Genomic DNA, 144,179 nt, shown 5'->3' on the forward strand with positions numbered 1-144,179 from the left:
CATGACCGGAGCCTAAGGCAGACGCTTAACGACTGAGCCACCCAGGCACCCCTTGTCTTCCAATTTTTAATATAGGATGTCTTTTTTTTTTTTTTTTTTTTAGATAGGGAGCGGGGAGGGAGGGGAAGAGGGGAGAGGGAGAGAGAATCTTAAGCAGGCTCCACACCCAGCGCAAAGACCATCTTGGGACTTGATCTCACAACGCTGAGATCCTAACCTGAGCTGAAATCAAGAGTTGGACATGGGTGCCTGGGTGGCTCAGTTGGTTAAGCGTCTGCCTTCAGCTCAGGTCATGATCCTGAAGTCCTGGGATCGAGTCCCGCATCGGGCTCCCCGCTCAGTGGGAAGCCTGCTTCTCCCTCTCCCGCTGCCCCCTCTTGTGCGTGCTCTCTCATTCTCTCTTTCAAATAAATAAAATCTTAAAAAAAAAATTGGACATTTAATTGACTGAGCCACGCAGGCACCCTGGAATGTCTTTTATTTGTTAGGTCTGTTTAAATTTCTTTCAACAATGCTTTGTAGTTTTTAGTGTACAGTCTAACACTTCTTTAAATTTATTCCTAAGCATTTTCTTTTTTGATAATACTATTATAAATGAAATTGTTTTCTTAATTACATTTTAAGATTGTTAATTGCTGGTGTATAGCAATACATCTGATTTTGTATATTGACTTTATATCCTGCAAACTTGCTGAATTCATTTAACTTTTTGTGTTTGTATTCCTTAGAATTGTCTATATACAAGATCATGTCACTAAAAATAGAAAGTGTTTTCTCTTCCTGTCCAATCTGGATGCTTTTCATTTCTTTTTCTTGCCTAATAGACCTCACTAGAACCTTTAGCACAACGTTGAATAGGAATGGTGAAAGTGGACATCTTGTCTTATTTCTTAAGTAAAATATTAAGTATGATGTTAGTTGTGTGTTTTTGTTTTGTTACACTCTTTATCAGGGTGAGTAAGTTTCCTCTATTCCAAGTTTGTTGAGTGTTTTTATGAAAAGATGTAGGATTTTGTCAAATGCTTTTTCTGTGTTGGGTAGATTGTGTGACTTTTATGGCTTATTCTATCAATATGGTGTTTGACTTTTGGATGTTAAACGAGCAATTGCATTCCTAGTGTAAGTCCTACTTGCTCATAGTGTATAATGACTTTTATGTTGCTGGATTCAGTTTACAGAACAAAGTGAAGAATGGATCTGGAGGGGTAAACCAAAAATACCCAGCATAGTTACCAAAGATAGTATAGTCAGGACTGACAATCCAGCACTCTTTTTCCACTAGCAAGGTAATCAATACTATGAGTATACAATTTGATGTGTGCAATGAGAAATATATAAAAATATAAAGACATGGTCCCTTAGCCTCAAAATACTTATAACACTGTTGAGAAGAAACTTATACATATGAAATAATCAGTAAATATTTAAAAACAGGACTAAAGTGTAGAAAAATAAAATCAAGGTAGGAATTACCTTATGCTTCTTTTATATTCATGTAGTAGAAGGCAAAGTGTTAGCTTCAATACTCAATGCCTAGCTTCCTGGGAAGGGCTTTTAAACTATCAAAGACTGATACTAGAAACCTAAATTAGAAGAAAAGAACTAACACTTAATGGGTACTCACTATGTATTTGGTGTTTGAATATATCGTTTAACCAGGAACCATGGTTTAGTTATTATTCCTGACTTACAAATGAGGGGATTAAAGTTGAAATAATTAAGTCAACTTTCTCATGCTTAAGCTGGAACTTGGATATCCCAGGTGTGTCTTATTTGCCCAGGAGTATTGCTCTCTGTACCACATCTATACGCCAGAAACATCTTAAAGCAGAAGACCAGAAGGCTAGTAGCCTAGCATTCAAGTCTCATAAACAACATTAATTTTGTTAAAGTTTGAGCTTCATACTACCTCTCATGTCCCTAGTTAATCTGTATTTTAAAAAGAGATGATAACATGGCTTGCTGTTGTCTTTGGAAGATCATACAGTGAAGTCCAAGCATGGGGTAGGGTTGGGCCAAAACACTAAATATGATTATATGTGTGTATATATGTGATACTTACATTTCTGTATCTATATTTCAAGTCAATAATGAAAACTATTTTTTGAAATATTTATTATCATCACTAACAGTCTGAACAAGCAAGAAAAGAAACAACTGAGGTTATTGTTAGTTTTTAAATTTTTCATAAATTACTCAGTAAATATTCTAAACTAGCTTTCTAAGTTGGCAAGCTCTTTACATTATGCTTCAATTACTCCCATAAAATAGAAATAACAGTTCTATTACCAGAGTGTTATTAATATAAAATGAGATTATAAATATGAAAGTGATAGATAAAGCTAGTGATTAACTTGACAATTTGGGACCTGCTCACAGGAAAAGCATCTTTCATCACTAGAATCCATTTTCCCTATCTGTGGCCTCAGTTGAAAGAAACAGCTATTTTGCTAACATCTATTACCTCTCCAATTTTTACTATAGGTCTTTGTAAATTGTTATATGAACCTTATGGCTAAGTCATTTCTCTATCTGGGAATAGAGGTAGAAGTAAACACTAGAGATCACGTCTGCCTTTATAAGTCTGAAAACTTTTATATCCTGTTTCCCACATCTGGAAATTTTTATGCTGTACCATTTTACTCTGTATCCTTAGTGTCTTGCCCATCTAATGAGTACATAATAAAAAGAAAAAATGAAAGAAAAAATTTTCCCTTTTATATTTGGCTACAGACTGTATTCAGCAATGTCCACAATAGCCAAAATATGGAAAGAGCCCAGATGTCCACTGACAGATGAATGGATAAAGATGTGTTTTACACACACACACACACACACACACACACACACAATATTACTCAGCCATCAAAAGAAGGAAATCTTGCCATTTGCAATGATGTGGATGGAACTAGAGGGTATTATGCTAAGTTAAGTAAGTCAGTCAGAGAAAGACAAATATTTGATTTCACTCATGTGGAATTTAAGAAACAAAACAGATGAGCATAAAGGAAGGGAAGGAAAAATAAAATAAGACAAGAACGAAAAGGGAGACAAAGCACAAGAGACTCTTAACTACAGGAAACAAACTGAGGGTTTCTGGAGGGGAGAGGGGTGGGAGGATGGGGTAACTGGGTGCTGGGCATTAAGGAGGGCACTTGATGGGATGAGCACTGGGTGTTATATGCAACTGAGGAATCACTAAATTCTACACTCTGATACTAATAATACACTACATGTTAATTAAATTGAATTTAAATTAAAAAAAAAGACTACCATAACAGAATGGAAATTTTTATTTTACAAATGAAAAAGCAAAATACAGTTATTAAATTGACCCTGAAGTCACACTCTAAATTCATACCTTACAGTTCAGTTTTCCCAGTTCATCAATTAATTCCACAAAACAGACTAAACCTCTGTCTGTGGAAGAAGCATAGACCATATTTAACCATGATAACAGAGATGGCTGGCAAGATTAAGCAAAGGAAGTGATTGTAGCTCCTGCTCGAATTCTGTCTTCTTGAAAACATTCTCCATGGTCAGGTGAGACTTAAACTGTGACTGTCCTGGCCAGAGAAGAAGGTTAAAGCTGTGTCGTAATTACAGGCTACTCTTCTACCTTCATCTTGTGATATCCATGTCTCTCAGAGAGGTCTGGCTAAACCAGAATATTCTTTGCAATAGCATTCAAAGTCCTTACTTGTGCCACATCTGTTACCTTTTGAGAATATTCTGAGCTAGACAGGGAGGCTCCCATGGCAACAGAGAAATTTCTGCAACAGAAATAATAAAAAGACAGATTATTATATAAGTTGTTAAATGAGCCCTCCTACTGGCCCTTCATTTTATAGACTATTTAATGGTTCAAGAACACAGGTAGGTAAAGGACCCTGGATTCCCATATTTCATAATTTTTATTAATTACTTGAAACATCTAGCCAAATATACCTGACAATATACTTGATTTTATATCTAGAAATTAGTTCTAAGGATCTTGCTTCTTTTACATCTCATTTTTCCCAATTCTAAATTGAAATAATAAACTACTATTAAATTGTAGGATTCTTCTAAAGTATAATAAACACTCAATAGTTACAATTTCTTAATGGTGGTAAAATTTCAAAATAACTAAAAATAGCAAAGGTGAGAGAAGACTAAGTATTAAAGGTAGGAGGGATAAAAATGACTATATACCATAATTATTAACTCTGCTAAAGGAAATCACAGTTGAATGGGCATACATACATATCTGACTCATTTGAAGCTTAGCTGCTGAATTAGGGTTTATTATTAAGTGGTCTAAGTACAGCAATGACTTAAAAATATAAAGTTCACCTACATTCAGAAGAGCCTGCTTATGTGAGGCAGGATAAAACCATTTTGCAGTTGAAAAACTGCAAAAATGACTGCAATACTTACATATTAATCACAACATTCCATTCATTAATCAAGCCATCAACTAAGGTTTTCCTCTAACAGGATGTAAAGATTAATCTGTCCCTTCTTGTATGAATCAAAGAATACATTTTTACCGAAATTTCATTCCTGAATCTCTAGCAGACCGAGCAGAACAGTGAAATTCTGTAGCACCAGAACCCTCAAGGATCCTTTGTAGATTTCTGTCTGTTATGCCACCTCCTGTTGAAAGAATAAGTAATACATTAAGTAGAATAGAATTTTGTATAAAATTTAATGAATACTAGTGACTGCTTGCTCTACCTGAAATTCCCATACCAAAATTTCTCATTGACTCAAGAGTTACTCTCTCCCTACTAAGCTAGAATGAGATTAGAAAGAAATGATAAAAGACATAGGCTACAGGCTCTGGAGAACAACTAATAAGGTTATAGAACCCGTATGATGGAATCTTATACATCCATTGGTTTATATAACAATCCCATATGAAACTGACTTTAAAAAGATTGCTCTAGGGCAAGGAAAAACCACTGAGGGCTCTATCCCTGCTCTCCCTCAATTTAAGCAAAATCAAATTAAAACAAAAAGTCAGGATACGTTTGAGGATGAAGCTACAAAAGCACAGCCTGAGAGATGTTGTCTGAAAAACACAAGTACTCTCTCTAACCCAGGATTCAAAGAGCACACTGACTTCATTGGAAATGGGAGTAATGCAAGGCATTACACAGTTTATTCATTACAATATCAACTTTGCTTTTCACAGAAGAATCTGATTCTACTTTAGTAAAACTGCATAATCAAGTACTTTGTAATGACTCATTTGTTTTGCTGAACAATCTCTTAATTAAATATTTGTATATAAACAATCATATTCTGAACTGATACCAGATTAAAAATATAAAATTACTCTTTATATCCTTCTTTCCTAATATATAGGATGTATTCAATAAAGATTTTTTAATGACTGAGAAAATATGTACTTGGTATTTCAAACTATTCAAGTTGCTGAAGTAACTTGACTTTACAAACTCTTTTGGACTCATTAACTTGTTTGTTTTCTTTTTTCTTAATGGTACAGTAATATCACCGAGCCTTAAGAAGCTGAAAGAACAAAGACCTTTTTTAGACATGTGTAAAGATAAAATGTCATGATGCTTTTCACTTTAAAATACCTAGGGTAAAAAATGATTAACAAATGTGGCAAAATGTTAAATCTAGGGAATGAATATATGAGTATTCATTATGGTATCTCCTACTTTCTTATATGTTTGAGAAAATTAATACAAAAAAATTAAGATTGTCTTTATATTTTTCTCACTCTGATTCTAGACCCCCTTATTAATTCTTTAAAAATTGTTCATCTCTAGTGAGCCAGTATGTACTGAGTGGATCTTACAGTTATCAGGAGCATATGCTCCAATTGTTCTGGCTGTAAGGAAGAATTAGGTGATCAGAGATTGTGAAGAACCAAGAGAATATTATATTTGTCCATAGATACTGCCTAAACATTTGCTTATACCTTGTTAAGAGCTAGGACATTTGGCCCTAACTCAGTATAGCAGTATCAAACTTGGTGTGCCTCACCAGAGATGACCATTCATATTCACAAAATTCTATACTATGGGAGAGCAAACATGGAGAAACCCCAATCCCAATCAATCTACTTCCCTACTGCTACTCTCTGAGCTAATTCCTGCTAGAATGTTCTCCTTATCTGAAGTTTTAAAATTCCAGCACAGATCTCCCAGTCTTAAATTTTTAATCAAATTACATATTTTTCTCTCTGAATACCATGTATTAATATTTTCTCCCATATTGTCCTGCCTCCTTTGTTCTTCCTCCACTGCACCTCAGTGTTATACTAACAAATGGACAGATAATTAAATACCTGGCATTACCACAATCCTCCCTTTTGCCTGAAAAAAGAAAAAAAACAAATTTTAATATCTTTCTCTCAAATGGGGTAATAAGGCAGTGAGAACAGAAGCATTAGTGAAAGTATATTAAAATTTTAAAACTAGTAGTAGTGTCTAACTTTCAATAGTCATCTCTATTTCTTTGGGATCTTGGGTAAGAAAGATGTTTAGCATAGTAACTCTTTCTATACAGAAAGGTTATTTTATTGTATTGCTTTGAAGACTTGTACTGTAATGAACACAAAGAATAGGGGACTACACTACAAATACTGAACAATTGCATCACCTTAAGAAAAGCCATTACTGAAAAATAACACTAATTTTGAGTTCTTGCTTTGCAGTGGAATGGAAGTAGTTGAACAAGATTTAAACTAGATTTCAGCAGGAAAAAAAAGAGCACAGCATAATAGTAAATTACTAGGAAAAAAACAACCTACTCAAATCTTGTATTCCTAGGGAAACTAAATTCCCTAGCTTATTATATTAGTTAAACAAAGCCACAAGTCTATTTAACTGGATTTTAAATAATAAAATTAGACTATATGATTAATTTCTGATAATTCTGGATGATAGGTATTGAAATTTCCTTACTTGTATTCAAATGTTCATTACATTTCGTAAATAAGTTTTGGGGATATACTCAGTATCACTGAAAGTCAAAAGGATATCACCCAAATGCAAATTTAGTGGAACTACTAGTAGCAGGTAGGTAGTGATGACAGAATAAAAATTACACATTATGCACCAACATTTTTCACAGAGCTAGAACAACCAATCCTAAAACTTGTGTGGAACCACAAAAGACCCTGAATAGCCAAAGCAATTCCAGAAAAGGAAAAAACTGGAGGCATCACTATTCCAGATTTCAAACTACATTACAAAGCTGTAGTCATCGACACGATATAGTACTGGCACAAAAACAGACAGATCAGTGGAACAGAACAGAAAACCCAGAAGTGGACCCACAACTATACGGTCAACTAATCTTTGACAAAGCAGGAAAGAATATCCAGTAGAAAAAAGACAGTCTCTTCTTCAACAAATGGTGTTGGGAAAACTGGACAGCCACATGCAGAAGAATGAAACTGGACCACTTTCTTACACCATACACAAAAATAAATTCAAAACGGATGAAAGACCTAAATTTGAGATGGGAAACCATCAAAATTAACCTCTTCAACCTTGGCCGCAGCAACTTCTTACTAGACACGTCACTGGAGGCAAGGGAAACAAAAGCAAAAATGAACTATTGGGAGTTCATCAAGGTAAAAAGCTTCTGCACAGCAAAGGAAATAATCAACAAAACTAAAAGGCAGCCTATGGAATAGGAGAAAATATTCGAAACAACATATCTGATGAAGGGTTAGTATCCAAAATCTATAAAGAACTTATCAAACTCAACACCCCAAAAACAAGTAACCCATTTAAGAAATGGGCAGAGAATACAAGAACAAACACTTTTCCAAAGACATCCAGATGGCTACCAGACACATGAAAAGATGCTCAACATCACTCATCATCAGGGAAACAAATCAAAACCACGATGAGATACTGCCTCATACATGTCAGAATGGCTAAAATTAATAACACAAGAAACAACAGGTGTTGGTAAGGATGTGGAGAAAGGGGAACCCTCTTGCACTGTTGGTGGGAATGTAAACTGGTGTGGCCACTCTGGAGAACAGTTTGGAGGTTCCTCAAAAAGATAAAAATAGAACTACCCTATGATCCAGCAATTACACTACTAGGTATTTAGCCAAAGGATACAAAAATACAGATTTAGAGGGGTACACGCACCCCAATGTTTATAGCAGCATTATCAACAATAGCCCAACTGGAGAGAGCCCAAATGTCCATCAACTGATGAATGGATAAAGAAGATGTAGTTTATATATACAATGTAATGTTACTTAGCCGTCAAAAAAAGAAATCTTGCCATTTGCAATGACATGGATGGAGCTAGAGTATATTATGCTAAGTGAAATAAATCAGTCAGAGAAAGACAAATACCATATGATCTCACTCATATGTGGAATTTAAGAAAGAAAACAGATGAACATATGGGAAGGGGGAAAAGAAAAAAAGGAGAGAGGGAAACAAGCCATAAGGGACTCTTAACGATAAAGAACAAACTGAGGGCTGATGGAGGGAGGTAGGTGGGGGATGGCCTAGATGGGTGATGGGTATTAAAGAGCGCACTTGTGATGAGCACTGGGTATTGTATGTAAGCGATGAATCACTGAATTCTACTCCAGAAACCAATATTGCACTGTATGTTCACTAATTAAAATTTAAATTTAAAAAAATTACATATTATGTCAAGCTCACTAATTTTTAGAATGAAACCATTGAAATTGTATGGAAATTGGGTTTTCTCATGTGTGATTCTTGAGATGAGTCTTTAATACCAGATCAGTCAATTCTGCCCCTTAACAAAATTCCAAGTCATCTGCCTCAACTATGCAGCTTATGCTCTCAGGGTTGGGTACATAATTTTTCTTCTACTGGGTGCTACTGAAGTATAAAAAAATTCAATAAAGAACCACATATAGCTTAGTTTCTTTTTCCATAGAAAAAATGAAACAATTGACTAATATGTTCAATAAATATAATTCATGTTGAAAGTACTTAGTTCTATATCATGACCAGTTAGGACAAATAAAAAAACAAAAAGATTGGCTTAGTGAGGGGAAAATGGGGACAAGAGAAAAAGAGGTAGCATGTCCAATGTGAGAAGACAGGCAGAAAAGGAAAGGAAAAAGAGGCTATGAGAGGACAGAAGAGAACAGAAACCAAAAGAATGGAGTAAAGTAAAAATTAGCTTAACACCAGGAATAACAAATGCAAAGAAGGCAAGAGAAGCAGAAACTCTCAAAAGCAATGATAGCATAAAGACAGTAAAAAGGAAAGGTAATAAAAGTAGGGAAGATAGAGATGATCGTGAGTAGAGGGAGAAACAGCCTTTCCCATACTTTTCAGATGAGCTCTAAGTAACTAGCAGTGTAAAGTTAAGCATTCGTCATGATTTTTGAGGATCTTTACGCAATAGCAACATACTCCAAAGATATACTATAAAAGTTATCTTGTCAAAAGCATTCCAAATTTTTTTAGTTAAAAAATGATATGCTGGTGCAAAAAAGGAAACAGATTGATAAATTAGTTGCATATTACAATACCTTATGGTGTAAAAAAAAAAGAAAAAAATCTCTTCTGCAGATCTGAGGCAACAGCTCATACTCTATAATGAGGAAATTAGAACCCCCAGACTAGTATTTAAGTAACAGGGACTCAGTAAAATAATCAAAAGTGACCTCAAAGTCCAACTTCTGGCACATCTGTCACTGAAAAAGCACATAATTTTTCATGATGGCTGAATTATATGTCATTTTGGAAAGGTAGCTCCAAAGTTACCAGAAAAGATTAGTTTCTTTTTCCAAAGGCAAAAATCGGTAGACTGACATTTTGCAGATTTTTCAGAGAACTTCCTTCTGATCATTTTTTTAAACCCTGATCAAACTGCTCTATCATGAAAGTGTTTATCAGTGTCACTTTACTCACTCATCTATCCATCCAACAAATATTTACTAAGTGCCTACCACGTTATCAAGCACTGTTCTGGGTATAGATAATATTGTGGTTGAAAGGACCCAGAATATGCCACTGTGTCATAAAAATTATTTTGAGCTGAAAGCATTTGAGTTCCTGAAATTCCTAAAAGCAGAGCCTCCCAAAAGAACTCAGAAAGAACTCAATTGTCAAAAATCCTCTCTCTGGGAGCAACTCATTAGCACCACATCCAAACAGACATTGTCATAAAACTATCCTATCTTCAATTTATTCTCATCAGGGTCCATCTATTTATCTTTCCAAAGTTTTTCCCCACCATGCCATAAATGCTCTGTCTTCTTCCTCTTCTAAATTCCTAAGTGCCCTTCTCTCCCTCTTCACCTATTAAGATGGTATATAAGACCCAAATTCTAAGCACCTTTGAGTCACATTTCTTTGTGAACTCCAATACGTATACATACTTCATTAAAATCTGTTTTTCCTCTCACTAATCTGTATTTCGTCAGTTTACTTCAGAGGCCCTCAAACACAAAACCTAAGAAGGCAGAGAAATAGTCTTTCCTCCCTGACATGGTAAACAAGAGAATATTCCTACTGGCATGGAGCTTACATGTTCATGGAAGGTAGACAACAGATAGGTATATTTATATAATAAAATTTTAGGTAGCAGTATGCACAATAAAAAAACAATAAAGCAAGATAATGAAATTAGAGAGTAAAAGGAGGAAGGGGCTATCTCACAGAATTTAACAATTGTTCAGAGAAATAAGAACAAGACGGTTTAGAATTCTCAAATGTGCTAAAGCAAAGCATCCATAATACAAAATATTACTATCTGGAATGCTGAAATGATTTTAGGAGAAAAAAAAAAGTCACATTTAACTCTTTCTTCCAAGTGAAAGCTTTCCAAAACATGGCCAAAATTAAACTAATTCTACCATTTTTGGGAGGGGGCTGGTTTCCATAAAGATTATTGAGAACTATATGCTTACCTAAGCTGTCAAAGTGATTTAACAATATAAAGCACTTCCTAAATATCAGACTTTGTGCTATTATCTGAGGTAATCTACAACTATTCTAGGAGGTAGGTGCTATTAATATGCTAACTTTGTAGATGAAGAAACTGAAGTTTAGAATGGTTAGGTAATTTGCCCAGAGTTAGTTAATAAAGTGGCAAAGCCAGGATTTAAACACACCTTTCTAATCCCCAAACATATGCTTTAACCAGTATATTACACTGCTAGGTAATTGCTTCAAAAAGTAAAGTTGGCATGATCTCACTTATATGTGGAATCTAAAAAAGTCAAATACATAGAAACAGAGATTAGAACACTGCTATCAGGGGTGAGGAGGTGGGGAATATGGGTAGATACTGGTCAAAGAATACAAAGTTGCAATTATGCAGGATGAATAAATCTACTGATCTAATATACAACATAACTATAGTTAATAATACTGCAGTGAATACTGAAAATTTGCTAAGATAAATACACAATGAACAATAACTATATGGGGAGATGGGTATGTTAATTAGCCTGACTGTAACCATTTCACTATGTATATTAATATCAAAATATCCTGTACACCCTAAATACATGCAATTTTTATTTTATAAAAAAGAAGTAAAATTAGTGTATGAGGATATTTAACCCAGTGCTTCCTGCCAACCAATGATTAAACTTCAAATCACATAAGCAACAGTGATTATGAAATGCAAGACATGACTATCACATTATATCTACCTTATTGTCTCCTCCATAGTGAGTAATAGTTTTAAAATGAAAACCTGATTCATCAACTCTTCTATTTTTAAAACACTTCAGACTTCCCCACTGCCCCAAGGATAAAATCCAAACTCTTCAACAGTTTTCAAGGCTCTGGACAGCATTCTTCTCTTTATATCCAACATTCTGGTTTCTTCAGTATCTTCGTAAGTTATGCTTACTTTTGTTTCCAGACCTTTGTATACACTATTTCTTCTGCATGAAGCATTCACCTACTCTCCCTACCCGCTTTTACATAGGTAAGTTTTTTTTTTATTAATATATAATGTACTATTTGTTTCAGGGATCCAGGTTTGTGGTTTATCAGTCTTACACAATTCACAGCGCTCACCATAGCACATACCCTCCCCAACACCCATCACCCAGCCACCCCATCCCTCCTACCCCCCTCCACTCCAGCAACCCTCAGTTTGTTTCCTGAGATTAAGAGTCTCTTATGGTTTGTCTCCCTCTCTGGTTTCGTCTTGTTCCATTTTTCCCTCTCTTTCCCTATGATCCTCTGTCTTGTTTCTCAAATTCCACATATCAGTGAGATCATATGATAATTATCTTTCTCTGATTGACTTATTTCGCTTAGCATCATACCCTCTAGTTCCACCCACATCATTGTAAATGGCAAGATTTCATTTTTTGATGGCTGTATAATATTCCATTATATATATATATATCTCTCCCACATCTTCTTTATCCATTCATCTTTTGATAGACATCTGGGCTCTTTCTATAGTTTGGCTATTGTGGACATTGCTGCTATAAACATTGGGGTGCACGTGCCTCTTCGGATCATTACATTTGTATCTTTGGGGTAAATACCCAGTAGTGCAATTCCTGGGTCATAGGGTAGCTCTATTTTCAACTTTTTGAGGCACCTCCATATTGTTTTCCAGAGTGGCTACATCAGCTTGCATTCCCACCAAAAGTGAAGGAGGGTTCCCCTTTCTCCGCATCCTTGCCAACATACATAGATAACTCTTAATCATCACGCAAATGAGTAAGAGTTATCAGTGTGTGTGAGGTCTCTTCTTCTGGAGAGCCAACTACTGCTAACCCCATGCCCAAATGTGGGGTTAATTCCTCTCAGATGTGCCCCTTAGTACCTTTAAATTTTTTTTTATTAAGTAAACTCTACCCCCAATGTGGACTTGAACTCACAACCCCAGGATCAAGAGTCACATGCTCTACCGACTGAGCCAAGCCAGGCACCACTTAGGACTTTTTTTTATAGCACTCTATTAGAATTGCCTATTCTATTAAAAGTGCCTGTTGTACACCAAACTGTAAGGGCAGTGACTACATACATACACACACACACACACACACACACACACACACACACACGGTGGTCATTACCACAGTACAAATGCCCTGTATCAGTAAGTTCCAGACTAGCAAAGTCACATCAGATCCTTAGATGAAATTTCTGAAAATTATTTTCACGGCTATAGGAAAGTAAACATATCAGATTTCTACACAGGAACACTAAAAAATATTAGTAACAGCAGTAATAATGATGTAGTAAGATCTATTATACATCAAGCACTGTGCTAAGGCTCTTACATATCTTATCTCTACCAATCATTAGAACAACCTTATAAAGGAATTAATAAACTTATTTCAATTGCATACACAAGGGAACAGAGGCTTAATAATCTACTCAACATTACACAGCAAATAAGTGTCTGAGTCTTAAATCCAGAATTCTCTCAAAGTCCATACTCACTAATTTAGAATGGTTCTGGACTAGTGTCAAAAAAACAGATATACCACAATTACAAAGTCACCTTTATAATGCTCTACAAATGATGTTAACTCATCTTGGAAATTCATACAAGAGAAAAATATATTTCCTCCTATCTTGAGAGACAGGGAAAGATGAAAGAAGAATATAATTTTGTTTTAGAATTCACTTCCAAATGATATTTCAAATTTTATATGGGATCCCCTGAGTATACATAGGCTGACAATGAAATGATGTGGCTTAAAACTATGAAATGCTGATGGCAGAGAAAAGGTAAAATTTGCTGTGGTTATCCAAGTTAGATTAAATCCTTAAGCACTGTCTATAATTTGACCTCAAGAGCCTTAACCATTAAAAACACTAATGTGAAAGAGGGGCGCTTCAGTGGTGCAGTAGGTTAAGTGTCCGACTCTTGGTTTCGGTTCAGGTTGTGATCTCAGGGTCTTGCGATCAAGCCCTGTGTTTGGCTCTGTGCTGAGTGCAGAGTCTGCTTAAGACTTTCTTTCCCTCTCCCTCTGCCCCTCCCCCCCCCAAAAAATAATCATTAAAAAATAATTTTAACACTTATATGAAAGAAATAAGAATTATATAAATATATTACTACCTGCTTGCTCTTCTGTATAGGAAACTATTAAGTCAGTAATATTTAGTTTCCTAACCTAGCTGAACAACAGACTATCAGGAGCAACCACAACAGAGTTAGAAAGAAAGGAAAGAAATTATGTATACCTGATCTATGAGTCGCTTTATTAAGGGTAGCCCTTCTAGTGCTGAACTGTCACAGCCACTGGTCAATACTCGTTCAAATCCCAAGGTTAAGAGGGTCTCTAGAGCTGCCATTGGATCATGAACCATGTCAAAGGCTGAAATAAGTAAAATTGATTTGAATTTTGTACAGACATCCTCTAATATAGTGCTTTCCAAAATGTAGTATACACAGTGGTGTGCTGGACTTAGCTCATACTGGTGAGCCAAAGCCAATTGTTAAATATTCAGTTTTGCAAGCATCATTTTTAATCCATTGACAGCTGGAAATCAGTCAAGGTGGGAGAATTTAAACCACAGAAATCAACAAATACTATCTATTAGAGCTTTTTGTCTAAGAACTAGTTTACCAGCATACCACAGTCTGCATACCACGGCGGTATGCAGAAACATTTTAGATGGTACCCATTTGAACAGATGTATTTACTTAAACACAGATTTGAAGTGAAATGTTTCCATTTTTCACGAGTTATAAAAGTTTCTCTTTAAAAGAAATTCACTTAAGATTTTATTTAAAGAAAATTACTAAATAAATTTGCACAGGTAGCATTCAGATATGGTAAAACTGTAAATGTGATTGGCAAGTGACTCAAATTTGGAAAATTCTGTTCTAAGGCTTCAGACAAACTGGGCTAACTGGAACTCAGACAAACATTACATTCACTGGTTCTAAAAAAGGCCTTGGTTCATATTCTCATTATTGACTAATATTTCATGCTATTCAATTTACCCTAAATACTTAAGGCTCATAGTATAAGGACAGTTGTTTACAATAGACTATCTAGACTTACAATTCCATTCTATTTTCTAAGAGACTTTTCTCCTCCTCAGAGAAGAAAGTGGCACTAGGAACCTCAAAAAGAAAAACTACTTCTGCTTTGGTTCTCAGCACTGCTACATAATTTGGAAGTTCTAATCTATGGTGGATTAGGTGCTTGACCCCTTTACTTTACCCGTTAGTGTTGGCAGACAGCTAAATGTACCACAGAGGCTTTTCCTTTTTTGTAGCAGATTAGCAGTTTAATCACCAGTGATTAAACTATCACTATCTCATTAAATACACAAGTGAAAAAAAATGCAGAACCCAGGACAATGCAAAATTTTGAAAACATGAAAATATTTTTGTTAAATGTATTGAAGGAAAAGAAATTTGAAACGATTTTCTTAGTTTAAGAACAAAGAAAAATACATTCTACATGACATCTTTATTTTTTAAATTATTTAGCATGCCAAACTTTACTTTTATTTTTTTATTATTTTTTTTATTATGTTATGTTAGTGTTATATACAAACAATGAATCATGGAACACTACATCAAAAACTAATGATGTATTGTATGGTGACTAACAAACTTTATTTTTCAGATAAATGTTTACTAATTTAAATTACTTTTCATTATTTAAAAATTGCTTTTTGGCCACTCTCAAGGTGCTGAATTTTAAACACTCTAACATCTTTTAGTTATTGCTAGTTTATGAGAAGCACTGCTAAACAGCAAGTCAAGAGAACAGTTTTCTGGTGGTATTATTCATTTCAAAAAGAAACAAGAATAACAAATGTTTTATCTCTATTTTCTATAAATAGATGCAAATGCCAATGCCCACTAATCTTTGAATGCTTATTCAAAAGGCCAGAAAAACATTCAACAATTTCTCAAGCATATATCATCAAGTTAAAAAAAAATGACTTAAGACTTCTTTCTTTTCATGTATAACAAAGTGCCCTCTTCGGGCAAAACTGACACTTGTTCCTACATTTTACCAACCAAGGTTTGACAAAAGTGTACAGAAATTAGAACTACCTGATTTATAGGTAAGAGATATTTTTTACATGAAATTATCAGATACGTTTTAGAAATCATTCTGATGTAGACAATCAATAATATAGTTTTGTGCACAACAGTGAATATCTCTTCATTGACTATCTCCATCTATTCCTTCTTTCCTCCTTCCAAATAGTATCTAGAATGGTCTTGTCTGGCTTAAGCCAGGCAGTACATTTCATTTCATTGGCCACAGTGGTTTTTGGTGGTTAATATGGTCTAAGGCCATCTAATAAAAATGAATCTCAGGGGGCACCTGGCTGGTTCCATCAGAAGAGCATGTACTCTTGACCTTGGGGTTGTGAGTTCAAGCCCCACACTGGGTGTAGAGATTACTTAAACATAAAAAATCTTAAAAAAAAAAATGAATCTCAAAATTCTTGCTTGGACAAGTGCATACACTTGTAGGCAATTCCTAACCTCTCCCTCTGTTATATTCCACCACCACCACCACCACTTACTTTTAAAATTTTCATAACAAAGCTTCAAATTGTGCATCTCTAAATTTACAACAGTTAGTATAAAGAAAACAAGGTCAGTATAAAGAAAAGAACTGGTGACACTATAACACTCTAGTATTGTGTTCCATAAAAAGTTTATGGCATTTGGTGAAATTAGAAAACTGACACCGTTCAATAGAACTTCTAAAATGGAAATGACTCACCTCGGTGGAAAGTGACTGGTAGAGGACGGCATATAGCTATAAAAAAAAAAAAGCCAAACAACAATATAAATGAAAAGATCATCACTGATTACTATACACAGAATTTTCCATGTTAGATGGGATTTTTTTTTTATACTTTCCTCTCCTAAGAAATAAAGACAGTGAACTAAAATAATAAAATCGTAGCCTTCCAAATTCAGAATTCCTGTTTCCATTAATCTCTGATTTTCATAACAAAAAAATGGTTGTCCACTCCTTAGCTAGACCAAATAAAAATTATGTGATCTGATTACTATAAACGCAGCATTATATTACTACTTTAACCCCTCTGAGTATCTTCAAGAAATACTTTGGCCTAGTAATATAAGTAGTATGCTTCTGTCCTCTCCACGATCTCCCCATCCTCACCAACTACAATAGCTTTTGAAGTTTTTTCGAATCCAGGTAAACCCCCCTTAAACCTTCCAGGAACAGTAACAGAACTTGATCTACAGCAACTTCAACTTAGGAGTCAACAGGACTAGAACACGTATACACTCTGCCCCAAACATCTAGAGAACTACTGCTTAAGATAGGTTAGTTTAAGTGCCTGCAGGTGTGACTGAAAAGCAATCAGAAAAACTTGCATTTTTCTTTCATTTTTTAAAATTTGAGGTGACACATAATGTTGTTAGTTTCAATATCAGGAGTATTAAATGCAATCATCATTAGAAGCTTTTTGGTCTCAGATACAAATTCTTACCCACAAGGGACATGCACAACTCTTTGTCAATGTTTCCATCTTCAGTCAATGCTCCAAATACCAAACCATCAGCACCATAAAGCTTGGCAAGACGAATGTCAGCCTTCATCACCTCAACTTCACGATCTGAATATAAAAAGTCACCTCCACGTGGACGAATCATCACAAAAACTGGGATCTGGACACACTGCTTCACTACTTGAAGGACACCTAAAAGAATAGAGAACAGACTAATTAAAATTCAAATGTGATGGGCACCTGGGTGGTTTAGTCGGTTAAGTGTCTGCCTTCAGCTCAGGTCATAATCTCAGGATTCTGGGCTCCAGCCCTGCATCGGGCTCCCCGCTTAGCAGGGAGCACACTTTCCTCTCCCTCTGCCACTCCCCCAGCTTGTGCTCTCTCTCTCTCTCACATACTCTCCCTCTCAAATAAATAAATAAAATCTTTTAAAAAAATAAAATAAAATTCAAATGTGAACTAACAGCTCAAGGAAGTCAATAACATTTTTTGGCCTTTTACATTGCTCTTGTGTATCACTTCTACAAGAAAAGGAAGCACTGACTGAGGAAACCAGAGAAATCTGGCTCTAAAGGGAATGACAACATTAATTAAAAAATGTGCATATGGGGCGCCTGGGTGGCTCAGTCGTTAAGCGTCTGCCTTTGACTCAGGTCATGATCCCAGAGTCCTGGGATTGAGCCCCGCATGGAGCCCCACATCGGGCTCCCTGCTCGGCGGGAAGCCTGCTTCTCCCTCTTCCATTCCCCCTGCTTGTGTTCCCTCTCTCATTGTGTCTCTCTCTATCAAATAAATAAATAAAATCTTTAAAAAAAAGTGCATATAATGGAAGTTAAATAATAAGAGAATCATGGGTAAAAAAGAGCAATTTAAAGTAAACAGAAGGCATTTACTGCATTTTTAAAAGCACTTGTCATGTACTGCATGGAGCACTGGGTGTTATATGAAAACAATGAATCGTGGATCACCACATCAAAAACTAATGATGTACTGTATGGTGACTCACATAATAAAATTTAAAAAGATAAAATGCAAAAAAAGAAAGCACTTGTTAGTTGACTAAAGAAAATCCTTTTGTTGGTATATGATGTTTGAAAGTATAATAACTAACAGGCTCAATATTCTGCCAGTGTATTCCATAAGATCTGATTTTTCCTTTCTGATTGATTATAGCTCTATTTAGAACTTACTATAGAGATGTTTACATAGTTCTAAAGTTTATGACCCTTTAATGAACAAAGAAACTTATCAAAACCTTTCTTGAAAGAGTTATATAAAAAAGAGCAAAGTTCTACTTGTTTGTGATTTTATGTAGAGATCTATAAACAAAAATACCTAAATGACACAATTCATCGCTAGCTCAGAAACACTCAATAGTAAAGATCTTCCATGACTTACACTGTAATTACATCTCAATAAACCCATCTTCAGCTGAAAAAATCCCAAGTCAAAATGCCTTTAATACACCTAATCTATTGAACATTACAGCTTAGCCTAGCCTACCATAAATATGTTCAGAACATTTACATTAGTCTACAGTTGGGCAAAATCATCCAATGGAAAGCCTATTTTATAACACAGTGTTGATTATCTCATGTAATTTATTGAATACAGTATTGAAAGTGAAAAACAGAATGGTTATATGGGTACAGAATGGTTGCAAGTTTATCAGTTGTTTACTCCTGTGATCACATGGCGAACTGGGAGCTGTGCCCAGCATCATGAGAGTATCATACTATAAATGGCTAGCCCAGGAAAAGATCAGAATTCAAAATTCAAAGTACAACTTCTACTGAATGCATATTACTTTCGACCATCATAAACTCAAAAAGTCATAAGCCAAACCATCATGTATCAGGAACCATCTGTATAAGGTCTGTGACAAGCACGATGGATTTATTTCTTTTTCCTTGCTAAAAGAACCCCAGTTTTGCATGGGATAGCAATATGCCCAATACCAAGCAATGAATCATGATTGCTGTTACAAAAAACAAATTGCACTCACATTTAGCTATGTTCTAGAGATTTCACAGAATGGCCAGGGAATGCCCTCCTTTAGTGAGAGATTCCAAAGAGCTATTGCATATATAAACCCTTTATACTAAATAATGCTATCATCAACCTTAGAATAACATGGAAGAGTCAAAAATTCATACAGAGACTTCTGCTTTTGACCAAGACAAGAGTAACAGGGACTGGATTTGCCCTCCCACCAATAATAACCAAAAAACACACATGAATATGAAAAAAATATGAAACAATGGTTTGCAAGAGATTGTGTGTCAAGCAACAAAAAACAGTGATGCCTGAAAGATGGAAAACAAATGAAGTCAGCTCTATAATTGACCCAAATTACTACCTTGAGGGTTTTCTAGGCTGTAGCAAAGAAAGGGGAACCGAGGTAGAGGCCAGAGAATTCTGAGTTGAAGAGACAAAGCTGAGAGTCCAGGGAGACCAAGTGACTACAGTTCCCAGGAAAGAGCACCAGGGAGGAGAGAAAGAGAATTTTGGAGATTTGCAGAGAATCTCCCTCCAATATTCAGCTCAGTACTAATGAATGCATATATGCAAGGAAACTGTAAAAGGCCAGAGAAAAATCCACTGAAAAGAATTAGAAAGAAACAATGCCTTTCATTCACACCTGTCAGGCCAAAAATAATGCCTATTCCCAACAGGCAGATAGGAAAATTTGAAGATTCATGGGGCAGTGGGTAGAGTACACAGAGGGGTCTTGCTTTAGTAATAGGAATAATTAACTCCAGACTGACCACTGTTCCAGGCCTGCTTAACAAATTTTAAAGGCAATAGCCAAAAGGAACAAACTGTTTCCAAATAACCCAACTGCTTGAGAATGTTTATAGAAATACAAACATATCCAGGGCCCAATAAAGCAAAATTCATGTCTGGCAACCAATAAGAAATTATCAGGCTGGAAAATAAGATGCATCATGAGGTGATAAATCAATCAAATGAAACCAACCTAGAACTGATATAGATGTTAGAATTAGCAGCCAAGTCATTAAAACAGCTATTATAACTTTATTCCAGATCTTCAAAACAGTTCAGAAACAATATATTAGATATAACAGACTCAAATTAAACTCCTAAAGATGAAAAGTACAATGTGTGAGATGAAAAATATACTAGGTGGGTTTAACAGCAGATTGGACATTGCAGAAAAAAGATTAGTAAACTTGAAAACAAACCAACAGAATCTATGCAAAATGAAACAGAGAAAAAGGAGATTAATACAAAAAGAGGTGTGCCTGGGTGGCTCAGCTGGTTAAGTGTCCAACTCTTGATCTCAGCTCAGGTCTCAATCACACAGTCGTGAGTTTAAGCCCCGAGTTGGGCTCCACACTGGGCATGGAGGCTACTTAAAAAAAAAAAAAAAAACAAAAAAGAGTAGTTCATCAGCGAGCGCTGGGACAACTTCAAACAGCCTAAAACAAGTACAACTGACGTCCCTGAAGGAGGGGGTGGAGTACATTGAATGATGAAAATTTTCCAAATGTGATGAAACTATAAATGCACAGTCGAAGAAACATGAAGAAAACTATAATCAGGTATATTGTTATCACATTGCTCAAAGCCAGGAGTAAAGAAAAGAATTTTAAAGCAACCACAAAAGAGAGACATTACATAGAAAAAACAACAACAACAAAAAAACAAAGGTATGGATGAATTTCATATGAGAAATAACACCAGCAAGAAGACAGTGGAGAAACATCTTTAAAGTACTAAAAGAAGAAAAAAACCTATCAACCTAGAATTCCCAGCAAAATATCTTTCAAAAAATGGGGAAAGATGTTTTGAGACATACAAAAGCTGAAATAATTCATCCCCAGCATACTTGTACTACAAGAAAAATGTTAAAAGAATTACTTCAAACAGAAGGAAAATGAAATCAGATAGAAATATGGACCTACACAAAGGAATGAAGAACATCAGAAATAGTAACTATACATAGGTAAATACATGACTGTTTTCTTATTATTTTAATCTCTTCAAGAGATAACGGATTCTTCTTTTTTGGAAGATTTATTTATTTGAGAGAGAGAGAGTGTGCGAGAACACTATTGGGGGGAGGGGCAGAGGGAGAGGGAGAGAACCTCAAGCCAACTCCCCTCTGAGTGCAGAGCCCAACACAGGGCTCAATCTCACGACCTTAAGATCATGACCTGAGCCAAAATCAAGAGTCGGGATGCTCAACCAACTGAGCCACCCAGGTGTCCCTAATTGACTCTTTAAACAAAAATAATACTGGGTGTTATATGCAAATAATGAATCCTGGAACACTACACCAAAAACTAATGAAGTACTGTATGGTGACTAACATAATAAAGAATAATGTAGTGTGGAGTGTATGTATTTTTAACATATACAGAAGTAAAATGTATGACAATAGCACAAAGACCAGGATGGGAGAAATGAAGACAAAAGTCAATATGCTGAAGATGCCAGGATGGAAAGATAAAACCCTGACTGTTGATACTACTGCAGAGCAACTGAACCAATGTTAACAGTAACTATCTCTCTCTCAACTTTTTGATGTATAAGGATCTCATCTTTGATAGACAGGTTTATTTACAACCATAAGCACCTCTAACTAATTCAATATCCACAGCATTGTTAACATATCAGTAACATTAGTGAAGGATCTCAATGAAACATATTTTCTATTGTCTCCAGGCTCTATAAACTCCAACCAGAAAATAGGGAAAACACTTACCCATGCTGGGTGTGGTTCCTCCTTCCAATAAGCCAGAACATAATTCAATCCGGCCAGCACCTATATGAAAAAAAAAGCATTGCTCAATACAATAAACTTTTAAAAATTAAGAAAAATTTTAAGAAGCATTTCTCAAAAATTATCATCCAAAATAAACATTTATGAAACAGTAAACAACATTTTTTTCAAACATAGAGCAAAGAGTCTTAGAAACTGAGAGATTATAAAACTAGAGTAAAACTCTATTGTTAATCCCAACTATATTCTGCAACCCACATTGTGTTACTGATAGTCAAATTTAAGAGTTAACTCAAGTTAAGCTAGGTCTCTTGAAATTTTGTATTACAGGTTGCCTCTCCATGTACAAGGACGTGACTCAGAATAAATATGGTCTGGGTTGACCACAGTGGAACACTGACTCTTCACTGATAACAATCTTTTCCAAGAGTCTTATTATTATTCTAAGATTTATAAAACTACAAGGTGATTTTAAGTAGCTTAAATCAAGGTAATTTCAAGAATAAGAGAATGCTGAAAGGAGATTAACTATCAGACTACAGGGTCATGTCAAAAGAGTCTCAGGATGCAGGTTGAAGAGGCTAGTACCAGCCAAACATGAGACAATTTGAGAATCAGTAAGAAGAAAAACTATAGTGGAGTAAAACACATCAAATATGTCTAAATCTAGATTCATATTGATAAAACAATTCACTGGGGGATAGAGAATAAACTCATTATCCTAAAATCAGTAAACAGGGGGAAAGGAGCAAGCATTTATCCTGCCTTTCTTATAGTAACTGAACCTCAATATAAACAAACAGTTGTTGAGGGAAAGTTCTTTATAGACGAAGCATACTGATAATAAGTGAAAAGTAAATGTTTGACATAATATAGTATGATATTCCAAAACCTACTAAAAGATGCACTGCTAAAATTATTAGGTAAAAAGATGAAAGGAAAGCTTATAAAGGATGGATCAGGCTGACAATATGACCTATAAATTAAAAATGTTTGTGTTTTTAAAAAAAATAAAAATCTGTATTGATATATAATTCACATACCATACAATTCACCCATTTAAAGTGTACAATTCAATATTTTTTAGTAAACTTAGTGTTTTGCAGCCATCACAATTAATTTTAGAACATTTTCCTCACCCCAAAAAGAAACCTTATACCCTTTAGCCCATCCCGTTCAACTCTAGGCAACCACTAATCTACTTTGTCTCTAAAATTTACCTAATGGGACATTTTGTATAGGTGGAATCATATAGCATGTGGCATTTTGTGACTGTTTTCTTCCACTTAGAATAAATTTCAAGATTCATCTGTGTTGTAGCATGTATCAGCACTTCACTCTTTTTATTGCCAAATTAAGAACCGTTTTTACATCTTCAGAGGATCATTTTAAAAATACAAAGAATATTCCATGAAGACCAAATGTTGCCAGTAAAACTGAAAATATATACCACGTGGCTCTTTTTTTTTTTAAGATTTAATTAATTAATTAATTAATTAATTTATTTATTTAAGAGAGCGCAGGCACGCATGCATGAGAGCAGGGGATGGATGGATGGATGGGTGGATTTATTTATCTATCTATCTATCTATCTATCTTATTTATTTGAGAGAGCACAAGCACACATGCATGAGAGCAGGGGAAGGAGCAGAGGGACAGGGAGAAAATCTCAAGCAGACTCCTTGAGCCCCCGATGTTGAGATCATGACCTGAGCTGAAATCAAGAGCCAGATGCTTAACCAACTGAGCCACCCAGGCACCCCTATTCTATGTTGCTCTTTATAAAAAGTGTCCTGATTCCCGGATATAGTGGAAATATTGGCCACGTGCTGAAACTAGTATACTAGACACTGAGTGATGGGTACATGGGGATTCATTATACTGTTCTACTTTTATATATGTTTGAAATTTCCCACAATAAAAAGTTTTTAAAAATTTCTGATCCTGAGATGATGGGAATTGCTATGCTTCCCCATTAAAGCAGGTTCAGAATGCAAAACAAACCTTGAGGTATAAATAGATAATGCTAAAAAAAAAAAAAAGATAACGGGGGTACCTGGTTGGCTCAGTCGGTTAAGTGTCTGCCTTCAGCTCAGGTCATGATTTCAGGGTCCTGGGATCGAGCCCCGTGTCTGGCTCCCTGCTCAGCGGGGGGCCTACTTCTCCCTCTACCTCTGCCTCTCCACCCACTTATGCTCTCTCTTTTGCTCTCAAATAAAATCTTTTTTAAAAGAAAGATAATGATAAAAGTCTTGATGATGAAAATGGCAGCAAAACTCTTAAATCATCTTTAAGTCAACAGTTTGAAAAAAATGAAGTCTTTGCTAAGTTCAGTTAAAAAAAAATGAAGTTGGTGAGTAAGCACTATTGTGGACACTTGACTCAAAATGTGATCTATTGGAGGAGTAAGATTAGAAGATGATAAAGATGATAATTTTCCAGTACGTTTTCCAATTGGTTGGCTGTTTTCAAAAAGATTACTAGGATCCTTACTAGGATCACAAGGGCTCCCAAGATCAGTTCATAGGATTCCTTTTCAGACTTTTTTTTTTTAGAGAGAGAAAGAGAGGGTGGAGGGAGGGGCAGAAGGAGAGGGAGAGAGAATCCCAAGCAGGCTCCACACCCAGCGCTGAGTCCAATCTGGGGCTCAATTTTACAACCCTGAGATCATGACCTGAGCCGAAATCAAGAGTTGGATGCTTAACCAACTGAGCCACCCAGGCACCCTCATTTTCAGACTTTTAGAAGGACTGCCAACTGTTATTCATTCTCTTTTGTCTTACCTCCTCGTTCTGCATTTACAGCTGACTCTACTGAATCAACACACACTTCCATGAGAAATCCATTCGTCATTCCTAAAATACATGGAAAACAGTGCAATTTCATGATGATACTATCCATCCAGACCAATCTACCACCATTTTATTTTGCTGCCCAAAACCAATGTCCAATAATAGGCAAGTAGGTAAATATACCATGAATGCAATAAAACACTATACTGATTATTAAATTGATGTCTTTGAACTGTGAAATAAGTATACAGACATATGTATAAGAAATTATACTGAAGAAAATATACGCTGAATGCCAAATTAATCTTCCTAAAACACAGCCCTCATCATCAAATTCTAAGTCAGATTTTTTTCAATGTTTCTCAATGTTTTCAGAATATGTTTAAATGTCTTTATAAAGATCATATGTTTAAGAACAAGGATGGACTTCAAATCTTGACCCCACTACTTATTTGTGTGATCCTAGACAAGTTACTTAACCTAAGTTTTCTATAAAACAGAGTAGGCTTTAGTACCTACCTCAGAGTAGTGAGGACTAAATAATTCACGTAAAGTGGAGAGTACCCACCATGTGTACAGAAAGTTATCATTAATAAACTACATATTATTTCTTCTATACATCTCCAGTTCCACTCAATTCTCATCTCTGCTCTTGCTTATGCCATCTCCTCAACCCACAAAGTCCTGCCAGCTCCATCTTTGAATGGTAAAATCTTCCAAGGCTCACATTAAATCACATTTCCATATGTGTTCTCTCCCAAAGTAGGGATCTCCCTCTTTGGAACTCATGTAACTCTTCATAAATTATATGTTCCTCTTTAAAACACTAATTGATATCTTTTAAAAATACTAATTACTTTCTACCTCTTATTATTATGTATGTAGATAGATGTCTGTTCACTTTTACTTGACCTAAAGTTCCTAAGTAAGGTCTTTATGTGAGAAACCTTTATCATCACCCACAGCAAGCACAGTGTCTACCTTGGTACAGAATAGTCATGCAAAGACTTTCTAAAGGCTGAATAATTACAAATTCATAAATTTCATTCATGTATTTACACCAAAAGTGTGATGAAAATAAGTTTTGAGTTTTTCTGTAAGTTAAGCATATACGTTTGTTTTTGTTTGTTTGTTTGTTTTTTACAATTAAGAGTATTAAATGTTTACTTCATGCAATACCTGAAAGAATCACCACATGCTGATAATGGTGACTACTGCGTGGTAAGATTTGGAATTACTTTTACTTTCCTCTTTTTACCTTTTTTTTTTTTTTAAGTAGGCTCCACTTAAAAAAGCCCAGCGTGGAGCCCAGTGCGGAGCCCAACCGCCAGGCTGAAATTAAGACCTGAGCTAAGATCAAGAGTCCAATGCTTAAGCAACTGAGCCGCCTAGTGGCTCCTCCCCTTTTAACTTTTCTATGTTGCTTTTTTTCCTACCCCAATATTGCTTTTATCATTTTTTAAAAGTCTATTTTTAATTTGAAAAACAAACATCATCTGCTTACATCAAATTGCAACCGCCTCACTTATTTAAAAGAAGACTGTCCGTCTCAAACTGTTTAAGAATTAGGTGCCACTCTATGTTCTTAACCAACAGCACTGCGTTCATTCCAAGAGTTTCCGGAGAGCCACCCACACCAGCTGTCACATCAATCTAACTGGACAGTGCTGCTGAGGTACCATTTGCCTCACAGGAGAAAGGCCCTTGGCCAGGAGAGCGTGGAGGTGCACACAGAAGGCTCTGTGCCAGAAGGCAGACTAAGATAGTTTTCCAGGAAGCAAAGTTATTTGTAGGAATCAAAGACATTTGTTTGGAGCAGTAGTTCTCAAAGTGCGGTAGTCCAGTTAGCTCCGGGGGCCTTTAAGACCCTCTTAGAGTTTGTGCAGTGAAAAGTGTTTGATAATAATACTAAGACTTTATTTGCCTTGTTCACTCTGTCTCTCACAAGTGGAGTGAATTTTCAAGCGGCTCCCTGACAGGTCAGACTGAATGCAGAAGCAGATCTAACAGTTCCATTAATCCAGATCTTAAAGAGATTTGCAAAAAATATAAAACACTGGCATTCTATTTGTTTGTTTAGGAAGACAGTTACTTTTCACACACGCACAAAATGTTATTTGTGCTATCACGTAATGGGTTTCTAATTAATATTTTAAAATTTGTTTTAACTTCGAATACCGTCAACACCAATAGACTTAGCTTATATAAGTAAAAGGTCTCTGAGGTTCTCAATAACTTTTAGGTGGGGGAAAGGAGTCCTGAGATCAGAAAGCCGGAGAACCTCTGGTGCGGAGGAACCAAGAGTTCACGGGGTGGGGGTGGGGGTGGGGGTGGGGGTGGGGGTGGGGTGGGGGTGGGGTGGGGGTGGGGGGAGTCGGCCAAATTCCCTATAGCACCTGCCACGCCTGGCACAGCAGCAAGCACTCGGGACTGGGGGCAGCCACAAGCGCTGGCACCGGCAGCTGTGCAGCTTTGGGGACAGTCCTCACCCCCGCCGCAGCAGCTAAAGATTACCAAGCAGTCACCAGGGGTAGGCACTGAGCTCAGCGCTGGGCATCTAACTGTCCCAGCGATGCCACTGGGTGGGGACTGGTAGCCTCGCGTGGCGAGAGGAACTTGAGGCTGAAAGAAGTTAACCAACTTGAACACGGTCGCCGCACACTAGACGTGATGGCGCCGGGATTCGAACCCACACATCTGGTTCCAGAGCCCGGTCACTCTCGCTACAAGCCCCTTCTCAGGCCCTCAGCTTCCACACGTTTAAAGCCAGAATGACAGAACGTGCCGCGCGGGGGGCTGTGAGGAGGTGGGCAAAGTACTCTGACAGAAATCGCGACACCGCGGGCCAGAACTCCCGCAGGCCCGCCCGGGACAGTCAATTCGGACGACCGCCCCCTCCCCGCCCCCTTCCGCACCGGCTTTCCCGGACGGTATGCGCGCCCGTTTCCGCTCCGAGGAGGCCCCCTGCCTCTTCATGCTCGACGCGTTCCTCTCTCGTGCGTCTTCGGTTTCCTCGGAGGCCGGGTTCCGGCGCGCGCGACCAAGGAAGCGCGCCTCACGGCTGCGCGCACCCCTGCGCGTCCCCGACACCAAGACCCAGCAGCCCCCGCGAAAGCCGAGTCGTTGGCGCAGTCGCAGTCGCAGTCACTAACCCCCCTTGCCTTCTGAGAAGGAGGGGCTGACTCTGCATGACCCGGAAGTGTTTCTCTGTCCGGTGGTGGAGAAAGGAGACCACAGAGAGCTAGGGTGTAGAGGTGGTTTCTTTACACTGTCTTCAGTATGCAGCGATTACTCTTTCCGCCCCTGAAGGCCTTGATGGGGAGCCCGTGTCTCCGGCTCCTGGTTCCTAGGGCGGCGCCTAGAACACAGGTATTGCACCGCAGAGGATTCAGTCGCGGAATCGGACAGGGGTCGAAAGAGTCAGGAGAAGGATAATAGGTAACCCCACATCAACATTGCCGTGGTTCCTTAGAATTCACAACACATTTCTTTGTGCCCAGAGCCCCTTAGGTAGGTCTGGCAACTCATAGCTTAGTGGGAGATGGAGACAAATGAACCTGAAGTACATTATCATGTGTTAAGGGCTGAGATAGGGTAGGTAGAGTATGCTGTGGGAATGACCTGTTGCAGAACCAGGAGAATCTAGGAACATTTCCCAGAGGAGGTGACATCTGAACTGAGATCTATAGTAGATATTCTCAATCAGGGGAGAAGGAGCATCCCAGTCAGCGAGAAAGAAAATAATCCATATCTGGGTGTAGAGTTAAGTCTGGGGGAAGTATGCAGAGACCAGAAGGTTCATGTAGTGTGGGGATGGATTGGAGTGAGGCAAAACTAGAGGCAGGAAAACCAGTTGTGGGATGGATGCAGTAATCCAGATAGGAGATGATGATTTACTAGGGCAGAAGCAGTGGAGATGTGGCCATACAGGGTACTCCACTCTAGACAGAGTGGGATTGTGTGTGAGAGCAGTGGATTGAGGCCTTTCCCACAGTCTCCAGTTGTAATTTGTCTGGCTTGTTGATCTTTATTTAGTGTGGTTGCAGCTGTGGGATCAGGCGCCCCTTGAGGCCAGGGCAATACAGCACCATCTCTGAAGTATCTTTGCAGTCTGGAAGGGGTACAGTGTCCCTTCCCTCAAGAGCTGCTGAACGGGTGGTGGGCCGATGGCTCCTGGTCTGCAGTGGAACAGTGGCTGGAGCAGTTATTCTTGGTGGAGTGACTAGGTGAGTAATTCGCTCGTAGGGAGTCAGCTCTTTGGGTCATCAGTAGAAGCACAGGATGACCAAGGGGGAAGAGACCTTAGGAATCATCTAGTCTCACTCCCTCATTTTATATGTGTAGAAACTGAGGCCTAAAGAGGGATACGCCTGAGGGCTTGCGTGCTGTAGAACAGTTTAGAGTTTTATTATTGGGAGCCCTTCATAAAGCCTGGTTTAGGTCTTACCTGTTTGCTGTGCATTATCTGTATATATTTTCCCTCTACAAACAGTTTTCAAATTTGTCTCAAAAATTTTTGTACAGTTTGTTTGGATTGAATCCTCATAAATAGATCACGATTGGTTTGTATGCCTCTTAGGTCCCTTTATATGCCTCTTAGGTCCCTTTAAATCTATAAAGAGATTTTATAGATTTAGTTTCTTCTCCCGCCCTCCCCATTCCATGTAGTTTTTTTGCTATTAAAGAAACGTAACTGATTGGTCCTATGGAGTTTCCTGGTCTGGATTTTGCTAACTGCATACTTGTCGTGGTGTTTAACATGTCCCATTACCCACAGTATTTCCTGTAAACCGGTTTTTGCTTGATCAGATTCAAGTTGGGAGCAGGGGACAAAATACTTCACAGGTGATTACAACATTAATAAATATCTGGTGTCCATTAGAGATGCCAACAGCCATTGATGATCATTGCCTAGATCCATGATTTCATTACATTTGCAAAATTGTAATATTTTATTAGTTCAACTCTAAAGAAAAACTTGCCCTCATCAACAATTTGGTCATCGTAAGGTACAGTTTGTATAAGAAAGGCAGGATAAATACTTGAAGCTTTCTCTTTATTGACCAGTTTTGAAAATAATAAGTTGGTTCCCAAGCATCATCCAATTTGATCACCCAAAGGTGATCAATAAAGAGTTTGGGTTTTTAAATATTATAAGCTCATAGGTTTAAACGTATTTGATGTTTCAATCCATTGCCCTGATGATTTACTCAAATTGTTCCATCTTTAGTCAATGGGAGCCTCTTCAAATTGCCTCCTGGGTCTTTTTGACAGGATCCTAGTAACCTAGTAATTAAATGCTTTGCTTTCTGGATAAGATGTTCCAGGTTTATCTTCATTTCCTGCCTCTGACCTAAAATCAGCCTTTCACTTTAGAAACCTTCACTCCTTTTGGTGAAAATACCTTCTGGTATTAATACAGTATATGTTCCTCAGATTCTCTCCACATTCCCTGTGCTCTTATTTCAAAATACCATATGTTATATAGACTGTTATGGGAAACTGCAACAAATTTAAGTTTTATTAGCTTTAAATTCACTCAAGAATCTAAACCGTTTTATATCTGTAACAAATCTCTTTTCCCTCTGTAAATAATGTCACTTATTCATTGAGGGCATGTTTTTTTGCTCTAAGGGTTGATTTTTACCTGTTAAGGAATGCTAGTGAAAGAAAGAAGTAAAGAGAACTGAATGAAAGGATCAAGAGAACAAGGAATAAAGAAATTTGTACCTGATGGCAGCTGTTTCTGGTGAAATTTAAAGCAGTAAGAAGAAAGCAAGGTGTCAAAAAAGGATACACTGAAATGAAATGTTTACTTTTAGAGGGGTTAAGTTCAGATCCATTTGTTTCTGTAAACCATTTACGAGAAATCCAGCATTGTGTGTGCATGTGTGTGTGCGCGCACGTTCACACACACACACTTTTTACCTATCTTAAGGTTGACGGAGTCTGGGCTCTCAATGGTAGACTGGCATTTGATAAAGGAGATGAAGCCACCTACCAGTCAAGAGGAATGGGAAACAGAATTCCAAAAATATCAGCAATTTCCAGAATTTAAAATGTAAGTATAGGGGCACCTGGGTGGCTCAGTCGGTTACGCATATGCCTTCGGCTCAAGTCATGATCCTGGGGTCCTGGGATTGAGCCCCGTGTCAGGTCCCCTGCTCAGCAGGGCAGTCTGCTTCTCCCTCTCCCCGCTCATGCTCTCTCTCTCTTCTTGCTCACTCTCTCAAATAAATCTTTTTTTAAAAAGTAAGTATAATAGAAAATCAGGTAAACATCCCACTAGGCCCTTTCAATCTTTTGCTTAAACATTTCAGAATGGTTAGATTCCATTTTGCTCAATATTTGCTTCAGTTATGTTTAGTGAGCTCCCTACTGTAAACCTCCAGGTCCAAAGTGATCCTGAGGTCACTGATGAGGAAGAAGGCAAACCTTTCATTTCCAGCTTCAAAACTGAGAATGCTCTTGCATTCTGTCTGGAAATAAAAATCAGGATGTTTCTTCTTTCTTTTTTGACTTCCCTTTTCACCCAGCTTGAATCATGATATGACACTGGCCGAATTCAAGTTCATTTGGTACATGGAGTACTCACACCGAATGTGGGGTCGCCTTGTGGGCCTTGCATACATCCTGCCTGCTGCCTACTTTTGGAGAAAGGGCTGGCTCAGCCGTGGCATGAAAGGACGTGTTCTTGCCCTGTGTGGGTTAGTCTGCTTCCAGGTAAGATTTATTCAAGTTTGGGAAACCAGAGATGCTTCCAGGAGCTTCCTCATTGGGATTGTTTTTAAGGAAGGAATCTGAGTCTATATAACAGAGTGGGAAAGAGGATGAATTTTAGTGTTACAGGCCTGACCCAACCCTGCCATTTAGTAGGGCAAGTTGTCTACCTTCTGTAGGCCCCTTTCGTTACCTGTAAATAGGGATAATAATAGTGCCTACTGGTTAGGTTGTGTGACTTAAATGAGAGAGATCATGCATATAAAGTACTTAGTTTAGTGCCTGGAATTAGTAAGCGCTCAGTAAATACATTGTTGTGTCACAAGAAGTTCTTTCCTCTCATGGCTTTCTTCCTGGGTTCTTGTCTCCTCCCCTTTTCTGACTTGTGTGCTGGATGGGGAATGGGATCCCTGTGTTCTAGGTAAAGAAGCGAATATGAAGACTCCCACAGTTAAGGGGTTTGCTGAGACTGAGAGCCAAGAAAAGGAATATGAGAGAAGGTACAAAGGAGTATTTGGTCACGATTATAGGCCCTCAAAAAGAGTCATAGAGCATCAAAGGAACATCACAGTTTGATCAGGAATAAGCTAATTGGTTAATTAGACTCAGAAGTAGTAAGAATAAGAACCAATTAGAAGGAATTGAAGAGGGAGATGGAGGAGACAAAATAGAGGCAACAGAAACAGATAAAGAGACATTAATAAAAGTCTAATAACAACTAGGGGAGGGTTGTTGAAACAAAGTGAAAGTTTATTTTGGAATGATAAAATAAAACAAAAAACACCCGAAGACAGACTCCGGGAAGGCAGCAATTTGAAGATGGCAGATAGGATTATGGGAAGAAGAAAGCAGGGCTGGCAAATCACACTGTATACTCCTTTGTCTCCCAAGGTCCTGTGCAGATGAAATCAAGATAATTAGAACATCCAGGATAATCACTAAGGGGGCAAGACATGCCCCAAAAGATTTCCTGAGGGGATCTATTAGAAGAGGTGGGAGAATCCCACCTCTCTGACATGCTTCTATTGACTGGGGAGGGCGGAGTTGAAAGGGCTGTATCTTATCTCATAGAAGTGAAACTCACAGTTGTTTGGTTAATTGAAAAAAATTAAAGCAGGGTATCAAAGTAATGCATACCTTGAACTTCTATGCTTAAACTTGTACTTTCGTTACTTTTTTTTTTTTTTTTTAACGAAGAACTAAGGCCTGTTTTTTGAGTTCTCTGATTGGAGTTTAACTTCAGATCTCTTGCATCCCCATAAACTATCATTTCATTTCATTTGCCTTAAAGAGGAGTGGGAACTTAGCCATTTGCAAAGGCATCTGCCAGCAAAGCGTTACAGATTTTTATGATTCCCCTCCACCCAGGACTTTTATAATTGTCTGTTCCTACGAACTTGACAATAATTGTTTTTAAGCAGTTATCTTTATCAAAGCTTTTCCAAAACAATCTAGTTTTTATAGAAAAAAACTCTTTTATTCTTACATTTCACTTACATTTCATTTTATATAATGTTAAATTATATCAAGTATCTTTAAGGCTTGCCTTTTGATAAGCTTCTGTGTACTTTTCTACCTTTGGCTTATACTTTAATGAAATGTTAATCTAAACAGCAGTTAAGCATTTATGGTGCTGTATGTGAAACTGTGGGCAGGGTATGACTCCTGGGGATACTGGGGGTATGGGAAGGTAGGGGAAGGAGAGGCCGGGTGCGGAGCACTCCTGATAATTGACAACTCACTTTCTCACATAGTACAGTTGAATGGACAGATCCAGCCTTGTTTTATCTGCCTCTTCTGTTTTTGGTTCCAGGGTCTGTTGGGATGGTATATGGTGAAAAGTGGATTAGAAGAAAAACCAGACACCCATGACATCCCTCGGGTCAGTCAGTACCGCCTCGCTGCCCACCTGGGATCAGCCCTTGTTCTTTATTGTGCCAGCTTGTGGACTTCACTCTCACTGCTGCTCCCTCTGCACAAGGTAAAAGTCAGGCTATATTAGTATATCTGCACAGATGCTGACAAGGTCAGAGGAACAGAAATTCTGCTTCTAATGGGAAATTATAAGTCAAAATGCGCACACATTCCCTTAGTTACACCTACCAATTTACCAGAAATTAGATAAAACCAAAGATGCCAGAAACATTGAACTTTGAGACTCTGGAAAGCTTTGGAACTGCAAAGTAAAATGTGCCATTATTCTTTTGAGTGGGAGCAACTCATTCAAAGGAAAATTAGTACAGGAGCCAAATATTCTATCAGCATTGCCTATTGGGAAAAGTGAAAACACGAATCTTAGGAATGGTGGGAAGGGGTTGCAACAAGAGCAATCCCAACCATTTCTGACTCCCAGAGGGATGGCGGATGGTGAGGTGAGGAAGGCCAGAATGAGAGCTGTTGCTGGACTTTTGATGGTAAACAAGAGCCATGAGAGTTGTTTGTTCTTTAGGTGGAGACCTACCATTCATTAAGTCTGACAAGTCTGATCTTGTGATCTTAGTGATGTTGCCTGAAAGTATTTCCCTTTATGCTGATTAAAGGAAAATATTAGTTTTTCTAAAAATGAGTATTATTTTAGGTATTGAAGTCATGGTTGACTTGGATACCCTGTTGATGGAATGAAGTTTGAGATGACAGTAGGACTTTTAAGTAGAATTATCCAATAGGTACTTGGAACCACTAGCCTCAATTCCAATAAGGAAACGAGTTGTGGACTTGGCAGTCATCCCCACAGGGAAGCCGGATGGGGTCAAAACACTGGTATAGTAGACAATCTATATCGGAATAATTCTTGTTTTCTGAATTGCCTACAGCTGTAACTATCCTTGCTGACAACCACTCTTTCTTAATTCTTGTCATCTGGCACTCCCACCCACCCACCTCTGTACGTACACACCCAAGCGTTCACCCACATGCCTACACATATACCCACGCACTCCTAAACACTCTCTACGGGAAATGGTGCTCTGAAAGGTTGCCAATGACTTTTTAATTATCAACTGTTTTTCTCTTTTCATTTATTTATATTCCACTAATTGCAGAAAGGATTTGAGATGATAGTCAAACATGTAGTGCTATTCTGTCCAACACAGTATCTACTAGTCACATGTGGCTATTTAAATTTTAATTAAAATTAAATAAAATTAAGCTTATTTTTAAAAAGCGGTTGTTTACTTAAAGTTTAAATAAAATTAAGTTTTTATTTAGTTTTCAGGTGCTATGGCCTCGTTTCAGGTCCTCATTAGCCACGTATTGGCCAGTGCAGATAATAGAACATTTCCATCATCACAGAAAGTTCTGTTGGACGGCACTGATATACAGTCCTATGATATCTTAGTGATGATACCTCACTCTTCATATACTAGATTATAGACCATTTAAGGGCAGCACTCTGATTAACTCCTTTGTATCTTTATGGTAATTTGTTTATAAAATTCTTAATAAATATTTGTTGATTTACTGACTAGTGTCAGAAGTTGGCTATAGTAAAAATAAAATTTTTATCTTACCAAAACACTAAATGCAAGAATCCCTACTTCAGTGATTTTTTTAAGATTTATTTATTTATTTGGGAGAAAAAGTATGTACAGTGGGGAAGGGCGGAGGGAGACAGAGAGCCTCAAGCAGGCTCCGGGCTGAGCATGGAGCCCAACACAGGGCTTCATCTCACGACCTGAGATCACTACCTGAGCCAAAACCAAGAGTTGGACGCTTAATTGACTGTGCCACCCAGGCACCCCTCTACTTTAGGGATTTTATATAGTTTTGATTCTGACTGTATTTGCTAAACACGAAATATCACAAACAACATGAAAATCTAGTCCTATATCTTAAGCCACATCGTTTCAACCATGGGGAAGCATTTTTCCCTTGAATGATGCAAATCATTATTGAACAGATATGTGTTGAGTACTTATATACCAAGCACTGGGCTAGGATTACTTCACTAAGCAAGACCAGATGGCAGTTCCTGCCTTCACAAGACTTACAGGAAAGCAGGGAAGACAGACAGTAAATATATAAATGTTGTAAAATATGACACATGTTAGACCAGAATATCTGCTGGGAGTGCTTAACCCATTTAGGGGGTCAGAAAAGATCTGATTGTTACTTGGGTTTGGCCTTGGAGATCTTTGCTGCCTCCCTTAGTTCCTGCAGTACAGTGTATCTGAATGGTTTTCTTTTCTTTAGTTGCCTGAAACTCGTCAGCTCCTGTGGTTGAGACGATGTGCTCATGGAACAGCAGGCCTTGTGTTCCTTACTGCTCTCTCAGGTAGGACTCTTCTCATCTCGCGTGTCTAGTTTTATTCCACCCTCGGTGGGGGGTGGGGGTTCTCTTGCCAAACACTTTGTCCTTTCCTTCTGCACCTTCATATTTCCCCTTCACATCTGCCTCTTTCATACCCACTGTCTTCATTCTCTGTCTCTTCCTTCCTCCCTTCCAAAAACCCTGCTTTCCAGTCATTTGAACACAATTATTGAACATTTATCGGGATCCAGACTGCCTAGGTTCAAATCCTGGCTTTACCACCTATGAACTCTCTGACTTTGAGCAAGCTGTATAACCTCTTGGGCCTCAGTGACCTCATTTTTAAAATGGGGATGATGGTAATAGTGTGAGGGATACATGTGAAGTGCTTAGAACAGTACCTGGCATGTAGCAAAGGCTAGGTGCAAATCAGAAAAGTCCTTTCCTCAAAGATGGTCTAAGATGAGGAGCTCATTAGGGCAAAGGGACTGACACAGGTCTTTCTCATTCTTTAAATCACACCTCTACCCTACCTCTCTCACTCGAGAACTGTATCATCCAATACATTAATCACTAGCCTCATGTGACTATTTAAGCTTAATTAAAATTAAATAAAATTTAAAATTTAGTTCCTCAGTCACACTAGCCACATTTCAAGTACTCAATAGCCACGTGTGGCTAGCTGCTGTTGTGTTGGCTGGCAGATAGAGAACATTTCCATCATCATGGAAAGTTTTGTTGAGTAGCACTTCTCTAAAGAAAACCATCAAACCAGTGATTCACCTCCCCACCCTTTTTGGTGGAAGAACATGAATTTTGACTTTATAAATGCTATTTGTATAAACAAGAAATGTGATCTAAACATCCCTGAGTCATCTTTGCTCATAAATAATGGATCAGTCATCCATTAACTCATGGATACTTTATGTGTTTATCTAGGATTTAGTTTATAAATTTTTTCATTTCTGTGTTCACTCAACAATTTTTTTTGAGCACTTGGGGAAGACAGATAATAAACAATGAAAACATGGCAGATGGTGTTCAGTGCTGTGGAAAAAATAAAGCAGGATAAGGGGATAGAGGTGGGTTTGGGTAAGTGCTGTCTTACACAGGACCATTGGGGAGATCTCTTTGATAAGGTGACATTGAGTGGAGACCTGAGGAAATGAAGGAGTAAATTACGCAGATATCTGGGGGAAGAGCATTTCCAGAATAGATCGAGTTCATAGTGGGATAAGGAGGGCATCAAAATCACTGAGGGAATGTTTCCATCCAACGTGCCTTGTTCTAGAGCTTCTAGTTCACTCCTTTATGGGAGAAATGCCAGAATCTTGGGGTGGGAGAAGGTGAGGATGCACTTGTGTTGTGGTGGGGTTTTTTTTTATTTTTTTTAAGTTCCCATGGTAATGATGATGTATATTCTCTGTTTGAGAACCCCTTCTGTAGATCTTTTTGTTCTCAGACTATTCCTTTTGTCTAACTCTGGGATAATAGACTTTTTCTATGTCAGAACTAGTATTTGAGGGATGCTTGGATGGCTCAGTCCGTTGAGCGTCTGCCTTTGGCTCAGGTCATGATCCTGGGGTCCTGGGATCAAGCCCTGCGTCAGGCTCCCTGCTGAGAGGGGAGCCTGCTTCTCCCTCTTGCTCTGCCTGCCGCTCTGCCTACTTGTGTGCTCTCTTTGTATCTCTCTGTCAAGTGGATGGATAAAATCTTAAAAAAAAAAAAAATAGTATTTGAGCTCTTTTCTACCTCATTTTAATAAATACCATTTACCTTGGAATATAGGGGCTTTTGTGGCAGGACTGGATGCTGGGCTTGTTTACAACTCTTTCCCAAAGATGGGAGAATCTTGGATCCCAGAGGATCTCTTTACCTTCTCCCCCATCCTGAGGAATGTTTTTGAGAATCCCACCATGGTGCAGTTTGATCACCGGATTCTGGTAAGTCTGGCTGGTGGTTACTGGCTGCTGAGCACAGAGAGCCTCTCACAGGCTTTGGGGCGTCTGAAGCCCTGATGGCAGCACCAAGAGAGGGTAGAGCAAGCGTGGGCACTAGATTTCCTTTGCTTTTTCAAAGAAATTTAGCACCAGTTCTCTGATGAGGTGTTTTTGTCCTAATTACCACACCCATTCCAGCCAAATTCTGGCTTTCAGGATACTGCTGTCTTCTTGAAGTTCAAATGTGCCTTTTACCATCTGGCAAAGGATAACTTCCCTCAGTCCTGCACACACATAGGAGAGTCATTTTAGTGGAAATGAGGCTGAGTAGAGAAGAGAGGGCACAGACAGTGGTTGCTGAACACATAATTGTCAGAGCTGACCCAAAACCCCAGGGAGCTAAGAGCATCATAAATCAATTATGATTTATACGATTTATATGATCAGTCATTATTTCTCATCTTATTTAAGCTGATGTTTGTTAAGGACCTGCCGGGGTCATGTTACGATTGGTTTGGTAGCCTGGGCATGATACAGTGGAGCAGGGAGAGACACAGCAAGGAGGCCAGCAGGAAGCAGAGGGGCTGCTGCAGTAATGCAGGTGAGAGTGCTGGGGCTCTAGGCTGCATGGAGGAGCAGGACTTGAGGAGAATGGTGGATCACAGAGAGACTAAGGAGGAGAAGATTGGCTATAGGAATGAGGGTGAAGAAGGTCCCAGAGTTTGTTCTGTGGCATGCTTAAGACACACCCAGATACGGGACTACTGAAATGAGTGTTGGCTGGAGATGGAGTATGTCATCAGATTGAGGTGTGTTGGGTGTGACTGAAGCACACCCAAAGAGAGGTCCATCCAGAGGCCTCAGATCCCCAAAGGTGACACGGGCGCTTGGGCCAGTTACCTTGTGGGGGCTTAGGCCCCTCCACCAACAACATTTTGTAATAAGTAAAGTCTGGTTGAAATTGTCTTCATGAAAAGGAAAAGTGAAATAGATGCAGAAAATGATAGAAAAACATTCTCCTTGACATCATGGAAGTGGGGCGAGGAAATCCTATTGCCAGTGGGGGGAAATGAAAATTAGACTTCAGGTTGTTTTTAGCACTAGCTGCCAGCACCACTCACTACCTCCTCTGCTGACAGCTCAGGAAACTAATAACCCTCATGTGCTGGGGTCAGCCCTGCTTTAGAACTACAGGATTAGAGAGGAGGTAAAATGAGGCATTAGGGTGCAAAGAGTGACTTAAGTGAGGGCCGCACCTGGCGGGGGTGGTGCACCCACATGAGAAGAGACAGCAATAGGTGCAGAAACTGCAGGTAGAGCCCTGGGGGACACAAGCATTTACGTGGCAAGCACAAGAGCTGGAGGAGACTGAGGAGTAATCATAGGAGGAGCCACAGATGGTTCTGCATGTCTGGGACAAGAAGGCTTCATGGTTAACTCACTGGTTCTAGAGGAGAGTGGTATCAGATAAGCAGAAACCAGGAGGGTGGAGCATTTCTTCCTGGCACTTGATGAGATGCCCTCCTCCCTGCAGGGAATCACTTCAGTCACAGCTGTGACAGTGCTGTACTTCCTGTCCCGGAGAATGCCCCTTCCTCGAAGGACCAAGATGGCCTCAGCGACTCTGCTAGCTTTGGCATATACACAGGTATAAACCGCTTCTTTTTGGTCTGAGGGTGTCCCCAAAACTTAAGTTAAAGAAGAAAGGTGACAGGCTAGGAGAAAATATTTTCAGTATTTGTAATATTGATTATATCTTTATATATCTTAGTAAATTTTATGTATTAATTTTATCTTAATGAAGAATAATCAGAAAATAAAATGAGGATATCAGTATACACAAGTTCTCACAAGAGGAACAATGAATGGCCAATAAATATGAAAAGCTCTTTAGCCTCACTCATTATCAGAGGAGCAAATTAAAACAATGCATGCCATTTTGTGCCTGTCAGATTGGGGGAAAAATTTTTTTAAAAGATAATCAGGTATTGGCATGGGCTTAGGAAAATGGATACCTTCATATATTCCTGGTGAGAGCATGAGTGGGTATAATTTTTTTCAGAGGGCAGTTTGGCAATAGCTTTTAAAATGTTAAATATATAATCCTTTGATCAACAAACTGACTTCTTAGTTCCTGCCCTAGAAATATTCTAAGGCACACTGTGTACAAAGTAATTCATGATAGAATTGCTGTGATGGTAAAAAAAAAAAAAACAAAACTGGAAACAACCTGAATAAACAACTATGGTACCACGTACTGTGTAATACTGTATAGCAGTTAAAAATAACATCTCAAGATATATATTGTTAAGTGAAAAAAAAGCAAGTGACAGAACAATCCCATTTTTAAAAGCACAAAAGTATGTTTTTCTATAAACATAGATACAAAGGTACAAGTGTATAGAAACTGATGACTATCTTTGCGGAGGGTAGTTGGGCTAGGATGAAGGATAATTAAAGAGAATTTTAGGTTTATCTATTTTGTTTGAATTTCCTCTGCTGCGAGTACATTTACTTGTGAAAATTTTAAAATACATATTTTTAATGCTTTGATGGGAGAATGTGGAGCTTTATGTATCTGGTTGTCCATGCCCAGTCATTTCAGTTCTGAATTTGTGGTTCCTGCTTTTTTTTACTGCATTCTTTCCTCTGTAACAGGTGGGCTTAGGCATTAGCACTCTGCTGATGTATGTTCCAACTCCTTTGGCTGCCACTCACCAGTCGGGCTCCCTGGCTCTGCTCAGTGTTGCCCTTTGGCTCATGAGTGAACTCCGAAGAGTCCCAAAATAATTCTCAGAGGATCAGCTTCCTAGGAGTGAAAGTGCTTTTGAGAGCTCATCAGAGAGCACAAGAACTTGGGAGTCTTCTAAAAGGATGACCTTGGCATACCAAGTGGTTTCCAAATTGGTCGTTATTTAAAATTCTTTGTTTTTGACAAAGTCACTGGATCAGGAGTGTCATTAAGTATGTTTAACTAAAGAATCCTTTTTTAAATATTTGTAAATTTGCTTTTCTCATTGAAAGTCATGTTTAATGTAGAGAAAGAAATGTCTGCATTTGTCGCTTCTTAATAAACTGTCTCAGATTTCTTAATGTTGGCAAGCTCTTGATTCTACATGCATCATCTCTTGTTTCCTTTACCTCCTCTGAGTCCTGAATTCTGCCTAAGTAGAAATTCTTTATGATGTCCCCTTCACTTACATCAGGTGCAGATTCAAAGGGAAGGACTGGCACACACCCTAAAGTAGCCAGAGAGCCTTCAGCAGGAAATAGTGTCTTCTGGCATCCTGATTTTCACAACGGGGAAAGGGCATAAAGACAAGCTTAAGGTCTATATGTAGCAAAATGGCTTATAAGTACTTAGAAAAGGAGAAAATCACTGGTAACCCACTTTGACTCATCAAGCACTAACCTAGTTCTTTTGATTGTGCTGTTACATCGCTAGGTCAGATGAATGGTGTAGATATATAATCAGTTCCTGAAAGGGTTTCCCAACAGCCTCATGGATAATTAAAGTATGGCCTTGATGGTATTATGTAGTACATGGACACCTATTCAGATACATAAACAAATTTTTGTTTAATGAATTGTTGTAATTTTGGTCTTATCCAACTTTATTTTTTAAATTGGTGATTTGGATGAAGGCATCACAGAGATCAGATTTGAGAATGGAACAATCCAACATTGCTAATATAATATAGATGACAGTCACAACTCAAAACAGCTCCAGAGTGGCACCAGCAAGATGAAATTAAATAGATAAATGTAACATCTTCATTTTAATTAAGTAGGTTGTATAAGTTTGAGGTGGAGAAACCTGGCATCATATCATTTCATATAAAAAAGACAGGGATTTCAGTTGACCACAGGCTCAACATGCACCAATGTGATAACACTGATAAAAAAAAAATTAGTGGTGTTTCAGATTTCATCAATGGAAGTATCACAGCCACACTCAGAATACCTCAGTGCAAGTGCTGTGTTTCATCATCGGTACAACATGTAAGGAGGACATTGACCACTAAGTATGTATCCAGAGGAAGGGACAGGATGGTGAGGTATAGAACCCTCTACCCCACAGGGAATATTTGAAGGAACTAGGGGTATTTACCCGGAGGGGAACATTTGGAGAGAGCAAGATTCCTGCCCTCCAGAAGTTGAAGCCCTCTCACGCAGAAGGAGCTTCCTTATGCTGCAGAACTGGGAGCGGTGGGTAAAAAGAAATGCAGGAACCCATCCACCCCACCCCCTTCCCCTCTAAAACCCTCAGTTTGTTTCTCAGAGTTGATAGTCTCTCATGGTTCGTCTCTCCCTCCGATTTCCCCCCCCTTCACTTTTCCCTTCCTTCTCCTAATGTCCTCCCTGCTATTCCTTATGTGCCACAAATAAGTGAAACCATACGATAATTGACTTTCTCTGCTTGACTTAGACTGGGTGTTATACGAAAACAATGAAGCGTGGATCACCACATCAAAAACTAATGATGTATGGTGACTAACATAATAAAATTTTAAAAAAAATGCAGAAAGCTCGTTTTTTGTTTTGTAGAAGGCAAGAGTTGGATCAAAACAAACACCCATTAGGCTATGGCTGGTGAAGACAGCGGCAAAGTAGAGAGCAGGTGCCCCAGCTAAGGGGTTAAACCATTGCTGAACTCTGGCCTGTTGCAGCTGTATAGATCCAGAGTTGTCAGATCTGATTTTTTAAAGAAACAAAACATCTAGATTTTTATGTGAGAGCTCTCAAGGATTGGCAGCTGATTTCAGGTTTTTTAGAACATGATGCAGGCTGAACACATCTGAGAGCCATAAATGGCCTAAGGTTTGCCTATTTACAGTCTCAATTAGATGATCTCAGTTCCCTTTCAACTCCAATATTCTGTGAGTTTCATTGTGACCTATAGATACTATGCTCAAGTGGTTCTTAGCAAAACAGAAATAATAGTTTGTCTTTGATTTTTTTAAAAAATCCCAGACCCCGGGGCTTATACTATTGTTAGAAGTAGCTTCTAACTTTTTTCACATTCAAATTTTTGAAAATCTTAAAGCCCAAGCCTCACCCAAGACCAATTAAATCATGATGTCTGGGAGCAGTGATAGACGTATTTTAAGTTCCCCAGGTCATTTCAGTGTGCAGGCAATTGGGCACCACTGGCTTAGGCCTTTATGGCCTAGCCACCTTAGAAAGTTTTGACCAGCTTATTGCCATCCCCTCCAAATTTCTACCCACCCCCATCTCATTTAATCTGATCCTATTAGTGTGCTCATGGGTTATCACCTCTTCTAGATAGAATTCTTTAAAGAAAAGAAACTGGTCACTGGGGCAGGTTCCTATCCATCATCTCATGATCCCCAAACTGAGGCTGTCCTTAGTTAATAATTGAGTCAGCAGAGAGCAGTCTGACCCAACCCCAAAAGCCATATGCTAGTGATTCTACAGTTCCCTCCAACAAAGTGGCAAAGAACAAGTTCAAGTTCCAGGTGTTTTACTTCATTTTTCTTTTATTACAGATGAGTACGTTTGGAAAAACAGATTCTGGTTGCATTTAGCTACATAAGTGTATTGTGCCTATCCTCTGAGCTCTTGGTGAACGGAGATTATCTGAATTATTTTTATGTTTGCATTATTCCCAGTTTAGACATATACTAAATATTGCATTAATGAATGGAAAATGGACAGTTACAGATTGAGGTTCCAGACACTTCCTTCAAAATAAGTCATCATATCCCTAGAAGATTAAATGAATTTCCCTTAATATTTTTAAAAGTCTTGTCAATAATTCTGTCAGTTGTTTTTAAAACATCAAAGGAAATTAAAACACCTGGCTTTTTTATCAATGCAGAATTTTTTGTCTTTGACTTACACTGACAAATGTTGTCCATTGTAGAAGAGGTATTGATGACTGCCTAAAGTGATGATCATGACATTTGGATAACCAGTTGATCTGTAGCATTCCTTCCAGTTCTCGAATGAATGGTGGGTTATATATCAGCCTATGTAACACAGATACCATGTCCCTGCATAAGGGACAGTGCATCTCTAATATGCATGGCACTTTTGTTCAACACCGATTTAACAGTATTTAACAGAACTTTAACAACTGTTGAGCAAAATTATTTAATGTGAAGCATTAGAAAAACATAGTCTTAGCAACCCCCCAAAGTGATGCAATATAGGCAGCCTTTGGTTTTTTAAAGCAAGACAGGAGTGTCTGGCTGTGGGTCATAATAGGTGCCTTTCAACACTGTGGAGTTCATTGTTGAAGGCAGAAGTAATGGAGGAGACAAGGCATACACTTCAGGGCTCCCACAAAAGGAATTGTGGAATGAGAATTTCAAACACAACATAATGACAGCAATACCAAAAATCAGAGTATTTGTCTAGGATCCTTGTGCAGAGAAAGAATTGTGAAGCTAATAAGGTACAGAGCGTTCACCACTAGCAATTTTAACAGGCCAAACTCGGGCACGTCCTCTGCAGGAGGGGCTCCTCAGGAAAGCATCAGGGCTACCTTAATACTGGAGAAGCAGAGTGGTAGGCCACCAGGGGTGCTGTGAGCAGCACTACTTAAAAGGAGAGGCTCAGGAGCAGACGTGTCCTCAGGCTTGCCTGAAACCATACTTGCATGGCTATAAACATCCTTGACTCAGAAAGGTTTTTCAACTTTGGTTTTTATAAAAATGGCAGGTCCTGACTGAATATACTTTAAAAGTAAAAAGCCTTTGGGGCGCCTGGGTGGCTCAGTCGTTAAGCGTCTGCCTTCGGTTCAGGTCATGATCCCCGGGTCCTGGGATCGAGCCCCGCATCGGGCTCCCTGCTCGGCAGAAGCCTGCTTCTCCCTCTCCCACTCCCCCTGCATGTGTTCCCTCTCTCGCTGTGTCTTTCTCTGTCAAATAAATAAAATCTTTTAAAAAAAAAAGTAAAAAGCCCTTAAAGTATGAGTAATGACTCAATTTTACAAATAAAAGGATTTTCTTAGTGCTCAGACTTCCAGAGAAACAAAATGGTCAACAGATGTTGACCTTCTCTGTCCCTCTAATAATGGCACTGACAAACTGGAAATAATGAATTAGAGTAAAAGGAAAACACTTATGTAATAATACAAGGGAAGTCTATTAGTATATAATAAAGGAGTCCTTGTTTTTTAACAAGTATTTTTTGTTAACAACAACCAAATCCTTGTTTGACAGAGCATGTGGCCCTAGTGGCCGGACTCTGAAACTAAGCATGACCTAAGAGGCTAATTTGGGAGAATCTGAAGTATCTGTGGCTACTTCTACCTTAATTCTTGATCCCAAATGAAGTGACATCACATACCACAGCACACAGGGAAAATAGATACTGAATTAGTATGAAAAGAAGTTTAAAGACAGCAAAAAGAAATAGCATTTTATTTCTGTAAGGGAGTCTGAGAAGTGCCCAAGAATTACAGCCAAGTTCATGAATGAGGTAGATCTAATAGGCATTTACACCTTAAATAATTTCAGTTATAACCATCAAATGAATTGCTTAGATGCTGTGGTTAAGAAAATTGTACAAAATTAAGCAAATTGTTTAAAAGAAACATCTAAAGTTTAAAAGTATTAAATATAGCAGGTAGAATAGATGTAGTAACAACTTGGTGCTATTTCTAACAAAGTATTTCTTTCATATATTATTCCTAAATGTGAGCAAAGCGATCACAAATGAAGATGAGAAGCAGTTATAAAGATTGGGCATGGTTACTTGCAGTCAGCTCTATTATAAAGAATAGATTCTGTTGAAATACACCATCTTGCAGCAAGATTCTGTCAATGTGAATTTCATTGCAGCTGTCAAAGGTATGTATCTGTAGTACAGAGAACAGAGAAAACTGAATCCAGGAGGCCACTGTGACTTTGCACATATTACCACAGCTCTCGGCCTCAATTTCGTCATCCATAAAACCAAGGGGGTTAACAGAAGCCAGACCTCTAAAATCCCACCTGTAAAAATCTCATCTCCTGAAATTTACATAGAACGATTGCTGTTGGAAACTCCATTCCCATCAACCTTAATATCAGGGACAATGGATAAAGTAGGAGATGACCACTGGCTCCCTTGGGGAACCTGGCCTTTTAAACCAAAGACCAAAATCCACTTCCTGAAACTCTACCACTTTCCTCTGTTCTCCCTCACCTTTAGTTCCTTAGGCCAATGGTTAGTCCCTTAGTCCCTTTGGAACTAGCCTCAGAGCATCTCGTCTATAGATTTATAGTTTTATGATGAGAAATGAACCAGAGAGTGCAAGTGACTTGCCTGGAATACCAGAGCTAGTCAATGACAAAGCCAGGACAAGAATCCAAGATCAGTTGTTCCTGACACCAGTGTTCTTTCCCCTAAATCATACCACCTACCTGTCTTTCACTTCTGACAAAAAGTAAAACAAAAGCATGGGGATAGGGGTGGGGAGAGCATCTATTTAGATAATACCAGTGAGAAGTAGAAGTTATTTTATGTCAAAAATGTAAATATGGATGTGAAGGCATCATGCTCCTGTTTCAAACTATATTACAAAGCTGTCGTCATCAAGACAGTATGGTACTGGCATAAACACAGACACACAGATCAATGGAACAGAATAAAGAGCCCAGAAATAAACGCTTGCATTTATGATCAATTAATTTATAACAAAGGAGGCAAGAATACACAGTGGGGAAAGGACAGTCTCTTCAATAAATGGTGTTGGGAAAACTGAAGAGCCACATGGAAAAGAATGAAACTGGACCACGATCTTACGCCATACACAAAAAATGAACTCAAAATGGATTAAAGACTTAAATATAAGACCAGAAGCCATAAAACTCCTAGAAGAAAACACAGGCAATAAGTTTCTTGACATCACTCTTGGCTATATTTTCTTAGATCTGACTCCAGTAGCAATGGCAATAAAAACCAAAATAAACAAATGAAACGATATCAAACTAAAAAGCTTCTGTACAGCAAAGGAAACCATCAACAAAATAAAAAGGCACCCTACTGAATGGGAGAAGATATTTGCAAATCATAAATATGGTAAGGGGTTAATACCCAAATTATAAAAAGAACTGTAACTCAGTAACAAAACACATTCTGATTTAAAAAATGGGCAGAGGACCTGAACAGACATTTTTCCAAAGACATACAGATGGCCAACAGGCACATTAAAAGATGCTCAGCATCAGTAATTACCAGAGAAATGCAACTCAAAACCATGAGCTATATCATCTTGCATCTGTCAGGATGGTGATTATCAAAAAGATAAGAAATACCAAGTGTTGGTGAGGATGTAGAGAAAAGGGAACTATTGTGCACTATCGGTGGGAATGTATACTGGTGCAACCATAAGGGAAAACAGTACGAAGGTTCCTCAGAAAACTAAAAATGGAACTGCCATGTGATCCAGCAAGTCTACTTCCAGGTATCTGAAGAAAATGAAAGCACTAATTCGAAAAGGTACATGCACCCATATGTTCACTGCAGCATCATTCACAATACCCAAGATAAGGAAACAGCCCAAGTGCCCGCTGACAGATGAGTGGGTAAAGAAGATGCACACAACCCCCCTCCACACACACACAAAGGAATACCACCTCAGCCATAAAAAAGAACGAAATCTTGCCATTTGTGACATGGATGGACCCTGTGGGTATTACGGCTAAGTGAAATAAGTCAGAGAAAGACAAATACCATATGGTTTCACTTATATGTAGAATCTAAAACACGCAAGAAGAAACAACAAAACTCATAGATGCAGAGAACAGACTGGTGGTTGCCAGAGCGGGGGAGCAGGGAGGGTGGGCAAGACAGAAGAAGGGGGTCATAAAATAAACAAGTCATATCATGGGATGTAATGTTCAGCATGGTGACTAGAATCAATAACACCAAGTTGCATGTTAGTTAACTTTATATGGTGACAGGAGGAAACTAGACTCATTGTGGTGATCATTTTGTAGTGTATTCAAATATCAAGTCATTGTGTTGTACACCTGAAGCTAATACGATGTTTTGTGTCAGCTATACAACAACAAATATAGATGTGATACCTGAAAAGATTAGCTTAGCAAATGCATGACAGACTCAATCAACCACATTTTAATAATCACTGCCCAAGGCCTTTGAAGGTAAAGAAAGCTGTCAGGCTGAGGGAAGGGGAGGCAGAATGCTTTGGAGAACATGAAAGATTAAGACAAGGTTGTTGGAAAGTGACTAAATTCCCTACACCAAGGAAAATCAATCCAAGGAGCTAATGTACAGAGACAAAGATGGTATAATTTTGCCTAGAGTTAACTGCAACTTAAATCAACGTAATGCCATATACGTAGGTACGATACATATTTTCATTATGTCCTAGTGACAAGAATTCAGAGAAAAGTGATGGGTTGTGCCATCATCGTAAGACTAATAAAGCATCACATCCTATCAGCCACTGACTCTGATTTTGACATTTGTGGCCTGTCTCACTAATGATAAAAGTACTACAACCATTTGCATTCATTTTGCTGTTATCAAGAAGACTGGTTGGTAAGATTCAAAGGAACTGCTGGGATGTGAATTTAAATGAAATCATATCTTCACAGGGAAACCACTGAAAATGCAGAAATACAAACACAGATCTTTAAAAAAATCTTAAAAAGTCTTTAAAGAGGGTTAAAGACAAGATTGATTCCATTTGCAAGACGATTATGAGAAAGCAATATAAGTAATTGGCCTTCAAAGAATAAATGGCTTCTGTCTCTAGCTACTGAGATTTCATTTAAAACTGTTAATTGGGAGCAATGAAAGAAGAACAGAAACCAACACCGACAGGAAATACTCAGTTTTTCTGAGGAATATGATAAAAATTTGTCCTTCTTACATTTATACCATGGAACTCTGAAAAGTCATACAGTAACAAAGACAAGCCTAGATCCTATAATATTAAAATAATAAACAGGATGTAATACACTAAACAAAAACTCAAGAACTAATTAAAATAAATTAAGAATAAGAAATACATTTACACTGAAAAAATGATAAGCATAGGATATCCTGAGTTTCTCAATTATAAAAAGAACACAAAAAAGTAATACCCATCTGAAAGGCTGTCATAATGATTAAATAATATACATAAAATTCTTAAGAGTGTATGGTACACAGTAAATGCTTAACAAATGGCAGCTATCATTATTATAACCAGGAAGAATAACTTCATTAATAAGAGCTTTCAAACTAGATTCATCACCTCCTCCTTGCTTCAGCTTCATTTCGAGCACACGAATGTGATCACTAATAGCTAAATTAGGTAGCTTTTGACCAGATCACTGACCAGATCTCACAAGAAAACCAAAAATAGTATTTGGAAACCAAGATGAGGGAAAAAGAAAGAGTACCTGAGGAGGCACTGGCTAGCAAAAAACATATTCTGACATTATTTATAAGCAGCACTCATATGGCGAAGGTTCACTCACAGTGATACAAAGGTAAGAAGTCAAAGAAAATCAACGCAATTTAGAAGTCTTAAAGAGTAAAGGAAATTGCTGTGACATAAAGCCCTAATGAAAAGTAAAAATATTTCCAGAGGGAGCTATAAGACCCTTTGCTAGATCCATTTTTATCTAATTTGAAAACAATTTAAGACTCATATCTTTTCACCTACCAACTAAGAGTATACTTATTTTCATCTCAGTTTATTTCTAGGAGGATCTTGATTTTTCTCTGTTTTATGAAGCATTTAATTCCTTTCTGATCCCACTATGGAATTTATGTTTTAATAATTCTCCTTTTTTCCCCATTAAAGTCAGCCCTAAAAATATAGTGACAAAAAGGAAAACAAAGCCACTGCAAGTCTGGGAGCATATTCTTGGGAGGGACATTCAAGGCTACATGTAGCAAAGGATAAAGCATGAGGATGATCCCACTGGGGAAGGTTCAGGTAAAAGGCTACATGTAGGAGAGGAACGGGGCTCCTGAAGGGCAGTGGATGAAATGTAATCATAGGGCTTTTCTCTCTCCTCATTAATGGAAATGCACTCTACGACTGAGCAATCTCTTAACAAAGGTTCTGAAAGTTGCCAGGTGGCTTATTAACAGATTTACCTATGTATTCCTAAGTTTAGAATTTGCTTCTTTTCAGACATTCCAAGAGTCATATTAAGAAAATTTCTATTTCTCAGGAAAACATTAATAAATAAGAGCCTGGGTTTTATTGCCTTTGCCCACTCTCCTGATACTGTTCTTTCCTTCTTTAAAAACAACCCAAATATATGCCTTCCCAAACTATGTATTAAACTATGTATTGATCTTAGTGAAATAAAGGAACTCTTTTTATATTTTCCTGTAAAGGGGCTCATAAAAATAGGCCTAGAGACAGTGACTTAAAACCAGACAAATCCAGAGCTCCAATCCCATCAGTTTCTCCATCCTACAAACACACTTAAGGCTCAAAAAGAAAAATTAATGCCCAAACAGCCAGTGAAGCACATAGACACAGAAACATTTTCTATCCTGGTCATACCAGGTATTACATAAGATACTGTCAAAGTCTTTGATCATTCACTTAGAAGGGATTCTAACCTTTTAAAATCACATACTAATTAATTAACATCAGCAACATTATGTCAGGGATCTTGGACCACACTCATAATGACTTCTTTGTCAAGTAAGCAAAGAAACTATGTTTTGTTTGCCTGGAAGTTCATGTCTGTTCCACTGAAATGCAAATATCTTGGATCCCTACGAAAGGGTGTGGATGTCCACATAAATGATATCTCTGTTACAGAGAAAGAAGTGGCTGCTGCACTTGCTGGAATGTCTTCGGCTTTGTTATCAGGTGCTCCAGTTTGGTTATAACCAGGCTTCCAGTTTGCCCAATGCCAAACTTCATGCTTTAGCAAGGGGAGAAAAATCTAGATGCCAGGACCACACCAGACCTTTCGGATAAAGGGGTAGGAGCATGCTTCAACTGGATTAAGGTTGGTCCTCTTTGTTAGCACCAAACTCTCATTATTTAGTTCTTCATAGACTAAATTACAGCTTCTCCCAGAGAAGAGGACCTAGATATTGAAAAGGAATTAAAGTAGATATTAAGGTAGAAATCCCAAGGTCAGGCAGAGCAGCATCTGAGGCCAGTACAAGAAAGTGGTGGAATTCAATGGGCAGCAACTCTGGGGTATTCAAGCTCCCCAAGTCCTTGTCCGGCCTCACGGCCCTACCTGTACCCCAATCATGGGCACCACCTCCTCAATCCACAGCAAGTCCAGTGGAGCCGAGGTTCGAGTTTGTCGGTGGTGAATTCGGCGTAGCCGCAGAAGGTACAGGATGATGGCCAGTAGCACCACCAGGATACAGGCGAAGAAGAGATAGTGGTTGTAGACAAAGGAGAGGCGGAACCAGCCGCCATGGGCCTGCCGAACACCTTCTTGCCGCAGATCCCTAGGAAGAGTTGGAAGGTGGAAAGTCATGTTAATTTCAAAGAGAAACAGTTATGTTGATTTAAAAGGCCAGCAGTGTTATCTCATTTATTCTATTCATGCAAATATGCTAGGATACCAGCTCCACAGGGCAAGCAAAGCTAAAGAATGTCTCCAGCCCGAGGGCCACTATGTGATTCCTCCTGTACTTTCTCTGCCAGGGCCTACAGAGGAAGCCTCACGGGCCTACATCCTCCAGGATCTGGGGACAGAATTAGAAGGCAAAAAAATGAACAGTAAAACTGATCATCTATAACCTTAGTCTTAACATTGACCCCATACTATTCTGTAAATACATACATCCAGTCTGTAAATACGGTACTAACAAGAATAGGGTGGCCCCTAAATCCAATCAAGACATCAGAGTGTATCTAAATCTTTGAAAAAAAAATTGACTGTGCTTCCTGAGGATTTAGGCTATATCTAGAGAAATCTGTCACCTGGTCAGTAGTATTGTAGTCTGGAAAAAAGTAAGGAGACCTGTAAGCCAAAGTGCAGCAGCCTGCATGCATAGAATGAAGCCGCTCTTTGGTCCAGACACCAGATCCATTTTTGTTTTGTTTGACCTGCAGTGTTTTCTTAAAATGTGAATCTCCAAACTGAAAGTCTGCCTATGACATATGGACTTCTGGCTTGTCCTGACAAATGAGAACTGGCAAATGCTGGTACAGCATTTCTGCACGGCAGTCCTCAGCCCTTCATCCGGAGTGCATACTCTAGCTCCCCACTTCTCTCACCTCTCTCTTCTGAGGTTAGACAAACAGGCAGCAAAGATTAAAAATTCATTTTAGTGTATCTGAAACAATCCAGGGGAGAGATAACCTAAAACTTCTCCCAAATATCTTATGGTACATAGAACAAGATGTTAGGCTTATCACAGCTTGATGACAATACCCCCCCTAAGGGCATCTCATGTGCTGTGTTCTAATTCTGGCCCACCAAAAAGCCTTCTAAATCAATGACATGATCTCTAGAGTGACTCTACCCATTAGGGAAGACTGCTCTATACACACAGCCTACCCCAGTTCTCTAATCCGATGTTTTCTACAGTAACCAAAGAATGGCATTTTAGTTTTATTTTAGTTTACCACTCAGTATCTTAGAACTAGTTAAGTAACAGCTCAATCCTAAAGACTGATTTATTATGGATAAATAAAACTGAATTCCTGAAATTGCAAAGCTAAAGAACAGACACCGGATTAAATTCTCAACCTTCTTTCTGTTTCAACATGCTTGGGTAGTAATAATAGTTCATGGCGTAGTAATAAAGGGAGTTAGTTCGGATGCTTTTTTGAGGGAGAAAGGTCACTTACGAAACCTATTCTGAGACACCAACCAACATCCTCTGATCTCAAGATGCCAGTTCAGTCCAGTTTACCTGAGTGGTAAGAATCGTGTTTTATACAGAATGGCTCCCAGTGTCCACTGAACCTCTCGGTCATATACCAGCTGGGCTGTCTGCAGGTGTGGGTAGTCATAGGGAAAGTGGAATCCTTCATGAAGGACTTGGTACATCCAAGCCGATTTAAAACACTGATATCTGTGTGACAAAATAATATTTTTTTAAAGAAGAAAAGAGAATTCTAATGTTTTCTATGTACTCCCCCTGGATGTCAAAAAAAGACCGGTCTCTCTCTACTTCACCTTCCTTGCCTCTAGGTGGAGCCAAACCTGCGCCTACTTTATCTTGTTTAACGCAAAAGTGAGGACTGCCTTTTCGCAGTAGTGATATTGTGACTGTTTTCTTTTTCTTTCTTTTTTTTTAGAGTGAAAGAGGGCAGAGGAGAGGCAGATGGAGAAGAAGAGAGAGAATCCCAAGCAGGTTCCATGCCCAGCACGGAGCCCGATATGGGGCTCAATCTCACAACCCTGAAGCCAAGGTCAAGAGTCGGACGCTTAACCAACTGAGCCACTCAGGTGCCCCCTTTTCTTTTTATGAGTCCTTATCTTCAAGGAGCCTGCTGAGGTATCTACAAGTCTACTTACATGATGTCTGGGATTTGCTTCAAAATAACCCAGCTGCGGTAAGAGGGCAGAAGGGTGGGAAAATAGATGCAACAAGATTGGGCAGAAGCTGATAACCACTGGTAGAGAAACAGGGTGACAGGCATACGGAAGTTTATGATACTCTTCTATTTTTGTTTATGTTTAAGATATTTTACAAATATTTACAAAAATGGGAGGACCGACAAACCAAACTGGCAAAATATTGGCACTTGTTGAAGCTGGGTGAGGTTTATGTTACTTTTCTTTCTACCCTTCTGCATGTTCCATATTTTAATTTAAAAAACCCACCACTTTTGATTTTTTTTTTAAGATTTTATTTATTTATTTGAGAGAGAGAATGAGAGATAGAGAGCACGAGAGGGAAGAGGGTCAGAGGGAGAAGCAGACTCCCTGCCGAGCAGGGAGCCCGACGTGGGACTCGATCCCGGGACTCCAGGATCATGACCTGAGCCGAAGGCAGTTGCTTAACCAACTGAGCCACCCAGGCGCCCCCCACCACTTTTGATTTCAAGCCACTCAGAGAAAACCTTGCGGTGACCCTGGTTTTCGTTGACTTCACTAAACTAGGCTCACTATTTTAGCCCCTATTGCTCAGAAAACCAAAATCAAAAATAATCAAATTCTCCTTCAGCATAAAATCACATCTGTGCTCTTACTTGCTCTCTCTCCCTCATTATAATATGCCATCTACATGTTCAGGCCAAATATAAAGGAGAAAAGGAAGCTACTTACTTGAGTCGATGCTCATCTGCATGTGATGAAAAGAGGCCATTCTTGAATCTCTGAGTTAGTACTGACCAGGCCATGCCACAGTAATCCTGGAACAAGTGCACAGAAATGTTGCAACGTGAAATTAAAGCCAAACCCTGTAACCTCCCTACAGTCACAGCTGCTCCATGTCTAAAGTTACTCATGGGCTACTAGTTGACAAAGGAAAACAGAAACGCCATCTTCATTCACTGGACACCGTGCAACACAAGTACTAAAATGCAGATGCAGGCTGCTGCGGGTCTCCTTTTTATTCCCATCACCTCAAGTCCAATACAAAGCCAGCCCAACATGGCTCCTGAGCCTCTTCAGCTTCAGACAGGGATAAGGTTAGGACCAGGAAGAGCAACATCAAAGCCAAAGGGAGCCTCACTCTGCTCTATGTCAGACTAACATGAGCAGGTAAAGTAGATGGTACAGAATGGTCAAAATTATACCACTGGCCTGTCTCTATGTTGTAGTTCTCCCCAAAGGAATCATTCCTTCTGGTTTGATCAGTTAACTTGTATTTCTTCAATGTCTACTTTGTGCCAGGTGCTATTCTAGGTGCCAGGGAGATTTAGCAGTGAACAAAACAGACAAAACATGAAGCTCACATTCTAGTAGTAAGAGACAGACAGTAACCAAATACATATATATGCATGCATACATACAACACACACATACCTATATACATATACACATACGTACAGAGTGTGTTAGATGACATAAATGCTCACAGGAAAGGGGAACAGGTAATATTGGGAAGGGCTGCAGTTATGGATATAGTTGCTAGGGAAGGTATAACTGGGAAAGTAACAGTTGAGTCAAAGTAAAAAAAAGAACAAAATTATCTCTTTTACCTGGGAAAGAGAACATATTAAGCCACTAGCAACTTGGGCAAGCAATAACTTGAGCCCTTTGGTGTTCAAGGGAATAGAATCTGAAGAAGTTTTAAAGTGAGAGAAAGATGTGGGCCATGGACATTTAGAGAGCCCTGGATGCTGGAAAGGAAAAGGAATATGAGTGTATTCCTGGAGGCTGGAGAAGAACAAATACAAACCAGGTTTTCCTCAATATTTCTCTCTCTCTTTTTTAAAGATTTTATTTATTTATTTGAGAGACAGAGAGTACATTTGGGGGGGCAGAAGGAGAGAGACAAGCAGACTCCCTACTGAGCAGGGAGTCCAACATGGGGCTTGATCCCAGGACCCCGGGATCATGACCTGAGCTGAAGGCAGATGCTTAACCAACTGAGCTACTCAGGTGCCCCCTCAATATTTCTTAGGGACTGCCTTTAGGGAACAGAATATTACACACACTACAAATATATATATATTTTTTTAAGATTTATTTATTTATTTCGAGAGAGAGTGGGAGGGGCAGAAGGAGAGGGAGAGAGAATCTCATGACTCAGTGTGGAGCACAGAGCTTGACTCGGGGCTTGATCTCATGACCCTGAGATCAGGACCTGAGCTGAAACTAAGAGTCAGATGCTTAACTGACTGCCACCCAGGCATCCCACAGATATTATTAAATTGCAAGTCTTCTATCCAGAGAACCCTAGAGAACTGTAACAAAGCAGAAAGGAAAGAATAAAAATATAAGGACAGATTCTTCCCATAAGTTTCTGCGCTAAAAGAGAGATCAGAAAGATAGGCAAAACTTCAGAAATGAATCTAAATTAAAGAAGGAGATTGGGCGCCTGGGTGGCTCAGCTGTTGAATATCACACTCTTGGTTTCGGCTCAGGTCGTGATTTCGGGGTCGTGGGATCGAGCCCCACACTGGGCTCTGTGCTCAGTGTGGAGTCTGCTTGAGATTCTCTCCCTCTTCCTCCCCCACTGCCCCTCCCCCAACTGTGCATGCACACACGCTCTCTCTCTCTCAAATAAACAAAATCTTAAAAAAAAATTAAAGGAGCTATATTCTCCCTCTGCCCCTCCCCCCGCTTACCTGCTCACTCTAAAATAAATAAATCTTTTTTAAAAAAAGGAGCTATAGAAAGTTAGCTAAACTTTTACCTGTTCAGGTAACTAATGATTTAAGCTTATAAGCTGCTAACATCCTAGATATGCTCTAAATGAATTTTTATTTCTTCTGCATTTTAGTTTTAAATAATACTTACACCGACATTGCTTTTCCCAACATCTTTCTAATATTCCAAGTGACCCTATATACCATTCTGGCCTCCTAATGACTCAAACCAAAAAAATGAAAGTGCACTTGCCCACCTGTGTGACATCATCTCCAAAAGCACATTACAACTGAGAACACCCAGTAAGGGGAAGAATCTCTGGGGATGATACTTTTGTCCACAAACATTAAACAAGATTATTGGAAAACTAGAGGAACAACCATTAGCCACCACAATTATGGACTTGGGTGATAATCTGGGTGATCACAACATGCATGGAAACCTAAGCTTAATGAACTAGAAGACAGTCCGGCACAGCGGGTTCCTTAACTTTTGAGTCCACTTTCTCATCTATAAAACGAGGGCTCAGAGGGCCCCTGCGAAGAATCCAGTGAGATCAGGCATGCAAAGCTCTTTGAACAGCATCTGATACAAAGTTAGGCATCCAATAAATGGCTGCAGCTGGCGTGAGTTATCTTTATTATAAATAATTTACCTGGGCAGCCTTGGCAAACGTTGGCCCATGATAGTGGCCACCAATGCGTAACACATCCTCTGTACAGTAAAAAAACTCAGAGAAACCGTAGAACTCGCTGTTGTTGAAGTCAATTGGCGACTGGTAGATGCCATTCAGCGAGGCCTGGCTGGTGTTGGAGCGAGCCAGCAGGGGGCTCAGCATCGCCCCACAAGAGGCCCAGTCTCCTCTTCCTCGGATGTGCAGCACCTGGCTGTTCCTCTCCACCACATCTGTGAGGCCCACAGGCAGGCAGGGATCCAGAAATGGATTGTCTGGACTCAGACCAGTCTTCTGGCCCAGCAACCTGTCACAATGACAAAAACACACAAAACACATCACTAATGTACTCACCCTCTTCTAGGAAACACCTAGTTTAAGAAACTTGGTCTAAGAATGTGCTTCACAGATTATCTTGTTGTTTTACATGGCATCCCTAGAAACAAGAATGGAGTTTTAGCATCAGTCGTAACACATCAAAATTTACCTTAAGCAAATTCAATTTAGTGGAAAGAAGGAAGGAAGGAAGGAAGGAAGGAAGGAAGGAAGGAAGGAAGGAAGGAAGGAAAGAAAGGAGAGAATTATGGCAGTGATCAAATTTTGTCCAACCGTTCAGTCCTCGTGTACATCTCCCAGTGCAGAGTGAAACTGGAAATGTTAATCTGCGGGTCTCAATCTAGTCTTCATTCCCACTGGTCTCTTAAAAGTGTCAAGATCTCACCACACCGAGTGCAGTTCTAACGTTCAACAAAACCCTGGGAGGAGGTGAAGAAGGCAGGCCCGGGAGAGGCTCCTGAGGAGGGGACCTTGTCGGTGGTGCAGTAATAACTGCCGGCAATAGGAAGGATATGCCCGGCCCCTCGCAGGGACGGGGGGAGGGGCAGGTTCTCATCCCCACCGTAGCCGTCACACAGTTCTGGCTGTTTCAAGTCAGTACTTTGCCCAGCAACAAAATTCCCATTCCTAAGGGGATGAAATACAGATCTGGCCGAGAACAGAAATTAAGTGAAGACCAAATAATGTTGCCAACCATGGTTAATTATTCACCAGTTCCTGAAGAGACACATGTTGAAGAGTGGACTTCCTGGGATGAAGATGCCCCCACAAGGGTAAAGACTAAAGGAGGGAGTGGGAATGTGGCAACACCACAAAATGCTTTGGAACGACTGGAACTTATTTTAAGGATGTGACACCAACTATAGAAAAAACAAAACAAAACAAAACAAAACAATGTCAGAAAATCATATTAAGAAGAAAGAACCAGGGGCGCCTGGGTGGCTCAGTCAGTTGAGCATCCGACTCTTGATTTGGCTCAGGTCATGATCTCAGGGTCATGAGATCAAACCCCCCATCAGGCTCTGCACTGGGCATGGGGCCTGCTTGAGATTCTCTCTCTCCCTCTCCCCCTACCTCCACCCCTGTTTGCTCTCTCACTCTCTCTTAAAAAAAAAAAAAAAGAAGAAGAGGAAGGAACTATTATGTTCTGACATCCCAGGAAGCACAGGTTTCTCTAGTAGATTAGAAGCTACACGAGATGAAGAATAAATCTTCTGAATTAGGAACTTAGAAACATGGCAAGAAAATACCAGTGCATGGGAGGATGATGATGCAGCCTGGCAAGTTCTGAGCAGAAAACAGCAAAGAGAAAAGGGCAGCAGAACAACAAAGGAAGGAAATGGAAAAGGAAGCACAGCAGCTAACAAAGAAGGACCACAACAAAATTGGTGTGAAACTCTCATAACTGTTCTCCAGATGCTGCGGTGCCGGCAGCCCAAGCAACAGGAGTACAGATGTGAGAGTATTTTCAGAATGCAAACACACTGACGGATTTTAATGCATTCATCAATCATCTGCGGTAACAGGATTCTCCCAAAATACTGTAAACTCCTGGTAGTTGAGACTCACAAAAACAAAAAAGAATTATGAGACAGTATTTTCTTTAATATGGTCCCAATATAAGACAACTGCTGTGGAAAAGTTATAAATAGGCTATACTGGTACTTCTTCAAACTAGTGTTTCTAGCAAAACAAATGGGGGTGAATAATTTTATGGTGAAAAAAACTCTGCTGTCTATTATGCTTCCTTCACTGCACGTAATGATACAATAATTTTAAATAAAGAAAATCTCACAACTATTTGTACATTATGGCCTAAATACTTCACGGGGTACTCAAATGAAGAGTCTGTGATCTGTCCATGCTGCAGAGCAAACTGGCTGTTCTGGACTTAATGAGAGAGCAATGTAAAGGTTAATTCTGACTTCACATGCTTTTTATTCTTTTATGCACACTATGGACCTCACTCCCACATAAGATGCAACTCCACTGTAATTCATCAAATACATCTTCCATGTAGAGGGAACTGCTAAGAGCTACACTACATTGCACATTATAAATTAAGAACTTAATCTCACTGGGACGCGTGGGTGGCTCAGTCAGTTAAGTGTCTGCCTTCAGCTCAGTTAATGATCCCAGGATCCTGGGATCGAGCCTTGCATCGGGCTCCCTGCTCAGCAGGGAGCCTGCTTCTCCCTCTCTCTCTGCCTGCCGCTCCCCCTGCTTGTGCTTGCTCTCTCTCTCTCTCTAAAGTTTTTAAAAAATTCTTAAAAAAAAAAAAAGGAACTTAATTTCATTTATCCTATGATACCATTTCTGAAACAGGACACTGCAAGAGGTCCCAATAAGCTGCTAGACTTTTTTGGGTCTGACCAGAATGCACCCTCACCTAGATTGAGTGGGACTACTAATACAGGGTCTCTTAAGCAATACTACCCCATTGGCAGGAGTGGTCAGGAAGAAGGAGGAAGCAAGGACATATCTATCGTAGTAGGATAGGAGTATTTCTTCCTAGTATCTGCACCCTGATGACATTCTATTTCAGATCAGACAGATCCCCATGTCGACATACCTATTTTTGGTAAGGGTTTCATTCAGCACAAGGTCTTCATAGCGCTGCCGGGCAAAGTTGCCCCCAAAACCCAGAAAGGTCGTGACATAAACCCTATACACGTGTTCAGTATGTTGCACATCACAGCCCAGGTTGAATTCAGCCAACAGGATCTTTGCTGCTTCTTCCTATAATACAATGTAAAGCGAAAAAAGGGAATCTTAGTTTTGGCTGATTGACAGAAAGCTATGACATCACTAATACACCAGTCTTCATGTGCTATAACTACTCTTTAAGATATCTTATAGCATTCTCTCATTCTTATAGCATTATTTTCAACAAAGACACAAAGTGACAAGCCTACATAAAACAGTACAGAGACTAAATGCCAAATTAGAGACTACAACACTAGCTGTAGTTCTACAGAAGGTAGAATCATTATTACAGATGATGTCATTTTCTTGCACGTATTCTTCTGATTTTCCAATCCTCCAAAATGAGAATGTACTATTTTTATCATCAGGAAAAAAAAATCCTTTGATAAAAATAAATTTAAGGAATTTTGGAGATCATTATGAGACCTATTCTATGGGTTTTTCTAAAACTATTCAAGAAGATCTAATGTTCCCTATGACAGGGACTGGGATTGGGAAAGTTCCATTTTACTGGACCTCCAATGAAAAGGGGCTCTATTTTTTTTTTTAACTTGAGGTACATGGGTTGAATTAATCATACTCCTCAGTTCATGGTAATTATTATGGCAAAGCCCCATTTTTGTTTTATTTACTTCCTTTTATCTTCATATCCACTCCCATTCCCGCTCCCCACAGGCAAGCATTCTAATGTGCTTCAATGTGTAATGTATGTTTGTACATACTGTTGTAAAATGAAATTATTGTTTTGAATGTATTTGTTTTTAATTTATGAAGATGCTATTGTGCCCAGAAATTTCACTAAGTATATACACAGGAGGAGTGAAAACTATGACTAATCAAACATGTGTATGTGAATGTTCACAGCAGCATTATTCATAATAGCCAAAAACTGGAAATAAAATCCAAAAGTCCATCAACTGATGAATGGATAAACAAAATGTGGCATGGTCATATAATGGAATATTATTCAGCCATGAAGAGAAATGAAGGACTGACACGTGCTATAACAGAGATGAACCCTGAAAACATTTTGCTAAGTTAAAGAAGCAGACACAAGATGTCACATATTGTATGATTCCATTTATGTGAAATACTAAGAACAGGCAAATCCACAGGAGATGTGAAGCAGATTATTTTATTTTATTTTATTTATTTGAGAGAGCGAGAGAGCAAGAGAGAGAGAGCACAAGTGGGGAGGGGGGAGAGGGGAGAGGGAGAAGCAGACTCCCCGACGAGCAGGGAGCCCGATGCGGGGCTCGATCCCAGGACCCTGGGATCAGGACCTGAGCCGAAGGCAGATGTTTAACCAACTGAGCCACCCAGATGCCCCAGTGAAGCAGATTATTGGTTGTCAGGGCTACAAGGAGAGAATGGCAAGTGACTACTAATGAATGCGGGGTTTCTTTGGGCGTAATAAACACATTCTAGAATTCAATAGAGGTAGTTGGGTTACTTTGTGAACGTGCGCAACTTTGTGAATTGTACAAAAAAATCACTTTGGGCATTGAGGATTATTTATATTTTGTAAAGTGCTATTGTGTTATGTCTCATTGTTCTTTTCCTTCTTTACCAAGCACTGAGATCCATCTTTAAGATCATTATATTGCTATGCATACATCTAATTTGTTGCTTGCAAATATACTTTCTACACAAGTGTCACTTTCTAAATCTACACAAACAAAAAAGTCATTTGTTTAAGACTTTAAGGATCAGTGCCACTCACTGGATCCATGGCCTTCAGTTTACCTGTTGATGACATACTAGCAAATATAGGCTAAAGTTAAAATGTCTTACAACCTAGTTCCCCAAATTTCCAAACCTTGCACAGACCCCTGCTGATTATCAAACCCACATTTCCAACAATCTTGCTGGATATTTAAACACATATGTTCCTCAGATATTTCAAATTCTAACATACTCAAAACTGAACTCACTGGTCGCAGGACTTGGGCTAGAGATCAGAAAGTCGCTCTCACGCAAACCACCGGACCATACTGATTTGCTTAGCATCAACCCACCCTTTATCCTGGGGTCTCTCTCAGTGACTGGGTTCCTTACCCTACCAGGTACCTAGGAGGGAACCTCAGCATCACTGGCCATCCTTTCCTGTCCTACCCACACCATTATATTACATTGTTTTTTTAAATTCCAAAATACCCTTGAAATCTGTCCCCTCCACTCCATTTCCACTTACAATGCCTAGTTTAGCCCTTATTACTTCTCACCCAAGGTTCCCTGACCTACATTTCTTTCTCCTACTGACACCAAAATTATTTTCCTAAAAAATCAATTAGATCAGTCACACAATACAGAGCTGAAAAGGGCCTTAGTTTAATTACTTCACAGATGATGAAATGAGGTCCATATGAGTGCCCTACTCAAAAACCTTTGCTAACTATCCTCCGTTTATAGATATAAAAGTGAAATTCCCTAGCATGGAACCTAAGACTCCTCACCGTCTAACTTCATCTGATCTTCCTAGACTTAGCTACACTGCACTGGAAAACCATACACTGCAACGAGCTGTTCACCACTCCCTGGACATTCTGGGCTCTTTGCTGCTTCTTTTGTGCCCTTGCGTATACTGTGGCCTCCATACAGGTGGCCCTCCTCCACCTCCACTAGGCAAAAGCCTACTATCATCCAAGACCCAGGCAACAAGCCAGGACGACTCCCATTCATGGAGCAGGGTAATGGGGTGGGGACATTACTGGCATCTGGTAGAGGCCTGAGATGCTGCTAAACATCATATTATGCATGGGGCAGCTACAACAAAGGCTTATCCAGCCCAGAACGTCAATAGTGCCAACGATGAGAAACCCTGGTTTAGATCAGATGATAGCACTGTCATGGTCTGCCTGTTATCACAGGCTCTCTGCACTGATAGATTATAAGCTTTTGGGGGCAGTATAATGTCTTATTCCTTGCCCATAATAGGTGCTTAAAAACTGTCTGCATTTCTTTTTCCTCTCTATGATAAAACTTCTCCTTCGAGATACATTCTTTACACTCTAGTCAGGTATGGAATATTAGAAGCACAAGAATGGAATCATAAGCAAGGGAAAGGAAATAACATTTAATAGACAAGTATGTATCAAATACTGTACTCTGGGATTTATATGTATTATGTTTAATCTTCAGGCAGACCAAGAGACGGGGAGTATAATTATAATTGCTAAAATTATTAAACACTTATCACATACTGGGAAGTTTGTAAAGTGCTTTACACACATGGTGTCATTTCATCCTCCCAAGTTTATGAAGTAGAAACTATTATTATTCTCTTTTTATTTTATATATGAGGAAATTAAGGCTCAGAGAGGTAACCTGCCCAAGATAATATAAGCTAGCAAGTATCTCAACAAATATTTGGACCCAGGCAAGTTGGTCTAAGTCCAAAGACAGTGGCCTTCTTCTCAAATACTGGCATTTCTCACAACTGAATTTCCCTAAAAGGTAAAATACCTGTTTTGGAGGAAGGACAGAGGTTGAGGTAGGAACTTCATAAGCAATTTGAAGAGAGGCTCCTCCCATATCCAGTATCCCTACTGTCCTTCTGCGCCCTGCTGCCAATTCCTGGGGAGCCTCGGCATCAGATTCTGAAATAAATAAGGGAACAGAAAGGATCTAGTAATTAAAAAACAAAATTAAATCAAAAAGGAAAAAAAAAAACCAGAACAGAAATTCCTTAAAAAATGAAAAACAAACTGAAATAAATTAATCTAATGATATCACCTATATATTATAGAGAATTCTTTATTTTTTTTAAGATTTTATTTATTTATTTGACAGAGAGAGACACAGCGAGAGAGGGAACACAAGCAGGGGGAGTTAAAGAGGGAGAAGCAGGCTTCCCACTGAGCAGGGAGCCTGATGCAGGGTTCGATCCCAGGACCCTGGGATCATGACCTGAGCTGAAGGCAGACGCTTAACAACTGAGCCACCCAGGCACCCCTATAGAGAATTCTTTTATAACTTAAAACAGTAACTTAAAACCTAGCATTTTTACTGTATCCCTTATAGAATGTATCTTAATGACAATAGAAGCAAATAGATATCTTAAACTGCATTTCAGTAGTCTTATTGATAATGATTTTATTGGTAAATTAAGCATATATTATGAAATAAAGTAAATGTTTATATTAATATCTTTAGAAACATAATCGGCATAAAAGAAAAAACATATAAGTACAAAATCAAAGATATTAAGCAATAACCTTTTAATTTTAAGTATGAATTGGAACTATCACTATGAAATCATGAGTTTTCTCTTTCTAAAAATACATTTTTTCTAGCTCTGTTCACTGAAAGGGCCTAGGAGCAAGGATAATCCAGGAGCAATGAGCACCCCTGGTATCCACAGTCACTAAATATCATTTTTCAATAAAAGAAACCAGGGCTCCTTAAAAAGTACCTGATGCTAGGTCTAAGGTAGAAAGAATACAAGATGAGCATGGAATACCTTAGTGTGCCAAAAAGCAAGGGAAATGTAGACTGTGATGTTAAAAGGTACAGGAGCCAACTTAAAGGTGCTCCTACTGGCCAATGATGGTATAATTTGAACACCGAAAAGAATAATGATGTGACGGACTAAAATGCATCAAACACATTAAAATCTATAAATTCATAATGATACTGGAAAAAAAAACTTCACTGGTTACCTTTAACCTTTTCATGCTAGGACATGAACTCATTATTCAAAAACTTGGTAAATGAAAGGAAAGAATGAAGGACTTATTTTGCCTTTCCAATAAGAACTGTATTTCAGGGTAATTAGTTAATGAAGAAAATTTTGTTATATAAAAATCTAAGCTGTTGGGGCGCCTGGGTGGCTCAGTCAGTTGCATCTGCCTTTGGCTCAGGTCATGATCCCAGGGTCCTGGGATGGAGCCCCACATCGGGCTCCCTGCTCAGGAAGGAACCTGCTTCTCCCTCTCCCTCTGCCCCTTCCCTCTGCTTGTTCTCTCTCTCTCTCTCTAATAAATCTTAAAAAGCAAAGAACAATATTTGTTTTATTTATTGCAGAAGAACTGAAAGAATTAGAAAAATCACCATTTTCCAACCTCTAATAAAAAAAATGGATCTAAGCAATCATCACAATTGGCTACTGTAACCATTAAGTGAAAAGTGGCTGGGGAATTTTTATGATAGATTAGATCAGGCTGACAATACCTGACTCCTGAATACTTGATCAGTCTTAACATGACTAAAAGTGGGACAACCAGACATTATAAAACTCCTTATGTGATGTAGTAGGAAACACTTACCGCCAATATTTGTGATTTATTCTTGCTGAAAGAATTAAGTCTGTGTAATCAAGGTTCTGTCGGGATGAGAAGCATGTTGCAGACCCCACAAAAATGCAGTCAATCAAATCAAGAATGTGTCAAATTCATGCTATCAAGTGATCCAGTTTTGTTTTTGTTTTTAATGAATGATTTGAGGAAAAGAGGTGGGAGGGTGGAAACGGTTTTAGAGTAAGAAACTGATCAATCAAACATCAAACATAACATGTGATCCTCAATCAGATTCTAATTTTAACAAGACAACTACAAATAAATATTCTTGAGACAATAAGGGAAGTCTTTACCTGGGTAGATGGATGTTACATAATATTAGAAATTGTTAACTTTTTTAAGTTTAAAAATGCCATTGCATATATTTCATTTGTTTTGAAACTCCTCATTGGTGAGAGATATACACTGAAGTACATGAAGATAAAATGATATGTCTGGGGTCTGCTTTTAAAAATCCAATAGGAGGGGCACCTGGGTGGCTCAGTCAGTTAAGCATCTGACTCTTGGTTTTGGCTCAGGTCATGATCCCATGGGTCCTGAGACTGAGTCCCATGTTGGGCTCCACGCTCAGCGGGGAGTCTGCTTGAGATTCTCTTCCTCTGCCCCTCTCCCCACTCGCACTCTCTAGTTCTCACTCACTCTCTCTCAAAATAAATAAATAAATATTTTAAAAAAAATCCAATAGGAAAAAAAACCCTGTGCTGTATGGAGGGAGTGTGGGGCAAAAAAACTGGCCAATCACTAATTAGTGTTGCATCTGGGTACTGGGTTCATGGAGATTCATTTTATTATTTACTCTACTTCTGTGAATGTTTGCAACTTCCCATATTAAAAAGTTAAAAAGAAATAAAAAAAGGCAAATTAAGACTGGAAAATGAAGCATCTTAAAAGAGTTTTAAAAAGCTAAAGAAAGAAAGAAAAACAACTCAAACATAGCACTTATGTTCTACTGATAGGTTACAACATAAACCTTCAGCGCTTAGAACTCTCGTAAGATGACAGCATTACTCACCATCCTCGTGGTCGAATCTTCCCAAAACAAAGTTGATTCCAATCCATGCATAAACTCCTAAGTAAGAAATATGAAAGTCCTTGCTTAATTCTCTATTGCTATGCCATGTCTACACCTCTTCCCAGGGCCGCTCTTTTCCTCCTTTCCTTAGAAAAAGGTGATGAGAGTATTTTATTCCACACTCTCAGTGTATGAACTTAAAATCTCTTATCTTATGATGCTTTTCCCTTTAAAATGATTTGCATTGTCTAAATTTCCTACAGATGATTATGGATTAATGTATAAAAACAAATGGTAAAAAAATGTGAATCTTGGGAGTTCTGGTTCTGGGCAAGATGGAGTAAGCACACTCCATCCTGTCTCCCCACTGAATACAAATGTAAACTCTGGACAGAATGTATGGAGCACATTTGTGAGGCCTCTGAAAGGAAATGATAACGGGCACACTGAGACAGAGATCAGAAGTTAAAGTACCACCAGACCGGTAGTGAATTCTCCATTTTTCTCCCCAGATATCGCCTGGCCTGGACTCAAAAGCAGCTTGAAACACAAAAGGATATACACAGGTGGGGAGAGAAAGAAATTCAAGACTTTGCTTTCTGGTCCAAGGAGCATTAAAAGGGACTCCAAAGCCTCAGAAAGAATGGAGGAAAATCCCTTGAGTTTTTTTCCCTTTATTTTGTTCGCTACATCAGGCAATCCTGCAGGGGTAGAGGCAGAAGTTGGGCAGGTAACTAAAACTCGGAAGGATACGAATCCTTTCTCTGACTAGAGGAGCCTTAAGAGTTGGGGAAAATCCCTATTGCTTATTTTTCTCCCTCTGTCCTCTACCATTTAGCCCTGGATACAGATGCAATCATGGGAAATGCAGGGCAGAGCAGGTAAATTAAAGTCCTGGCTTTCTGACTGGAGGAGTAAGCCCCAGGGAACCAGAAAGTATTGGGGAGATTACAGAGAGTAAGGAACAAAGTAGTATATCAACTTCTGGGCTGACATCTAAGCTACACATGCATGGATCTCACTCTAAACAATATACCAAAGGTTCTGAGAACTGAACTACTGGCTAGACAACCCATTTTGTATGGGCTATGCCCAGGTTCTATATTGGCCACTGGGTATCACACAAATGGGACAAATTCAAATCGCAGTGCCAAGGTTTTGAAAATGAATCAACAGAATCACAGCCAACAGAAGGCAGGTCAGAGTTTGAGGCATAAACCTAACCAGGTCAACTCCCTGCTAAATCAAACAATCAATAATCTCCTTATGACCGAAAAAAGACCCAGAGTCTCAAAATGTAATATTCAAAATGTTCAGGATACAATATAAAATTACTTAGCATAAAAAGAACTAGGAAATTCTCAACTTATAAGGGAAAAGATACCAATCCCAAGAAGACACAGATGTCAGAATTGTCAAAGATATTAAAGCAGCTATATAATCAAGAAATAAGAGCAGTCCTAGCATGAATGGAAGATAGACAGTTTCAGCAAATAAATAGGATATAAAAAAGAATCAAATGAAAATTCTAGGGCTGAAAAATGCAATACTGAAATAGAAAAAGGTAAATCTTTTCCCTTATGTGAGCTGTAAATAGAATGCGTGGATTTTCTCTTTTTCAAGAAATGGAAACATAATTTGTCATACAGGCCACATTTGGGCCACATGAGAACACATAATCAACTCTACCCCCAAAGTGCAAGCTTTTAGGGAAGTATCAGTACTGCACAGTAAAATGTAATAAAGGGAGAGCCTGTAACAAAGAAAAGTAAGTAGTGATCATCCCGATCACCCCCTAAAATTAAAGTTTCCCCTTACTTTAATAATTTACTTTACATTGGAATTTGGCAAACTCAGTAGACCTCAGAGAAGTATGTATGTTTTAAAAACTACCATTAACTAACCAAATATCCATTTGGAATCATCACTAAATACTAATACATTCTTATAAACATAGTACTTAGCACAAAGTTAAAAACAAATATAAACATAGGACTTCTAGAAGCAGCATTCTTCTTTTTCCATTTTTTAAAAATTTAAATTCAATTAACATACAGAGTATTAGTTTCAGAGGCAGAGTTCAGTGATTCATCAGTCATATGTAACACCCAGTGCTCATTGCATCACATGCCCTCCTTAATGTCCATCACCCAGTCACTCCATCCCCCACCCTCCTCCCCTCTAAAAGCAGATTCTAAAACAGATACCAACACAGAATATGCAAATAATAAAAAAAAAAACTATACAGAATTAAGAAAATTATTCGAAGAAAAATAAAAATCAAATATATAAAGTTATCCTAAACCCCCGCCAGAGAGACTATGCCACAGCTGGCTGGGAGCCAAACCAGTGTGCCCCTCGAGGCCCAGTACCTTCCTGCTTCCCAGAGATCACTTCTGCCTGAGACTGGGAAAAGAGGAAGTCAAACTCCAGCGGTAAATCTCTCACTAGATCAGCCAAGATGGCCAGCTGCTTTCTGCAAGAAAAAAAATACATTAAAATTAATCGTTAAACACTCTTCTCACAATTAGCTTCAACTTGACCTTCTACTCAGACTTGTTACGACTCACTGCTCATATAGCCCATCCACCAGCTGAGCCCAGCTTCTTTTTGGTACTTCCTTTGATTTCAAAGGTTTAAACTGCCTCCAAAGGACATCCTCCTACTTAAATGGCAATATGGTACTATTAATACTTTCCCTTTTTATAATTTTACAATTCAAATAGCGTTAAAAGATGAGACCATGGTTCTGTGCCTCTCACAGGCTGAATATGTATAAGCGGCAGGAAGCACGGTTTCATAATTACATGATTCCTAACTATTGTGAAGGGAAGCTGTTAGACTGAGGAACACAATCTCATCTTCAAATCTTACACAATACAGAAACAACGCCTCACATCACCACACGATGAGCACTGTTAGGTCCACAAGTTTTTAACAATCCTTTACACAAGCTGACAATGAACTTTTTGATTTCCTTTTATATATTTCAAGGGTTGGAGATTTTTTCTTTATAAAAATCATATCATTTGAAAAACCCAGATCAGGATAAAAATCCAAAGGTTATAACAATTTGGGGACAAAGTTTGAGTCTTAGTATCTAGGGTTGTTTTCTCGTCTACAGTTTTGTGTTATCAGTGTTATTAAAGAAAAGCAAAGAAACAAAGCTAGAAGTAATAATATGAATCTAGAGAAAACAGTTAAAAATAAGAGCAATTATCCAAGGTTTTTCAAATTACTCATTACAAAAATATTGGCTCAGATAGTTGTCGGCATGACTTAATGGAGAATGTTAAAACTTAAAAGTGAAGAATACATTTAAAGTAATAATTTCCCAGGGGCGCCTGGGTGGCTCAGCCGTTAAGTGTCTGCCTTCGGCTTGGGTCATGATCCTGGGGTCCTGGGATCGAGCCCCGCATCGGGCTCCCTGCTCAGCGGAGAGACTGCTTCTCCCTCTCCCACTCCCTCTACTTGTGTTTCCTCTCTCGCTGTCTCTGTCAAATAAATAAATAAAATCTTTAAAAAAAAAAGTAATAATTTCCCAGTATACTGTCAAATATAGTTTCCCGAAAAGCTCACTGTTATACATATTAATTTCTTGCAATATGTGGAACAAGAGGGACTGTTTTGCCCTCCCTATTGGATATGCTTCTAAAATACCCAAAGAAGAGGGCTTGCTGGTTTTGGTGATGATATGAAAGAACAGGCGCCAACATACACTGCTGCTGGGAATATAAATTACTGGTATGATCTTTTTAAGAGCAATCCAGGACTATGCATCCACATTTTTAATGTGCTTAACCTTTGACCAGCTATTACACTTGTAGAAATTTATTGCAAGGAAATCATCAGATAAGAATACAAAAAGAAAGAGAATATTGCAGCACTATTTATAACAATGTAAAAGTGAAAATAACCTAAATGCACATCATTAGGTATTGGTTAAATAATCTGTGGTATATCCATACAATGTGATACTAGACAGATGTTAAAAGAAATGAGGTCAATATAGATCTATATGTATTGACCTGAAAAGATGTCTGATATATTCTGAGTTCTAATAGGTTATGAAACAGTACATATAATATGATCCAAATTTATATTAAACAATAAAACAAAAAAGTTCTTCACGTACTGCATGGGATTGTCTAAAATTCAATTATTGTTTCTTATTAAAAAAAACTTTTAGTGGCAAAATGTTGGCAATTGTTGAAGCTGGGTGGTAAGAAAATAAGGATTCATCATGATCTTCTATTTTTTTTTGATGTTTGAAATTTCCCATAACAAAAGTTTTTTCTTCCCTTAAATATCACCTTGTACTATCTTTGTAATTTTTTAAGGATTTTTCCATTACAAAATGAAAATGAGGTAAAACAAATTGTTAGTTCAGGTCTTTGGCAAAGAAATAAAACCTAGTGCTAACACATTTCAAAATATAGTTCAGGTGATTTGAACCCATTTTGAATATTGCTCACAAATGCTAATAAATTAGCAAAGCATTAATTATACAAAACAGGTTCTTACAGTGATGGTTGCATTTATGTCAACAACTACGGCTGCCTCAATTGGGAACAATGATTTCATAAGCCCAGGAGAGATCCAGGCATTATTAGAAGAGGTGATCAGAAGACAAGTTAAAAGGCAAGCTCTTTACAAATTCTTAAGATAAAAGAAATATTAATATTCAGAGCTTCCATGCAGACAGTGAACATCTTAGACAAATGGAATGGAGCTACATAGTGGGTTTTGCCCGGATGGAAACTTCTTTGACAGAGTCAGTGCTGAGCGGCATCAGGAGATGAGACAATCCTCTTTTGCTCCAACCCACAAAACATGGCCAAACCATCAACCTCCTGGTTGGCTCTGTCTTTTTGACTTCTGAGTCAGCTTCTTCTCTGGCCATCCCCCGCCTTCCTTGGTGCCGACCGCAGACCACTCACAGACCTGTGATGTGGCATCCCTACGTCACCTATACTCTTCCCAGGATTTCTAAATTTTGAACTATGTGAATATTACTTATGTCAAAACTAAAACTCCTAAATTGCATGCGCAGTATGGTTACAACTTTGTAGAAACTACATATAGATGTACAGAGAGAAGGGAATGTGACAAGATGAAACACTTTCGATAGGGCAGTAGGAATATGTATTTTGGGTGGTTTTTTTTTTTTTTTTACTTTTAAGATTCCTTTAATGCAGCTATAATATTTTAAAATTTGGTTTTAAAAATAAAAACAAAAAAAATTTTTAAAGGTCAAGATATATGGAAAAATAAGGGGCTAGAAGATCTCTCATTTCCACAAAGGGCTATATAAAATAATCTCCTTCTCAACAGTAGCCTAGATAGTAAACCAGTAACCATGTGTTTAAACAGAAGGAAAGAAGTCCACTGAAAAAACTGTGGACATATGTTATCTGGCACATCTGGCATAAGTAGCATGAAGCCCTACATGCATGGCTGAGGTTTTTGTTGTTGCTGGCCAAGAATACAAAATAAAACTTTCTGGGAAAGGTTACTGTTATTTACCAAGAAAAAATATTTAAGCTAATAAAAAATACCTGATGCCTATGAGACTTTGAACATTCCAGAAGGATGAATTCTAAGGTTAAGGGAGCTCACTGCCACCCCATGACCATAATAAGTGTGGAGGGCTCAGGGAGGTAACGAAGGGGAGACATCACAAACAAGAAGGGGTGTGACCTACATATAGCCACTGCCTCTTCCTCCTCTTCTTCCAGAGAAAGAAGAGGGATCAGGTGGCAAGATACTGGGCTAAACTACCAAGGTCAAGTGGACACTGGACTGGTTGGGGTTGAAAAAACTGGTCTAAAGCAATGGAGACTGAGCTTGGCAAGCAGCACCAACTATCACCAGGGAGCCAGGCAGTGACAGACAGAGCAGCATTCCTACCAGAGCCTTTCCTACTGGCCTCCAGGTACCTGGTCACTCAGATGAACCTCCTACAACACTTCTGACTATGCTCCCCATCTAGTGATTCAGATTTATCACCATCACCATTGCTTCTCAATCAGAACTAACAATCATTACAGCCATCTCACATAGATATCGACCCCAAAGAAGCAAACGACATGAAGCTCTGAAAAACGGATTGTGAAGTAATGACATGCAGGGGTGGCTCTGCTCTCTTTTGAGCTACGAGTCTTTTAGTGCCACCTGTCAACTCTGTGTGGTATGTCCACAGCCCACCTTCAGACGAGGGAACTACAGAGAAAAATGCCATAGAGTCAGGCTTGCAACTCTTGTGCCACCCATTTGCCCGTGTTTTTTGGACCCTACATCTCACCTCTCAGGGAGAAGCCGCATGCCTGCTGTGCATAGGATGTAAAGGGGTGTCTCCTTGTGCTTCTTCACAGGCACATGGGCAGCAGCAAAGCTCAGCAGAGGACGAAGGTAATCACTGGCATGTTCTGGGGTGTCTGCCATTGCAGAGATTCCTTAAGTAAGACAAGACACTTTAAAAAGCAGATCACATTGACTCAGAAGACTGATTCTCCATAAAGTTCTGCTTAAGGTCCTAAACGCTATTTATTTGCGAGGATGGGAGCACCAACGAATGAGATATCCCTCCCATTATCCAGAATCTCAAGGAAAAAATGGGGGGTAGCTTTCCTTCTCCCTCTTCTCTCGTCTCTCATGCCTGCAACAGATAAAAAGAGATTGACAACAAAATATACTCTGATTAGTACCTGGCTTAATTTTTTTAACGACTGGTTGGCTGTTGCGGTCTCTCATCTGTTTGATGTCCAGCAAATCATGGGGGTTGCCATTATGTCTTGGCCAGAAATAAACAAAAATCCGGGAGCCACTGCTGCCACAGTCCACAACAAGGCCATAATTTAGAGTCAGGTCTTCAGTGTCAGTTGCTTCAAGCTCCCCTACTCGAGCCAAATACCTAAGCCAGGTGAAAAGAGATACTGGTATCAAGCATCCAGGTCCACAAAGGCACCACTACTTTAATTCATTTGTTCATGAGTCTTCATTAACTGCCTATATGTGCCAGCCACACGGAACCACACGTCTTAAGGAATGAAACAACACTGACCATAGTTACTGATGTATATATATGAGGCAAGAGCTAGTTTGTTCGCCTAGAGGCCACTGGAATCAGAGAACTAAAAGATTCCTCCATGTTTGGGGGCAGTTCTGAAACTGGCTGGGGAACCAAATCTTTTACCAACTTTAAAGAACTTCTAGGCCTGCGTAAATAACTGGGTTTTGTTGTTATAAGCCACTAAGATTCAGGGCAGTTTGTTACACACACTAGTTAACTAAATGAATCCTAATAATTTCCCTTCTATCTATCCTTTCTGTATATAAAGAATACTTTGGAATGATTTTCACTTAATATGTGTTTCTAGGTGGTAAAAATGTATGGGGCTTTTTATTTTGTATTTTTTATTGCTAGACTTGCATTAGTAAAAATGTATCTCATAAATACAATACTCTTCTCTACAATCTTTTTTTTTTTTAAGATTTCATTTATTTGACAGAGAGAGACACAGCGAGAGAGGGAACATAAGCAGGGGGAGTGGGAGAGGGAGAAGCAGGCTTCCCACCGAGCAGGGAGCCCGATGTGGGGCTCGACCTGAGCCGAAGGCAGACACTCAACGACTGAGCCACCCAGGCGCCCCTCTTCTCCACAATTTTTTAAAGTATTTTTTAGTCATAAAAAGAATGTTTATAAAGTATGTATAAATAATAACAATAAAACAATGCCTCTGTACCCAACACCCAGTTTAAAAAAATAAAACATTATACTGCTTTAAAAAAAAAACAAAAACAAAATCAAAAAAGCTTCTAAGCCCCAGGACATCAGTACTTTATGTTGGGATTTTTCCAGATTCTCATTACAAGATATTTATTTGGCTGACAGCAGAAAGATGAAACAAGTAAAGATGTTTCCATCATTGGAAAGAAAAAAGTAGAGCTAAGTACCTTTCCTACAGTACAAAATAAGGGAAGAACATGTATTTGAGCTCCAATATAATGCTGTAAATTATTACATAGGATAGGGTCAGGCAGAACTTTTTTCTGGATCTGATATCAGAGTGAGTTATGGGAAATGAGGCAGGTGGTACAAATCTGTTACACTCTAGTCAATTTGCAGTCCCAAAGACTCTGTTCACCACATACTTACCCATTCTAATCAAATGACTGGGGTGAACTGGGCTTATAATCCACAAATCAACTCATAACAGCTCATTGCTATCACATGACCTGGGAAGACATCTGGGTTCAAGTTATAGAACTTGTGCAAATACTGACCTCACAGGATGCCACAGGCAAGATAAGCCATCTCTCGCCCAAACTGACTTTTCATTTCTCATCAGAGCAATCTTTCTCCTTCACATACTTCACATATCTTTCTCGCTTTCCCTTTCTGAAAACCTTCCCCTCTACTTTTCTCACTAGATTCTGGATCCCACTCCCTGCTGCTTAATGAATAACTTTTCCCCAGTTCATTGGTTCTCAAACATCTGGGGCTCAAGACCCTTTATATTTTTAAAAAGTATTGGATCCAAAAGAGCTTTTTTTGTATATGTGGGTTACATCTATTTATATTTACCATGTTAGAAAATAAAACAGAATATTTTTAGTATTTATTAATTCAGATATAACAATAAACTCATTACATATATTTTATAAAAATAACTAGTTTCTAAAACAAAACAAAAAAAACCCAGAAGAGCAGCACTGTCTTACAGTTTTGCAGATCTCTTTTGTGTGTAGATTAATAGAAGACAGCTAGATTCTCATATTTGCCTCTGTATTCAATCTGTTCAATATGTTGTTTTGGTTGAAGTATTTGAAAAAAATCCAGCTTCACGGAGACATGTTATTGCAAAAGGGAATATTTTAAGAGCCCATTTAGATCGCTGTGCATGTTCTTCTTTAATACTACACTAAAACTCAACAAGTGAAGTTTCTTAAAGGTTAGTTGCAAAGTGAAATCTAAAACCCTATCTAAGAATGTTTCATACTCTGTAAAGTTAACCATTGGTCTATCTTGCACTTTGAATGGCTTTTATCCCTGCATAATTTTGTAACATCCTATACTGGAAAATACTGGTTCACTGAACCATACAAATCTTCCCAACATTGACACATTTCATTCTTCAATATTAAAAAAAAACCTACCCACACATTCATTAGTATCACTACCAATATTATCAAAAAAATCATTTATGTATTGAGAAGCTAGCAAACTCAGAGTAGCAGATACAGACTTTCCAAACTGCTAATTTTCAAATGAAAGCTCAAATTTTATCATTGACGATGAACACTGATAGTTGTTTTCCTTAAAGTGATAGGCTTTTACTTCATTCATTTTCAAGAAAATATCTATGAAATACCCAAGTCTGAATACCACAGCTTTTCTGGCAGTCATTCTTTCAAGTAAAAATAATATTCCATGATAAAAGCAGTTCATAACCCAATTGCCTAAGGGCTTTTCCTCAAGAAAACTCCAGTGTGCATCAGAAGTACTTAATACGTATTTCCAATTTTGTCACACAAAACATGAAAAAGATATTCTTAAATGGAATTCCCCATTACAACTATGTGACAATGATGACTACAATAACTAATAGTATAATTTGGTGCCTCCATCTTGATTTGTACTAAGGCACCTGCAGTTTTACCTACCCGTTGCTTTGCATCACTAGTATAAATGTCAACTCAGTGAAAAGGGCAAAGAAACATCACAATAGCCAAGAGGTAGAAGCAACATAAATATCCACGGACAGATGAATAAACAAAATGTGGTGTATACATAAAATGGAATATTATTCAGCCTTAAGAGAGAAGGAAACTTAGTCATATGCTACAATATCGGTGAACCTTGAGGATATCATGCTAAGTAAAACAAGCCAGTCACAGAAAGACAAATACTGTATGAGAGTAAAACAGCCATATTCATCAAAAGAGAAAACAGAAGAGTAGCTACCAGGGGTTGGCGTGGGGAGGGAAAAAAGGGGAGCTGTTGTTCAATGGGCACAGAATTCAGATTTGCAAGATGAATAACTTCTGGAGATTGGTTGAATAACAATGGGAATATAGTTAACACTACTGAACTGTATACTTAAAAGTGGTTGAGATGGTAAATTTTATGTTATGTGTTTCTTAGCAATTAAAAAAAGAGCAAATAACATCTTAGTAGGTATTATGAAAACAGTTTTGACCTAATTTTGACCTCACAAACCCCATGAAAGGGTCTCAGGAACTCACAAGGGTCAGTAAACACTTTGACAACCACTGCTCTAATGTGACCTTCTTTCTCTCTGGAACATCCATCTGCTTCTCTACCTATCTCTCCCCCTTCCTTTCTTTGACGTGGCTTCCCAGTTCTTAAAAAGCCTCCACTCAACAATGCCAACTCTTGTAATATTCACAATGATTTGAAAAGGCGTCCTCCTTCTGTTTTAAAATGTGGAGTGTCGTTATTCCCTTTAAGCAGTTTGTTTATATTCCAGTTTGAGCCCCTGAGCCTTCTTTCATATTTGTTTGTTCCGCCTCTGCCCTTCTCAAGCGCAAACACCGTATCTTCAGGATCCCCAAACTGTCACAGTGTTCCTCACATTTCTCTCATATGTATCAACCAATACCGACTGGTTCGGTCCTAGGGCTCACAATACAAGAGCTGTGCATTTGTGGTTAACTCCTCTATGTCTTTGTTAGCTGTCCAGCTATACATACACAATTGGTCTCCTTAGAAAGTTCCAATGGCTTTTCAAAGCCATGTGTGCACTGGCAGAAAAAGTCAGCTGACCTTTGAACAGAAGGGAAAAAGCTAGGACCAGACAGCATTTATGTTACACTTCCCATTTGAGTCTTGCTCAATGGTTGCAGTCAGCAGGAAGCCTCCATTTGTCTCATCATGCATACAAATGAGTAACGGAAGAACAATTTTCCCCTTTGGGAAGTGATAGTATCACCTCTTTCTGAAACTCTGACTTCTAATGATCTAATCAGGCTTCTTATACTTTGCAAACACCTGAAGGTCTTCCTCTGTCCAGGCTCCTGACTTGAATGGATCAATGGTCCTTTCTTGGATGTTTTCGTTTGTGATTTGCAGTCCTGGCCTTAGCCATCATGATCAATTACCTGCATTGCTGGACTCTCCTGCTTTGCTGATATTACACTAAATTAATCCCTAGAGAGGACCTAAAGTCCAAGAGAAAAGTTCCAAAAGCTTTGGAATCCCTCACATCTGCTTTCCCGGGAGAGATGTGATTCACTATCACACATATTTAACCCCCTACATACATGCACACACTGTTTCTATTTGAGAAACCTGATTTCCCTCTAATCACTGCTGGGTCAATGAAAAGAAAATTACTCACAAATACATCACCTAAGGTAGAACTGGAAGATAGTGGCTTTCACTGCCATTACCCTGAAAACATTAAGAGCATTAGGGCAGTAACTGACCAAACCATTACCTAGCTTACAATCAACACTAATTATACCACTTCTAGAGTTCAAACAGAACTCAGCAACACGCCAAAAGTCCATTAAAGCAACCCCATCAGTATGGAGCTACCATTTTGCTGAATGTCATCATACTCTTTCAACTCCATCCAAGGCTCAGAACCAAATATAATGAAATTAGAGGGAAAGTAGCTGTGCATAACTGATGATAATAATACATGAGCAGGAAAGCATCTTGAAGGTTACTGCTTATCTCCTAACAAGATTAATCAGAGCAGTCAGGAGCATTTATAATTTAAAGCTCTGCTTATAAACACTATAAACACCATTAAAGAACAAGTAAGTGAATAAATGAAAAAATGGCAAAGAATGCAAGCAAATGCCTTCAATTTCACCAGGAAAAATTTCTGAATTGTTCTTTTATACATAAGAAGCCTTAACTTCATCTGCATACCTTAAAGTCTGTCATTTTTATCCTAACCAAAAGTAATGTCTCTTTTCAACTTGCTTTAAACGGAATTGAAACTCCTAAGGAAGGCTGGTACTGAGCCCACTGCTGACACAGAACCTCTCATTCACAGTTATACACAGATGACAAAGGAACATGAAGGCACCGCCTTTCTTTTGGGAGGGGGAGGAGCAGAAGGAGAGGGAGAGAGAAAATCTTAAGCAGGCTCCACGCCCAGTGCAGTGCCTGACTTGGGGCTCAACCTCATGACCCTGAGATAATGACCTGAGCCGAAATCAAGAGTTGGATGCTTAACTGACTGAGCCACCCAGAAGCCCTGGCACCACCTTTCAACAGCTACCAAAGACATTCTTCAGAACAATAGTCAACCAGACAAAAATTTCTTCTCTAATGAAGACAGTAGTGAGGCTACAAAAAAGTGAATAATACTAACGATTAAGGTTTAGAAGAAATGCACTGAATATATACAACATTTAAGTAAGAACAATTTACCATTTGTCTTGCACTCTATATTATATATACATGCTAAAAGTGCCCCTTATGCTACAAATTATTAATAAATTTTTAACAATTTACCTAGGGCTAAAACTTTCCAACAGAACTTTCTGCTATGATGAAAATATTCCCCATCTGTCCAAGAGGATAGCAACTAGCCACATGTGGCCAGTAAGCTGCTGAAACGTGACTAGTGCAAGTGAGGAACTGATTTTATTTTATTTTAATTAATTTAAACTTAAATAGCCACTGTGGCAAGCGGCTACCCTATTGGATACCATAGTGTAGATAATAATATTTGTTGAAAAAGTGAATAGACGAATGAATAAACATAAAATATGTATTAAGTCTGATGAAGTTGTTGGAGCACTACTTACATGGCACATGACAGATAAAGAGTTGATTAAAACACACATCTAAGAAAAATTATTCTTAAAAATAGCTTTGCTATGCGTGTATGGGTAGAGGGTATCTGGGAAACCTCTGTACTTCTGCTCAATTTAGCTGTGAACCTAAAACTGCTCTAAAAAATAAAGTCTATTAAAAACAGCTCTGGATTGTATCCTTACTGATACCCATCACTCTCTAAATTTATCTTTTCTTAAATTCTAGTTCTGATGCAAACCTGCTTTCTCCTTCCTGCAGCAATGTGGGTACATGTTCATAATCAACAAATACAACTCTTCAGTTTTGAAACTACAGAGGGCAAACCCTCATGCAGGCTTCTAAAATCCTGGGTCACATCGCCTCAGAAGAAATATGCTAAGTTCCATCAATGACTGAAAATAATTCAAATTAAAATATTTTTTTCAATATAAACTACTGACACAATTTCATCATGCAAACTGGAACAATTTAAGTTGGAAAAATATGACTATATTATATGTGTATAATATAAAAATCACAACAATAAGCACTTGTCCTATTTTTTTATAAGCTATTGAACTAAAGTATTTCCATCAGTTCCTAATTATTTGCTTAATCGTCTTGTCATCAGCTAGTGCTCGCCAGTATTAAGCAACAGCAGCAACTAGGAAGAAAAAAAATTCTGGAAGGAATATTTTAAATGCAGATAATGCCACCCATTATCTTCGATATATATCTACAGGGCAGAAAATGGAATTAGAGAACAGAAAAATCAAGATTATTTCAAATAAAAGACTCTCTCCTGCCTCACTGTCAAGATGCCAGCACATTATTCATTGACAATTGTTATCAGTGTGCCCATATCTAATGACCAGCATACCCTTCCTACTACCACCGTCTAATTTGCTGTTTATCTGGTGTGTTCTGAGACAAGACAAAAACAAGCTAATTAACACAGTGTATAAAATAAAAGCAAACATGGGGCGCCTGGTGGCTCAGTTGGTTAAGTGTATGCCTTCAGCTCAGGCCATGATCCCAGGGTCCTAGGATCAAGCCCCACGTCGGATTCCCTGCTCAGAGGGAGCCTGCTTCTCTCTCTCCTCCCCGCTCGTGCTCTCTCACTATCTCTGTCTCTCTCTCTCTCAAATAAATAAAATCTTAAAAAAATAAAAAGCAAACAGGTTCTGTGGGAAAGACTATCTTATCAGTAAAGTACATGTACTTTCAGTTCATAAACTTAATGCTATAGACTTCAGTTACTCATAGGCCTCTTCTGATTAATTTCTGATTCTTAACTTTGTTCCTCCTTCTTGACTGTGTACAGTTCCTGATTCTACATAGATATACATATAAACTATTATCTCATTGGGAAATAATTCTTCCTTCACATCAGCCTCCCTAACTAGCTTATGAACTCTATGAGTTCACAAGCCACGTTTTATTCATCTTTGTACCTTAGTATCTACAACAGTGTCAAGCACACAGCAAGCTCTCAATGAATGTTTGCTTCTGAAATGACTCACAGGGGCTGCCATGAGTGAAATGTAATGATATATAGCAATTTGTAGCAATATGCACATAACCTTTCATTAAAGAACAGAAGCTCTAGGCTATATGGCTGCTGGCTGCTCAGAGCATTACAGGGTATCAGGACTTTTGGTAAGATAACCACACAGGCACAGTGCGCCTGGGTGGCTCAGTCGTTAAGCGTCTGCCTTCGGCTCAGGTCATGATCTCAGGGTCCTGGGATCGAGTCCCACATCAGGCTCCCTGCTCCGCGGGAGGCCTGCTTCTCCCTCTCCCACTCCCCCTGCTTGTGTTCCTGCTCTCGCTGTCTCTGTCTCTGTCAAATAAATAAATAAAAATCTTAAAAAAAAAAAAAAAAGATAACCACACAGGCACAGCATGTCCCTTAGCTTTGTAGCTAACTTGTTGCAATTAATTCAACTTAAGTATTTATCAGATCTGGCCACTTGGGGTATAGTGGTAGACAAGAATATCAGATCACTCTACCTCCCACATATCCCTCAAATGCATTGCTGCTTTCATCCAAGTTCAGGCAACCATCATCTCTACTGGAGTATTCCAGTTCATCTCCCTCCTTTCATGTTTAGTCCCCTCCAATTCCTTCTCCACGATGCCACTAAAGTGAGCTTTCTTTAAAAAGAAATTCCGGGGGTGCCTGGGTGGTTCAGTCGTTAAGTGTCTGCCTTTGGCTCAGGTCATGGTCCCAGGGTCCTGGGATCAAGTCCCGCATCGGGCTCCCTGCTCAGCAGGAAGCCTGCTTCTCCCTCTCCCATTCCCGTTTGTGTTCCCTCTCTCGCTGTGTCTCTCTCTGTCAAATAAATAAAAAATCTTAAAAAAAAAATTCCAATCATATCACTCTTTAAAGCCTTTCAAAGCCTTCCCTCTGCCCTTAAGATAATGTCTAAACCCCCTCAAATGACTTAACAGGTTCACCCCAATTTACCTCTCCAGCCACACAGCTCACCCACTCACTCCCTAACAGTCTTTATTCTAGCCATATTAACCCACATAGAACTCCATAATTAGACCATGCTGTCTTCCAGTGGAAAACTGTGCTTAGATGCGTCAAGAAAAATCTCAATAAACATTAAAAAAAACTCATTATGGATTTAGTTCTCTGAAACTAACAGGCTGCTTAAGGCCAACTGTTGACAACTATAGTCATCTAAACAAATGTTCCTTCTTCAGAAAGAAAGAAGGAAAAATACAAATGAATTGAGCTCTAGGGGAGGAAAGGTCGGAAACATAAACTTCTTGAGAAAAGGTACCAAAGTGTCCATGTCCTGGTGCTTATCATCACCCAGCACATAATGGTTGCTCAATAAATGCTTGCTGAATGAATGAATGACAAAAGTGAAGTGAAAATAAATTCTGGGGACAGAACAACCCAGAAATATTAAGGGGAGTGGTCACGTGTCCCAATTCTGACCAGAAAAGATTGAAGGAAAGGGCTACTGGAGGTTTCCAGGAAGGGCCTTCTTCATTCCTACACAAGAGCATAGAAGGCCTGTTTCTCTCCTACAGGACATGAGTATGGATGCAAGTAGACCTAGTGGCTACTGGCTGCTATTTTACAACCATTCAGAAAGTTGGCGCTGTGGAAAACAGAGACAGAGCTTCTCATCCTGATAGCCAATGTTGAACTTATGGTCCCTTTACCCCTGGACTTCTAGTTATGTGAGCCAATAAACTTTCTTTTTATTTAAGTCAGTTTCACCGGCACTTGCAGCCCAAAGTCTCCTGATACTGTCTCAGAAGCAACAAAGAGAAAATCACGTTGATGATGAACACAATATGTCATCATTTCATTCTGTAGCCTAATCAGAAACTAACCTCAAAAAACAATAGCAAAATGAATCATTGTTATAAAGGAATACAAATCTTCTACATAACTGGTAAGGCATTAAAACTAGATCAAATAATTCAGATATATTTTCTGTTAAAAAAAAAAAAAGGTATTCAGCTCTCACCGGATAGAATTAACAGAATAGACTTTATAGAAGAAAATACTAGTGAACTGGAAGACATAGCAATATAAAGTATCCAGAAAGAAACAGAGAGAAAAAAGACTGGAAAAAAAAAAATGAATGAACTGTGAGAAAACTTCACATGGTTCAATATATATGTGATTGGAGACACCAAAGGAGAAGTGGAAGAGGTCAGGGAAAAATATTTGAAGAAATAATGGTCAAAATTTTTCTGCATTTGATTAAAATGTATAAATCCATAGATTTAAGAATCAACAAATCACAAGCAGAAGAATCATGAAGAAAACTACACCAAGGCACATCATAATCAAATTACTTAAAACCAGTGATAAAATGTAAAAAGCAGCCAGAGGAAAGACACATAATGTACAGAGAACAAGATTTAAGAATTACAGCAGACTTCTCCTCAGAAAGAATGTACTTCAGAAGACAGTAAAGCATCGTTTCTAAAGTAATGAAAGAAAAAAAATGATCAACCTAGAGCTCCATACCCACTGAGTATTTTCAAAGGAAAGCAAAATGACTTTTTTGGTCATAAAAGTTAAAAGAACTCACCAACTACAAACTCACACTACCAGAAATGTTAAAGGAAGTCCCTTAGGCAAAATGAACACCATACCAGGTGGCAATATGAACTACAATACAAAGGAATAAAGAGGCCTAGAAATGGTAAATATATCAGCCTTTTTTTATTTTTGAAATCTCTTTAAAAGACAATTAAATGTTAAAAGCAAAAATAATAACAATATATGGTGGAGTTTATAACATATGTAGAAGGAAAATGTATAAAAATGATAGCACAAAGGCTGAGGGGAGGAGATAAAAGTATGTGGGAAGAGGAATTATATTACTTGAAGGTAGTCTATGATAAGTTAAAGATGTATACTAGAAACCCTAAACCATAAAGCAACCATTAAAAAAAATTTTTTTTAATTTAAAAACCCAGAGTTATACCTACTCAGCCAACAAAAGAGATAAAATGGAATTAAAAATGTACTCAATTCAAAAGAAGGGAGAAAAAGAGGAAAAGCAAACAAAGAACAGATGTGACAAGCAGAAAACAAATAGCAAGACAGATTTAAGCCTAAGCATAATCAATAATCACATGCAATGCAAATGGCCTAAACACTTCAAATAAAAGGCAGACATTGTCAGACTGCATAAAAAGCAGTTACTTATAAAAAGACTAGATAGATATAAAATATAAAGACATAAAGGCTAAAACTAAAAAGATGGGAAAACATCTATAACGATAACACTAATCAAAAGAAAGCTGAAGTAATTATATTAATACCAGACTACCAGACTAGTATATTTCAGAGCAAAGAATATAATCAAGGATAAAAAGAGTCATTTAATAATAATAAAGGGTTCATTCATCAAGAATACATAATAATCCTAAACATTTATGCATTCAATAAGTCAGCCCACCAAAATAAGAATATAGAAAGATGCCTTTCATGGTTAAAATGCACCATCAACATTCCTGAATCAAAAGTGAACTTTGCCAAAATGGGGCTTAATATCTTTGTGTAAGAAGTGGCATGCAATTCTACTAATAAAAGTGCAGTATTCCCCAAAGGGTCAAAGGTAGTAGTGCGTAAAATGTCAAAATATTTATGACTTCAATGCCAATTCTGATCAAAGTGATCTAAAGCTGACTCACCTTTCATATTGCCTATCTCCTGGTAATGAAGCACCCCAACGTCGAAAGTCCATGATTAACATAAGTAAAAGGAGACAGGATATGAAGAAGAGTCCTAGGAATGCCAACCGCTGACGTGGAAATGGGCTCACTGTGGGCACAGTGAAGTACCAGGAGGCTGGGCAGAGGTAGGAAAAACTGATCCTGAAATGAGACAAACATTATTAGTAAGAAAAGTCTCTACAGTTGAGTGCTAAAAAAAAATGGTTTTTAAACTGGATTAAAGCCCTTCCTAATAAAGGCAAAAATTTATGCCACCAGAAGTCTATAAATGTTCTTAGCCTCAAATTTTAGAAAAGAACCTATATGGTTCATGGTGCTTCTATAAATCAGAAAAGCCTTATCTGCTCTTTTCCCAGTGTCTGCACTTTTGGGTGTAACTGAATTAATCTCATGTTTATGAAAAGATCACCAGTCTCCCCCGTCAATCTCATAACACTGAAGAATCAGAGCAACTACGACATTCCCATCAAGAATGACGTCAAAAAACCGGATAGTCAGAATACTTATTTAACTAATTAAAAAAATATTTTAATAAGTAATATATGCACATGGTAAGAAAAAATCAGTTTAAAAGGATACAGTGGAAAATGAGTCTTTTGCCTTAACCCACCATTTCCCACTCGAAGGCAACCACTGGTACCCAGTTTCTATGTATTTTCCCAGGGATATTTCATGTTTACACAAGCATAAATTTATATAATATATGACAATATACATGTGTGTATCTCCATTCCTCTGGTTTTACACCGTATCTACTGTTCTACATCTTTCCCCACTTACTCTATTTGACAACTGTTCCATTTGGTACATACTGATCCACATTAATCTTTTCTGAAAGTTTCAGAGCATCCCAATGTATGGATACACATATTCAACTATTAAGTTCACTTTCCATATTGATTCAAAAGGACCTCAGGCTATTTTCAAAGTTCATTAAAAAAAAAAAAATCTTTGTTTAACCTCCTCAAAAAGCCCGTAGCTTTCTAAAAGAACATTGCATCTTAGCACTTTTCGGCTGTCAGCAAGCACTCATTTCACTCCATCACCCTGGGGTTACGAGCCAGAAACTGTAGTGTCTGCCTTCAAAAAAAAATGTCACTTTGATCGTCTTAGCATCCATCCGACCAAGCTGCAAAGTCCAGAAGCAGCACTAGGGCAAACTTCACTTATAAAAACACCCCAGGGCCCCTCCACCTACCTGCCACCCCCAACTGAGCCCCAAGCTGAGGAGAAAATGTGCAGCCTTACCTAGCCATGGGATCCCTTCAGTGGTCTCAGTGCCTGTCACCTCCTTTTCTTTTTGCCCTGAGAAACTGGTCTCCTTGTCTCAGGCATCTCCTAAGTCTGCAGCCTGTTAAGAGTTCGTTGGGTTTCAGGCTTACCTCCAGCAGTGCCCACAGGACAAGCCTTCCACGGGAAGGCCAAGGCGCCCACCCACGCCAGATGCGTCCGCTCTTGTTCCCGGGGCCCAGCTGACGCTAAGCCGACTCCCCGGGGGCCGGGAGTTCTCGAGGCACCGGCGCTCCCCAGGTGGCGAGTGGGGGTGCCCACTTCTCCTCCCCGCCTATCCCAGTCCCGCGGCCCTCCCGCGCTCGCACTCACACGTCGAGCGGCCCGCAGGCTCCCTCGGCAACGTTCCGCTGGGTCCAGAGCGCTTCCCCCCGCGGCCTTTAGCCCAGCCGGAAAGAGGCCTGGGCGGGCGGCGGCGCCACGTCCCCAAGGAAACCGCAGGGAGCCAATGACTGACGGCCGACCCGCCGAGATGGGCCCACCCTCCACCCAGCCCAGGCCGCCGGCGAACTAGCTCCGTCGGCCGCACGTCCGTTCGCCAGAGTGGCCAATCCCCAAGAGCGTTCGGCCGCTAATGCCCGCCCCGGGATTTCGAGCGCGTCCAATCCGGAAGGGCGTCGTGCCGTAGCTCCGCCTGGACGGGCCAGCTGTAGGCGCTCAGGTGAGCCGTGCGAAGCGGTGCAAGGGTGCCCTGCGCCCGCTGCCCTCTCGGCGGCGCGATTTCTCTGCTGGCTGCTTGCTAGCTGCCGCTTCCAGGACTGAGCGGCCCCGGCGGTTGAGTCTTGCCGTGGCCGCGAGAGAAGTGCATCCCTTGCCCACAACCTATCAGAGGTATTGTGTCCACCAACCCTGATCGCCAGAGTCAAACCTTCCGTATGGCCTCCCAGACTTATGCCTCGGCTTCCTCGTCTTGTCCCTGTTAGAGAAACATAAATGGCGGAGAATATCGCTTACACCGAAGCGCTTATAGTATTCGTTCAACATTCATTGAATGTCTGCTGTGTGCCAGACGTGAGCCGCCGTGTCCCTGCCCTCCCAGACCTTACAGTAATAAATACAAAGGTAATGTTTCTTTAATGTTTTTCTTCCTTGCTTACACCAACCGTTTCTCTCATTTCCAGGAAGGAGCCATTTGGACAGGATAAAGTTCAAGTCCTTACAAACGTGGCATATACATGGCGATCCAGGACCCACCCAATGCAGCATCTTCTGCTGCTCCTCAGCCCCCTTGCTATGCTTCAACAACGCACATCTGTGGCTCTGCCCTCTTAGGCTTTGTCCATTCCGCCTTCTCCACCCTTCCCTCTGCCTTGAATAGCCTTCCCAGCCTCTTAGCCAAGCCAACTCATATTCATTCCTTACCACTTAGCTTAAGGGTCACCTCCCCTAAAAACCTTCCTTGCCCTTGGGGCGCCTGGGTGGCTCAGTTGGTTAAGCGACTGCCTTCAGCTCAGGTCATGATCCTGGACTCCTGGGATCGAGTCCCACATCGGGCTTCCTGATCAGCAGGGAGTCTGCTTCTCCCTCTGACCCTCTTCCCTCTCGTGCTTTCTATCTCTCATTCTCTCTCTCTCTCTGAAATAAATAAATAAAATCTTAAAAAAAAAAAAAACCTTCCTTGCCCTACAACCCCGTCATATATGCCTGTTGTTTCACTTACCATATTGAATTACAATTTATGTGTCTGTCTGTCCCTGTCGACAGAATATGCTTGAGGGCAGGGACTGTCTGCTTCCACAGCAATGCTGGGTACTGTCTGGAGCATACAATACAGCTAATGTATGATAAATAAGTGAATGAATGTAGAAATAAATGAAGACCACCCAAATGAGATCAAAAAGAGGCTATCTGTTCTACACCTGTTATAGAAAAGTGGTCAGCCACCAACACTTACATCTGGCAGAGACCTAAAGACTGTCAGGGGAATGGGAAGGCTTTAACTGGTGGGGAGGGGGGGCGGGGCGGGGAGAAGGAAGGCTTCATGTATGCTCTGATTTGAGAGTTTTAGCATGGGGAAGCTGGCGGTGGGCTTACTAGGAGCAGGGCACCTTATGTGATTGTCCGTGGGGAGCGTATTTGCCTTTCTCTGGTTGGTCCTGAGTTAGAAGGCAGGGAAGCTGATAGTCAGTGACCAGTAGTGAGCGCACTAGGCTATGAGCAGCCTAGTTGGTCATGGGTCACGATTCTAATCATCATATATGGTCTGACATTGTCCAGCTTATATGTTCAGGCTCTCCCAACTATTATTTTTTCCCTCCATTCCCCTGCCAGCCTGAATGGGCTTTCTAACTTTCCATCGATTCTCAGTGTTCTGTTCTTCTTTGTCCTTCAATCCCTACTCTGCTTCAGGTGTTATAGTTTATCTGGGCCCCCAAAAATCACATTGAGTAGAACAGTTGGATAAAGTTAGGATTAACTACAAAATTATACAAATATCAGGTGTTTATATTATTCCAGAGCTCAGTTCAGGTAGTCATGGGGAAAACTCAACAAATGTTTTGGAATATATATATTTTTTAATTCTTGAGGTTGTCTGCCAACTGTGCAGTTCTGTCTAACCTATGTATGTTTCAGTCCACTTAATGGGTCTTTTTGAGTGGAAATAGAATTCCTATTTATGTTTTAAATAGTACTTAATTCATGTGATTTATGAACTGTATTAACTTAGAGCTTGAAGGTGCATTAAAACATCAACTTACATTTCATAACTACTGTTATAAAACAGAAAAGAAACCCATATTTTAATCCCAACACTTCATTATACTTTCTTTGTCCATTGTGTTTGGATAATACTTTCTTCAACAAGTCCATATGCATTCAGGAATTTGTAAAACATGATTCTTTACAGAAGCCTGCAATGCTTATCTGATTAACAACAGCTCACAGGGCTGAGTTCTGAGGTTTCCAGTCAGGAGGCCAAAAAAAGTAGCTTGAGATCATTTCCCCATCTCATTTGCTGTAACTCTCAACATGTTGAAACAAATTACAGAAATCCATATTTCAAAACTGGTCTTTAACTGCCTTTCAAAGCCTTATCTACAATTACATTTACAATTTTCTCAAGAAGTCCTTGACTCTACCCAGCTCTGAGCAAAATCAGCCATACCAGCCCCACACTCGGTATACAGTTGTCTGTATCACTTTATTTCCCCTCAGTTCTCCTTCATTCTACACTCCATCCTGCTTTAACCTCTAAAGGAGTTGAAGTACTGTGGTCTTCACTCTCCTTTCCAAGTTTACTCACCTCTCTTCATGTGCCTTCTTGTCCATGACAAAACTCATTGTCTTGCCACTCTTACTTTATCCACCCAAACCTCCTCCATTCATATTCCCAACTTTGGTCAACTACCCTGTGGTTCACCCAAGCAGAAATTTGCAAGTCATTTTAGAATCTCTTCCTTCTACTTCCTTTTTGCTGTAGGGGAGCAAAATTTGCCACCCCCCCAAATGGGTCTCTTTTGCATGTGGATTATTTTAGGCTGATTATTTTTAACAAACAGAAGGCTCAGGAAGGACCTTTCAAAATCCCCCCCTAACTGCCTACAAGAATTTGGATACAGGACCTGCTCCAGGAAGGGAGCTAGCACCACAAATAACTACAGTATAATATGAACTAGGTGTGGCAGACAGGGAGGAACTCAGCAAAATCTGTTTACTAAAATTCCTTTCTGTGTCCCATTTTTTTCTGTATGGATCAGCAAACATTTGTTTACCACATTTACTCTTTTTCATCTTCCTGTGAATTATCCTCCTTCCCTTTGAAGTCCCAGCTCAGAATGGCATATAAGCCTCAATTGCCTGACTACCTGTAGGCCTCTTAGTCTCATGGAACTCCCATCTGTATGTAATTAAATTTTATTTTCTCCTGTTAATCTGTCTCATGTCAATTAATTCTTAGATCAGCCAAGAGAATCTTGAGGGGCATAGAAAATATTTTCCTCCCCAACGCATATTTCATCCAGTTAGTGGTGACTAGTTGTTCTTAATTCAAGTTTCTAAAATCTTCTGATGCAGCCTTCTAGCTGGTGACCCTACCTCCAGACTAATGCCCCTCCTTAGTGCCCCTCCATTCTGATATAGTGAAATATAATCATGCAAATTCCTGTTTTAACATCCTTGTGGTTCCCCATCCCAATCGGATATAATCCAGATTCCTTGGTATGGTATGGCAGATTCTGCTGACTGCCTACCCAAAAAGCCAACAATCTCTCTTCCACCTTTAACAGAATCCCAATTTTATTCTTATAACCACACTGCTATGCTTGGTCATATGCTTAAAGAGTGCTAGGCTCCAACCCCAGCCCCAGGGAGTAAACTGTGATTGGTCTAAGTCAATCATGGTGTCCCACTCCCTAACCAAATATTGAGCCTGGGCATCTGATACAATTCTAGCCAATGATATTGAAGGGAAGCCAGCTGTTGGGAGGAATGGGAGGAAGAGGGGAAACATTTCTGGGAGAGGTTTTATCCAACTTAAAAAGAGCATAAAAAGTTCACATAATGAGATTAAGAAGAGAAACCCCTTTTCTGCCTCCAGAAGTAATCTTAAGGATATGATGCCTGGAGCTGCTGTAGTCATCTTAAAACCATAGGGTGGAGGAGTCAGGGTGTGGGGTTGGGGGAAGCCTAGAAATAACAGAATAGAAATACAGAAAAATCCTGGATTCTTGATAACATCATTAATGTCATTGCTAACTTAACCAACCCAGGAGCAGCCCTACATATGGACTTACAATTTGAGATACTAAATTCATTACTGCTCTCATTTTTAAGTCTGTTGCATCAGGTAGTTCTCGCACTTGTGCTCTCCTAATTGATACTTGTGGCTTTCAGTGCCTGATATGATCTAGCCCCCAACATCCTCTGAGCTCCCCCCAATAGGTATTCTCACCCATAACCCTGACATATTTACAGTTCTCAGAATTGTGCCCTCTCTTACCTCTGAGCCTTTGTACTTGCTATTACTTCCGCATAAATGACTTTCTCTCACTCCTTTACCAAAGGAACTCCTGCTTATCCTTCAAAACTCAACTCACATGTCACCTACGAGCTCCCCCAGTCTGCCTACATGCTTCTTTTTCTCTGCTCTTGTAGCACTTTGCTCATGGATGCTTCTATTAGGGCAAGAATAATTGTTTTAAAAGCTGGCAGCTTTGTGAATGGACCTGGTACCAGTTGGCCTGATAGGAAGACAGAGTAGCTAGATTTGGGACCTTAATGGGTGTGTTTGGTCAAGGAAAGTGGGATCCCTCGGCTTAGCCTAGGTGGAAGAGGTTTAGATCAAGAAGACTGATTGCTCTGCCTAATAAAATACAGGATTTTGAGCATTCCTTCTAGAGACTAAGCTTGGGAAGCCCTGGTAAAACAAAAAGGAAAAGACATGAAGGAAAAGAGGGACCTGTGCAAGCTGCTAGCAAACAAGACTAAAGAGAATGACCCATGAGAGATTTCCTGCATTATTTCTCTATAGTTGTATCACAAATTACCCCAAAACTCGGCAGCTTAAAACCACAATAAGCATTATCATCTCTCAGTTCCCGTGGGTCAGGAATTTGGGAACAGCTCTGCTCAGGGTCTCTCATTAGATGGCAGTAAAGATGCCAGGTTGCGGGGGGGTCATCTGACATCTTCACTGGGGCTAAAGGATATACTAAGATGACATGCTTGCATACCTAGCAAGTGGATCCTGGCTGTCTGTGGGAGGCCACACTTCCTTTTCACATCATGGACTCTCCCAGGAATGCTTGAGTGTCTTCATGATATGGCAACTGGCTTCTCCCAGAGCCATCTGAGAACAAGCACCAGGTGAAATCTCTATCCCTTTTATTACCTAGCCTCAGAGGTCACATCTCTTCACTTCTGCCACATATTATTTGTTAAAAGCCAGTCACTAACTCCCAGCCCACTTTCAAGGGGAAGGCAATTAGGCTCCACCTTTGGAAGGGAGAAGTATCAATTTGCAGACATATTTTTAAATCACCACAGTCCCTAAGGTGAAGTGGTCAGGGAAACTTCAGATAATAGTATTGACTTCTAGGGTTCAGCTTTGAGTTCTGTGCTATGTTATAATCCTCTCTACAGCCCCATACATTCAGTAAAAGTCTGAAAACATATAGCTGGCTTGGTAGATGGCTTTGAGAAGAAGTTTAATGCCCTCAAGTTTCCTGTGCCAGAGGATAAATATACTGTACAGGTGGATGCTGAAGAAAAAGAAGATGTGAAAAGTTATGCTGAGTTTTTGTCTCTCTCAAAGGCCAGGACTGAGGAATATGAAAAAAGAGCTGGAGAAGATGAAGAACATAATTCCATTTGATCAGATGACCATTGAGGACCTGAACGAAGTCTTCCCAGAAACCAAACTAGACAAGAAGAAGTACCCCTATTGGCCTCACAAGCCAATTGAAAATTTATAAACTTGAGTTGGGAAGAAAGCTCTGGCCCTCATAGTATAAATGCTGGACATTAAAAATAACCATGTGGTAAAAAAACAAGCAAACAAACAAATAACCCAATTATAAGTGGAAGAAATATTTAGACACTTAACCAAAAAAGATATACAGATAGCGAATAAACACATGGGATGTTCAACATCATTAGTGATGAGGGACATGCAGATTAAAACTACAAGGAGGGGGCACCTGAGTGTCTCAGTCAGTTAAATGTCTGCCTTCAGCTCAAGTCATGATCCCAGGGTCCTGGGATCGAGCCCCACATTGGGCTCCCTGCTCTGCGGGAAGCCTGCTTCTCTCCCTCCCACTCCCCTGCTTGTGTTCCCTCTCTCGCTGTGTCTCTCTCTGTCAAATAAATAAATAAAATCTTAAAAAAAAAAAAACTAGAAGGAGATGCTACTACATCCCCACTAGAATGACTATAATCAAAAAGACAGTAATTTGCCAAGAATGTTGTACCGTGTGCTGCAATGTCATGAGGACCCTTAGCAGCTCTCTGGAGAGGCCCATGTGGAGAGGAACTGAGGCCTTCTGCCAACAGGCAGTATCAACTTGACAGTTTGTGTGAGTGAGTCATTGTGGAAATGGATTCTCCAGCCCTAGTTAAGCCTTCATGTATCTGCAACCCCTGCTGACAGCTTGACTGGCACTTCATGAGACATGCCAAGCCCTAACCCTCCATCTAAACCACTATCATATACCTCACCTGCAGAAACTGATAATAAATGTTTACTGCTGTTTTAAGCCACTACGTTTTATAGTAATTTGTCACAGAGCAGTAGATAACTAATTTACAACCACTTGGGATTAAAAGAAATAATATATACGTTGGCTGGCACATAGTAAGCCCTTCATAAAAGGTGGCTGTTATCGTTGTGTAATGCATATATGGGTTTTTTTTCACTAGCAATTGCAAATTTCTTGCAAAGGAGGATTTCAGTTCATTCCTTTTTTTTTCTTTTTGCACTCTCTGCCTCTCCTCATCCTTTTTAGCCTCTCAGCACAGTGCTGGGCACACATACAGCTGAAGCCCAGTAAGAAACTCAAAGGGAGGCAATGAAATCCAAAGGTGAAACAGTTTTATCTTTGTCACTATAAGGATAATTTTCCACTACCTAAAATATTTGAATAACCCCTTTGTTATAATTAATGTAAATTAATGTAAATGCCTGGGCTTTTATACATTATTTTGTAATGAATAAGCTGTAAAGGCAAGGAAGACTAAGGGATGAAGAGAAAAGATTTGATTAATTAAAAGGAGATAATGAAGAAATGAGCATTGGATAAGGCGGAGACCAGGTAAGAGGGTCAGGGATGTGCCTGTATAAAAAAGAGTAAAAAATGGGAATTGGACCCAGAGGACAACCAGGAAAACCACACGGATAAATCAGGGCTTCAAGGTTCATGGGTTGGAGACCCACATCTGCTGCCATAATTTATTGTTTGTTGGTAATTATGTTGTTTCTATTGTCGATAATGTTTGTTGCCTCCATAACTGTGGCTAGTTACTTTGAGAATATATGCCATATTTATGAAGGATTCAACACCATAGAGCATTAAAAATACATCATATCTACTTAGATAAATAACCTAAGCCTCATCCCCTGCTGATAGCTTACTTCTTTGTATGTCATGGACAATAGACCATTACATTCTTTGATAATATTCAAGGGAAGTTTTGTAATTCTAGCCATTTTACCTAAGGAATTAAGGATATTTAAATCTACTCTTTATGGTATGAAGTTCATACAGTAATTGAGGATACACATGACATGGACCTGAAGTAAGAATATTATTGTTCAGAGAAAAGCAGGCTTATTTGTGAGATATCCCACATTTGGTGCTCCAGTCTAGCAAAGGACAGTGACTAGTCGTGGTTTCTTGGTCAGCAGTTAGGTGACATGTTGCCAGCAATTTCTGTGATAGCCGGATGGACAGTCAAAAAGGAAAAACAGGTAATAGTAATTATGATGATAGCGATAGTGATCAACCTTTGTCAAGTTCTTTTTTTTTTTAAAGATTTTATTTATTTATTTGACAGAGAGACACAGCGAGAGAGGGAACACAAGCGGTGGAGTGGGAGAGGAAGAAGCAGGCCTCCCGCGGAGCAGGGAGCCCGATGCGGGGCTCGATCCCAGGACCCTGGGATCATGACCTGAGCCAAAGGCAGACGCCTAACGACGGAGCCACCCAGGCACCCCAACCTTTGTCAAGTTCTAACTATATGACTGATATTAGAGTAACAACTTTATTCTTTTTCTGATAGAATCCTGAGACAATCCAATAAAATACATGTTATTACCATGTTACAGATGAGGTAACTGAAGCTTAGGTCAAGTCATGGAACTTCAGCTCCTCCTTCTCATTTTCTAACAGTCGTGACCAAGGTAAAGTCAGGATGAATCAGAGATAAGCCTCTTGTTTCTAACTTAAAAAAAAAATCATTTTAACTAACTCTATTTTGGTGGTTTATTACCTTGATCTAGAAAGGCAGCCGACTGTGGTTAAGTTTTCAGACCTGTGTTTGAAGCTTGGTTTCATTACTTACTAACTATGTGGCTTTGAAGAAGTTATATTCATTTTCTTATCCATAAAATAAGAATAATGACTCAACTTCCAGGGCTGCTGCCCTCAATCTTTCTTCGCAGCCAAAGTGACCTTTCCAAAACGCAAAATTGACCATGTTATCTCGCTTCAACTTAAAATCCACAATGGTATCCCATTTTTCTTAATATAAACTGATTCCCTTAATATGACTTCAGAGCCTCTCATGGTGTGGCCCCTACTCACTCCCAGGCTTATCTCAAAACCGCTTCCCCTAGCCCTGAATCACTGGCCCAATCCTCTCATTACAGGACTTTTGTAATATGGTGTTCTTGTCCAGAAGGTTTTGCCTCCCTTATGCCTTTTACCACCCCCATCTGACTTAGCTTAATTAACTCTCCATATCTTTAGGATCCTATTTCAAATGTGACCTTTTAATAAACTCTTACAAAGTAGTGACATTGGCTTTTTCCAGTCGTGGCTCCTGAACTCACTGTAGGGCCTGTCTCTTCCAAGAGTGCTTCCCAAAATTAATGCCAAGATTAGGACAGGGATGACTTTTGCTAGCACCCTGTTGGGTGGTGTCCCTGGTTACAACTGCCAGGACACCTGAGGAGGTTAGGCCTTGGGTTGGAGGGAGCCAAGCGAAAGAACTGGAACTCACTGGATGAGTCATTGCCACCACTCAAGGGGAGACATAGTAGCTCAGGCCCAAGATCCATCAATGTCTCTTATTCAAATAAATGTTACCAAGTACTTAGAGAGTTTGAAGTACAATGCTATTCTGAAGATATAAAGGTGCAGGGGAAAAAAAGAAAGTAAAAAGATGCTCCCTGCCCTGATGGGGCTGGCTTACCATCTACTAGTAATACAGACATTAATGAAATAATTTTATAAACATATGCAAAATTATAACTATCTAAGCTCTACAAAGTAGAGGACCTGAGGCACGTGATGGGGGAACCGATCAGCCTGGGGCATCAGGGAAATAATGATTGAGTTGGAATATGAAAACAATATAAGATTCTGATGAATAATTACCTGCATAAAAAGTAAGGGGTGCCTGGGTGCCTCTGTTAGTTAAGTATCTGACTCTTGGTCTGAGCTTGAGTCTTGATCTTGGGGTCATGAGTTTGGGCCCCACGTTGGGCTCCACGCTAAGTGGGGAGCCTACTTAAAAAAAAGTAAAATTTATTGGACTGTACCTCTTCATAGATGGATGGGGCTTTTAGAATATTTTAGATTACATCATGGATCATTAGATGACTGTTACCTTCTGATAGAGTGAGATGGAGTGCATCACCAATTCTTGTCCTATTATAGGTAGGTACCAAGTAAAATTTTTACAAAAATAAGTGAATGCAAAACAAAACAAAAACAAATAAATGAATGAATAGAGTTTTGCCAAATCTTTGTCACAATTTTTCCATCTCCTTAAATTTTGTAAAGGGATTAGGAACCATCTCATTTGCAAAAGGATGTGTTACTCATGTGAGTAATCATTTTTTCAGTGTCTGGAAGAGACACAAAAGTCAAGTGACTATTAGTTGTTCTTGTTTCTCTCTCACTTAAAGCTATTCTGGTTTTGGAGCCAAAACCCCACAAAATTGGTTGTGTTTCATAATTTTTCTTGTTGATTATGAACAAAGGCCTATTTCAGTTATTTAGGTCATATTAAAGTGCCTTAAGGAGACATCACAGATGGGTAGAAATTGGTATAGTAAAAATATTATATACAGGTTTGTAATTTCATTTCAAGATTTAAAGTTTAAAATTATACATTTGATAGAATTAAAAGAACATGTCACCATCTGAGAAGGAGATATTCTAATTAAATGAAATGGTTTCTTCAAGTTCAGGACATTATATCTTAAATTACATTTGTGGTACACTTTGTCTTACCAGGTACGTAAGTAGATGCTTTTCAAAGTGAAGTTTTAGGGGCGCCTGGGTGGCTTAGTCGGTTAAGCATCTGACTCTTGATTTCAGCTCAGGTCATGATCTCAGGGTCTTGATCTCAGGGTTGTGAGATAGAGCCCCACGTCTGCTTGAAATTTTCTCTCTCCCTCAGCTCCTCCCCCTGCTCGTGCCCCCACTTCTTTCAAATAAATAAATAAAATCTTAAAAAAAATAAGGGTGCGGTTTTACTTTGTGGAAATAAACAGCAAAAAGAAGAGAAGGTATTATATGACGGTTAGGTACAGGGCTTACAAAAAAGTGTAAAAATAATTGTTTGGGGGCATTATTTCCAGAATTTACGTGTTCCTGTCAAAGTAATAAGGATATGATAGAAATGTATAAATGAGCATGAAAATGAGTGGCAATAAGGAAACTGGTGCCCAAATAAGAGTGACCACAATATTTTTTTCCCTGTGTCTGTTTCAACTCAATTTGAGTATGAATTGAACAGAAACTTTCTACTAGACAAAAACCAGTGAAGCAAAGTAATTTTTCTGGATTTTTGCCTATGAGTCAGAGGTGAGATTATGTTTGTTTCTTAGATCAAAGTTAGTAATTTTCCTTGTTTTGGCTTTTTTTCTTTCATAAACAAGATCCTTTTGGAGAAATTTTAAGAGACAAGAATGGTGTGATTACAGTAACTACCCCCCCAAATATATGTGCAGAGGGTTACAGTTTATTGCTTAAAGATGATGAAACTGGAGTTCCAGAAAAAGATACTCTTCAACGTATCTCAATTAGACCTTCTGGTGTGTTAAGAATAGCTTTATTGAGATGTAATTTATTTACCATAAAATTCACCCAATTCAGTGGGTTTTAGTATAATCACAGGGTTGTGCAACCATCACAGTATAAATTGAAAACATTTTCATCAACCAAAAAGTAACTTTGTATCCATTAACAATCGCTGCCCAGATCTTTCACTTTTGTCCAAGATAGGTTTTCTTCAAGTTGATGTGAGACAACCTAGGAATTGTACAAAGACTGGTGTAGAGCTGCTGTTTGGAGTTACAGAGGCACAAACATTTGAGAGGATAATGAGGTCCTAGTTTCTTCAGCTCATCTGTGGGGTGCTAGCCAATCTTGCCTTTTTACCATTGAGGTGAAAGTTGTATAACATAAAATTAAACCATCTTAAAGTGAACAATTCAGTGGCATTTAGTGGATTCACAATGTTGTGCAACCAATACCTTTACCTAGTTCCAAACCATCTCATCACCCCCAAAAGGTGATGTATCCTGTACCCATTAAGCACTTTCTCCTATCTCATCACCCCCGCCTCCCCCCACCGGCCTTGGTAACTACCAGTCTGCATTCTGTCTCTATAGAGCCACCTCTTCTGGATATTTCATATAAGTAGCTTCTTTCATTTAACATATTTTTGAGGTTCATTCACATGGTAATATATGTCACTCCTTCAGTCCTTTCTACAGCGGAATTATATTCATCTTGTGTATGAACACAATTTGTTTATCCATTCTTCTGTTTATGCGCACTGTTCCCACCTTTTGCCTCTGTGAAAAGTGCTGCTATAAACAAGCATATACATGTACTTGTTTAAGTACTTCTTTTCGATATACCAAGGAGTGGAATTGCTGGGTCATTCGGTAACTCTATGTTTAACTTTGTGAGGACCCGCTACACTATATTGCACAGTGGCTGAACCGCTTTATGGTTCCAGCAGCGATGTGTGAGGATTCCAATGTCTCCACATCCTTGGCAACACGTGTTTTCTGTGTTTTTGATGATAGCCATCCCAGGGGGTGTGAAATGGTATAGCCAATAATCTGTTGACAAAAGAAAATGAGTATGTTTTTAGTACGAGCCTGAATAAATATTCAAGAAAAAACAAAAATATGACTTTACTTTTGACATATTTCCTTTTAGCTGAAGGCATGGTGTTGATCTGTGAAAGTTAAACAGGACTTTCCCTATTCTTATAGAAATTATGCAAAATATAAAATTGAGACCAAAGTTGAGACATGAGTAAATGAAGAGCATCACTCAGCTTTCTTGTTTCTCACTAGAGAGGGAGCATTGTACTTTGTAGCACATTATTACTTCCCAGCATACATTTTTATAAATCTTGACTATCCTTGCCCCAGGATAAATAGATAAGACACAGACCTTACCAGGAGTGTGTCAGCTGAATGAAATAAGGCACTACTACCTTTAACATTTAATTATGCTCTTTTTGCTGTATTCTAAGGGGAATCTCCCTCAGAAACAACGTATTCTTTGATAACAGGGGTTGGACTAGGTGATGTGGTTAAATTAAAAACCCTTTACTCCACTGTACTATATGTACACCAAATATCCCACAAGGACCACAATACCCATTTCTAAAGCCATCTTTTGCCCTAATTGAAATATACATAAGCCAGAGAAAGACATGACATCTACAGTTGTGCCTTGATTGAAGGGCGCCTTGCTAGCACCAGGACCACTCAGCTACCTGGAGATCTGTATGTCCCAGGGCAATGAACTGTAGCAAGATGGATAGGTGAAGGTACCCTTCTTTCATAAGGTGGGAGGACAGACTAAGAAATGGAGGAAGGAAAGGAGAGATGCTTCAAATGCTTTCTCAGATGAATTTTAGCAAAGATGCTGAAGACAAGGAATAACAAATTGATTCCCTTGAAACTGTTCCCACACCCTTCTTGAAATATCTTCCTGTGCACACTCTCCATTTGTAAACTGCTCAAACACATAATGTCATTTTATGCCTTCTGTCCTCACTGATTGCCCCATCTCTGAATTCCTACAGCTCTTAGGGTCTACTCTTCATAATTTAGGAATCAATTTCTCTTTAAGTGACTGTAAAGAAGTCAGTCTAATTTTCAGGTGTGGCTGCTGGAATCAATCTCATTCTGTATAACAGGCATACCTTATATGGTCATGTGGGATGGCAGTTCAGGGAAAGAGGGTAATGGTCATGTAAGCCGGAAGGAGTGGTGGGACTTGTTTTGGACCTTCAAGAACGAGAATTTTGATAAGAACAAAGGGTGAAATGCATTCTAGGGATGAAGATGTGTCAGTGAGGATATAAATCTGATGCTGTAACAAAGATTCAGACTAACAGCAACTGTTTAAACAAGTTCTCTCATGTACCAGCACATGAGTAGTCCAAAGGTACTACTGTTACTGCCCATAAGGCAGCAGGTTTCTTCCACCTTTTGCTCTGCCACCTCAAGTAGGGAGCCTTGTCTCATGGCCAAAAATGGTTGACATCTTCTGGGCTATATTCTAAATGACAAGAAGGGAGAACATGGGCGAAAAAATACTCAGAGAACGTCATCTTTCCTTGTATTTATTTTTATTTTTTTAAAATAATTTGAGAGAGTGAGAGAGTATGAGCTGGGGGGAGGGGTAGAGGGACAAGCAGACTCCCCGCTGAGTGAGGAGCCTAACATGGGGCTCCATCCCAGGACTCTGACTGAGATTATGACCTGAGCTGAAGTCAGATGCTTAACTGACTGAGCCACCCAGGTGCCCCCATAATCTTTCCTTTTAAAGGCAGAACCCAGGTATTTCATGCCACTTACACTCACATCCCATTAGATAGAACTTAGTCACATAGCTAACACTGGCTGTAGAGGAAGCTGGGGGAAATATGGACTTCAGCTGGACTTTTAGCTCCAAGCTAAAACTCGGGGTTTCTGTTACTAAAGAAAGTAAATGAGACTCAGTAGTGAGACAATGAATAGTCTCATAGGTAGAGGTAAAAAAGAAAAAAGACAGTATAGAAGGGAGAATATGGAAATGATTACCCTAGGGATATAAGAAAATAAGATTCTGCAATGCCCGACTGAGGAGCTGCAGGTATAGGAGCTACTGAGGGCTTATAAAAAAAATCTCCAAGAAACTTCTTTGCTTGCTAATTGGTTTAGGGAAGTTTAGGTGCTGGTGAGATGTAGGGTAGTGTGTGTAGATGTGTTGAGAGTGGTATATCATATAGTCAGGATGGGTTCTTTCTATTCAAAGTGTGGTCCAGGGTCTAACAGCATCAGTGTCACCTGGGGACTTGTAAGAAATACAGAATCTCAGACCCCATTACAGAGTAACAATCTGCATTTTAACAAATTCTTCAGGTGACTAATATCACATTAAAGTCTGAGTGGCAGTGGGCTAGATTTTGCTATGGTATAGAATTATCCTAAAATCTGTTTTAAAAACAGATTATGGGGCGCCTGGGTGGCTCAGTCATTAAGCGTCTGCCTTCAGCTCAGGTCATGATTCCAGGGTCCTGGGATCGAGCCCCACATCGGGCTCCCTGCTCCGCGGGAAGCCTGCTTCTCCCTCTCCCACTCCTCCTGCTTGTGTTCCTTCTCTCTTCTGCTCTCTCTCTCTCTTTCAAATAAATAAATCTTTAAAAAATAAAAAAAAAAACAAAGATTATTTCTTACTCATGGTGAATGTCCATCTGGGAGGAAGGGGGTGGCAAGTAGGCAACTTTGCTTCATAATCTTCACCAGGGCCTCAGGCTGATGGGACCTTCTAAACATCACCAGTCATGTGGCAGGGAAAGTTAGTGTGTGGCTCTCACGCTTCCCTCACATTTCACTGGTCAAAGCAAATCCATAGCCACTGCCTATCGTTAAGGAAGTGGGAAGAACAATCCTACCATGTACCTGGAAGGATGGGAATCAAAATACTGATGAAGCCAGGGGATCCCAGAGGTAGTGAGGACATTCAACGGTTATTACAATATAGATGTGAAGGGATCAGGTACTGGGGAACTATATCAATTGGAACGAAAAGGAAAGCACAAACAAAAGAAACATTTCAGAGTATTTCTGAAGGGTAGCTGCAGAAGACTCCCAGCTTTAGAGTCTGGTTGGGTAGAAAAGAAAAATTTTGGAGGAATTGGTTGGGGTGGGAAGTTCAAAGGCTAAATTTGGAATGAACATGCCAAGTCATGCCAGAAATTAAGGTGGATATTCACCCAATCTCATCCTGTGTCACTCCCCCTTTCTCTCACCATGTTCCAGCCACAGTGACTTTCTGTTCCTTCATACACCAACCTTGTTCTCACCTTAGGGTCATTGTACCTAGTGTTTCTTCTGGAATGCTCTTCTCTGGGTTCATCATGAGCTCCTGCCTGTCATTTAATCTTCTCAGAAAGGCTTTCCCGGGCCAAATAAATGTAGCCACCTATTCACACTTTATCATATCTCCCTATTTCAGTTATCAGAATAGTACCTAGAGCTAACTGGTATTTTTGTCTATCCCCCTCCCCTCATTAAAAAGCAAGCTCCATGAGAGCTCCATGGACTGTGTCCCGTGTCACCAGCTTCAAGTACAGTGCCAGGCACAGAACTGGTCCTCAATAAATATTTACTGAATGTTCACGTGGAAATTTCAGTTAAGAAGTATGCAATGAACCTCCAGAAACAAAAAACCCAGTTAAGAAATGGGCAGAAGACATGAATAGACACATTTCTAAAAAAAGACATCCAGATGGCTAAAAAAAGATGCTCAACATCACTCATCATGAGGGAAATCTAATCAAAACCATGATGAGATACCATCTCACACCTGTCAGGATGGCTAAAATTAAAAAGAAACAACAGGTGTTGGTGAGGATGCAGAAAAAGGGGAACCCTCTTCCACTCTTGGTGGAAAAGCAAACTGGTGCAGCCACTCTGGAGAACAGTATGGAGGTTCCTCAAAAAGTTAAAACTAGAACTACCCTATGATCCAGCAATTGTACTACTAGGTATTTACCCGAAGGATACAAAAATACAGATTCAATGGGACACACGCACCTCGATCTTTATAGCAGCATGATTAACAATAGCCAAACTATGAAGACAGCTCAAATGTCCATTGACTGATGAATGGATAAAGACATGGTTTGTATATATTTAATGGAGTATTACTCAGCCATGGAAAAGAATGAAATCTTGCCATTTGCAACAACATGGTTGGAGCCAGAATGTATTATGCTAAGTGAAATAAGTCAGAGAAAGACAAATACCGTATGATCTCACTCATATGTGAAATTTAAGAAAGAAAACAGATGAACACATGGCAATGGTGAAAAGAAAAAAAGGAGGGAGGGCGCCTGGGTGGCTCAGTCGTTAAGGGTCTGCCTTCGGCTCAGGTCATGATCCCAGGGTCCTGGGATCGAGCCCCGCATTGGGCTCCCTGCTCCGCGGGAAGCCTGCTTCTCCCTCTCCCACTCCCCCTGCTTGTGTTCCCGCTCTCGCTGTCTCTGTCAAATAAATAAATGAAATCTTTAAAAAAAAAAAAAAAAGGAGGGAAAAAAGCCATAAGACACTCTTAATGATAGAGAAACTGAGGGTTGATGGAGGGAAGTGGGTGGGTGTGGGCTATATGGGTGATAGGTATTAGAGGGCACTCGTTATCATGCGCACTGGGTGTTGTATGTAAGTGATCAATCACTTAATTCTACTCCAGAAGCCAATATTGCACTGTATGTTCACTAAAGTTTAAGTTAAAAGAAGAAAAGAAAGAAAGAAAAAAAGAAAGAGAAAGAAAAAGGAAAGAAAGAAAGAAAAAGAAAGCAAGAAAGAAAGAAAGAAAAAAGAAAGAAAGAAAGAAAGAAAGAAAAAGGAAGGAAGGAAGGAAGAAAAGAAAGAAAAAGAAAAGGAAGAAAGAAAGGAAGGAAGGGAAATACAGGTTCAATGGGGAAAACATTTGAAATGGTAAGTTCCTCTAAGGTACTGAAAATGAACAAGAAGCATTAACCCTTTCGGAATGTTTTCCCTCTGTGTTTAGAGAAGTCTAGGAGACTGAGAAGTCTAAAACGTACAACAGAGTGGTTCCTCGGGAGGAAAAAATTTCAGTGAGGGATGGGTCAGTGGGGGCAAGGGGGAATGAGAAAAAGACTATTGCATTTGGAAAGGTCATTTGTGGCCACTGAATAAAGGAGTGAAAATGTAGGGGTTGGGGAGCCTGGGTGGCTCAGTCCGCTAAGTGTCTGCCTTCCGCTCAGGGTCCTGGGATGGAGCCCCACATGGGGCTTCCTGCTCAGCAGGGAGTGTGCTTCTCCCTCTGCCCCTGCTCGTGTTCCCTCTTGCTCACTCTCCTATAAAATCGTTTTTTTTTTTTTAAAGAAAAAATTTTAAAAATATAGGGGTTAAGGAGAGAAAGGATATAGCAGGTATCATTACTGTAGTCGTTTGGCCGTAGAGGGAATTAGTACTCTAGCAGGATTCGGTGGTTTATCTTTTGAGACCTACTCATTTCTCAAGGGAAGTGAGCTGGAGAAGAGGGAAGATGTAGAGAAGGGTTCTTAACCTAAAGTTCATGGACCCTTAGATGTGTGCATGCGGGGTGGGAAGTGGAGGGAAGAGCATTTGTAGTTTTGTTGCTTTCGCAAAGGTCCAGACCTAAAGGTTAATAACCATTGCTAAGGAGGAGAATAGATGAATAAAACAGTTAAAAACAAACAAAAACCCCCAGAGGCCCAGAGAAGGGCTAAGCTTTAAAGAAAAAAAGGAAAGCCTCTTCCTTGAAGAAAAGCTGTAACGAGATGGAGAAATTCACAATTACATCATCATCTCGGTAAAACAGGTAGTAAGGACAGAGCTGGAAACACTGGGGAGGCTTGTGCAAACACGCTCCAGACAAGGGATACTGAAGCACGGACTACGGAGGAGTGGAGAAAGCTCCTGCGTTCCTCAACAGAGCCAGCAGCCCTCGTGTAGCTCCCGCGCAACGTCACGGCCCAGGAGGTGGTGCTCCAGGCTGGGAATCGCTGGCATTGTTCTTTAACCAGTGAGTGCCCCTCTCAAACTCTGGCCGAGCCGCCCGACCGGCCTGGGAGAGACAGCGGTCTTATCACAAAAGGCAATCACCACCAGGCAGTGGTGGTCATCAGTGCGTCAGCTCAGGGAAAAACTCTATGTCCGAGCTTCTCCACAGTCGCCGTACTTTCTGTGCTGTTTGGGCAGCTGCCTCCAGACCGGCCTCTCCACCTGTCTGAATCAGCCCGCCCCATTTCGACATCTCTTTTTCCTGCCTCCAGCTCTCGGCCTGGCGCAGGACCCAGCGACAGCGGGCCCCGAGAACTCATTCATTCAACAACCGCGGGGTTTACTGGGCGACTTCGGGTGCAAGCCCAGGGCGGCACGCCGAGGCCTGAGGAGCACAGGGCCCTCAGGAGTCAGTCGGCTTGCGCGCGACATGGGGCGGGGAGACGACAGCACGCCAGCTCCAACCGGAGTCTAACGGGCCACCGCCCGCATGTCGCAACAGCTTCCCGGACAGGCCCGCGGGCCGCGCCAGGGTATAACCGGCCCAAGCTGGCTCCACCTCACGCCGGTCCGAGATCCCGCGGGAACAGAGCTCTTGGGCCAGGGCCGCCCGCCCGCGACCCCGCGTGTCTGGGGATTTGGGGTCCGCGCTCGAACGCAGTTCCAACGGCAGACTGCAGCGGTTTGACCTTGAAGGCCTGGCACCCCCCGTCCCGCCCCGAGAGAACCCGGCCTGCAGCACCTGCACCTCCCCAAGCACTAGTCTGGGGTCCAAATCCGGTCTCTCTCGCCCCTGGGCTCTTCGCTCTCTTCCCGTAGCCAATCGGATCCCGACGTGGTGAGGGCCAATGGCCGCGGTCAAAGTATCAAGAGTGGTTGAGCCTATCAAAGTTCCCCCTTAAGTTTCTCCCGCCCCCCAGAAAAGTCAGTGGGCGGGTTGTTCTTACATGTTGGCCAATCAATGGCCAATAAACAAGAAGCTTCCAAGATCAAAGGGGAAGGGGTGGGATCTAAACCGTAGCAACGCCGCAGGGCGGAGGAATGACAGGCAACTTCTCTAATACCACAGACATCTTTTTCGTACGTAAGCAAAGGGGCGGGGCTAACTTGGCGCCTGCACCAATGGCTGGCTGAGGGGTGTGTCCGTGGGCCAAGCGGGAGCCGGAGGCCCCGGGCTCTCTGGGCCGCGCCTGAGGCGGACACGACGGGGCCGGGGGGCGGTGGCGGCAGCGGCAGCGGCAGCGGCGGCGAGGGTGGGCGCCGCAGCTGGCCCGGGTGGATGGAGTTGGAGGGGCGGGGTGCTGGCGGTGTGGCGGGGGGGCCGGCGGCTGGGCCGGGGCGGAGCCCCGGGGAGTCGGCGCTGCTGGACGGGTGGCTGCAGCGGGGCGTGGGCCGGGGGGCCGGCGGCGGGGACGCCGGGGCCTGCAGGCCCCCGGTACGGCAGGATCCGGACTCCGGCCCGGACTACGAGGCGCTGCCGGCTGGAGCCACTGTCACCACGCACATGGTGGCGGGCGCCGTGGCAGGGATCCTGGAGCACTGCGTGATGTATCCCATCGACTGCGTCAAGGTGAGACCTGGACCGGCTCCGAATCCGACCTGGAGCTGACCCCACCCCTGGGTCCTGTCCAGAGCCAGGATCCCGGCCGAGAGCCGTAGCCAACATGGGTCTCTTCCTGGCTCCTGCCACCGCCATACGATTCGACCGATACTCCATGCAAGCAAGGTCCCGGCTGGGAATTGAACCCACCCAGGAACCAGGACCCATTTCTAACCGTCAGTGAGATATGAATCGGGACTATGGAAAGAAAATCTGTCAGCCAAAGTCCTGGATCCTAGCTGGGACTAAACAGGAATAGGGTGGGATGGGATGGAACAGGTAAGTAATACTGACTTGATTTAAGGTTAAGCCAACTGGGGTGAATCAGACCCTGAACAGGATCTTAATGGCTTGAGATGTTCTCTGGGCGAGTGCTTTTACAAGCTTCTTGCTGTGTCTGTCCTTAGAAGTGATGGGGCAGGAACCGAAATCTGAAATCTCTCAGCTAGATGAAGTATTTACGTATTGAATCTTAGCCCATGAGTGACTGGAAATCATTTGTGCAGTCAGAATTCATAGTTCCAGACTGGAAGTAATCTGGGAAAGACCATGTTCAGGAAAAGGTTTCGGTTTCTCTGCAGCAAGCATGATACCCCACCTATTTCCTGAACGTGAAAACTAAGCTGGGATTAGGATTTCGTATGTGCAGGGAGCACATCAGCCCCCAGACAAGAGATGGACCTGACAGTGTATTTCTTTAGCTACGTGAAGTTGACAAAAGGGGAGTGTTGCCTAGAAGGGAAGGCTGATGATATTGAAAATGAAAGGGGAGCAACATGAAGGCATGATTCCTGTGAACGTAAAAACTAATTGCAGCCACAACCAAGCAGACTGGTTAGTGGGTAAAGAAGTCAGGTGAAGAGGCGAACAGGTTGTTCTTTATAGTTCTTATTCTTGTGCATTAGCAAAGGTACCAACCTCTAAAAGTGAGGACTAAATTGAATAAAAAGTAAATTCCAGGGGACTGTTGAAATAAATGTATTGACAGAGACTGACACCTCCTTTACATGTTATGGGTAATGGTCAAACAGTATCCTCACAGCTCTTTGATGTGTGTTTTCTCCTCAAATTAGGAAAATGTTACATATTCAAAAGGAGAGAGTATTGAGTTGGGAAATACAAAGTCTTATCCTTTCTGCTTCTCCCTGGTTCTGGTACTCTCACATGTTTTCATTAGTAGTGTGAATGAATAAGTGGGGAAAGTGCTCATTAAGCTTTGTGAATGACATTGAGTTGATAGTTTTCTAGCACATTGCAAGGCAACTCCTACCAATAATCATACCCATTGAAACTGGTAGATGCACTTGGTTAAAATGGATATTAGAATTTTAAATACCCTTGTCAATTGAGAGGAATAGAAACAAACAGTAAAATCCATGCAAGAGAAGTAAGAGGATGGTTAATGCTCTAACAGTATTAAAATGTAAAGTGGGTAAGTACAAATAAAAAAGATTCAGACATTTATGTAGTAAAGTCTAGGTTGAATGACTGTGAGCTGTTAATGCTATATATCAAAAAATTAAAATGACCAAACTGCAAAGTAAAGTAACTTCACTATACTTAGACTGTGAGTAGAGAGCAGGGGGGACTAGGGTGCTATGTTTCAGGATGGGTATCAAATGAAAACTAGATCAAGGAAAGCAATGGAAATTATTTAATGACTTGAAAAATACAATGTAACAATGTGACTGACTTGGAAATATTACTATAACTTATCAACTTAAGTGTTGTCCCATTACCTTGGGGGGCTATCTCCTTATTCCATATCTTTACATAATATTGTTGCTGTAAATATTTTATAGATTCCTCTGCTAGAAATGCCTCTAGAATATTTGGGTGAATATTCTTAAAGAGGGCAAAGCTTTGCCCTGTGACAAAATGGAGTTGTTTGTTTGTTTGTTTTTTAGTAACAGACCATTTGGAATAAAAAATGATAGATAAGTGGAAGATCAAAATGGGTAATACTGATTGGAGACAAAGAGAAGGTAGGACCAGAAAGCAAGGACACTGATTTATTCTTGAGGCTGATAAACCCACTGCGGGAACACTTCTGAAAGAGGAGTTCCAGAAATATTTTGCATAATCACAGCATTGCTGGAATAAGTTACTTATAGCCTTCCAAGGTAACTGTTTTGAAGAATAGTTCTTATTCATTTACATAAACTTTGCAGTGTTTGTTTTTAAAAAATTAGTCAGATGACATTACAGTCATGCCTCAAAGCCCTATATTAAAGAAATAATTATTTGATCCAGAGGGAAAAAAATGCTCAAGAGTCTTCAAAGATACAAGAACTCATTTTAGAAGAATCATTTTCATTTGCCATTAATGCTGGGATTTAAACGACTAGAGAGAACAACTAGGTTGTAAGATTTAATGTCCGTAGGATATTAGACATTCTTGTGCAGACGTGAAAGTTCAGATCTCTTCCTTCAGAAAGGACTTCCCAGGAAGTTCACTTGTCCCAGGGCTTCCCAGTTCCTCTTTTAGCATAAATGGTGGTAGAGAAGAAGAGCAGCCCAACCATCCCTAAGACTAGAGGCAGGTATCTGTGTTGGAGCCTAAACAGCAACCACAGTGTTTGCAAATGAAAGTTGACATTGCCTCTTGGCATGCAAGCCTGTGCACCCCAGCCACTTATCAGGGTCAAGTTGATTTAAAATATCATTGGGAGGAACCTAGCATAACCTCACCAGGCCACAGTTATTCAGCCAACTATTTACATGGTCACAATAGGGAGGTTTGGGAGCCCAAATATATCCCGGTTTTCCTTTACTGGGCCTCAGAGGCAAACACCAGACTATCTATAGGGATAGGCTCCGCAGCCAAAGTAGTCAGAATCTTCCCCAAATCATCTGGCTAAGTACCCACCTGTCACCAACGTGCTACTTTTTGGCTCTGTAATGGTGACATAAATAATCTACTTACATAATAAGTTAAAGAGAAAGAGCAAGGGAAATCTTTTCCAAACTCCAGATGTAAACGGTTATCTGTACACATTCACCAATGAAAGGTTAGGAAACACTGGCTTATTTGACTTCCTTGTATCTAATAATACTTATTATTCAATAAATGGCACTTGTTCTTGTTTGCCAAGCACTAACTGATGTGCCTTACATATATTTATTCATTTAATCCTTGAAGTAATTTCATGAAGTATACATCATTTTCATTATTTTACAGATGAAGAAAAGGAAGCAAGTTAAGTGGCACCATCATGATTTGAACCCAGTCTGACTCTCAGGCCTTCCATGCAGTCTCCCAGAAGTAGATTTCCAGAGCCAAGCAAGGCACAGAGTTTCACAATAGTGCTCGTTCCTCAACATGACCTCCAGATTAATAGCTGGACATAAAAATCATTATAGCCACAGAGAAACTTTAAAGTTAAAACAAAAAAATACAAAATTAAACCTGATTTACTAGTGGCTAAGAACCAGTTAGTTGCCCATGTACAGTTGTGAAATGATGTATACAAGAGACAACACTGCCATGATCTATAAATTCTACGACATGAACAAATATGTCCACGAACCGTGTTTGGATACAATAAAAAGCCTTTTATTTCTAGTGCTTCATAAACTACCAATGGCTTTTACATGCCCTCTCCGGATCCACACAACAGCCCCATGAGCCATTCTTAGTCTCATGTTTTAGATGACAACATTGAAACTCAGGTTAAGTGACATATCCAAGACCACACATCTAGCAAAGCAGGGGCTCATACTCAAGCTTTCTGACTCAAATGTGGCTTGTCTTTTACCAAACCACTTATCTCCCTATTAAGTTCATTTCACTTTTCTTCAAAGCCAGTGTTTTGTTTTGTTTTGTTTAATAATTGAAGGCTATTCATAAACTTGTAGAGATTTCATTTTTCTCCAGAAGAAAGATTTATTGGCTCACACATTTGGGAAGCCATATTGATTTTTATATTTGGCATAGCTTATGCCTGGGTCCTTTCCATAAGGGTATAAGTAGAATTGTGAGTTAGATGTAGAGGTGTGTATAAAATGTTCAAAGTAACTTTCAGTCCAGGTTTCTCTTGAGGTTGAAAGATTGCAAATCTCAGGCCAGACCTTTCAAGCCTGGTTGCTCAAATAATGCCACTGACTTCAGCAGAGCAATGCAATTTCTGAACAGTCTCCCTATACAAGAGCAGTTTCAAACAAACCTATGGAAACACATATCATGGAAACCAGACCCAGTTTATCTTTATCAGCAGCCGTAGCCAGCAAAAACCTGTAGTCACTGAATAACTCCTCTAATGGATTCTATACCCCTGGGTGATATGAAAGATTCATAAGCATATCCTTTATTGGAAATTTATGGTGTTTGGTGGTTTTTTTTTTTTTTTGAGAAGTAGAATGAATGTGTCAGATTGTAAAAAGTGATACTGTATTTCTGATTGAACTTGCAGTAATCTTTTAAGCTTCCAGTTCTTTGTTGGTAGCAAGGAGGAGAAAATAACTTTAGAGGAATGTGGATTGCTTGCAGCTAACTAGGACCTGTTAATCTGGTTAGTCCTCGGCGCCCCCCCACCCCCACCCCTTGCTCTTGAGAAGAGGCAGTACTCTTGGATTCCAGATGGCTAAAGGAAGGTTCAAATTGAATCAGTAATCGGAGTGAAGCAGGAATTTAAACTGTACTTGGGCATTAGTTGCGCCTACTGACTCACTGATAGCCTACTTCTTACTTTGTGAACTGGTGCAGACAGCTAAGATTCATTTGTTCGTTCATTCATTCATTCATTCTTTCAGCAAACAAATCTTGAATGCGTACTCTGTTCCAGGCACTGGACATTGGTTTTATATTGTTAGTCTCCATGCTACCTTAATCTTGAAATGGATCAACAGACAAGAAGAGATTTTCATGAGGAGACACACCCTTCCCCTGAGAGTCGGTGATTTGGGGAATGTTTTGAAAAGATTCATTTCCCAAATTTCAATCCAGCTTTGTCCAGGAACATTATACAAAGTGTCTACCATGTACTTTTGTCCCAGTCATTGAATCCTCTGGAAATTCCAAGGATTATGTTTCATGAAGACTGATATTATTTGATGCCAATTTGGGGATTCATTCAGTTTAGAGTAGAGATCTGGAAGTCCCTTCAGTTTTAGGGACTAGGTTGGTTTCCACCTTTCATAGTTTCAGGGTAAATGTTCTTTCCCAGGACATTAGAGTAGCATCGATTACAATTGCTACCTTTGCCAAGAATTCAACCTACCGGCCCAGTTGCCCATGCCGAATAATCCGAGAAGTTCAGGTAATCATCCAGGATATAACAGAGGATGAGCTATCATCTCATTAATGTAGTGTGCGATCAGGAAGCAGGCCTAGGACCAATGTTGGGCCTCATGCAAATAATGCATAAAGTATGTTGTAGACAGTAAATAGTTGACTTTAAAATCCATTTATAAAGAACTCTTGGCCCCGAGTTTATTAAGGCACAGAAGCAACTTCTCCTGAAACACAGGCTTGGTATTTGTTGCTGAGGCTATGAATCATTTCAGAGTTCAAGGATACTTCCCAAGCGGTGATATTCTCAGAGACAGCAACGGTGTTCCCCTCATCGATGACTAGCAAAAGAAAGGTCCACGTCTTAGAAAGATGGGACACAAATTTGGAAGGAAGTAAAACTGGGTGCCAGGTGGTACTCCTGCACGTTGGCACGATTTCACGTAGAAGTGCCCGCAGCCTTAGTGTCGAAGTTGGGAAGTTGAATGAGAAGTTGGCATCGCTGACCCTGCACTTCTTTCTATAATTGCAGACCCGGATGCAGAGCCTACAGCCTGACCCAGCCGCCCGCTATCGCAATGTGTTGGAGGCACTCTGGAGGATTATAAGAACAGAGGGCCTGTGGAGGCCTATGCGAGGGCTGAACGTCACAGCGACAGGCGCAGGGCCTGCCCATGCCCTCTATTTTGCCTGCTACGAAAAGTTAAAAAAGACATTGAGTGATGTAATCCACCCTGGGGGCAATAGCCATATTGCCAACGGTATTGAGCCTTCCTGTGCTGGTTCCCCCACTTTGTCACCTCTCTGGGCTTTGCTGCTGTTAATGCTTTCCAGTCTCAGCATGGCTTGGAGCTGAAGCTCTGGGCTGGGCTAGGCCAGATTATAGGGGAGGGACTTCCAAACCTGATGTTCTCAGCCAACGGCCTGCTTCAACCCCACCCCTCTTTGGGGACCACCTCAACAAAGTGTTACAGTATCTTCCCTTACCTACCAGTTCGACTCTTTCATCTCCCTGCATCAACTTCTAATGCCCTGGTAATGTGGAGACACACTGAACTACCCCCCCCACACACTGTATTTCTTGATAGTCGGGTGCTGTCCTCCTCAGGGCAGGATCAGAGGTGACCCGGCCACCCAAGGAAGACATTAATGGAGCCCCTGCTCTTTGCCTCACCTTTTCAGGATCCTGACTGACCAGAGGCAGTTTGTGTTGTTGATGACATGACCAGGCCTCAACAAGTGAATTGGGGTGGGGCCAAGGGACTTCTGCACAGAGAAACCAGAGGGTTGGAGGTTATGTGGAAGTAAGGGAAGAGACAGCAGCCTGGTGCTTGAGGATTGAAAACCAAATTGGGAGTGGAGAGGAGTGGTGAGGGATATGGCAGTTCAGGACCCAAAGGAAAGGTCTAGTTGGACAGGTGTAGAGTTTGGAGATGGACTGGGCAGCACAGGGGCAGCAGGATGGAAGATGAGATGCTGTGGTGCAAATCTGACCACCCCGCCACCCCTCATGTCATGTTCTCCCTCCACTGGAGGCAGCCGATGCCGGCATCCCTTGGCCTCAGTGGCTCTGGTTCCTATCTGGGGCGTGAACTGCGTTTATTCTCAGAAGTGTCTTTATAAAATCTGGGCTGTTTTCCTAGGCTCTTCCAGGCCTTCCTAGTATACCTGTGGTCACCTAGATTGGTGACCTTACTCAGCTGCTGGGAGCAAATATCTTCATTTCTCAGAATGGGGGTTTAGGAGTAGTGGGTCCCCATCTTTTGAACTGGCTCTTATAACCCTCGTCCTACTGTGGCTTGGCCATCCCCCAACCCCCACCCCCACCCCAGGCCTCAGTGGATTGTTTGACCTCTCCTGGCCTTGCATGTGGCAGTTGTTTTCTCCTTTGCAGGTGCGGCCGGGTGCGTAGCAACATTACTGCATGATGCGGCCATGAATCCAGCAGAAGGTAACAATTCCGCCGCCTTTCCTTCTGTGGGCAGCTGCATCGGCATTTCTGGGATTTTCCTTTATTTCTGTTTGTGGAAGAAAGCCAGGGAGCAGCTGGTCGGTTTTGGGGGGAAAGCCTTCTCTGCTACTGTGCCTTACCAGTAGAGGGCGCTCCCTCCATGTTGTCGGTACTGAGGAGGAGCCCCTAGGAAGCAAACTCATTGAGATTCCATTCGTCTTTGGGGCTTCTCTGAAAAAAGATATGGCTCTACTTGGCCTATTCCTGGGCCTTCTTGGAAGTCCTCTCCATAGTGGATTTGATCTCTGAAAATTTAACGGATTATTTCACTTTTCTTCAAAGAGGTGAAGATGGATTTTAACATTTAAAAATCTTGCCTTTCTTGTTGGAATGAAGATAGTTGAAATAGGAATGAAAGGGGAAATTGTAGAGCTCAGTTCCTGCATGGCTGCTTGGATCTTGGCTTTCCAGGTGGAGAATGAGGTACTCGAACAAATATGAAGGGATAACATGGTTGCCATGTTCTTTAAGTTCCAGTTCTTTACCTGTCTTGGCTAGGTCATGGTGTGGAAAGGGCCAAACCTAAGCTGAAGATCTAGAGCTCGCACCATGTTATCCACTTGAGGGAGTAGATGTTTGGAAACTGAAGCCACAGTCTTCCTGGTTAAGAATTTTGTTTTCTTTTTGGTAGCCTTTCTCCTCTAGGAGGATTAACTATCCTCGTGTCATAAGAGTTGGGTGCTCTGCATACTTGAGGATTGGGATTATTAGGGCTATCTGTTCATTATTACGTTCACTGCCACTGAGTCATTTCTTGTCTTGAGTTTTATGAATGGGTAAGATAATGATAGTAGGTAGGTACTTATTTCAGGGAAACCCTCTGGAGTCTCTAAATCATACATGTATTATGTGTTCACTGGCTGGTTGGTTTTTGTTTTTTTTTTTAAAGATTTTATTTATTTATTTGAGAGTGAGAGAAAGAATGAGCCGGGAAAGGGGCAGAGGCAGAGGGAGAAGCAGACTCCCCACTGGGCAGAGAACCCGATGCGGGGCTCCATCCCAGGACCCCGGGATCATGACCTGAGCTGAAGGCAGATGCCCAACCAACTGAGTCACCCAGGTGCCCCTCACTGGTTGGTTTTAAGGAAATCCTACTAGAAGTGGGTCTGTTATATTTTGGCCCTTTATCAGTCTTCTCCTATTCCCTCTCAAAAAAGGGAAACCTTAACGTATGAGACATTAACGTATTAACATATTAGTGACAGGTCACTCATATTTTTTTTCCTCTCTCCATTCCAATGGCTGACCCGCTGACTTGGGACTCTGAATCTGGATATGCTTGCTCACCGGTTGATTGCTGGCATCATTTCCTTCCTTCTTGTTGACGGCACCACCAGTGGTCAAGCAGAGGATGCAGATGTACAACTCACCGTACCACCGGGTGACAGACTGTGTACGGGCAGTGTGGCAAAATGAAGGGGCCGGCGCCTTTTATCGTAGCTACACCACGCAGCTGACCATGAATGTTCCCTTCCAAGCCATTCACTTCATGACCTATGAGTTCCTGCAGGAGCACTTTAACCCCCAGAGACGGTACAACCCCAGCTCCCACGTTCTCTCTGGAGCCTGTGCTGGAGCTGTAGCTGCTGCTGCCACAACCCCACTGGACGTTTGCAAAACACTGCTCAACACGCAGGAATCCCTGGCTTTGAACTCGAACATCACAGGACACATCACAGGCATGGCCAGTGCCTTCAGGACGGTGTATCAAGTAGGCGGGGTGACCGCCTACTTCCGAGGGGTGCAGGCTCGAGTCATTTACCAGATCCCCTCCACAGCCATTGCATGGTCTGTGTACGAGTTCTTCAAATACCTGATCACCAAGCGGCAAGAAGAGCGGAGGGCAGGCAAGTGAAGTGAAGCGGCGGAGAACGCTGCCAAGCGCTCAGCACTGCTGCGTCCTGCCTGTTCCAGCCACGTTCTCCGTCTCCTGGCATGCTCCAGCCTTGAGTGGAGTTGGAAGGGAGGCAGAGGGTTCCCCCCAGGCTCATGGTGTTTTGGCTAACACCAGTGCCTGTCAGCCTCCGTTGCCGCCACCTTCCCTTCCGGGCCCTCAGCAAGTGCAGCAAAGCACACCACGGCACCTTTGACAGCCTCTCTCCAGCCTGGGCCTGATGACCTGCTCTAGACTATTCTAGAGGGATAAGCAGCTCATTCCCGTGGTTCCTAATAAAAAGCCTTTAAATTCAATGGTTTCCTTGGGTTTGTTTTGCCAAAGGGGAAGTGAAATGCTGTCAACTGCTCTTGACTTCAAGCATGAATCAAGGGGCCCAAAGGGAAGCTTTATCGCGTATGTCCATAGTTTGGGTTTCTGCTGATTTTCACAGTGACTTAAGACATTGGAGCCCTACTCCCTTTGTTTTACAGTAGGCTTCAAGGAATCTCCCTGATGGCAGGAACATGGCCTTTGACAGATCCTAGCTAAACAGGCACTCTTGATCCCCACTACTGCCTTCCCGGGACACTGATGTGCCAACAGAAGAGGTAGATTACTCTCCCAGCTCTGCCTGCCAAAGTACAACTTCCCATGTGGTACTTTGTTTTCTAATGTTGTTGTAGAACAGGAGTTTCTCAGTGAAGCTGCAAGACCTAAAGATTATGTGGTAAATAATACCTTTCATTTGGCTTTAAGGCTTTTACAAAGTACTTTACCGTACATGACTTCATTTGGTTCTCACAAAATCTGTGAAGTAGGCAGTGCAAGCATCATCTCTATTTTACAGGTAAGGAAAGCTCAGAGAGGCTGTCCCTTGCTCAAGTTCTCACAGCAAGTGCAGAACTAAAACCCCAAACCAGATCTTTTGCTCCCGGAAGTGAGCCTAATTGTGCCTTCCTGCAGACAGGAAATGCGTAGAGGGCTCATACTGCAACCTGCCTCCTGAGGGAGCTCCCCCCTGACTAGGCTCTGTCTGGAGACTTCCAGCGATGAGGCTTTCACTGTGCTTCCTGGGTTGGTCTGTTCCTTTGTTTGGATAGCACCAGTTAGTAGCAAGTTCTTCAGTACACAGAGTGGAGATCTACGTCCAAGAACACCCATCTGTCATCCTTGTTATGTCATCTGTCATTCATTCATTCATTCATTCATTCACTCAGTAACTATTGAGTGTCTCTGCGTCAGACACTGATGTTGGGGTTATAGTGATAAATAAAGCCATCCCAGCCCTCAACGAGCTTATTGTCGGAGAGGAAGGCAAATGTAAACAGGCACCTACAAGATCAAATGGCAAGAAACATGCGTAAGAATACCCATTCTGGCCTCGGGTGACTGGGGAGGCTTCTGGAGGAAGTGACATTTGAGGTGACACCTGGAAGGCAAATTAGCCAAACTAGGCGAAGAGAGGAAGTGAAATGTTCTAGAGAGAGGTGAGAGAGAGTAAGAAGTGCTCAGGGATCAGTGTGCAAGGGACTTGGTAGGGCTGACAATCTGGGCAAGGCATGCACCCGGAGAGCAAAGCAGGCGCTGAGTCTTAAAAGCAATGCTAAAGAGTTTAGAGTTTATCCTGAAGGCAATACAGACGCATTACAGGGTTTTAAGCAGAGGTGTGGTGTGATCAGATTTACAATTTAAACAGATCACTGAGGCTCTCTGAGGAGGGATTAGAGGAGCAAGACTGGACCAGCAGGCAGACCTGTTGGGAGGCTGTCACAGTCACGCAGGCAAGGCTGCCCGGTGGCCTGGACCGGGACTGTGGCAAGGGAGACAGAAAGTGCCAGACTGGCGTGATGTTAGGGTTGCAGTAGAAATCCATTACAGAATAAATCTTGCCCTCCTCCTACCTGACAGCCCTTCAAGAATCTGTGGAGAACCGTGTCTGAATACACTTGAGAAAACCTTCAAGGGAACAGCAGACTCTCCTGTTCTAAGCCTTGCTAAAGCTGCGCTGCCCCTCGGCTTTAGCGATGGAAAAGAGAGATGGTAATGGCTAAATTGTGGCCACTGGAGTTTGAGTCGCCCATGGAATAAAACGAGCATGAGGAAATCATTGCAGAGGCCATTTCACAGGGTTTGCCGGTAAAAATGTAAGAGAGTCACTGCCTCCCAGCACAGATGGAATGTGAGAACAAAGGGATGCCTCTCCAGACCTGTCCCTGCAGTCGGCTGGACAGAGCTGCTGTCTGGCGTGGTATGCAGACCACAGTAGGCACTGTGGCAATATGACCATTTCTTAAGAATAGGAGACGGGGTAGGGCGCCTGGGTGGCTCAGTTGGTTAAGCGACTGCCTTCGGCTCAGGTCATGATCCTGGAGTCCTGGGATCGAATCCCACATCGGGCTCCCTGCTGAGCAGGGAGTCTGCTTCTCCCTCTGACCCTACCCCCTCTCATGCTCTCTCTATCTCATTCTCCTTCTCAAATAAATAAATAAAATATTTAAAAAAAAAAAGAATAGGAGACGGGGTAACGTCTGAAAGGATGATAGTCACTAAAGATTCTCTCAGCTCTAATGTCGTTCGCAAACAATGAGGAAAAGAATGCAAAAGTCACCTTCCAGTCTCCAATTGTGCCCTAGCTGCTGGAGGACCCTTGGTTTGGAATCCGGACAGGGCCTTAGGTCCTGCAGGTCTCTTCATCCAATCACTAGAGCAGATAGAGACAGAATAGTGTGAGAGGGTTGAACAATCTTGGTTCCTGAATACCTGGGTCAGGAGCCAAGCTTCGCTTTCATCCCCATGAGAGCTGTGGGCATTTGGGGCATTCCCAGGTCCAGGGCCTCTCTGGAAAGCCAGGTAGGTCATGTGGCACCTTGAGGATCCAGGACCAAGCCACTATCAAGTGGTCAATTCCTGCACAGTGCTATGCCATGCAAGAAATCATGCCAAAGCACGCCTCTATGCCAAAGCAACAAAAGTAGTCACAGGTTAGCCAGAGAAAACTTTCCTTCTTAATTGTAGAGACAAGACTAACATGAATGAAACAATCTTGTAATGACACACGACAGAATACAGCTGTGTAGTACATTATACAGAACCAACAAGAAGAGTTAGAGACAGAAAAGATAAGTGTAGGTCAGAGGTCATGGGAAAGAGGAGGCTTTGATGAATAGAAATAAAAAATAATTTTGCAAAAGCCAATAAAAGACAAATCATGCTAATTTTATAAAATTTCTAAAAATAGATAAAAAGAAAGTAACTCCAATCCCATTACCCAGAAAATATGACAACATTTTGATGTACTCATCATCTAGTATTTTTTTCTATGCATTTTTTTGTTAACATTCAAAATTCAGGGGCACCTGGGTGGCTCAGATGGTTAAGCGTCTGCCTTTGGCTCGGTTCGTGATCCCAGGGTCCTGAAATGGAGCCCCACATCGGGCTCCCTGCTCAGTGGGGCGCCTGCTTCTGCCTCTCGCCCTGCTCATGCTCTCTCTTTCTCTCTGTATCTCTCTGTCTCAGATGAATAAATAAAGTCTTTAAAAAAAACATTCAAAATTCAGGTCACACTGTAACCAGCTTCTTTCACATGATAGTACATGGTGCCCATCTTTCCATATTATTAAATCTTCCATCACTTCAACGTAAATAGCCACACACCATTCCATTATATGAATGTACAATAGCTTATTCTGTCACTCAGTTGCACCCTTGTAATAATTTATTGTCAAGAGCATTGCTGTGGGTAGATAGAATCTGAATGACAAAAAGGAGAGCAGGCTGGTGTGCAGAGAGGGTTCTGAGTGGGGAGTCAGTTTGGCGCCACCTCTCGGCAGACACTGAAGATACCCTGGCTGGAAATCTGGGGTTGGAGGGGAGGACGGGAGGCCCCCTGGAGAATGTCAGAGGTGGGAGGGTTCTTGGAAGTCATCTTGCTCAGCATCCCTCCTGGAACCCCACTTCTCTCTGCAGCATCCCTGAGAGGGGGTTCCCCATCCCCACTCCTGTGTCCAGGAGCTCACTGCTGCTCGAGGCCATCCATGACACCGCTGCCAAGTTCATTGCTGTTAGAAAGTTCATTCTTTTTGGTCTCCTGCTTCCATTCTAGGATCATGTCACAGCCCTGCTTCAGTTGCCGAATTCCTCACCATGGCCAACAGGGCTTTCCCTCAATAGGCTCCCGCCCATCCCTCTAACCCCAGCTTACCACACAAACACGAGGCATTCAAAACAAACACGTATTTTCTTGAGAATCTAAAATATTCCTCCTTTTGTCTCCACTCATTGATTTAGGAGGCTTGGTAAACAATAGTCTGTCTAAACTATCAGAAACGTCACACGATTGATGTTCAGACTGGACGTGCAGTGTTTTGTGATTTCCTGCCCCTGAGGCTGGTAAGTAGAGAAGTCCTGTGGCTGCTGTGCACAATATCCCACGTGTCGTCAGAGCTCCGCACACACCGCCTTACCCCCCCACCCCCACAGCCCACATTCACACACCAAAAACAAAGGAGAGTAATTCTTTCTATTGAGGCACCTAGGTCTCCCCATGGTTTCCACCTAGGATCTCCTTGTGCCTGCTGGAGCAGCACGGAATCAGACTAATCATTCTTCCGACAGCCCCTCACAACTATGAAGACAGCTGTCGTGGCACTCAGGGAGGGCCAGATTATGGGGAGCCTGAAAGCCAGGCAGAGATGTCTAGACTTGACTTGGCAGCTAATGAGGAGCTCTTGCGGTTCTTAAGCAGGGAGGGAGATGACTGAAGTCATGTCTGAGGACAACACCAACAGCCCAGACATAGGACGACCTGGACGGGGAGCCAGCTAGAGACGGGAGCTCTGGCCGAGGGGCTGTCATCATCTAGAAAAGAGGAACCTGGGAAAGGTAGTTACAAGAAGATCAAAGGGACTTGGTGGTTTAGACATTCATGTGGGAATGGACCTGTAGGTCATCTTGCACTCCTCTGGCTGTGTTTTGTCTCCCTAGAGTGGGGGAATCTGTAGAATCGTGCCTCTTTGGTACCATCCCCTGCACTGGGCTTGAGTAACCACCTGCTGACAGTGGGATGAATATATTGTTGTGGGCAGACACTGAGGCCTGCCTGGGGAAGTGGTTCTGGGGTTAGGAATGGGCCATCTCACTTCACAAATGTGTACTGAGCAGGTAGGGGTCCCAGGGTAGATGTTGGGCCTATGTGATGGTCAGTTTTTTGGTGACAATGTGGCAAGGCTATCATCTCCAGTTTTTCAGTCAAATATTGACCTAGACGTTGCTGTGAAGGTATTTGCGGATATGATCAGTTTATTTTAAGTAAGGAAGATTATCCTAGATAATCCGGGTGGGCCTCATTCAATCAGTGGAAAGGGCTTAAGAGCAGAACTGAAGTTTGCCTGAAGAAGTTCCACCTGTGAACTGCAGCTTTTGCTTGTGCCCAAGAGAACGCGCGCACACGCGCGCGCGTTTGTGTAGAAATAGGTATTGTATAAACGTGTATATGTGTGTGTATATATTCTAATTCAATACCATATGTGTGTATATATGTAACATTGATACAAAATTATTATCTGATCTACAGGTCATATGCAAATTTCACCAACTGTTCCAACAATGTCCTACTTCATGGCTGTTTCTTCCCCCTGACCCGGCATCCAATCCAGGATCACACATTGCACTTACTACATATTCATATCTCTTTAAGTCTTCTTTAATCGAGATCAGGTCCTCAGCTTTTTATTAATCTCATGGACTCGATTTTTTTTTTAATTTAGATTACAGGCCAGTTATCCTGTCGAATGGCCTTTAGTTTGATGACAGTTCCCCATTATTAGATTCAGGCTGTGCAGTTTTGGCAGATGCACCGTAGAGATGATACCGAGTCCTTCTCAGGACACTATATCAGGAGGCACACGAGGTCGGTTTGTCTCTTCATTGGTATCATTAACTGATTAATGTTTATGGTTGTGTTCACCAGGTAAACCCACGGTAGAATTACTAATTTTCCCTTTGAAGCTAGTAAGCAATCTGTACAGAGGTGCTTTCAGTTTATGTAAATATCCTGTTCATCATCAAACTTCCAAGTTGTAGCATCCACTGATGATTCTTGTCTATGTCAATTATTACTAATGGTTGCACAATGATGATATTCTAGCTTCATCATTCCTTCTACATTTATTCATTGATATTCTTCTATGAGAGTTCTCCCTTATTTATTTGTTATTTATATTATATATAGATTCTTTTTTAAAATTTTTTATTTTAATTCCAGTATAGTTAACATACAGTGTTATATTAATTTCAGGTGTACAATACAGTGACTCAACAATTCTATACATGACTCAGTGACCATCACGATAAGTGTACTCTTCATCCCCCCCACCTCCCCTCCATAACCATCAGACTATATCGTTGAGTCTGTTTCTTGGTTTCTCTCTCTCACTCTCACTTTTCTTTTCCTTTGTTTGCTTTGTTTCTTGAATTCCACAAATGAGTGCAATCATATGGTATTTGTCTTTCTCTGATTCATTTTACTTAGCATTATATTCTCTAGCTCCACCATGTTGCAAATGATAAAATTTCATTCTTTTTATGGCTGAATAATATTCCTGTGTGTGTGTGTGTGTGTGTGTGTGTGTGTGTGTGTGTGTGTGTGTGTGTGTGTGAGACATCTTCTTTATCTTCATCTATTGATGGACACTTGGGCTGCTTCCAAAATTTGGCTATTGTAAATAATGCTGCAGTAAACATAGGGGTGCATGTATCCCTTTGAATTACCGTTTTTGTATTTTGGGGGGTAAATACCCAGTAGCATGATTACTGAATCGTACGGGAGTTCTATTTTTAGCATTTTGAGGAACCTCCATACTGTTTTCTATACTGGCTACACCAGTACCTTCCCACAAACAGTGCACAAATGTTCCTTTTTCTCCACATCCTCACCAACACTTGTTACTTCTTGTGTTGTTGATTCTAGCCATTCTGACAGGCATGAGGTGATATCTCATTGTCATTTTGATTTCCCTGATGATGAGTGACATTGAGCATCTTTTCATGTGTCTGTTGACCTGTATGTCTTTCTTCTTTGGAGAATGTCTCTGTCTTCTGCCCATTCTTAAATTGGATTATTTATTTTTTGGGTGCTGAGTTGTGTAAGTTCTTTATATATTCTGGACACTATGAGTTCATAGATTCTTATTTTATTCTATGAATGCTCTGTGGGAATGTTACTATTGTTATTTAATGTTCAGATTGCCCCAGATTTGACCAGTGGGAGCCTCTTCTGATTCCTCTGTCCTTTTGACATATCGCCACTATCTTTTTAGCACCTCCTTGATTTCTGGAACAACATGATATTCTAGGTTCATCTTGTATTTTCCCTCTCTGAGCCCTGAAACCAGCCATTTCTCCAAAGAGTCCTGGTTCCTTTTAGTGCCGAAAGGTATTTAGAAACCAAGATACAGATGCCAGGTGTGCTCAGGGCTACTGGGTGTCCACTTCTAAGCCTTTTAGCAGACAGAACTAAGAAATATAAGTTGGTATTGATATCTTATTTCAGTATCTGTACATGCACACAACCATGACCTCATATAGATACCTCCCATTCTAATTCAATACCATAGGATTGATTTTAGTCTTCCTTCTCTTTGTCTTTGTAACTCTCTTCTCCAACAGCAAGAACTGGCTCCCATTATCCTGAATATATTTATTCATTGCTCAGTTCTACAGCACACAAAAACATTTTAGGATTGCTAACCCATGCCACTATAGGAAGAACTCCTTCAGCTAGAATTCAATATTCATTAGTTTTTGTTTGTTTGTTTACTCTCCCTTCAGGATAGTAATGTTATTTATTTGAAATAGAGTTAGGTTCATTTGTTTCTATTTGTGTTCCATTTTTAGGTGGTTTTGAGGGGGTTTTTTCCCCTCTCCTCATCCTTGTTACTTTTTTTTAAGAGCAGAAGTATTCCTTACCTAGGGCCTGTAGGTGTGTGGATGGGCTTGATGGGGTCTATAAACCCCCTGGAGTTTAATGCAAACTATTGGATATGTGTACCTTTTTGGGGAGAGAATCCATAGCTTTCAAAATATTCTCAAAGTGGACTTTAACCCAAAAAGTTTAGGGGAGCAAGAGAAGAGAGCAGGAATCCAGGAGCCCTCTTCAGAAGTCTCCTACAAGCGGAGGAGAAAGTTCCACCACCTTGTAAGATTCTCCAGAGAAGACAGGTTCCCATTTATCTTGTATCTGTGCCAAGTGCCAAGCACACATACAAATGCCAAGCAAATAGAAACCAAAGGAGGGAAGAGAAACTTGGGAGCAAATCTGCACATGGAGCTCAGGACTGCTCTCTCCCAGGGAGGCCTAGAACCAAACCAGAGCACAGAGAGGTGGGTGGGGGAAAGGGAAACCCAGCCTGGGCATTTATCTATAGGTATACACAGAAAACTAAACTAGGAGAAAAATCTCAGTTTGCTGAAGAGACACTGACCCAAGGCTCTGACATACTCCTTGCATGGGTTTCTTTTGGTTTCAAGGTCCCTGCCAAATTAGAGAACAAGAGCAATTATACCTGAGTAGGACCGTGGTGAGTCATGCAGGGTTTACCATTTGCAGGCATGAGTTAAAAGCTTTCCCTGGGTGTGGTGGGAGGTAGGGACTCACCTTGGCATCTGACATAAGATGTTTCATGGAAGGGTGGCACTGCTCCCCAAGGGACTTCTGCTGCTAAAGAGGGGCCTTCTCTCTCTCTCTCTCAAATGAATAAATAAAGTCCTTTAAAAAGGGGGGGCACCTGAGTGGCTCAGATGGTTAAGCACCTGCCTTTGGCTCAGGTCATGATCTCAGGGTCCTGGGATTGAGCCCCATGTCGGGCTCCCTGCTCAGCGGAGAGTCTGTTTCTCCCTCTCCCTCTGCCCCTCCCCCTGCTTGTGCTCTCTCTGCCTCTCTCTCTCTCTCAAATGGGGCCTAGAATGGAGATAAGGAGGTGAGAGCCTCATGGTCAAGGACAACCTCCTCAGATGTGTATAGCACATCCCACTCTGAGCCAGCCAGGAATCCAAAAGAAACCAAAAACCTAGTCTGTGCCACATGGCTCAAAGCCTGTCTAGAAAGTAATGGGCAGGCCAAAGTAAAATCATAGAACACAAACCGAGCCCATACAAGCTGAGTGATCTGTGCGGTGGGTAAACCAGAGGAAGTTTCCTGAAGAAAGGAGCTGATATGGACTGTCACGGGTTGAGACTGAGGAAAGATGAGAGAAGAGACAAGGGTGCTCCACCTGGCACTGACAGCTCAAGGGATAAGCAGAGGTCTGGGGAAGAGAGGTCAGATCCCCACAGCAGAGAAGGGGGTTTGCATCAAAGACCGATCTGGAGGGTGCTGAGGTCATATGCCCACAAAAGACATTGTTCTTCAAGAGAAACAATGCAATCGTTATGATGTGTGAGGAAGAGACTGTGTGGGGCTGAATTGGGGAGTTGCAAATGCAAGGAGGATAGAAGGGGGATTACTAAAATCACCTGGATGAGACGTAGCTGCCTGGGCTGGGACAGGTGGTGGTGTAACCACAGATAATAACAATGCGCCTAGGAGGCTCAGAGAGTTAAGCGTCTGCCTTCGGCTCAGGTCATGATCCCAGGGTCCTGGGATCGAGTCCCGTGTCGGGCTCCCTGCTCCTTGGGAGCCTGCTTCTCCCTCTGCCTCTCTCTCTCTCTCTCTCTCTCTGTCTTTCATGAATAAATAAATAAAATCCTTAAAAAAATAACAATGAAAATAAGAACTCACATTTTATATATGGCTCTGTGGTCTAAGATCACATTTGCACACACAGAATTCTTATGAGCAACAATGAGAATTATTTATAATGCTTTATTGAGCATCTATTATGTTCTGGTCATTGAGTTAACTGCTTGGGTGAGCCTCACAACCACCGTGTGAGGGATGCCATGTACTTTCTACCACTTGATATCACGTGTTGTAAATCTGCTCAGACGTGAATCCCATAAGAACCCTGTGTGTTAGGTGTGGCAGGAATTATTCCCACATTATAGTAGAAAAAACAAATGCTAGAAAAGGTGAAGGCACTCGCTCACAGCCACACAGCCAAGGGCTGTCCACCAGCTCTTTGGACTCTTATTTTGGGGATCCCTACACCTTACTTTGTCCCTCAGTTCATGTACACAGTATTAACAGAGCCCTCCAGTGTCAAACATCACTTTGGCCTAGATCTGCGGCCCACTTCAACTAACCACACCAAATTCCTGGCATTGGTTCACCAAAGGTCAGTAACGCAGCTCACTCAAGGGTCACTCAGCTGAGTCTGGCCTGCCTGGACAAAGAACCCAAGGAATGGAAGTAGAGGTGAGGGCAAGGGGACCAGCCCTCCGGTCACCTCCCCATCTTTTAGAAGACATAAACACTCTCCAGTCCCCTACTCCTGACTCAGAGAAGTGGGGGAAGACACATTCAATCTGCATTACATCAGGTTGCACAAGACAGAGGGAGGGTGAGGTCTCAAGGTCACCATTATTTCTTCATGCCAGGGTTGGGTCTTAGGAAAGCAAGCAAAATGCTGGTGGTTGCTTGGAATTGGAGCAAGCAAGGAGGAAATCCCTGGGGAGACACTTTCCTACGGCTTGTTCTGCAGATGCTCCTGCCAGCCCCTTGGAATGCACTCCCACTCCCCAGCTGCCTCCTGCCATCAGCCAACTGTAGCCATGCAAGCACCCAATTCTTCCACTTGAGGTGTTCTCCCCTGTTCCCTTCAAATCCTCTTTTCCAGGACCATGAGCTGCTTGTTTCAATTTTTCTAAGCCACACAATGACATGGGTAATTATGAACCAAGCTGGTTGTTGCTGGGCTCACCTTTGGAACATGTGAACTTAAGGTATGTTTTACATCTGGCCAAATCCTGAGATCTCTGCTTTATCTTCTGCCCAGCTCACCTGATTCTAAGACTGCTTTCCACAAATCACAGAGATGACTACAACACGGCACCAAGGGGTGAGTACAAGGCCCATATGGGGCTCCAGAGAGAGCTGAGGGGAGACCCCATGTGCAGAAGCTGGAAGACAGCCAGTGCCAGATGGGAAGCAAAGGGGCTGCTTTTTAGTTACAGGCAAAGATCAGGCACTGTGTCTGTTCTTATCAAGTTAACGGCTTGACATGTTTTCCATCTGAGAACAAGACAGTAAAACGGGCCTTGGAGCAAGGAGTTAAGAGAGTCTGGGATGTAGCTCGCTGGCCTGTCTCATAGGTGTTCCAAGACAATGGCTGCGTCCCTCCTGGGGGCACTGCAGATCCCCTGGCAATAGCCACAGAAGAATATGAAATTCTTTGTGCAGCATTTTCCTTTTTTTTTTTTTAAAGATTTTATTTATTTATTCATGAAAGACAGAGAGAGAGAGAGAGAGAGAGGCAGAGGGAGAAGCAGGCTCCCAAGGAGCAGGGAGCCTGACACGGGACTCGATCCCAGGACCCTGGGATCATGACCTGAGCCGAAGACAGACGCTTAACCATCTGAGCCACCCAGGCGCCCTTCGTGCAGCATTTTCTTATGCTAAAGCTTCCATTCCACAAAATGTATTGAGCACTTACTGTATGCCAGGTGTCTGGAATGTGGGCACTGTCCCTGAGCAACGTATAATTTTGAGAAGTGAGAGGCACTCCTGTCCCCAGAAGTCATCTCCCCATGAGGAGACCAACATATAAACAAATCATGAAATTAAGATGCTCCTGGCTCTAATGGAGGCACAAAGAAAGTACTTTCTTTTTCTTTCAGCCTACTCCTGTGATGGTGCACATGGGTAGGACCCCAGGACCAGTGGAAATGTCAAGTTTAATTCTTGTCTTTCTGCGACTGCTCGTTTCTTTGTTAGTTGTCAGAAAGTCAAGAGACCAGTGAGGAGTGGCCACTTTGGAGGGTCCTTCTGTTCCCATTTGATAGGCCGGGACTGTCACATCTGTTGTCACGCTTAAACCCACTCTGCGGCCCTTGCTGTATTGAATATGCTTTCCCAGATGCCACCCGGCTCACTCTCTCACTTCTCCTGGCCTCTGCTACAGTCTCACCTCCCAAGAGAGGTCCTCCTCTAACTCCTTATCTAAAAGAGCTTCCTGGGGCGCCTGGCTGGCTCAGTCAGTAGAGCATGTGACTCTTGATGTTGGGGTCATGAGTTTGAGCCCCACACTGGGGGTAGGGATGACAAAAATTAAAAGATAATAAAATGAAATGAAATGGAATAAAATGAAATAAAATAGCTCCCTCTACCCCTTTATGTCCTTCACTCAGCTTTATGTCTCACCAGTCTGAAGTTTTATTATACACTTACCTGCTTATTGTGTGTCTCCCCAAATGAAGACTGGGCCTATTTCTGTCTCAGTTACTGCTCTACCCCCAGCACCTAAAACAGGATCTGGAAACACAACAGATAATACATAATTGGTTGAGGAAGTGAACCAATTTGAACCTTACAACAATCCTCCAAGAAAGGCATCCTTGACATCATGAACCTCATCACCATTTTAAAAATAAGGGACCAGGCATATAAAAGTTATCTGGCAAGTCGAGTCATGCAGGGCCTGCCCGTGGGCCTGGATGTATGCCCAGGCCCCTCTCATTCCCACACCACCCTCCTGGCCCCACATTGCTCTCTTCTCCTCCCTTGATTCAGCCCACTGTTCTGTGGTCCGGGGACTGTTCACTGTTTGTAGAAAGGAAAGAAACCCAACACTCCCCAAGACAGCCATTTACAATCCCTGGGCAGGCACCTCAGTGTCACTTCCTCCCTTCCCTCTGCCACCCAGAATCCAGGGCAGCACGGTCGGGTCACCCTCCAGACAGAAAGAGTGGCTCAACCTCCCTGGTGTTGCAAGGGACACTCGTCTCTCTGCCTCCCTCCTGGCCTTCCCCCAGGAGCCCTGCTGCAGGGCACCTGCACTCCCATCTCAACAGGCCCCGTGGTGAGTGAAAGAATCCATCGCACCAACGTGTGGACGTCCGCCCTGCCGTGGGCAGCAGGGTGCTCCCAGCACCGTGAAGGTGGAGACACAGGGAAAGACCCACTTTTGGATTCCTTGTATTAGGCTGAGGCCACCGGAGGGAGGGGAGGTGAGGCACGACCACAGGTCCGTGCGTGAGAGGGTGGCAAGGGTCCGGAGCTCACTCAAACGAACAAACACAGGGTCTCAGGGAGCAAAGAAACATGAAAAGCAGCTGATGGATCTGGGTTCATGTCACAGCCCGCCTCTGATAAGCTATGTGGTGTGCCATAAGGGAGGTTACTTCCTTTGCAAATGGGGATAATAAAATAATAGCTGCTCAGAGTACCTTTATGGAGTAAGAACAAAACCCACTAACAAATCTGTGAATGCATCTTGGAAACTCTCAAGTATCTGTAAACACAGAGATGTGTTACATGTATGTTTTTTCTTATGAAAAATGACTCATTACAGAAAATATAACCAATACAATCGATATATAAAAAGTATAAAGAAAATAAAAATCACCTGTAATTCCACTACTCATAATCACTGTTACCATTTTATATACCCCTTTCAATCTCTTTTCCGAAGCCCATGTATGCAAATGTATATCATATACGCTCATGGCCCCTCACCACAAGACTGGACTGCACAGGCTGCACCCTCAGGCATTTTCATCATTAATTTCATTAAAGCAGTAATTGCAGTCTATACTGGAACTTTATCATTGTTCTGGCTAAGTAAGACGTTTTAGAAACGTATTGCTAATAATTCCTCAGTCTTTTCGCTTAATAAATACACAGTTAGTTCTCTGCAACATGGTACACTGGGGAAACCATTACACCAGGAATCAGGCGATCTGACATCTTGCCCTGAGTGTGCCAATAAAGAGCAGTGTATACACTGGCAAGAAGCCTCTGTGCCTCAGTTTCCCCATCAGTGAAACGAAGGTGAAAATCTATGCCCTGAAGTTCAGATGACAGCATGTGGGGGAAGGTACTCAAAGCACCCCTCTATGGGAGGTCCCGTTCCTGTCCTCCGCCACACACAGGAGTGCAGCCCGGGAGCTGGTGAGCTTGCATTCATCCCCATCCCGTTTAACAAGTCCTGACAACCCAGGGAGCAAAGGCGACCTTGAGTCTGCCAGTCTCTAAGAAGCTCACATACCATTCCCTTTGCCTCCAACACTTACCAAGTCATTCCCTTCTAAGCCAGAGCTAGAGCGTGCCCCGAAGTGGTTGGCTGTTACCCCAAGAGGTGAGGAGTGCTATGCACCTCCCAGTCCCTTGAGGAGTCAGAGCCACATCCTCTCTGAGACCACTGGGTCCTGTTTTCTCAAAGTGAGCTCTTGGAACGACTTCTGTCCTCGGGCCCCAGGCCAGAGTCAAAGTCTTTGGGGGCAGGGCTCAGGAATCTGCATCTTTAATAGTGGTCCCACCCTCACCCCGGCAAAGACTTTGACACCTCCCCCTCGCCCCCGCAACACCACCATGACTCAGATGCACACATAAAGTCTGAGAACCGACCTGTCAACATCTCAGTTGGGAAGACTGAGGATCGAGGTTACAAAGCCATGAGTGGCCAAGTTGGGGCCAAAGGATCAGAATTCAAATTTCTTTTCTCAATCTTTCTCTGCTACTTTCTCCTTCTTTCTGTCTTCCCTCTCTCCTTGTCCTCCCCCCTTCCTTATTTTCTCTTTCTATTTCAAGAAGATAGATATTTCTCATCACATACAGTTTAGCACTGGGGTTCCCGTTCGCTGGGCAGTTCTGCTCCACACGGTTATAGAATTCAAATTTCTTGTTTGTATTTAAATAATATTCTAGGTTTTTTTTCCTTTTAAAGTCATAATTCTTTTAAAAGTCAGTAACAAGGAAAGATGGCCTGACGCATAGCGATGAATCACCATAATTTTTCCTCTGCCAGTGGGAGCTAGGACCCAGGAAGAGGGAAAACATGTGGTGTGGGAATAAACAAACGTTTCATTAGTTCATGCGTGCATGTATTCATTTATACACCAAATGTCACTAAACACCTAGTAGGTAATTGGTGCTGGGAATTCAACAGCCTTCGTTCTAAGCCAGCTCACGATAGAGCACTGATCACTGAAAAATGAAACCAGATGACTCAGTGAGCAAGCCCTGGGCCCAAAAGGGCCAGGAGCAGCTGTGCAGGGGGGAAAGAGAACATGGTCCCAAGCCCAGCTTTGTTCTCTCATGTGACCATCTCTCTCTCGATCTCTCTCTCTCTTTTTTTTAATTTTGTACTTTTTAATTTTAATTTTAATTATTTAATTAATTTATTTTTTATTTTTTTATTTTTTTAAAGACTTTTTATTTATTTATTTTTGAGAGAGAGAGAAAGCACATGGGGGGGAGGAGGGTCAGAGGGAGAAGCAGACTCCCTGCCGAGCAGGGAGCCCAATGCGGGACTCGATCCCGGGACTCCAGGATCATGACCTGAGCCGAAGGCAGTTGCTTAACCAACTGAGCCACCCAGGCGCCCAATTAATTTATTTTTTAATTATGTTCAGTTAGCCAGCATATAGTACATCGTAAGTTTTTGTTGTAGTGTTCAACGATTCATTAGTTGCATAGAACACCTAGTGCTCCATTCCTCTTGGCTTCCCTCTTTTTGGAGGGACAGAATCTATGGTGCCAGAGTCACATACAGTGTTCTTATTCCCAGACTGGCCACATCCTCGGCTCGAGGACAGAATCCAGGGCGGGGAGCGAAGGGGACTTCCTTTCTCCCAGAGCATCAGTGCCTGGTATGCTGGGAACGCCATGGAGTCAATCCGAGCCATCCCTGGACAGACCAGCAGGTTTAGCCAACCACGCAGAGCCAATAAACATCATCTCTCTGATTTTAATAAGGTTTTGAATGGGTTCCCACACTGAAATAGTCCTTGAGAAACTTAGAAAAGATGACTGAGTATAAAGGTTTAAAAAAGCAGGATGTTGGGGGAAATTTTTGGCATTAATTTGCTCTGCCTTATGTGGTCTCCTAGTTACCCTTGTCTTCTTCCTCCTTTGTCTCTCTCCTAATCTCAGTGGCCCTTTAACACTATAGAACATCTTGCACAGACCTGTGCCGTTTTGTGCAGGGCTGTACCCTGGGATGTGCGTAAGGCTGGGGTCAAGGGAGCTATAGCAGAATATCTCAGCACACAAAGGCCACGTTATGTTCCAACCTTAACACTGAAAACATAAAACCATTCTTAAGTATGTGCTGGCTGAGTATATGAAGGATAAGACTTCCTTTTAAAGATAAACTTTGTCTTGTACAATCAGTTCATTATATACTGTCACAAAAGTATGGTCCAGGCAGAGGGAAAAGCACTGTAAAGGTAGATAAAGGAGCCAAAATTGCCCGGTGGGGTCAGGGTGGGGAGATGTCAGGGTGGCAGCCACCCAGAGGCATGAGGTGACTGAGGCTGAGGACACTGCTCAGAGCTCTGTCTCCCTCCTCGGACAGTCACCCCATAAACTGACAGCTACCCACCTGCAAAATTCAGAAAGCAGAATGGAGAACAGAACAGCACTCAGTCTTCAAAGCCACCGTTACTGTGGGTCTCCTAAATGCAAAGCACTGTGCTAAGGAGATTTCTCTTACTTTCTTTCTCTGTACTTTCTCTCCCTTAATTTCCTCAATAATTATGCATGGAAGGCATTATTCCCTACTTCACAGATGAGGTAGCCATGGTCATCCAGCTAAGGTGGGATTCAAACTTAGACCCTCCCTCCCCCACATATACACACACATGAAAGCCTATACTTTGTTTTTTAACCACATCATAGAGAAGATGAATATAAGTGTCTATGCCTGTGATGACATGAGAATTTCTCAAGGCTTCCCCACTTTTATCAATATATTTTGTTTTTGAAAAATCATTTACTTTTTAAAAAAACCATACAAGTCATATGTAGTTATTCTTATCAAGCCAAACAATTCAGAGTAGAATGAAAAGTATGACTTCTTCTTGACATTCCCTATAATTAAAAGTATAGATGTAACAAAAGCATATTGGGGAAAAAACATTTTTTTTAAGAGAGAAGAAACAAAATCTATGGTCCTCTCACTTAAATGAAACCACCAAGAGAAATTCAGATTATTACTTTTCTACAATTGGGGTGTTTGTTGTGTGATATACATTCAATGTATTTTGTATCCTGTTTTCCTCGAGTTATGTCACAGACATTTCCATTTCATCGTCTGGTCTTCTTATTCCTCAGAGTTAATGGCTGAGTGACATGTAACTGAGAACCATGGTTTGCTTAACCATCCTTCTGTTGCTGAGCATTTAGATGGTTTCTCATTATTTGCTATTATCAAGTGTGCTGTGATTAAGATCTCTATGCATTTTTTTTCTTTCTCTAATTTGGATTAATTCCCTAGCATTCCCAGAAAGTAGAATTACTGGGTCAAAGGGTGTGAACATTCTTAAGGCTCTTGATCCATAGTGCCAAATTGTTTTCCAAGAGGATTGAACCAATTTTCACTATTTGGATGCTTGCTAGTTTCCCTTTGTGAGAAGTTCTGGGGAAAGACTTTGTTTAAGGCTTCTTATTCTGTTTAACTGAAATCACTACACTTTAATGTTGCTGTTTCATACGGCCCCTTTCAAAGTCTGTTGACAATGTTTGACCATCTGATTACTGGGTGGAAGATTTATACTGGTCTCCCTGTCTCCAGGCTCTTCCGGTCTTCAATCTGTTTTGCACACTTCAGCCAGATTCATTCTTTTGGAAACATCACTTGCCTCATGTCGCTGCCCCCTCAGTAACTTGTAGTGACTCTCTATTTCCTCCAGGATCAAGTCCGAACTCCTCTACCGGGTCCTGGGGACCCTCCATAATAGGGTACCACCCCCCATACCCAACTCAATCTGATCTCCTACCATCCTCAGCAGAAATCTTGGCCCCCAATTATGCTCCATCTGCTTTTCCCTTTTGCTTATGTTTTCTTTCCACTGGAATGCTTCCCTCTCCTTTCTACCTAGTCCAAACCCTCCTGTGTTTTCAGGGTACTTCAGTCCCACCCAGTCCCGTGAGAATTCTTCAGGAAGAGCCATGGTAAGTGGGGAAAGACCTAGAGTCAGGAATTTAGAAAGAGAGGGAAACAGAAGAGGGAAAGCAGTGGGGATACCAGACATGCATTCAGGGGCCAGGAGGATGTGGGGCCCCCCACATTAAAGGCATGAATAGATTGGCAACAGAGATCAGAACAAAGGCAAAATTCATTGTGCTATGGATACCATTTAGGCTGTTTCTACTGGCCTAAAAAAGGAATCTGTGAGTGAGCAGGATTGTGGGCTAGTGCTAATAAAATAATGATGACAATAATAATTATAGAATATCAGTTAGGATTAGCTTCACTTAGGGAAACTAAGACCAAAAAAAAAATAATGGTTTAGATATGAGAAAATTAATTTATGCTTTCTGAAAAGAAATCCTCAGGAAGTTCAAAGCTGGAATGGCAGCTTCCTGCTCATCAAGGACCCAAACTCTTTAGCTCTCTGCAATGCTAGCCACCCTCAGAGTGTGGCCCTCCTCCTCATGCTCCAAAATAGCAGCTGGGGCACCAGTCATCACATCTAGAGTCCAGACCAATAATAGGCAGAATAAGGATGATGAAGAGTGTCTTCTCTCTTTAGGGAGACTTACTAGGAAGTCCCATGCAATGCTTCTGCTCAGAACTTATTGGCCTAGTCACATGGCTGCACCTAGCTGCAAGGAAGTCTATATGCTCAGATGAAAATCAAGGTTATGATACTAAAAGAAAGAGAATAGATTTGGGGGCACACAGGTAGCAGTCTGTGATATGATTTATTGAAGCACTGTGTAATCAATTTATATCTATTCTCTCTTTTCATTTTTATACCAATTCTACAAGCAAGGATGTGGTGGAAAGGAGAATAAGACCTGGACTCTCTCTGAGTCCAGAACCTGGGTGGGCTCCTTTTGTTTTCTTTTTTTTTTTAAGATTTTATTTATTTATTTGAGAGAGATAGAATGAGAGATAGAGAGCACAAGAGGGAAGAAGGTCAGAGGGAGAAGCAGACTCCCCACCGAGCAGGGAGCCCGATGTGGGACTCGATCCTGGGACTCCAGGATCATGACTTGAGCCGAAGGCAGTCGCTTAACCAACTGAGCCACCCAGGCGCCCTCCTTTTGTTTTCTTTTTAGGTTTCATGGAGACTTATTTTTCACATAAATTTTTTTTCATATAAAAAAATCACAAAATAATTGGTAAATATCTTTTTTTTGGCTTGGCCAAACACACACACACACACACACACACACACACAAACAGAGTTCACCTTTCAGAGATTGAGTCTTACAATCTCACCATACAGAACTCACTGGAATCCCTCCATTCGTATGTGCTTAGTTATATTTTTTGGCATATTGTAGGTCTTATTTGTGAAGAATATATAAGACTTCCTCTACAGGTTGTAAAACACAAGCAGTTCTCAATAAATAATATTGAAATGATGTTCTAAAGGGAAGCAAGAGCAATATATTCTTGAGAACATTCAAGGTAAACAGTTTTCATAAATGAGGGGTTTACTAACAGTTGTGAACGTGAAAAGAGTGTAAGAGAGATGAAATTCTTTCTCCTTCAGTTTGTATTGTTTTGGACTGTTACTCCAGATTTCCTGTAAAACAAATGAATGGAAAAATTGGCAGACAGAGAGGCTGGGCAGGTTTGCTAATGCTGATTTTGTGATTACTTGGTATCCAAGACACTAGGAAGCATGACCTCCTGGTGGAGTTGGATGGGTAGCGCGGTTTTGGTTGGGGAGGCAGGGTGAGGGTGGGGCAGGACGGGGCGGGGGTGGTGGAGAGCTTATTTGATGACAAAAGAAAGCTGTTTGGAAAAAGGGTTTCAGACTGATAGGGATTACAGAGAGAAGGAAGAGAGATTCTAGGGCAGACACTAGCTTTAAAAAAATACAGTGGGCATGGAAGTGGGGTGGGTGGGGCAGCCAATTAGAGTGTAAGTACTTGTAGATAAGGCAGTTGCAGCTTTGTACCACTGGCTACCCTGCATTTCTCCAAAGGCCAAATTATACCCAACAAGTGCAGCTAAAGAACGATCAGGCCCAGTAACTGCCAACATCTTGTCATTGTGCCCTGCCTGAGTTTGTGAGCCTGAGTTGCCTGCGTGCTACAGTAAAGGGGGTTTTGCATTCTGGAAGAATGACTAAGCCTGGGTGTTGCCGAGGAGGGGAGCCAGAGAAAACCATAGGGAAAGGCTAGTTCCTAGAATTTAAGCAGCTGGAGGTCAAGGACCAGGTCAGTTTTGTTCTGTGCTATATCCCCGTGCCAACTTCAGTGGCTGGTCCACGGTTCCCACTACCTTTACCCAGTGAAATTCTGTTGAATGAATGAATGACTATGGCGCCAAGGTCACAAGCTAAGAAGCATCCATATGCACCTTCCTGCTGGCCCTTTAAGATGACCAGGTGGGAATGTTGGGCAACATTCTGTGGGAAGCCTCTTTCATCCCACGGGCAATAGCCAGTCAAAACCAGGGGCTGAGGACAACAGTGTGGTGGGTCTCTGGTGTAGGGTCTGGGGCCTCAAAAGGCAGAGATTGAGATGGATGAGGAAAGACTTTGTACTTTCTGTCTCTTTTGCCCTCTTCCTACCATGTAGTGACCCCTTACTAAGCCTCAGGCATCGTCCTAAATATTGTACGTGCATTATCTCATGTAATCTGATATTCTAGGGAGGTCGACATTCACATCCCCATTTTCCAGATGATAAAAATTGGAACTTGAAGAGGTTAAGTAACCTGTTCAAGGTACGACAGCTCTTACGTTGGAAAGCAACAGGCCAACCCCACCAGCCCTGACCCCGAGGCCCTCATCTTAACTGCTTCACTTCCTGCCTCTGCTCCATGCTGTTCCTCATGTTCTTGCTCACTTACTCAATCTCGTTGCAAAACGTATTTTGTCCATCTGTCCAAAAAACATTTTATTTTCAGATATCAACAGTTATGTTGCAAAAACAATATGAAGAATCCCCGTACAACCGCCACCCACATGCCCCAAATGTTGGCCTTTTACTGCCTGGAGTAAATATTAATTACATTTTCTGACAACATTTTTATATTCCCTTGGACTTAAATTTTCATTCATTTTTTGAGGATTGCAGACACTGTCCAAGGGCAATGATAATGTGGCAGCTGACTGGTGGGTGGCAGGCTCCACTGACCATGTGTGAACTGTGAGCCCCGGGAACAGATGTGTCGACTCCCAGCATTCCCCCAAAGGACAAGAGGGTCATCCAGTGACTCGCCTAATGGGGAGGCTTCTGAGGAATGTCCTAGACGCCAGGCTTGAGAGATTCTCCAGCTACAAAAGATGTCTAAACAAGGAAAACATTAGTGATGACAGCCGCACAGAATAATTCTGCCTCTTACTCCCTTGTACTGTCAATTCAGGGCAGAAAGATTCATGTGAACCTACTACTCATCAGGACTGAATCAAGTACCTGGGTAAATGAGAAGACTCAATGATTCTGCCCTCTATCAACAGACAAGCAAAATGGTTGACTAGAAAAGACAAGGGAGCCTTGGTAGGAATTTCCCCACTAGTAGTCAATCAGGGACCCTCAGCTGGGGAAAACCTCACAATTATTTTGGAAACAAAATTAGAAGCTGGGATGTGGGGGGAGGGAGGCAGGAGAAAATGGAACAAGTTCCCGCATGAAAACAAGACAATCCAGCTCTGTTTCCTGCCTAATGCTGGTGGTCTTTGGAAGTGGGGGGAGGGGGGCTCAGGGGGAAGGAGGCCCTGTTAGGTGTGGCCAGAGAAGCCAGGGGGCCAGAAAACTGCAGTTCCAAGGACAGAACCAACTAGCAATGTAAGTAGAGCCCCAGTTCGACCCCCAAGCAAATCTACAGACTTTAAAAAGAAGAGGGGATTTAGCTAATGCTTCTGGGACAATTTTTGCATGCAGAGTAGAGGGGAGAGCCATGGAGAGGGATGAAGAGGCTTCACACCCCCCCCCCCCCCAGGATCATTCATTGTCCCTGTGAGCCTTCCTGGTCCTTTTTTCTTGCATGTTCTCTGTGCCTCCCTCATGTCCTGTTTCATCCTGCACTTTCACTGACCCCATAAAACCCCAGTAGGGACCTGCCGAGGCTCTCAATTCGACAGATCTGGATCGAAGTCCCAGCTCGGATACTAACCAGCTGAGTGACCAGCCAACCTCTCCAAGCCTCAATTCCTCAAGTGTAAATTTGATATGACAGTTGAAGGGGATTATGCATGCAAAGTGCCAACATGGCTCCCTGTGAGCAATCTTCTTTCTGATTTCTCAAGCCACCTTTCCCTCCCACCTGCCGGCCCTTGATCTCAGATAATACTGGTGGCCAGTGTGCTACTCCCTCTTGCTCATTTTTTCCAGGTAATAGTGGAAATAGACCAAGGAGCCTGAATCTGCATTTTTACTCCAGGTTCTGTCACTTAACAGCTGTGTGATCCTGGACAAGTCACTTAACCTCTCTGAGCTCCAGCTTTCCCACTTGCAAAATGGAAATTGTACCCGCCTCGAATGAGATAACACAGAGAAGTGCTTTCCAAGTGTTAAAGCACTTGATGAGAGTCAGCTGCTGCTTTGCTGCCCTTCCCACAGTCCCCCACACCAAGCCCAACTTGGGTGGAAGGAGCACTGGACAGAGATTTAGGAAGCTCTGAGCTCACATCCCAGCCCTATCATCTATTTGGGATCCTTCAGCAAATCATGATCCTCCCAGGGCCTCAGTTTCCTCACATGTAAACTAAAGTGTTTGAATGGAAGATCCTTTATGGTCTCTTCTACAGTGAGCTTCCTCACATTTGTTGCTGAAGGGGTCAGGAGTTTATTTTCTGACAAGAATACAGTTGGGCTTCGAGGACGTCACTGCTTCTGGGCTCACGTCTGCTCTCACTGAATTCTTCTATTCATATGACCGGGATCAGGCACTTCTGGGTCATGGGTGGCCTGAGGGTGTCTCCAATACTCCGTTTAGGGTAATTAGTCTTTTTGACCCTTAGCAGGGGAAATGTCTCCAGTTGGGGGGAAATGAAGTTGTCAAACACGGTCCTTAAGGAAAGGGAGATTTATAGGGGATCACATACAAAAGCACAGGAATTAAACAAACAAACAGGGAAAGAGCACTTAAAAGCTCAGACCAAACAATATATACTGCACGCTATGCTCAGGCAGGTCAACTAGTGGTCCGCGGTCTCCCCCAGCACCACCCAGGCGTAACGGCCTAGACAATTGTTCATCTTCCAAGAAGGCCTTCCCAGAAACCACAGGGTTGCAGGAAGGTAAAGCCAATGACTTCACCAAGGGAAAGAAACAGCAGTGGTTTTTAAAACTTGATTTTATGTAGCCCAAGATTTGGGCCCTGCTATCTCTCCCACCCCTCTCATGGCACTCTGCCTCCAACTATCCCAGTCACTTGCTCCTCCAACACTGCTCCCTCCTTGGTCCTCTTTCAGGTAAGGTCTCCATAAAATATAGGATGCCCAGTTAAATTCGAATTTCAGGTAAACCACACATACATTTTTTAGTATAAGTATGTCCCATGTAGGGGCGCTTGGGTGGCTCAGTAGATTAAGCATCTGCCTTCAGCTCAGGTCATGATCCTGGGGTCCTGGGATCGAGCCCCACATGGGGCTCCCTGCTCAGCGGGGAGCCTCCTTCTCCCTCTCTCTGCAGCTCCCCCTGCTTGTGCACTCTCTCTTCTGCTCTCTCTCTCAAATAATAAAATCTTAAAAAAAAAAGTATGTCCCATGCAGTATTTCAGATATATTAAAAATTATTCATGGTTTAGGAGAAATTTAAGTGAACATTTTGTATTTTTATTTGCTAAATCTGGCAATCTCCTTTCGAGGCATTTGTACTTGCTGTTATCTCTGTCCAGAACACACCACCCCCACATCTTCCCTTGGCCAGCTCCTTGTTACTGAGGCTCCACTCAAATGTGCCCTCCTTAGAGAGATGCTCTCTGACCCTCTTTCCCAATTTAAAGTAGCCGCCATGCCCGCATCATGCCTCTCTAGCAAATTCTCCTATATTACTTTTGTCACTCTGAACTGAGTTAGCCTATTGGTTCTCTTGTGCAATGACTGTTTCCTCCAGCTGGAATGGTAAACACTGCTCTTGTTTCCCTGATCGCTCTCCATCACCTGAACGTACGTGGCACATGCCAGGCATCTGATAAACACTGGTTGAAAGAATGAAAAAGTGAAATGTATGCTTTAGAGCAGTGCTTCACAAACTTGAAGAAGACTCTAGAGATCTTGTTCAATTCTGTTAAAATCGAGATTCTGATTCAGTAGGTTGGGCGCTGGCCTGAGAGTATGCATTCTTAACAAGCTCCCAGGGACACTGATGCTGTTGGTCCACGGGCAATGGTTTAAGAGGCAACAGAATTCTCTGTGATTGGGGCACCTGGGTGGCTCAGTCAGTTAAGCACCTGCCTTCGGCTCGGGTCATGATCCCAGGGTCCTGGGATGGAGCCCCGCATCGGGCTCCCTGCTCGGCGGGAAGCCTGCTTCTCCCTCTCCCACTCCCCCTGCTTGTGTTCCCTCTCTCGCTGTCTCTCTCTCTCTGTCAAATGAATAAATTCTTTGAGACAGCAAGAGCGGGAACGCAAGCAGGGGGAGTGGGAGAGGGAGAAGCAGGCTTCCCGCCGAGCAGGGAGCCCGATGCGGGGCTCCATCCCAGGACCCTGGGATCATGACCCGAGCCGAAGGCAGGTGCTTAACTGACTGAGCCACCCAGGCGCCCCTCAAATAAATAATTTAAAAAAAAAAAGAATTCTCTGTGATGACAGAAATATTCCATCTCTGCACTGTGCAATAGGGTAAGCCAGTAGCCACATGTGACCACTGAGTACTTGAAATGTGGTTAGTGTAAGGAATTTAATTTTAAATTTTACTTTATTCTAACTAATTTAAGTTGAAATAACTACATGTAGCAAGTGGCTACTATATTGGATGGCACATCTCTAGGGAAGTGGTTCTCAATCTTGGCTGCACATGAGAATCCCCAGAAGCACATTTCAAAATCCAGATGCCCAGGACCCACTCCAGACCAGTTAAATCAGAGTCTCTGGGTTTGGGTCTCACAGCATTGATTTTGGTGGTTGTTTTTTAAGTTACCCCTCTCCCCCACCACATTATTCCAGAGTGCATCCAGCATTGAGAACCCTGCCTTAGAGTGTTCAGATCAGTCATGCTTTCCCTTGCTCATTTAATCCTTGCCACAGCCTGGATAGCAGATAAGACAAGTGTGACTAAATGTCACCAATCCCGTTCTACTGGAAGGAGCTGAGGTTCAGGCAGATGAAGGGATTTGCCTGGGGCTGCACGGCTGGTAGCTGATGGACCTGGGACCCACAAAGCCCTCAGGTTTTCACAGCCACCCATGCTTCAAATACTCTGTGGAAAAGAGGCAAACATTTATCCATCAGTTACCTTTGTGAAAAGAGGCAAACGTCTGTCCTTCAATTAGACAGTCGAGCAAGCCCATCCTCTCTCCATGGCAGCCCCCAGCTTCGATCTTCATTTGATGCCCCCTTTTCCAGGGCCTTGTCTGGCCATCACTCCTCAGGGAGGTAAGCCACTTAGAATCCTCACCCTGTTTTCATCGTTGACCAGTAAAAGAATGGGTCTCTCTCTACCAGAGATGAAGGAAATCTAACTTTGATTGGAAGCAGGCACCTCGCCACGGAACTCCCCACTCCCAGGGTGGGACCTCAAGTGGAGATGCAGAATCTGCCCACAGATGCAGACTGAGTGGTTTCAGAGAACTAAGTCAGCAGTGATGACACGGATGACCCAAAAACATCTCCTGAGGAGTTTACAGACCTTGCTGGGGTTTCCTGTGGCTAGGCTGGGATACCACTGGTCAGGGGCACCTGGGGAGGGTGGTTTTAGAGGACCCATGGGAAAATGTTTAAATGTTTCATACTTATGTATTTATTTTAATATATTCAGAAAAATGTAGCTCATTAAATCTGTAATTTCACAGATATTTCTGACATAGTTCCTAACAAAATTAATTTATTTAAGAGAAAAGGGAGCACATTTAAAGGAAAATGTTAAGGAAATAAGACACGCAGGATTTGGATATGGCCAATGCAGTGACGATGGCCTGGGTATACCCCAAGGGTGCAGTGGGAGCAGGTGGACAGTATCTTTTGCACAGAAGGTCAGAGGTGGAAGGGAAGGCTTTGGTGAAACATTTTTGTCAGCAGCATGTCTTTCAATAATAAAGAAATACTGTTGCTGACAAGAAATCCACTGTCTCGGAATAATGGCCAGGAATGAAAACAGCACTGCCTCAAGCCCTCGTGGGCCTGTAGTGAAGTCCAGCTGAGAGAAAGGACTAGCAGCTTCTACCGCCCTCTCAAGCCCCAACAAGATCGCACCAGACCACGCTCAGCCCAACACCCCAGCCCTCCTACAGACTTGCCAAGAGAACCATGCTCCTTCGAGCCCAGGGTCCGAGGTCAGGTCCTAGAACAAGCTAGACAGCCTGGTCCCAGCTGTCCAGGGGCAGGATATCCTCGGTCTCAGCAGCCCCTGCCTGGAGCCTGGGTGGACCAAGCTCACAGTGGTTATGCCTAAAAGGGCACACCCATCCCTACAGGCCCAAACTCAGGGGCCCTCAATTCACACCTCTGTCAACAGGGCTCAGTTCCCTGGGGTTTGGAGGATCCTGGACCGTGGGATGGGGAAAGGACGTGTGCTCTGTTTAATGGGCCGACAGTCCCACTCCGACAATGAAAAGGGATTGGATCCAGTTTTTAGGAATTAGAGTTGCCATCTTTAAAATGTCTCAAGATGGGGGGAAGTATGAACGGGTGGAACACAGAGGATTTTTAGGGCAGTGAAAATAATCTGCATGATACTATAATGGTGGATACATGTCATTATACGTTTGTCCCTAGTGTAAACTATGGACCCTGGGTGAGTGTGATGTGTCTATATGGGTGTATCAATGCTAACAAGTGCTACTCTGGTAGGGGAGGTTGATAAAGGGGGAGGCTCTGCATGTGTGAGGGCGGGGGAGCGTGGGGGAAATCCCCACACTTTCCTCTTAATTTACTTGTGAACCTAAAACTGCTCTAAAAACATTAAGTCTTAAGGGTGCCTCTGTGGCTCAGTCAGTTAAGCATCCAACTCTTGGTTTTGGCTCAGGTCATGATCTCTCAGTTGTGGGATCAAGCCCCATGTCAGGCTCTGTGCTCAGTGCGGAGTCAGCTTCAGATTCTCTCTCCCTCTCTCTCTCCCTCTCTCTCTCCAATAGATAAATAAAATCTTTTTAAAAATAAAAATAAAAAAAAGTCTTAAGAAAGAAGTCCCAAGAAAATTTGTGAACACCAAAATCCAATCAAAGTAACCTGAGAGGCTGGGGTGGGGAGGGCATCTTCAGGAAGACCCAGCTTGATTGTGGGTATAACTGAGGCAGCTGAAAGTGTTTATATTTTCTGGGTTTCCAGCCTGTAAAGCTGAGGCTCAGGCCCAGGAGTCTCTGCGGGGGTGCCCGGCGGGCCCCTCCCAGGCACCAGCTATCTGACACAAGGAGCCACCTCTACGGGCTGCCACAGGATATACCTGGGACACCCTGAAGCTGCTAATCCTAGCGTCAACACTGTGCTTTTCCTTGAAGGATTTCCTTTCCTGTGAGAAAACTGGTATTGACTAATATTAGCACATAATTGCCAATTGTTAACACCAATGCTTGTTGGATGGGTGCCCTCCTAGGCATTTTCATACATAGGTTTAAAAAAAACCAAAACTGAGATTCTGTTTTATGTACTATGTTTTCTTCTCCACTTACTGTATGATAGAAATCTTGCCATGTCAGAATATATAGCTCTGTATCATTTTTTAAAATGCTACATAGAATGCAACATACTCTTTAAAAACTGGTTAAGGAAGATTGGACATGGGCGCCTGGGTGGCTCAGCTGGTTGGGCGACTGCCTTCGGCTCAGGTCATGATTCTGGAGTCCCAGGATCGAGTCCCACTTCGGGCTCCCTGCTGAGCGGGGAGTCTGCTTCTCCCTCTGAACCTCTTCCCTTTCATGCTCTCTCTCATTCTCTCTCTCTCAAATAAATAAATAAAATCTTTAAAAAAAAAAAGGAAGATTGGACATATTTTCTTTTTACTCACGTACATTTTATGATTTTTCAACAAAGAAAATATATTACTTATGTAGAAAAGAGATCACATTCTTTTTACAAATAGTACTGGAAAGACAATGTAATAATACTTTAAAAGTGAACGGAGCTAGTTTCATTTTTGTTAATTATTTTCCAGTTCTTGTCCCCATACAAGAACTAGAACAAATACTTTTACCTCCTTATAGCCATGCTGAAATACTCTTTTAGCACGTTATCTGAAACATTCGTCCATGTTTCTACAGAGCTTTCTTAAAGGCTTGGGTCAAGGGGTGGAAGGCATGGGCGGAGGGGGTGGAAGGTGTTGGGCTATTCCACAGGTCAGTGTCTAGAGCAGAGCTCTAGGGACAGAGCCCTTAGAGTCTGGTGAAACCTCAGGACCCCTTCTCACAGTCATACTTCCAAATGTATAAAATAAGGTATATAGGATCACCAAAGAAATCAATTACACTGAAATACAATTATCAAAATAAAAATATGGAATACAGTAATAACACATACTTCTTTGCACATTAAGGAACAAGACTAGCAGTGAATCTAATTTCTATCATAATTCCAAAGTAATGATGGACACAAATATTTCATGAGATCTGCAACACAATAACTTGATTTGAAAACATCCGTGATTTCTTTTGGCGACAAGTCTCAGCTTCACCAATACAGCTGGTCTGTGGTGTACATTTTGTAATTGAAGGAAATACTACATCTTATTTTATGTTAGGGAAAATAAAGATGTCACTTTTTTTCCCCAACCGAGTTCACCGAAACCTCCTGAATTTTGCAAGGGACGGTGGCTTCTAGCTCAAGAGACATCTGCTCCACAGAATTTCTATGCTTATTAGCCTAAGAAAGGTGAAGGGAAGAAATTATTTCCAAATCTCTTTCCCGTTTCATTTTTTTTTTCTATCCCTTCTCCTCAAACCACCAGCCTCTCTGGCTCCCATGACTATGTGATCATTTGGAATTAATTTGGGGGTTTCTCCCATCTCTAGCCATCAGCCCAGCCCCAACCACTTCTACTCCCTGGTCATCCTCTGTTCATACACAGAAAGAAGCTTGTCTTCCAATTCAGCACACTTCATATTTGCACTAGATTTAACATGCACATCCCTCCCTCTTCCTTCCTGACAGTTAGGAAGTCGTCTAACAAGTCCAGTCAGTTCTGAACGAAGGAAGCTGGATAATCCACCTACTTATTGGAGGCTGCCTAATCCAAAGAGATGTTTTTCAT

The 144,179-nt window shown here is 41.1% G+C and overlaps 4 protein-coding genes and 1 long non-coding RNA gene across 7 annotated transcripts; 2 read left to right on the top strand and 3 right to left on the bottom strand.

Moving 5' to 3' along the window:
* Positions 1 to 3,275: 3,275 nt before the first annotated feature.
* Positions 3,276 to 28,079, bottom strand: CUTC (cutC copper transporter). 2 transcript variants are annotated; one of them, XM_028098982.2, is made up of 9 exons: positions 27,890 to 28,079; positions 24,966 to 25,037; positions 22,165 to 22,224; positions 17,415 to 17,624; positions 16,673 to 16,708; positions 14,151 to 14,284; positions 6,305 to 6,332; positions 4,533 to 4,638; positions 3,276 to 3,773 (listed from the first exon to the last, which is right to left on the bottom strand). In XM_028098982.2, exons 1-9 carry the CDS (start codon positions 27,948 to 27,950, stop codon positions 3,659 to 3,661), a joined length of 822 nt encoding a protein of 273 aa, XP_027954783.1. In that variant the 5' UTR covers positions 27,951 to 28,079; the 3' UTR covers positions 3,276 to 3,658. The 2 variants fall into 2 exon arrangements, with proteins under 2 accessions (XP_027954783.1, XP_027954785.1); XM_028098984.1 differs by lacking the exons at positions 6,305 to 6,332; positions 14,151 to 14,284.
* A 77-nt stretch (positions 28,080 to 28,156) lies between these two features.
* Positions 28,157 to 40,976, top strand: COX15 (cytochrome c oxidase assembly factor COX15). Its single transcript, XM_028098570.2, has 9 exons — positions 28,157 to 28,343; positions 29,010 to 29,200; positions 30,913 to 31,035; positions 31,511 to 31,697; positions 33,508 to 33,675; positions 35,886 to 35,967; positions 37,732 to 37,886; positions 39,418 to 39,531; positions 40,542 to 40,976. The coding sequence occupies exons 1-9, from the start codon at positions 28,254 to 28,256 to the stop codon at positions 40,671 to 40,673; spliced, it is 1,242 nt and encodes a 413-aa protein (XP_027954371.1). The 5' UTR covers positions 28,157 to 28,253; the 3' UTR covers positions 40,674 to 40,976.
* On the bottom strand, positions 32,424 to 34,535 carry LOC114205230 (uncharacterized). Its single transcript, XR_003608352.2, has 2 exons — positions 33,437 to 34,535; positions 32,424 to 32,588 (listed from the first exon to the last, which is right to left on the bottom strand). It is a non-coding gene; the product is annotated as an uncharacterized LOC114205230 (long non-coding RNA).
* Positions 40,977 to 43,366: 2,390 nt separating the features above from the next.
* On the bottom strand, positions 43,367 to 85,771 carry ENTPD7 (ectonucleoside triphosphate diphosphohydrolase 7). 2 transcript variants are annotated; one of them, XM_028098569.2, is made up of 13 exons: positions 85,693 to 85,771; positions 85,339 to 85,441; positions 84,049 to 84,231; positions 72,794 to 72,999; positions 72,391 to 72,541; positions 68,459 to 68,562; positions 66,087 to 66,143; positions 63,243 to 63,376; positions 59,644 to 59,810; positions 56,718 to 57,042; positions 54,071 to 54,156; positions 52,710 to 52,871; positions 43,367 to 51,293 (listed from the first exon to the last, which is right to left on the bottom strand). In XM_028098569.2, exons 2-13 carry the CDS (start codon positions 85,344 to 85,346, stop codon positions 51,062 to 51,064), a joined length of 1,815 nt encoding a protein of 604 aa, XP_027954370.1. In that variant the 5' UTR covers positions 85,347 to 85,441; positions 85,693 to 85,771; the 3' UTR covers positions 43,367 to 51,061. The 2 variants fall into 2 exon arrangements, with proteins under 2 accessions (XP_027954370.1, XP_087876097.1); XM_088019971.1 differs by lacking the exon at positions 85,693 to 85,771 and having other exon boundaries at positions 85,339 to 85,675.
* Positions 85,772 to 105,320: 19,549 nt separating this feature from the next.
* Positions 105,321 to 115,087, top strand: SLC25A28 (solute carrier family 25 member 28). The gene is made up of 4 exons (XM_028098779.1): positions 105,321 to 105,626; positions 111,419 to 111,647; positions 112,781 to 112,837; positions 114,235 to 115,087. The coding sequence occupies exons 1-4, from the start codon at positions 105,336 to 105,338 to the stop codon at positions 114,750 to 114,752; spliced, it is 1,095 nt and encodes a 364-aa protein (XP_027954580.1). The 5' UTR covers positions 105,321 to 105,335; the 3' UTR covers positions 114,753 to 115,087.
* The last annotated feature ends 29,092 nt before the right edge of the window (positions 115,088 to 144,179 follow it).

This window comes from Eumetopias jubatus, unplaced genomic scaffold (assembly GCF_037043125.1).
Source record: "Eumetopias jubatus isolate StellerSeaLion01/CBP00866 unplaced genomic scaffold, mEumJub1_p1.0 scaffold_17, whole genome shotgun sequence".
NCBI lineage: Eukaryota > Metazoa > Chordata > Mammalia > Carnivora > Otariidae > Eumetopias > Eumetopias jubatus.

Bases quoted from the DNA above. Each gene is read 5' to 3' on its own strand.
- CUTC (XM_028098982.2), bottom strand. From the start codon at position 27,950: ATGAAGAGGCAGGGGGCCTCCTCGGAGCGGAAACGGGCGCGCATACCG. The intron at 14,285-16,672 runs GTGAGTCATTTC...TACTTATTTCAG, and splicing joins ACCAGTCACTTTCCACCGAG to CCTTTGACATGGTTCATGAT. The intron at 4,639-6,304 runs GTATTTAATTAT...TTCTTTCAACAG, and splicing joins GAGGATTGTGGTAATGCCAG to GAGGTGGCATAACAGACAGA.
- COX15 (XM_028098570.2), top strand. From the start codon at position 28,254: ATGCAGCGATTACTCTTTCCGCCCCTGAAGGCCTTGATGGGGAGCCCG. The intron at 28,344-29,009 runs GTATTGCACCGC...ATCTTTATTTAG, and splicing joins GGGCGGCGCCTAGAACACAG to TGTGGTTGCAGCTGTGGGAT. The intron at 39,532-40,541 runs GTATAAACCGCT...CCTCTGTAACAG, and splicing joins TAGCTTTGGCATATACACAG to GTGGGCTTAGGCATTAGCAC.
- ENTPD7 (XM_028098569.2), bottom strand. The intron at 72,542-72,793 runs GTACTAATCAGA...GTCTTACTTAAG, and splicing joins CGTTAAAAAAATTAAGCCAG to GAATCTCTGCAATGGCAGAC. The intron at 59,811-63,242 runs GTATTTTACCTT...ATTGTATTATAG, and splicing joins CTGTCCTTCCTCCAAAACAG to GAAGAAGCAGCAAAGATCCT.
- SLC25A28 (XM_028098779.1), top strand. From the start codon at position 105,336: ATGGAGTTGGAGGGGCGGGGTGCTGGCGGTGTGGCGGGGGGGCCGGCG. The intron at 105,627-111,418 runs GTGAGACCTGGA...CTATAATTGCAG, and splicing joins ATCCCATCGACTGCGTCAAG to ACCCGGATGCAGAGCCTACA. The intron at 111,648-112,780 runs GTATTGAGCCTT...TCTCCTTTGCAG, and splicing joins CAATAGCCATATTGCCAACG to GTGCGGCCGGGTGCGTAGCA.